The sequence below is a fragment of the Erythrolamprus reginae genome, chromosome 1 (genome assembly GCF_031021105.1).
Source record: "Erythrolamprus reginae isolate rEryReg1 chromosome 1, rEryReg1.hap1, whole genome shotgun sequence".
NCBI lineage: Eukaryota > Metazoa > Chordata > Lepidosauria > Squamata > Dipsadidae > Erythrolamprus > Erythrolamprus reginae.
Window position 1 is genome coordinate 270,622,401 of NC_091950.1, and position 121,896 is coordinate 270,744,296.

At 38.8% G+C, this 121,896-nt stretch overlaps 1 protein-coding gene across 1 annotated transcript; it reads left to right on the plus strand.

Annotated features, from left to right (window-relative positions):
- Positions 1-63,913: 63,913 nt before the first annotated feature.
- Positions 63,914-111,531, plus strand: FAM83B (family with sequence similarity 83 member B). Its single transcript, XM_070733009.1, has 5 exons — positions 63,914-64,543; positions 83,650-84,154; positions 101,378-101,542; positions 105,177-105,301; positions 108,923-111,531. Exons 2-5 carry the CDS (start codon positions 83,711-83,713, stop codon positions 111,306-111,308), a joined length of 3,120 nt encoding a protein of 1,039 aa, XP_070589110.1. The 5' UTR covers positions 63,914-64,543; positions 83,650-83,710; the 3' UTR covers positions 111,309-111,531.
- The last annotated feature ends 10,365 nt before the right edge of the window (positions 111,532-121,896 follow it).

Sequence of the window (121,896 nt, forward strand, 5' to 3'; positions counted from 1 at the left end):
TTAACAACTGCTGTGATTCACTTAACAACTGTGGCAAAATTGTTATTAAATGGGATAAAACCTACTTAACCACTGTCTCACTTAGCAACAAAAATGTTGATCATGTCAAGGACTACCTATATATAACAGACAGACAATGAATTTTGCATAGGAACATGGAACCTTTACTTCTCTTGATGCTTGAAGGTTAGGGTTAAGTGGAGAGAAACTTTCTTAAGAGGCTAAACTTGACCACAGCTTTAGTGACAGTGGTTTATTTAATGGAATACATGCTGTACAATTGGATTTCAGCCAATGCAACATGTCTTTTCTCATTTCCCTTTCTACTACAATCCAGCTGTCACATTTAATCTACACAATGCCATCTCTTATCTCATACATTATAATTGGATGTGTGAGATAAGTTTGCCAATTATTAATACTCACAATACAAGGACAGGTATGGTTCACAATGCAAACGTTTATAGGAAGTGCAAGAGGACACTAATAGGATGTTAAACATATGATGGACAGTTTCTTTTCTTTCTTTTTTTTTTCCAATTTTTTTATTATTTTTCATAAAACAGACATACAGACATACAAACATTAAACATAAAATGGGGATGTATTTCCCCGCTTCTTTTGAAAGTATACATTCAAATAGAAAAAAGAATACATAATCAAACATTTGTTAAATGTTAAAAAGTCTAGTAAAAAATTTTCAAATCTTAAATATAATATTAGTACGGTATAAGTAAAAATGCTTAATATGTTGTTTATGTGTAATATATTCATCTAATCAAACATTTAAACAAATCTCAATTACTAAACATACATAAAACAAAATTTTTAATATATCACTTATGAGTAAACTACTATATCAAAATCATCAACAAATACATCTAATATTGTTATTACCTAAATAAAAACAGATCTATCTCTTATTTTTTCTTATCTAACCATTTATATATGTTGTTCCATGTTTCATAAAATTTTGTATCTTCTTGATCGTTTAATCGTCTTGTCATCATATCCATTTCAGCGCAATCTAATATTTTAGCTATAACTTCTTCTTTCTTGGGGATTTCCTCCCCCTTCCAGTTTTGGGCATATATTATTCTAGCCGCAGTTAATATGTGTATGATTAAGTAAAGAGTTTCCTTCTTATAAGTCTGATTAGTAATTCCTAATAAGTAAAATTCCGGGGTGTTATCTATGTCATGTTTTAATACTTCTTTTAATATCTTCTCAATCATCTTCCAATAAATTTTAACTTTACCACATGTCCACCATTGATGGTAATAAGTTCCTATATCTTTCTTGCATTTCCAACACAGTGGGGATGTTTTAGGAAACATTTTTGCTATCCTGTTTGGTGGAAGGTGCCATCTATAAAACATTTTAATTTGGTTTTCTTTTAATGAAACTGACTTGGTCATTTTCCAATTATTAATCCAGACTTTTTCCCAAGTATCTATATCTATTTCCTTACCTATATTTCTGCACCATCTTATCATGGTATCTTTTAGAGTCAACTCTATATTTTTGTGAGCGATAAGAAATTTATATATTTTCCCTATCATTTTTACTGAATTGTTAATAATTAAATGACTTAGCAAATTCTTACTTTTATTAAAAGTGTAAAGAGTTATATCCTTCTGATATCTGGATCGAATCTGGGCATAATGCCACCAATCTATTATTATCTCTTCTTCTTGTAGTTTATTCCTAGGCTTTAGCTTCATCTGATCATTTAATAATTCTTTATATCTATAAAATATTTTCGTGTCTTTTATAGATTTTGGATGTGTTATTGCTTCTAGGGGGGCTATCCATTCTGGAACATTTAAGAAGTGATTTTTCTTTATGTCCTTCCAAACCTCTAGTAAATACTTCCTTAATGTGTGTCTTTTAAAATATGAGTGATTTTTTTCCTTGTCATACCATATAAATGCATGCCAACCCAGCATAAGATCATGTCCTTCTAAATTTAATATTCTTTTATTCTCTAAAGTTATCCAATCTTTAATCCATGTTAAGGCGGCGGCCTGGTAATATAATTTCCAGTTTGGAAGAGCAAATCCTCCTCTTTCTTTAATGTCTTCCAAACAATTTATTTTTATCCTTGCTTTTTTCCCTTGCCATATAAATTTTTTAACTAAGTTTGTCAAAGTTTTAAAAAAAGTTCCCCCTGGGTTTATTGGAATTACCTGAAAGAGAAATAAAACCTTGGGCAGAATATTCATCTTGATTGTGGCAATTCTTCCTAAAAATGATATTTTCAGGTTATTCCATGTTTCTAAATCTTTTTTAATTTCTGATAATAATTTTATGTAATTATCATTTTTTAATGTTATTGTTTTCGCTGTTAAATTTATTCCTAAATATTTACATATGATGGACAGTTTCAAAGGAAATGGTGGTATTAGTTAAAAGGAACGAGATGGGAGAATTTAGAGAAATAAAAGAAGTGGTGATAGAAAGCGCTCAAGTGGTAATAGTCCTAGGCTGAAAGGATGAGACAAAATGGACAATACAAAATTGGTAATCGGTACATGGTGGATCACATTCAGTTTGAGATGATGGATAAGAGGATGAATTCGGCTAATGAAACCAATCTGCAGGAACTGATGGGACGATGGGACAAGGTAAGAGGATAGGTGGTCAGTAGAATTCGAGACCAAGCTAAAAAGAATAAATTAGAATCACTTTATAATATGTAAATAGATATATTGCTGTTGAGTTAAAATGGTATACATAAAATATGCCCCCATTTTGGTGGAGGGTATGAATGTTGTCTGGTGGCAGGCACTTAAACACTGAGCACCTTGTTATATGTTGTGTGTATGTTTTATTGTTATTGATATTATAAAAATTAATAAAAATATTTATTAAAAAATTCAAACGTTTATTGAAAAGAAAACATGTTTGCAAAGGTGCCTCCCCCCCCCAGTGTCTTCCCAAGTTGGATCGAGCATAAGGACAGCAAAAACACATTTTACAATCCATACATTTTATACTTTCTACTCAATACAGCTAATAATCCTGCCTCGCACCTCCTTTATTCTGTTAAGTCATTTTCTACAATATTCTATTCTAAAGGGTCAGCATGACCATTCTCTCCATAGTCATAACTATCTTATCTTGTCCTCCAGTAGTTTTTCCCCTGGACGTCTTTCTTATCTTACTGCATTTTAGCCTGACCATGGGTGTTCCAGTGGCCTGGCCTTGGGTGTGTTCCATAGGGGAATTATCCTAAGTCATTCTACTTTGTGTTACTGAATACATTCTGGATTAGTTTATAAAAAGTATTATAACTTCTTAATATAAAACTTGTTAGTGTATTAACTATCCTTTATAAAAGAGTAACTCATCATTCTTCTCCTTCAGATGGGTAGATTCTTATTTTTATTTATTTATTTATTCATTTGTCCAATACACAAATACATAGGAAGAAAAATAGACATGTGATAATATAAAAGAGGGTGAAAGTGAACTTAGAGGAGAGGATATATGAAAGGAAGAGAATATATAAGATAGGTGAAAGAAAGGAAAGACAATTGGACAGGGGACGAAAGGCACACCAGTGCACTTATGTACACCTCTTACTGGCCTCTTAGGAATCTGGAGAGGTCAATCGTGGAGAGTCTAAGGGAGAAGTGTTGGGGGTTAGGGGTTGACACAATTGAGTCCAGTAATGAGTTCCACGCTTCGATAACTCGATTGTTGAAATCATATTTTTTACAGTCAAGTTTGGCACGGTTCGTGTTAAGTTTGAATCTGTTGCGTGCTCTTGTGTTATTGCGGTTGAAGCTATAGTGTACAGATTGTAAAAAGTAGCTCATGAGATGCATTAAAGCACGGCACAAAACAAACAGATGCTGCATGCTAAGTTTTACCACTTGAATAGGGACTAAGATGAGCAATCAAGAACTGACACTGCTTGCATGCTGAGCCAGCTATTAGTTGATAATCTGTACTCTATACTTCATTCTAGTACCATTTCAATTGGACCAAATTGGCAATTGCTATTATTGGTTTTCATACAACAAGCATAGGTGTTTGTATAGTTGGTCCTTCTTCTTTTATCCAAAGGCAATTGTGTTGCCATATGTAATGGCGGATGCCAGTTTCATGCAAGACATTTTTGCTCATTTTACTTATCCCCATGAATCAATTGTTAATAATACCCAATAATCTGTGAATTTATTTTTTCCGCCAGCCTTATGGCATTAACCATATCCGCCCAGATTTTCTTTGCTCAAAAGTAATAAGGGAAAGAAAGCAAGTTTTTTCAAAAAAAGAAAAAGAAAAAAAGAACAACCCTCAGCAGGTTGCACATTGTTAAGGGAGAACTTGGTAAAGAAAATACTGCAGATTTTAAGGACATATTCTTTTCCTCCACACAGCTTCAAAGGTAACTCCTCTCAAGTGACTTCTTTCTCAAGACAGATCTATTAATCTTCCTTGTCTCTCTCTTGAAGGGGAGATGGAGAAACTAGATTAGAAGACATCATCCAGGTGAAATTCGAATTTTTTTCCTTCCGGGTTTGTGGCAGGGAAAAGATACTGCAAAATCTCTACTCCCACCTCACCCCATTCCCTCCCCACTCTTGGGAGAAGGATACTGCAAAACCCCCATTCCCTCCTCATTTGGGGGCCAGCCAGAGATGGTATTTGCTGGTTCTTCAAAACTACTGAAAATTTACACTACCGGTTCTCCAAACTACTGAAAGTTTCTGCTATTGGTTCTCCAGATTTCACGCCTGACATCACCTAAGCACCAAATGAATCAAGCTGATTCCACACAGAGACACAGATTTAAAACAAGTTTTTAGAGCTAGGGACTAGGAGTTACTTTACTATCGGGCCAGTGATAAAACAACCTATATATAAGAATGGAACAGAAGGCTTCATGAATTGATTAATCTTACAACCTTATCTACAAAATTTAAAAAAATGAAATGACTAAGAATGTTCCTTATGTTCTCTGTCAGACTATTTATGAGTTTGCCTGCAAACTAGTTAACACCATCTGTATAGCACTGTAAGCAGAAATGGCAAGCACTTGAGAAATGTCCTATTTCAACTGAAGTGCTGGACTTCTGGTGCCATCACTGCATGAGAGGGAGGGGCTCAGTAGGAAAAGTCAGATGGCTTGAGATGAACTTCATCCTGGAGATGACAAAGCAAAATGTTCAAAGCCCCACTAGACTAGTCCCTGTGATTTTCTTGGCAAGATTTTGGAAGTGGTTTGCCTTGTCTCACTCCTAGGGCTGAGAGAGAATGACCAATCCAAGCTCACCCAAATGGCTTTGTGCCTACTGTGGGACTATATCTGTCTGTCTGTCTGTCTGTCTGTCTGTCTGTCTGTCTAATCTAATCTAATCTATCTATCTATCTATCTATCTATCTATCTATCTATCTATCTATCATCTATCTATCTATCTATCTATCTATTTATCTTATCTATCTATCTAATCTATCTATCTATCTATCTATCTATCTATCTATCTATCTATCTATCTATCCATCCATCCATCCATCCATCCATCTAGTCTGTCTGTCTGTCTATCTTATCTATCTATCTATCTATCTATCTATCTATCTATCTATCTATCTATCTATCTATCATCTATCTATCTATCTATCTATCTATCTATCTATCTATCTATCTTATCTATCTATCTATCTATCTATCTAATCTATCTATCTATCTATCTATCTATCTATCTATCATCTATCTATCTATCTATCTATCTATCTATCTATCTATCTATCCATCCATCCATCTAGTCTGTCTGTCTGTCTATCTTATCTATCTATCTATCTATCTATCTATCTATCTATCTATCTATCTATCTATCTATCTATCTATCTATCTATCTATCTTATCTATCTATCTATCTATCTATCTATCTATCTAATCTATCTATCTATCTATCTATCTATCTATCTTATCTATCTATCTATCTATCTATCTATCTATCTATCTATCTATCTATCTTATCTATCTATCTATCTATCTATCTATCTATCTATCTATCTATCTATCTATCTATCTATCTATCATCTATCCATCTATCCATCTATCCATCTATCATCTATCATCTATCATCTATCTATCTATCTATCTATCTATCTATCTATCTATCTATCTATCTATCTATCTATCTATCTTTGACTTCTATGCTACCCAATCCCATGGGACTAGAACTCCCAGTCTCCCAGTTTCTAGCCTGGTGTTTTAACTATTATACCAAACAGCCCAGGATAAGAAAAATGATTTAGTTTTACCTCTCATGGAGCTATTTATGCTGGAGTGCTTCTTCTAGCCCAGCATAAATAACATAATTACATTTCAAAGTGAGGCAATGTTACCATCCCTCAGAAGCAGAGCTAAATTATCTCTTAGTCTGAATCTTTATTCAGAGTCATATTTACAGCATAATTCAATGACACTAATTATGATAAGAGTTTATTTATTCATGGATTTAATTTGGGAATTTATAAGCCCACCAAACCCAAGCAATGTGTCTCTCTGAGTGGTACACAATAAACATAAATATTAATAAAGTAAAAATAAAAGTTGTACAAATTAATAATACATTATAGTTTTTAATATAGAAAATAGAAAACCAAACAATTAAAATAACTTCAGTAAGAGTCTCCAGTCAACTACCAGGTGTAAACTCTTTTCTAAAGCCATCAGGGTGGACATTTCTGTGTATCTGAGGAAGGTTGGAAGAAGATATTTCTGGAGAATAGATAGTGTTAAAAAGTTGGGCCTGAGTGAGGAGGCAGACATTTTATAAGTTTATTCTGCTCCAGTGAAAGGCAAGTGGCTGGTACACCAGCACCTCTTCTTATACCTGGAGCTGTCTGATGTTTCAGCCACTAACACTGGTTCATTCTCCCACCTTCCAGAATGGACCAACTATGTCATGATTTCTCCCTCATTAATATTCAACACCCCTCCCCTCTTGGTTTAGTCCAACACGATCTTATGTTACATAGTCAGCTGGGCCTTTGATGGGTATGACTGGACCTGTGCAGATCATTCGACTTTGTGATGGTGGCCTGAACAGTTGGGCCTTTGGCCTCTCTGGAGTCAGCCCCTGGAAATGCCTTCAAAGGACTCTGGAGGCATGGCTGGCTCAGCGGACTTTGGCTCCTTGGAGGATCTTCATTGGACTCCCACTCCCACAGATGTGATTGCATTTGTTTTCCAGATTATTGGCTAGGCTGATGTTGGTTTATGTTTCCATTCCTCCCCATGTGAGGTTGGGCTGTAATGTGGTTTGTCTCAGTTGTGTTTGTTTATGTTCTGTTGTGATGGTCAGTTTCGGTGAGTACCTGTTGTCTGTTGTTGAGGTGTTTTCAGTCCTGTAGTTGGTCGATATGTCTACTCCAGATCTTACCCTCATTTAATTCTACTTAATAAGATCTGGGCCTGGAAATTTCCATTTCCAAAGGAATACAACAGATGTTGTATTATTGGTAATGGGTATGCACTTTGTTAATGGGTATGTTTTTTTAATTGTACATTTGTACTCCGTGCATATGCGAACTGATCCATCTGGTTTCACCGGTATTACTATATGTGTCACCAGTGAAGGGCTACCAAAAGTTTTACTACCACACTGGGTGTGGTTTATGCAGGGCGCCGTGCATTTTCTTTCAACATCTTTCAGTGCAAATTCTGGGGTGGAGCTCCATTTTCGCTACCCCACTACATCCCCCCTCCTGTCCAGGCAGTAGCCCACCCCTGGTGTCACCCACCTAGTGTGATCTACCAGCTCCAAAAAAACCCTGTGCAATTAGCTTGTCTAATTGTTCATCTACTTGGTGGGTGGAATAGGGACTTGCCTTGGTTTCAGTCTGACAGGGAGAATACTAGGGTCTAGGTTGAAAGGGGTCCCCATATAGTTGCCCAGGCTTCCATCAAAAATGTCCTCAAAATCAAACTGCAATTCCACTTGCAATTCATCAGAGTCCTCTCCATTTAGACTGACAATATCTTTAAACCACTCCACTCCAAGCAGGCTGGCCAGGTCTTTATCTATGCTAGTTGGTGGTAGGAGGCCCTTGAACCTTTTGAAATTCATGGGGAGAAATCCTCTGCTCAGGGCTGGGATGCTGTTTCCTTGATAATCCTTTAATTTAATCCGTTGTGGCTCTAGTAGTTGCCTGGTTATCTCTGGGATCACCTTCTCTATAGTTGCGCAGAGGATACAATGAAGTTCCCCATAGGATACTATGGAGTTGTATGATACACTATCTATCTCCATACCATACAACTCTTCTCTAATCTGCACAGTGATGTGCATTTATTTTCTCTGTGGGCATCAGAATACCCTATTATTGGGTGCTCATAGTCTCTGTCCCCTGCAGTTCTGTTTCCTTCCTGCCTGTAGTTTGAGTTTGGCGCCTTCCAGAATCCCCTTTGTTGTAGGTCATGTGGTTGATTGGAGGGTTGCCTTTGGTTGGGATATGCAGGCAGGCTCGCTCTGCTAGCCTCAGCAATGTGCCCTCTTCTTTTGTACCGTCAGCATATGGCATCTTTAAACTTACATGCCAACCTGGAGTGATTCCCTTTGCACCACTGAGGTCTCTGTTCCACCTTATTCTGCCTCACCCTTATCTCTGTTCTGACTCTATAGATATCTTCTACCTCCTCTTTGGTTTGTTTCATTGATAGCTGTTGTTCTCTGTGGTAAAAATTGAGTTGGTGGGTGAATGGTGATGCTGCTGGGACATAATGCTCCTTTAATATTTCTTGTAGTTCCTTCCATTCCATGGGCTCTATGTTCTTTGGTGCTGCTAAGGTTTGAGCCGTCTCCTTCCCTCAACCTCTGCCCTTTGCAAGGCATTCTGCTGCACGAATCCCAGCGACCAGTTAGGTCCCACAGAGTGGGTCTTCTCCGGGTCCCGTCAACCAAACAATGTCGCTTGGCAGGACCCAGAGGAAGAGCCTTCCCTGTGGTGGCCCCAACCCTCTGGAACCAACTCCCCCCAGAGATTAGAATTGCCCCCACCCTCCTTGCCTTTCGTAAGCTGCTTAAAACCCACCTCTGCCGCCAGGCATGGGGGAACTGAAATACACTTTCCCCCTGGGCCTTTACAATTTTATGCATGGTATGTTTGTATGTATGATTGCTTTTTATATAATGGGTTTTTAACTGTTTTTAGTATTGGATTTTGTTATGTACTGTTTTACTGCTGTTGTTAGCCGCCCCGAGTCTGCGGAGAGGGGCGGCATACAAATCCAATAAATAAATAAATAAATAAGTTAGCTCCCAGGAACGTTCTGAATTGTCCCATACATGCTAGCCAATTGTGCTGGTTTGGGTTGACAGTTTCAGCTGGAGCGTAGGACTGACTGGAGCTGGAATGTAGGACTGACTGGAGCTGGAGTCAGATGACCAGTGCTGAAGAGTCAATCTCAGCTGAAGAAGAATGGCCATCTGTGCCACCTGATGCTTGTCCTTTGTTCTCCTCTAGCATCCCATCCTCATTGCCAGTGTTAAAAGTCAGATTTGAGTGAGGAGGAAGGACACATAGGCATTACAAAATATAAAGGTTTACAGTAGTCCCTCGCTATATCTCGCTTCACCTACTGCGGCTTCACTTCATCGCAGGTTTTCAAAAAATATTAATGAGAAAAATAATTCGCGGATCTTCACTGGTTCGCGGGTTTCTGAGGAAGTCGATCGGCAGATTTAAACAGCCCGCTGAACTCGATCGGCAGGTTTTTAAAAAAAAAAATATCTAAAATTTTGTAAGAGTGTGGGAAGGGTTTATAAACACTTAAAACAATGAAAACTTACCAAACAATTACAATATAAATACTTAAATAAGTACTATCAGTCGATAAATTCCCCATCGCAGATTTCACCTATCGCGGCCAGGTCTGGAACGTAACACCAGCGATAGGTGAGGGACTACTGTATTCTGCTCTGGTGAAAGACAAGTGGCTGGCGTGCCAGCAGGTCTTCTTATACCTGGAGCTGTCCAATTTTTCAGCCACTAACACCAGTTCATTCTCCTCCCTTGGAGAATGGACCAATGAGGAGGAACTAATGTGTCACAACTTCCCCCTCATCAATATTCAACAGATAGGTTACTAGAAGAGGTAAGAAGGGCCACTTTGGTTTACAGGTTAAGGCACCAAGTTAGAAATCAGGAATTTTAGTCCAGCTTTAGCTATGAAAGTCATCTGAGTGACTTTGGGACAATCTCTCTTAATCAACCCAACCCACCTCACAAGGTTGTTGTGGGGTAAATAGGAGGTTGTTAGTTATGTTTGCTGCCCTGTATTATAAAGACAGGATATGAATAAATACATCAGTAAAAGATAAATAAGATGAAATTCATTACATTATGATATTTTCAAAAACTTGAATAGCTTCTATAAGCTATTACAATCTTTCTAATAAAATGGTTTGGAGTTCAGAAACGAAAAATACTTCTGTCACCTGTAAAATTGTTTACTTGCTTAATGTCTATGTGTGAGAGAGGGAGGAGGGAGGGAGGAGATTGTAGGACCAAAGAAGAAAAGTAGCTCAGAAATATTTTGCCATGCTTTAAATATAAAATTTCTTTCTTTTTCTTCCACTCAAAGCTCTCTTCAAAGCACTCGACAAAAGATATGGGTTAATTTGAAATTTTCTCCAATCTAGCATCAACATTGGACTTTGAGCACTTTATTTTAGGGTTTAATTCTGTGCTAAATGTGGAACGTTCTAATTTGTATCAGCTTAATCAGAAATTACTTTTACCCCCTTGGTTCACTTTATATGTTCTATTTTATTTTACATTAGGCTTGGAAGCGACTCCGTCAGGAGATGAGCTTGGCTTTTGAAAATGAAATCAGATTTTCATTCAGACCTCAAGATTCCTTCCTCTTCTTGCCTATGTGCAAGGGATCTTGCTGTGCATCCTCTTTTCTGAGGCATGAAATTATCATTGTTACTCAAGTATTCTCAAGCCACAGCTAGTTGTGTGTGTTTTCCAACTGTGCAGTGAGGTGGCAGTGATGGATTACTTATCTTCTTGATCAGCAGAAAATTTATATACAGTGGAAAGAATGTGTGGGGATAGAAACCCATTGGTTGTTCTTGTGTGAAAGAAAAACAAAGATAACCATGATTTAGAAAACACTGTGGTGATATGTCTATGGAGATTCTCAGTCAACCAGGTGATGGTTGTCTGAACGGGGTTTTTTTTCGAAAGACAACCGGACTTTCTATTTTTTCTTTAAAGACATTTCACTTCTCTCCTTACAGCTGAAGAAATTTCTTGGATGAAAAGCAAAATTTCAAAGAAAAACCAGAAAGTCCAGTTGCCTCTTGAAAAAGCAACTTTGAGACAACCATGACCTGGATGACTGAAAATCTCCCTAGCTATGCACTTTGGGACGAATACCCTTTGGATGGTGTGAGAATATGAATAGATTTCCAAAAAATTGCAGACTATAGGAACCATTTGTGCTTCAGTTTGAGCTGCAAGCAGAATAGACTTATCCCCAACAGCCTGCACCTGTGAAAAAACATAGCCATAGAAGCTTCTTGGATGAGTAAAACATCTTCAAAGAAAACCCAGAGAGTCCAGTTGCCTCTTGAAAAAGCACCTTTGAAACTGTTGATGATATGAAATCCTGAGTTACTTAAGTCCATCTATAAGTTACAGCCCATAGTCTTTTATCTTTCTTGATGGAGAAGGCTATACGGAGAAGGCTGGAGTCAAAAGAGATATAGGTACTCCTTGACTTACAACCCTAATTGATTCTTGCTAAGCAAGAGAGTTATTAAGTGATTTACTATCCTGATTTTTAAAATAATTTTTATCAAGCATTTTAATTCTAATTGTAAAAAACTGATTCAAACTAAACTTAGAAATGAAGAAAAAGAAGAATAAAAGGTGAAGGGAAAAAAGAAAAGAAAGAATATAATAAAATGAAAAATATACAAAGTGGCTTCTAACTTTCATCACACTAAGTATAAACAAATTTATTTATTTATTTATTTTTATTTATTCATTTGTCCAATACACAAATACATAGAAAGAAAAATAGACATGTGGTAATATATATAAGGGTAAAACTCATCACCTCCTATAAGTTTAAACAGAGATCTCGTCATTCCATATCCTATCCTTTATCTATAAGCAAAAGCTTAAAAAGATTTTCTCCCAATCCTGGTGCCAGCAAAAAGTCCATAAAGGATTACCAGTACTTCTTAAAATCAAATAAGCCAATTTTATGTTCCTTCCTTTTGTAGTCTTTATTTTCAATTCAATCAAATATTGTCATAGGATTTGATTTTTCTCCAATTCTTTTTTATCCTGTTGCATAGATTTTTTCAAGACTTTAACAAGCCTTTTTTGTAGAACCAATTAAAAAGAAGCATTTTCCAGGTCATTCTCTTAGTTTAGGATCTGTATTTACCCTTTAATTTTTAAAACTTATCCAGGGAAGTTCCAAGGGACTGTTCAACTCACTAGTTCCTTAGTCTTTGCAACAATCCTTGACTCTGCTTTTACATAGTTATCTTCAGTTGTTATATATTATCCAGTTGTTCTCTGATTAATCAGGCTACTTCAATATTTGTATTTTTTCTACAGGCTACCCTTGACATAAAATAATTCATTTAGTGACCATCGTAAGTTACAAGGGCAGTGAAAATCCTGAGTTAGTTATGTCAATTTTTCACCCATTGCAGCATCCCCATGGTCACATGATCAAAATTTGATGCTTGGCAATTGACTCATATTTATGATGGTTCTCATGTCCTGGGGTCATGTCATCACCTTTTGTGACCTTCTGACAAGCAAAGTCAATGGGGAAGCCAGCTTCACTTAACAACCATGCTGCTAATTTAACAACTTTGGTGATTTCCTTAACAACTATGGCAAGAAATATGGGACAAAATGTCTCGCTTAGCAACAAAAATTTTGGACTCAATCATGCTCATATTTTGAGAACTGCCTGCACTCCTTTCTATATAAGTTTCACCTCAACTTCAGTTGGGGATGCCAAAATAATATTCTGAATTTCCTGAAGTGGTTATTAAAATTTATATGATATAGTGAAAGATTAAGGTACTGTATTTACTTTTTATTACTTTATTTTGTACTACTTTATTCTGATTCTTAGGACTTGGGATTCTTTTAATGAATGCAAAAAAATGGAAGAAATAATTGTTCTCTTTAATGATTTTCAGAAGAAAGAGAACTTTATTGATTATTAAAATATTGCTTACATTTTATACACAATTTTTAAAAGACGTTTTCAATTCATTTAAAGCTTATTCAGTCTTTCACTGTGGTGCTTTTTAAAATGCAAGAATGTTTCATCCCTCATATAAAAAGGGAATATCAATTGTAAAGATTATCTTCTCTGCCTTTGCAATGCTAATAGATATTACCCATGTGGCAAAGTCTGTTGTAGCCTGAAGCGGGGCAGAAATTTCTCCTCATATCCTGTATTATACACAGATAAGACAAACAAGTAATTAAAAGACATGAGTACACACACATACAATATTACAAATTAGAGATAGCTCATTATACATGTTTTGTCTGTTCTGTCTGAGATGGTCCTTTCTTGATTTAATTAATCTGAGTTACACAAAGAACTACCTAGGTTATTCTGTTATCTGAGGTGGGAATTTCCAGAGATACTTCTCTTCTTGTACAAAAACTACAATGATGATAATATTAAACACCTCAGAACTTTCTTCCTGTTGTTTAAGACAGCTATTGCCTTATTACCAGACACAAGCAACCCAGCCACTTGTGAATAGTTAGTTCTCAAGCAGAAACTTTATTATTAGTTACCTATTGTTGTGGTTAGCACTGGCCCAGCTCCTGCCCCAAGGACTGCGGATGTGGGGGAGACATCCACATGCTGCAGGCCTGTTTTGCCCCCCCCCCCAGTGGAATCTGCTGATGAAGGCTCCTCTGACCAAGAAGACATGAGTGACAGGGAGGAGGAGAGTGTGGCAGACAGCTCAGAAGGAGATCAATTATCTAGCTCCTCCTTGGATTCAGAACAAGAGTTAATGATACAGCCATGCATGCGGAGAGCGATGCATAGGCAGCAACAACTGAGAGATTATTATCAAAGAAAATGAGGCCACCTGTGGTTGGGTGGGGCTGTGGTAATTAGTGAGGGTGCTATAAATAGCAGCCTGTGGGTTTGGCCATTGTGGAGGATTATCTGATCGTTGTGTTTTGTGACTGCTTTATTGACTTTGACTTTTTGTGTGCTGATTTTTCCCCGCTTTGAAACTAAACCAGAGCAAAGTGTGTTCCACTTTGTGAAAGAAGAAGGACTGTGAATTGCCTCACAGTTGCAAGCTAAGTATCACAGAACTGATAAGGGACTTGTACAAATTACCAGTTTGTTTGGAGACGAGTGCTCTTTGCTATACCAAAGGAGGGCTTGGTTTAAATGAATTTTCATTATAAAGAACATTGTTTTGAATTTTCAAACGTGTGTGTGTCTGAAATTTGTACCTGTGAATTTTTGGGAGGAGTCTACCAGAGAGCCCAACAGAACACCTATGCTACAAGAATCTCATTAAAACTGACTATATTCCCTTGGGGATGGTCAGATTTAGGTTTCAATTATTCTGGAGGAGGTCCATTCAATGCTGCTTTCTGCAGTGCAAGGACTCTACACTCAGCCCCCTTCCTGCAATCTAGCTGAAGATTCCACCATGCTTATTCTTCTTTATAAATTGGATGGTTATTGGGTAAGAGCAACAACATGTCTTCTTTTGAAATAGCCAGTTCTTTCCCTTCCTGGAAAGTTGTTCTAGCATTTTGGAGATGCAGCCATTCTAGTGCACCACGAAGGAAGACTACTGGAGGCCATAAATTCTCATCCTATACTTTTGTGAAATTGTCTGTGTGTCTCTCTCTATATATATGTCTTGTGTGAATGTTGAGAATGAAGTTAATGGTGCAGAACAGGGAGCTGCCAACAGCAGGGTTTGTAGGACACCTTTTAAACAGAAAGCACAGGTTTTCTTTGTTCTGTTGGATATTGCACACCTCTATTCCTATTTTCGATTTCAATTTCCACTTAGAAATTGAATTGAAATACTGTTATAGGATTTGATCCAGATGATCCAATCCTGGGCCTAGAAAGCTTAGAATTGCGGTGCCTAAAACACGATTTGAGTATTGCCCACAAGATCATATGCTGCAACGTCCTACTGGTCAATGACTACTTCAGCTTCAACCGCAACAACACAAGAGCGCGCAAGAGATTCAAACTTAATACGAACCGCTCCAAATTTGACTGTAAAAAATATGATTTCAACAATCGAGTTATCGAAGCGTGGAACTCATTGCCGGACTCAATTGTGTCAACCCCTAACCCCCAACATTTCTCCCTTAGACTCTCCACGATTGACCTCTCCAGGTTCCTAAGAGGCCAGTAAGGGACGTACATAAGTGCACTGGTGTGCCTTTCGTCCCCTGTCCAATTGTCTTTCCTTTCTCTCACTTATCATATATATTTTCTTTCTTTCATATATCCTCTCCTCTAAGTTCACTTTGCCCTTATATATATTACTACATGTCTATTTTTTCTTCCTATATATTTGTGTATTTGGAAAAATGAATAAATAAATAAATAAAAATAAATAAATTTTTGGTTTTCCTACGTGACACATGACTATAGAAGTGGAAATACATTTTTATTCAGTCAAGCTCTTGGTTTACTCAGTTTAATACGGTTAGGGCTGACAAGGGTAATTATTCACTTTGTTTCAGAATAACTGATTCGGAAGGGACATTGGAGGTCTTCTAGTCTAACCCACTGTTTGAGCAAGAGTCTCTAGACCAGTGAACCTTTTTTTCCTCGGGTGCTGAAAGGGTGTATGCGTGCACTATTGTGCATGGGCGAGTGCCCACACCCATAATTCAATGCCTGGGGAGGGCAAAAACAGCTTCCCCACCCCCCAGAGGCCCTCTGGAGGCTGGAAACGGACTGTTTCTCAACTTTTGGTGGACAAAGTAGGCTCGTGTTTTGCCCTCCACGGGTTCCAAAGGCTTCCCTGGAGCCGAGGGAGGAGAAAAACACCCTCCCCAGCCCCCTGGAGGCTCTGTGGAAGCCAAAACGCCCTCCCAGTGCCTCTGTGTGAGCCAAAAACCAGCTGGCTGGCACACACATGCACATTGGTGCTGAGCTAGGGCAATGGCTTGCGTACCAGCAGATATGGCTCCACGTGTCCCCTGTGGCACCTGTGCCATAAGTTCACCATCACTGACATTCCAGACAAGTGGCTTTCTTAAAAGCTTCCAGTGATAGAGCACCCAAAACCTCTGAAGGGAAGCCGTTCCACTGATTAATTGTTCTAACTAAGGAAATTTCTCCTTGGTTTTGGGTTGCTTCTCTCCTTGATTAGTTTCCCTCCATTCTTTCTTGCCTTGCCTTCTAATGGCAAGACAAGAGGTATTGTCATCTTTGAAGCATAAATTGACCCTCTGTTCTTTTATGTCAGCTCCTTAGATTTTGGAACACTGCTATCATATCACTCCAGTCCTTCTTTGCACTGGACCAGACAGACTAGACAATAGGACATCCTCTTGGCATGTCTTGTGTTCTGCCTCTGAAATTAGTCCTTGGAGAAGATGTCTGTGTTAAAAATAGTGTTTTTATGATCTGGTCTGTGTCTCTTTTTAAATAATAAGATAAAATATTAGTTATTAAGTTTTGCAAAAGATTACCTTCAGCAAAAAGCAAGGTGCTTTGTGATTTATTTTGGTGGTGTGCTTTATTGTTGGTAATTCAAGATGGGTAGATGCAGTTGTGGGATTAATGAAGAATATAAATAAGGCCAAGGTTATGCATTCCAATTTCTGTACAGATAGAGCAATATGAAATAAGCCATTGGAAAACAGGGCTGCATTCACACGGAGAAGAAATCCTTCAGCCTAATAGATCAAATGAAATTACTTGCACTGCCCAAATAGTGCTTGGCTATAAAACAAGGTCACCTATTTCTCAAAGAAGTGCAGTACAAAGTGTTATTTGCCCATAAACCAAACACCTGGAAACAAATGCTTTGCAACAAATGCTGTTCAATAATGGGTATATTCTAAAATGTAAAGCAAGTAATGGGAAAAAAGAGGGTTGGTATGTGCTCATAGAATGAAAGCAGCATATTTACTCTTGGGGACATAATAAAAAAGGATTTGAATTATAATATTAAAGATGCCCCCAAGATGTCCAAGTGTGAGAATTATCTATAGAATCTAGGCATCTAAGGCCTAGATAGATACAAAACAGTCTTATTAGAGTACTGAACTTCCGACCTTTTGGACAGCGGACCTTGCCAGAAAATGCAAAAGAACAAAAACATGTTTACATCCTGTATCAGAGATGAAGAAATCCTATTTTCTAGGCCAAGAAACATTCATAAAGGAACGTAAAACTTGCTGGATTAATCTAGAGAGTTCCGAGGAACTATGATGAAATTGGATGCAAGACAACCCCATATATGGACAAAAGGTGGACAGGAAGAAGGGGGTGTAAATGAGACATAACAATTCTATATAAGATGATTCTTGAAATTAGGTACTTTACCTTCTGAGGTTCACGGGTATTCTTCCCGTGACTTCTCTAGGTCCTTGTATGATACTTTATGCTCATACTGGAATCTTTGCTTATGTTATGTTATGTTTGATATATGTGTCTATGCTTTATATCATGTTGTTAATAAAGACTTTTAGCTTTTATTCTCTTGGTCTGGGGAATTTTTCTGACACCAAGAAAAAAAAAGTATATTACCAATGCTTTCTTTTTGAATAGGTGGGGTATGCTAGAACAGTGACTTTCAACCTTTTTTGAGCTGCGGCACATTTTTTACATTTATGAAACCCTGGGGCACATTGAGCGGGGGGGGGGGGCTAAAAAAAGTTTGGACAAAAAAATTCTCTCTCTCTTCCTCCCTTTCACATTATTTCTCTCTCCCTCCCTCTCTCTCCATCCCTCTTTCTTTCTCTCTCTCTCCATCCCTCTTTCTTTCTCTTTCTTCCTTCCTCTCCTTTTTGCTCTCTCTCTCCCTCCCTACCTCCCTCTATGTCTTTCTCTCTCTCTCCTTCCCTCCCTCTGTTTCTCTCTCTCTTGCTTTCTTTCTCTCTCTTTCTCTCTCTCTTGCTTTCTTTTTCTTGTTCTCTTTCTCTCTCTCTTGCTTTCTTTCTCTCTCTTGTTCTCTTTCTCTCCTGCTTTCTTTCTCTCTCTCTCTCTTGCTTTCTTTCTCTCTCTCTTGTTCTCTTTCTCTCTTTCTTTCTTTCTTTCTTTCTCTCTCTCTTCCTTTCTTTCTCTCTCTGAGCTTCGCGGCACACCTGACCATGTCTCGCGGCACACTAGTGTGCCCCGGCACACTGGTTGAAAAACACTGTGCTAGAAGATGCTGAAGAACAATGGCAAAAATATTTGGTAAATTCTTAGGAACAAAGCTCTAATCCAAATAAAGTTATTTGGGTTGGTTTGCCTTTTAAATTAGTAGAAAAAATAGTTGTAATTAACAAGCACGCTCAGTTTTCAGCAAAACACACATTCACTCCATAATCAAGGAAGGGACCAACCTAGAAATAAGGAAAAAATTCCTGACAATGAGAACAAATAATCAGTGGAAGAACTTGCCTCCAGAAATTCTGAGAGCTCCAACACTCGAGGTTTTAAAGAAGCGATTAGAAAACCATTTGTCTGAAATGGTATAGGGTTTCCTGCCTGAGTAGGAGGTTGGACTAGAAGACCTCCAAAGTCACCTCCAAGCAGTGATGGGCTCCTACGGGAATGGCCAGGAACGCAGTTCCGGTAGCAAAATTTGGAGTTCCACCCCAGAGCACCCAATTTGCACTGAAAGATGATGAAACAAAATGCATAACTGAGACACCTCCCCCAGGGTTTTATATTTTATGTTTGGTATGCGTGTGCTGCATGGTTTTAAATGATGGGATTTCACATGTTTTTAATATTCTATTTGTTTCATTGTAATATTGTTTTATTATTGTTGTGAGCCGCCCGAGTCTTCGGAGAGGGGCGGCATAGAAATCCAATAAATAATAATAATAATAATAATAATAATAATAATAATAATAATAATAATAATAATTGATCTGGCCTGGGCGATGCACCGCCTTTTGCCTTTCCGCACCCAGACACTCCGGGAGGCAACCTCGCGCCGGGTGTATGGGAGGTAGCACGAGGGAGTCACCACAGCAAAGTGGTTTATTCCCTCTCCAAGCACCCAGAGAAAGGAAAACGCTCCCTTTGCTCTGGGCTGCCAAAGCCTCCTTAAGCGCCACCAAAAGGCTCCTCTGGCAGCCTGAAAAATGGCCAGGATTACAGGGGGAATGGCAGGAAACTGGCCGGGCTTTCATGCCACTCTCAAATTTCCTGGGAGATGTTCCCAGGCTCGGGTTCTTAAGTAGAAAATGGTTCTTAAGAAGAGGCAAAAAAATCTTGAACACCCGGTTCTTATCGAGCTACTTGTGCACTTTTTATATTCCTCACATACCACTATACATGACATGGAATTGGATGGAATTATTCAAGGAACACTTACAAATCTCTTCTCGGAGAAGGAATGCCTTTTCCAGTGGTGGGTTCTAAGTTAGATCCCCACCAGTTCATGCTCATACATGCACGCAACACTTCTGCACATGCGCAGAGTCATCCCGGCAGGTGGGCAGTGCCTGCCACTGCTATTGGTTCTAAGAACTGGTCCAAACTGGGAGCAACCTATCACTGGTTTTCCTTTAAAAAACTTGGATGCCAAGTTATGACAGTGAAGCATGCCCTTCTCCCCGCACTTTCCCCTCCTTTCTGGGCAAATGTTAAATAGTAGAAAACTTTCTCAAAGGAAAAAAATTAGACAGGATGGTATCTTCCTTCTGTTGGTCTGGGAGGGCCTTTGATTGCCATACAATGAAAAATGTGTGCCATTAGACATTAAAATACCAAGTGCACATAGCAATTACCGTATGTATCTGTGTGATGTGTGTCAGGGAGATAGGTACTGTTAGAAAGAGTAATTACAGAGATGCCACAAGTAACTGCTCTGTGAAATTTGCATACAGCATCTGGCATCACTGCATCCCTTCCAAAATACGGTGCCATGTCACAAGCATGCCACAAGATGTGAGCCTTTGGCGTTACAAGCAATTATTTTGTCAAAATGAATACTTAAAAGTTGAACACCAATGCTGTGAACTGAAAAGAAGCATAAAATCCAAATAAAAGCTGAAAAATCTACCGTTTGCTCATTCTTCCTATCCGTTGGTTGGTTGGTTGGATTTTTTGGGTTCTTTTTCTTCTTCTAACAATTACTTTCTGTGTTTGTTCTTTAATGAGAAGAACTAGGAAGCGTTTCAGTCAGTATCATTTGGAATGGGAATGAGACTTTTTTCTTTACCCGTCACAATTAGGTGCTTTGCATTAAGGGCAGAAAGCAAAGGAAAAGATAAAGGAAAAGGAAACCTTAGAAAGCTTCTGACCATCGCAGAGACTTTTACTGACTTCAAAGGAAACAACCCAATTCAACTAGAAATATCTAGGGCTGCTTAGGGTGTTTTAAAAAGACTGTATTATCTATGGATGCGAGTCTACGGAGAGGCGCGGCATACAAATCTAATAAATGAATGAATGAATGAATGAATGAATAAATAAATAAATAAATTCTCTAATTAATTTTAAAATATCTGTTAGCCAAAATGAAAATATGCCCACATCCTAACCCTTCCACTGATCATTTTCTATGCCACTCCAGGCATAACAGAGCTTTATCAAAGAGGCTTTCTGAAATGTCAGTCCTCCAACCTTATATACACTGCTCAAAAAAAATAAAGGGAACACTCAAACAACACATTGTAGATCTGAATGAATGAAATATTCTCATTGAATACATTGTTCTGTACAAAGTGGAATGTGCTGACAACAAAATAAAATGGATTGTCAATCAATGTTGCTTCCTAAGTGGACAGTTTGATTTCACAGAAGTTTGATTTACTTGGAGTTACATTGTGTTGTTTAAGTGTTTCCTTTATTTTTTTTGAGCAGTATACGTTAACAGGGGTGGACGTCATTTCCTAGTATCCATGCTTGCTAGGGAATTCTGGGCAAAAAGAAATCTGGGCTAAATGGTCCAAAGAGTATTAACATGTAAACACTTTTGGATTGCTGCCGGAACAGCTAATTCTGCACAGCTCCACAGCTCTGGAATGTGAGTGGGGGATCAAGTGCAATTTTTTGGGATAGCAAAAAACCTCACCAAAACGCACCTGCACGAGGGTCCCTGTGCAAGATTTTACTACCTGCACAGGTGCAGGGAGTAAAATTGGTCTCGATCCCACACTTGCACTCCAGAGCTGCGGAGCTGTGCAGAATTAGCCATTCCAGCAGCAGCCCAACAGCACAGGTAAAATTTGGGGCATGATCCCATTTCCATTAGCTCTTTCTTTGTCTTCTCTCTTACTATATTTTCAAACAATACTTCATGAATATGAGAAGCCGGAACGCAGGGTTCATCTTTTTAAAAAATGAAATCTGACATACTGATAGCTCTGTAATAACCTAGCAGCTGCGCAAAGTGCCTCTGGGGAGCAGAGGCTTCATAGATTGCCATTAACAAAGTTTACAATGAATTTCATGTTCATTATTTTACTATGTGATCAAGCTCATAAGCTGGAAAGATGAAAAAGGGAAACTGAAAACTCAATGAATTGCTTTCTACACAATTTGTAATCTTGTCCCGTGAAGTGCAGCCCATTAGGGACTCTATAAAGAAGCAATTTTGGTTTCAATTGTGGTCATAAATCAAGGATTACCTGTACTCAATTATTATCAGGAGTCTTTTATGAACTAGGATATAGCCAGCCATTCTCATTCTAATTGTGCCATCTTCCAAGTACTGTACTAATATCATCAGACGTTTTGCCTTTCAAGTTCCAGATAACAAGCAAAAAGAAGTTTATAAAGCTATGATGGCAAACCTATGGCACATGTACCACAGGTGGCACATGGAACCATATCAGAGGGCAAGCAAGACTTTGCCATTTTTCAGCTCCAGAGTGCCTGTGCATGCTGGACAGATGATTTTTGGCCTTGGGAAAGGCCGTTTCGCCCTCCACATACTTCAGGGAGGCTTTCCTGTAGCTCTGGAGGGAAAAAAACCAGTGGACAAACCAGAAGTTTGGAAAAATACACTTCCAGTTTGACATTGTGCTGTATTTTGCACTCTGGAGGGTTCAGGGATGATTTCTGAAGTCCCAGAGTGCAAAAAAACAGCACAATGGACAAACCAGAAGTGCATTTTCCAAACTTTCGGTTTGCCCGTTGCGCTGTTTTTTGCACTCCGGATCTTCAGGAAGTTTCCCTGAACTCTCCAGAGTGCAAAAAACAGCACAACAGCGAACTGGAAGTGCATTTTCCTGAACTTCTGGTTTGCCCATTTGGGCATTTTTTTCACCAACCAGGCTTTAGAAAGGCCTGTAAATATGCGTGGGGGGCAGCACGGGAGGGTACGCATGTGTGTGTGGGAGAGAAGGGGTGTGGGCACATCCATGCATGCTAGCACACCCACACACCCCTTTTGACACACGAACCAAAAAAGATTCGTCATCACTGTTATGGAATCTCTAGTCTAATGGGCTGCACCTCACTGGACAAGGATGCGAATTGGAAAGAAGGCAATTCATTGAGTTTTCTGTTTTGTTCCATTGCAGTTTATGAGCTTGATCACATAGTAAAATAATAAACGTGAAATTCATTGTGAACTTTGTTAATGACAGTCTAGGAAGCCTCTATTTCCTGGAGGCATTTTGCACAGCTGCTATGTTTTTAAGTGAGCTGAGCTCCATTTTATGCCATTTTTGCCACAGTTGTTAAACAAATCACTGCAGTTGGTAAGTGAATCATGCAGTTATCAAGCAAATCTGCCTTCCTCCATTTATTTAGCTTGTTGGAAACCAGCTGGAAAGGTCAAAAAAGGTAAAGATGGGACACAGCAACCATCATAAATACATGCCTGTTGCAGAGCGCCCAAATTTTGATCAGGTGGCCACAAGGATTCTGCAGTGGTCGTGTGGCCATAAGTCACTTTTTTCAGTGCTTTTGTAACTTTGAAAGGTCACTATAGAAATGGTTGCAAATCGAGGATTACTTATAGTTATGATTTAATTATGTTTGCTCCCATACAGCCATTAAATGATCTAATACTGTAATGTAATCTACAAAATGCAATCTACAGAATCAACTGTATTGCAACCAATTATTATTATTATTTTTATTATTTATTAGATTTGTATGCCGCCCCTCTCCGTAGACTCTGGGCAGCTCACAACAGTGATAAAAACAATACATAATGACAAATCAAATAATTAGAATCTAAAATAATAATAGTACATTTAAAAAATCTAAAAAGCAAGGAACCCCAATATAAAAAACATACGTACAGTCATATCATGCACAAAACCTACATAGGCAGGGGGAGATGTCTCAGTTCCCCCACGCTTGACAACAGAGGTGGGTTTTAAGAAGTTTACGAAAGGCAATGAGGGTGGGGGCAGTTCTAATCTCTGGAGGGAGCTGATTCCAGAGGGTCGGAGCCACCACAGAGAAGGCTCTTCCCCTGGGTCCTGCCAGATGACATTGTTTTGTCGACGGGGCCTGGAGAAGACCAACTCTGTGGGACCTAACCGGCCACTGGGATTTGTGCAGCAGAAGGCAGTGGGACAAACATCATGCCAATTAAAAACTAGAACCCATGAACGCTGGCTGGCAGTCAAACGCCACAATCCCAAAGCCTTAATCTCTACCCACACCCACACCAAAAAGCAGCAGTTCAATTGGAGCAACACAAAAATCATTAGCCACACTATGCTTGTGAGTTCGGCAAAGCCTGGCATTCCACAAGCAATTTCATAAACAGACACATTGATCTATAACCAGCTCCTCAGAATCCAAATCAACCACACAGCAGATATAGTACTGACCCTCAAATTCACCTCCCAAATACCCTCCTTTGATGTAACCTCCCTCTCACAAAACCCATTACAAGTTCAATGGTTTTCAATTATTTTTACTACTGGTTCTGTGAGCTTGGTGGGTGTGGAAAGGGAAAGATACTGCAAAAGCTCCATTCCCTGCCCACTCCAGGGGAAGGTTACTGCAAAATCTCCATTTCCTCCTGATCAGCTGGGACTCGGGAGGCAGAGAATAGATGAGGGTGGGGCCAGTCAGAGGTGGTATTCACCGGTTCTCTGAACTATTCAAAATTTCTGCTACCAGTTTTTCGAACTACTCAAAATTTCCACTACTGGTTCCCCAGAAATGGTCAGAACCTGCTGAAACCCACCTCTGCACAAGATCTATCACTTGACACGCCTACACCTGAAGCCCTTAGAAGAAACACTGACATCTCCTAAACTCCACTGAAGATATTATCTACCCTTGTAACAAAACGTTTGGAAACCAACCCACCAGCTTTCTTTCTTTCTTTCTTTCTTTCTTTCTTTCTTTCTCTCTCTCTCTCTCTCTTTCCTTCCTTCCTTCCTTCCTTCCTTCTTTCTTTCATTCTTTCTTTCTTTCTTCATTAGATTTGTATGCTGCCCCTCTCCGTAGACTCGGTGCGGCTAACAACAATAAGAAGACAATATAAACAAATCTAATATTTAAGTTAATTTAAAAAACCCTAATTTAAGAGACCAATCATACATACAGACATACCATGCATAAATTTTATAAGCCAAGGGGGAAGGGAATATCTCAGTTCCCCCATGCCTGACGACAGAGGTGGGTTTTAAGGAGCTTGCGAAAGGCAAGGAGGGTGGGGGCAACTCTGATATCTGGGGGGAGTTGGATCCAGAGGGTTGGGGCCCCCACAGAGAAGGGTCTTCCCCTGAGTCCCGCCAAACGGCATTGTTTAGTCAACGGGACCCGGAGAAGGCCAACTCTGTGGGACCTAACTGGTCGCTGGGATTCGTGCGGCAGAAGAACCTTTACTTTCATACCCCAATCTGTCTTCGAAATAATTATTTATTCCTATATGAATGTCCACAGTTTTCTCGTTATTAACAGCTTCTCCTTAAAACAGGTTTTCTTCTTCTTCTTCTTCTTCTTCTTCTTCTTCTTCTTCTTCTTCTTCTTATTATTATTATTATTATTATTATTATTATTATTATTATCATTAATATTTAAAAATCATTCTACAAATAAACAGTGCTAAGGTTTGCTTGGAGAAACTCAGAAAATGGTAGCTGCAGTTCTGCTTACTTGAAAAGAAAAATATGTCTAATATGTGTATCAGCATCACTGAGTTTCATGCTGTTTTCTAAGTAAAAACAGATTTTATGTCTGAAGCTGCAGATTGAAATTTATCTTTGCATGGTCTGCATTAAATTGCAGGATTGTAATCAAATGATATACCATATAAAGGTGGCACTTACCAAAATATTCTGCCCCCAATCTAATTTTACAGGCATGTTTTGACCAGACCGCTTATTTAAGCAATAAAATTAGCACCTGGGATAATTCCAACAATAGAATTAAGCAATCTTTGATCTGTCTTCTGTGCTGAAGCAAAAGAACAGCTCAGAGGCTTCTATATTAATTTAATGTGCTTTGATGGGAAGCCTTCCTTTATTCTTTCTTTTTTTAAATTGTGATGCCCAATCTGTAATTTTGCACTGCGTGTCTTCAGGACAATTGTAAAAGGATAGCATTACGCAAGTCAACTATTACCCACACATTTCCCTGCTGTCAGGTACCTTTTCAATTGCCCTGTTTTTTTTTCTAGCCTTCAGAGCCTTTTCCAAGGATTGTCAAAAACTGAAAAGAATTAGTCTTGGTGTTCCTAGTTATCTGTCTAGTTTTACTTCAGCTAGTATTGAATTGTTTGTTCTTCTTGTAGTCCAAGATTTCCTTAATAATGTGTTGAGAATGTGTGGCACTGTCAAGATGCTACAAGTTTTCACAGAACTGCTCAACTTATTTTTATTTATTTATTTATTTATTTATTTATTTGGTTAGTTAGTTAGTTAGTTAGTTAGTTAGTTAGTTAGTTAGTTAGTTAGTTAGTCCAATACACAATGAGGGTTTTAGTGGATATACAGTGATCCCCCGGTTATTGCGTCCCCGACCATTGCGAACAGGCTAATTTGCGATTTTTGAACCCGGAAGTCAGAACATCATCTGCACATGCGTGCCCTTTTTTTTCTATGGGCACGCATGCGTAGATGGCGCCGGGCAGATCAGCTGCTGGGCGGCTTCCCTAGGTCTTCCCCCTCTTGGCGGGCATCAGCGAGGAGTTTCCCCACCACCCACGCAAACTCCTCGCTGCTGCCGCTTCGCTCGAGCCGCTTCCCAGCTGAGTACTCAGCTGGGAAGCGGCCCGAGCGAACGGCATGTCCGCAGCCTGCCTGCCCGCGCGCCCGCAGCTCGCGCGCCCTTCTCCCGCCCACGCCGTTCGCTCGGGCCGCTTCCCAGCTGAGTACTCAGCTGGGAAGTGGCCCGAGCGAACGGCTTGTCCGCAGCCTGCCCACGCCGTTCGCTCCCCCTCTTGCTGGCGGGAGAGCGAGAAGCCCTCCCCAGCACCCGCTCGCCCGCCGCTCGCCGCTCGCCCGCCCTTCGCCCGGCCACCCGCCGTTCGCTCGCTGCTCGCCCGGCCACCCGGGTTCGTTTGGCTTGAGGGCTCAGTTGGGAAGGCGCGCGGGTGTTTTAAAACGTCGCCGCCGACATGGGGGGCTTGCTAGCACCCCCCCAAACCCGGGTTGGGGGTTCGGGGGGGTGCTAGCGAGCCCCCCATGTCGGCGGCGATGTTTTAAAACACCCGCGCGCCTTCCCAACTGAGCCCTCAAGCCAAGCGCAGAAGTTCACCTTTGGCGCTTGGCTTGAGGGCTCAGTTGGGAAGGCGCGTGGGTGTTTTAAAATGTCGCCGCCGACATGGGGGGCTCGCTAGCACCCCCCCAAACCCGGGTTGGGGGTTCGGGTGTGTGCTAGCGAGCCCCCCATGTCGGCGGCGACGTTTTAAAACACCCGTGCGGCTTTCCAATGAGTCCCGAAGACAAACGCGGAAGTTTGACGTTTGTCTTCGGGACTCACTGGAAAGCCGCGCGGGTGTTTTAAAACGTCGCCGCCGACATGGGGGGCTCGCTAGCACCCCCCCGAACCCCCAACCCGGGTTAGGGGGGGTGCTAGCGAGCCCCCCATGTCGGCGGCGACGTTTTAAAACACCCGCGCCACCCCCAATCTTCGGCTCCTCGCTAGCGCTGCGGAAGTAAAAACACCATCTGCACATGTGCAGATGGTGTTTTTACTTCCGCAGCGCTACTTCGCGAAAACCCGCTCGTTGCGGGGGGTCCTGGAACGGAACCCTCGCAACGATCGGGGGATCACTGTATATCTATATACACATAGTAAAATACATGATGACGGTTATAGAGGAGATACTCATAGTAAAATATTTCTAGGAAAGAATAGAAAAGAAGGTATAGTAATAGAACATATCAATGAAAGAATAGAAGAAGAGATATAGGAATAGAAGAAAGGTATAGGGGATATAAGAGAGCAATAGGACAGGGGACGGAAGGCACTCTAGTGCACTTGTACTCGCCCCTTACTGACCTCTTAGGAATCTGGATAGGTCAACCGTAGATAATCTAAGGGTAAAGTGTTGGGGGTTTGGGGATGACACTATGGAGTCCGATAATGAGTTCCACGCTTCGACAACTCGGTTACTGAAGTCATATTTTTTACAGTCAAGTTTGGAGCGGTTAATATTAAGTTTAAATCTGTTGTGTGCTCTTGTGTTGTTGTGGTTGAAGCTGAAGTCGCCGGCAGGCAGGACGTTGCAGCATAAGATCTTGTGGGCAATACTTAGATCTTGTTTAAGGCGTCTTAGTTCTAAACATTCTAGGCCCAGGATTGAAAGTCTAATCTCGTAGGGTATTCTATTTTGAGTGGAGGAATGAAGGGCTCTTCTGGTGAAGTATCTTTGGACATTTTCAAGGGTGTTAATGTCTGAGATGCGATATGGGTTCCAAACAGATGAGCTGTATTCGAGGATGGGTCTGGCAAAAGTTTTGTAAGCTCTGGTAAGTCTTGTGAGATTGCCAGAGCAGAAGCTACTAGGATTAGGTTTACAACTCTTGAAGCCTTCTTGGCTATGTTGTTGCAGTGGGCTTTGGCACTTAAATCTTTTGTTATTAGTATACCAAGGTCTTTAACTGAGTGGGGATTATCTGTGATAATTTGATTATTCAGTTCGTATTTGGAGTTCAGATTCTTCTTCCCAATGTGTAGGACAGAGCATTTGCTAGTTGAGATTTGGAGTTGCCATGTGTTATACCACTTTCTCTGCTTCTGTGGCTGCCTGCATAGACATGGATTAATTAACTTAGACTTCAACCAAGATAATTTTTAAATGTGTGTGGGGGTGTTTTGTCTCTGAACAATGAGTAGATAACATTTTGTTCATAATGATGGCTACTCTATTTCTTCTATTACTTTCTTATCTACAGTAATTCTGATGCTTCTCTGAAATTAAGTAGCCTATTCCAGCCCTTTTCAGGTTATTGCAATCATATCAATGTTAAATCTTGTTTCTGTTCTGACAACACATTTGTTTTAGTTCACAGTTCCTATATTCCAAGTACAAATGATATACATTTTTAATAGGAAAGTGAACACAAGAACAAGGAGGCACAATCTGAGGTTAGTTGGGGGAAAGATCAGAAGCAATGTGAGAAAATATTATTTTACCGAAAGAGTAGTAGAGAGTTGGAACTAACTTCCAGCAGACGTGGTTGGTAAATTCACAGTAACTGAATTTACACATGCCTGGGATAAACATATATCCATCCTAATATAAAATACAGGAAATAGTATAAGGGCAGACCTAGACTAGGTCTTTTTCTGCTGTCAATCTTCTATGTCTCTATGTTTCTATGTCTTTTCAGCATTAAACTTCTCTTTGTACCTATTTACAGTGCCTTAGGTATTAATATCTATTGGGTATTCTTGGTAGAATACAGGATTGGATTGCCATTATCTTGCCCAGGGGATCAAATTTAGACTAATTGCAGCATAAAGTTGCCCAGTAGATTGGTGTGAAAATGAGACAGGCGCAATGTATACTCAAACTAAAGTGTAGCAGGATATCTAAAAATATAACATGAAAGCCAGATGGAACACTTTTTGTGCCATTTACTTCTATAGGATTCCTCGGTCTTTTGGGATCACTGGACACATTTATTTAATTTTATTTATTTATTCAACTTATATGCCACTCATTTCACCAAGGCAACTCTAGGTGACTTGCAATCAATGGTGGGCTGGTCCTGGTTTGGACCGGTTCTTAGAACCGATAGCATTAGTGGTGGAAGGCTCTGCCTATTCGCCAGGGATGCTCCGCCCATCCATCAGGGATGCTTCCGCGCATGTGCAGAAGCATCATGTGTGCAAGCGCGCACATGAAGCAGTAGTAAACATATTTACAACCCACCACTGCTTACAACTAATCAATAAAACCACAATGTCAAACAATAAATAGTTACATTAAAATTATCAGAGAAGGAGAAGCAAAGATACACATGGGGAGAAGGGGGGGGCATATATACTCTGTGTGTGTGTGTGCATGTGTTTATAATATAAAACACAAAAGTACAAAAGTACAGCATCCTAAGCTGCATCAACAGGGGGATACACTCCAAGACCAGGGAAGTATTAATACCACTCTACTACGCCCTGGTCAGACCACATCTGGAGTACTGCATCCAGTTCTGGTCACCACACTTCAACAGAAACACTGAAACTCTGGAGAAGGTGCAGAAAAGAGCAACCAAAATGATTAGGGGACTTGAAACCAAGACTTACGAAGAGAGATTGCGGGAACTGGGCATGGATAGCCTAGAGAAAAGGAGGGCCAGAGGGGACATGATAGCTGTATGCAGGTATATGAGGGGTTGCCACAGAGAGGAGGGGGCCACTCTATTCTCCAGAGCACCAGAAGGTCGGACGCTGACCAAGGAGAGATTCAACCAAGAAGTAAGGAAGAACTTCCTGATGGTCAGAGCAATCAACCAGTGGAACAACCTGCCTGCAGAGGTGGTGAACTCCCCAACTCTGGACACTTTCAAGAGGAGATTGGACTGGCACCTGGCTGGGGTGCTTTAGGATTCCTGCTCAGGCAGGGGGTTGGACTTGATGACCTGCATGGTCCCTTTCAACTCTAACAATAAATAAATAAATAATAAATAAATAAAAACAAATAGTAGGAAAAATAGGAGAGGCAATGAGTGCAGAAAATAAGGGAAAAGGGAAGAAAAGGCATAGATCATTTTGTACCAGTAGCACAAGATGTTAACTGAAAATTTAGCTAAAACATTATTATGCTGGCCAAGAGTGTTTATTTTTTATTTGCGTCCTTTCATATTTACTAGGACTAATATATATTTTTCTGACATGTGGTGCAATCAGCTAATTACGAAAACTGCACTGTCAAGATATAAATGAAAAAGTAGATCGAGCAGGAGAAAGCCAGGCACTTCAAACCTTCTGGGAATTGCTGCATTGAGATTACAGAATATTGAAAACAGGCACGCTTTGCAAGTTCTCAAGTCCACATTTCTCCTGGCTGTTCATTTTGCAAAGTGTTTGATTAGTTTGCCAGCTGATATCTGAGTGTCATTGCTATGCTGTCCTTTTCTTTTTCAATTTTCAAACTTTTCTCCCAATGCAGCACAAATAAGTGGCCAGTATTTTTTTTTTGGTCCATTTTCTCCTTCTGAACACATGAATTATAACACTGGCTACTTTAATCAAAACAGTGTAAAAATGGCTTTTTGACATGTTGCTATTGCATTAAATCAGTGTTCAAGGCAAGCCCTACTCAACTGACTTTTACTATGGAATGCCCAGGTTTAAGTTTCCACTTACATTCATTGACTTATAAAAGAGAAGCCTGGGGAAATGCCTGTTAATTTTCCTTTTTGTAAAAATAATTTTTATTAAACTGATCGAAATATAAAATACCAGTGAAAGTAAAGATAGCAGGACGGTGGGGGAAGAGAAAAGTGGAAGAGAGACGTGTAAGGTTAAAAAAAATTGGGGAGGGGGTAGAATTTTGAAGTCTTCCCAGCATAGCAAAAAAAAGAAGTTAGTAACATTACAGCAATTTTTACTTTTACATACTTAGTATACACTAGCCATTTCTGTAACACCAAATCTAGGTAGCTAGCAAATCCCAACGTCAAGGATTCATTTCCCTACCCCACCATCTCGAAGTGGTTTCCAAGAAAAATTAAATTGCATTCATTTCCCCCTTGATTAAAGTACTTATTTTGGGCATTTCTGCTAGTTCCATTAATTTTTCCAGTGATTCTTCCATTGTAGGGCAAATATCCATTTTTTTCCAAATAAGTGTAACATTTATTTGGAATTGTCCACATTCAAACTCATCCACATCTTTACAGTTAGCAAAGTAGCAATAGTTCTGTTGAGTTATTAGAGGTGAATCATCTTATAGTCACTAGAGGGTGTTACAGTTTATAAGAGACACCCCAAAGGTACATATTGCCCCGAAGACAGAAGTCAAATAAACATCTTCATGCAGAAAGCTACTTGAAAAACAAGTGTTTTAGAATCTGCCTGAATGCTGTCACTATTGGTGCAAAAATGAAAGCTTCATTGAAGGAGGGAGGGAGGGAGGGAGGGAGGGAGAGAGGGAGGGAGGGAGAGAGAGAGAGAGAGAGAGAGAGAGAGAGAGAGAGAGAGAGATGACTACTGATAGAGTCCCTGCACACAGAAATTGAGGATAACATAAACAGGTTAATTGTATATGACTCAATTAGTCTCTCTAAGGCTGTGCAGGTTTATGCTGATTGTTGTACATCTGGATTGCTGTCTCAGTCAATCTTGTGAAGTTATCTAGATAAGGTCCAGAAGCATGAAATCTTTATTGTAACATTACATTAATAGACTCTTCTTTATAATACTCAATATTTTCCATTTAATATTAGGTTAATCACAGGTTAGGCTGTTATATTTGGGGGGGGGGAATTGAGTAACTGATACGACCATCAAACATGCTGCAGTGGATCAGACCAATCCACCTTAATAATCTATTCCCATAATGCATAGTCTGAACAAATAGCCAAAAGAAAAAAAAATGCTAGGAAAAAAACTTCTGATAGTGTTCCTTTGTAGCTGGTGCTTGTGATATTGAAAATAATTTATATTGACATCATCATTGAAATAGAAGCTCTCGGAGTATGAATGTATCTAATCTTCTATAAAACACATTCACTTTTATGCCTTTCTGTGTATGTTATTGAAGCAAATTCCTTTTATCATCCTGAATTTCTTACCACCCAATTTCATGAGATAATCCCAGTTTCTAATATTGTGAGGAAGAGGCAATACACATTTGCTGTTTTTAATAATATTAAAAATGAGGCTGTAATATTACGACCGTGTAATTCTAATGAATTCGGCGGCATTTTCTCTTCAGTAAACATGTTTAAGCATGTTCTGTTACACCACACATTTGACTAACTTATCCTGAACATAGTTGGATTTACTTCAGGGTAAGTGTATCAAAGAAGCAAAACATAAACAAAAGACTCTTATTATTTCTCTTCCTCACTGAAGTCAAATTAGATACAATGCAATTAATGTATTGCTTTAAAAATATAGATGAGAATTGCAGGAAGATGAATATTTAATTTTCACTCCAGGATTCTGACAAAAATGGTAAATATAAGAACATCTGTTCCCAATTTTGCAGATATTGGATGGATATTGTACGTAAATAGCTGTTATTAGATCACTGTGTGGAAAATCTCTTATGAAAAGGTTTTGAATTTAAAATTAATACATAATTAAAGTCAATTATAATATAGAAGGCTAACTCAACCTTATGAATTTAATCTATCCATGCATAGAAGTAACATTAGAGTTTCTTATTTTTATGTGATTTACAGTATTTTGTGTTTCAAGCTAGGTTTGTATGAGTTTTTACATTTGTTTTTGATACACTTCCAATAGAAGAAATATTGCTAATGAGTAACTTTTCACATTAGCTTTAATAGGTTGTCCAAACTACAGTATTTAATATACTGTACTTGTTTCCACGGCCAACTATTTAAGAAACTTCTTTAAGGTTCTACTTTAAAATTTAGTATAGCATACTTTCTTTTCAACCATTGTATTGCATTCTATTGATAGAATTTAATCAATTGTCTGAGCTGAAATTCTGTCTGTTTCTCATTAAATTCAATACTAGGGAACACACTGCATTCAAATAGCCTCTACTGAATTCTGCCATATTCAAAGGCTGCAAAAGACTTAAGGCAGAAGAAAACATTAAATTATATGGATCACTATTGGTCTTATCCAGTACTTTAAATTTGTACACCGCTAAAGTAGTTGCAATTTGACCTATAGCTAAGATCTCTGAATCAAACTTCCACTTCAACAAGCATTGAGTCTATCATTTTTATATAGCCCCATTATATGTCTCCAGTCACCTCATATTTGGTCACCACAAAATAAAACAAAATGTTGAGACTCTAGAAAGAATGTAGAAAAGAGCAAAAAATATCATTAGGGAGTTGGAAGGTAAAACATATTTTGGTTGTCTTCTAGTCCAACAAACAAAAGGACTAAGAGTGACATAATAGCAGTGTTCCAATATTTCAGGGGCTGTCACAAAAAAGAAAGGATCAACATATCCTCCAAAGCACCTGAGGGCAAGACAAGGAGTAAGAGATGGAAATTTATCAAGGAGAGATCCAACTTAGAACTAATTTTCTTACAGTTAGAACATGTTACCAATGAAAAACTATCCATCCAGAAGTTGTGGGTACTCCATCACAGGAGGATTTTAAGAAGAGTTTGGACAGCTATTTGTCCAGAATGACATAGGGTAGTGATGGCAAACCTTTTTTTCCTCGGGTGCTGAAAAATCATGCACACACAGTGCCCACACCCATAATTCAATGCCTGGGGAGGGCGAAAACATCCCCTGGAGGACCTCTGGAGGCTGGAAATGGCCTATTTCCCAACTTCTGGTGGGCCCAGTAGGCTCATGTTTCACCCTCCCCAGGCTCCAAAGGCTTCCCTGGAGCCAGGAGAGTGTAAAGACACCCTCCTCTATCTCCCTGAAGGCCAAAAACACCCTCCCATCTGTGAGAGCCAAAACTCAGCTGACCAGCACACATATGGACATTATGGAGCTGAGCTAGGACAACGACCTGCGCGTGCACCCATGCCATAGGTTCGCCATCACTGGCATAGGGTCTCCTGCTTGAGTAGGGGGGGTTGGATTAGATCTCCAAAGTCCCTTCCAACTCTGTTATTCTGTATATTTGGGGAAATATTTCATTCCTGTGACAGTGTCTATCCTTGAAGGCCATATATTCCCACTGCACTTTATATACTACCATATTCAAGGGATCAATTCTTTGAACACAGGGAAGGGTCTTCTCCACCATCAGGCAAAGCTGTGAGGAATTGGGTTAGATAAAAGGCATATGTTATGACCTCTTGCAAAGCTAAGGGATGGAAACAACAGCATAGTATAATCAATAGATTTGATGTCATTGGTTACATGTGCTAATTAGGCAAAACCATCAGCTCTGGGCTATCAGAGATCTATTTGCTAGGTGGGAGCATATTTGCTAGGCATGAGCCAAAACTATGCATTTGCTCCCATTTAGTGGTCATCTGGATTTCTGAGGGCCCTATCTGCTGGTAACTCTAGACCAGCATTCGCTGGCTGGGGAATTCTGGGAGTTAAAGTCCAAATATCAAGTATCCAAGGTTGGGAAACACTGCTCTAGATTAAATGGTTTATGCTTTTCCAATATATTATGCTATTCCAGGTAGGTTTTTTAAAAAAGAGTTTCTATTGAGGGCTACTATCTTGAGAGTGTTAATGGAAAGGTCATATATAAATAGAAGGATAAATAATGAAATAAATAACTGGAGGCTTTCATTTCAAACCATCACATGTCCATCATTTTGGAAAGGATTTCCCTCACTCTTTTTATCAGACACATGTGTTGAGTGTGTGGCCTGAGTTATATTGAGATTGCTGGAGGCCAATGCCAGTGAATGGAAATGGGAAGGTTATTTTTTATTTTTTACTTTTAAAAACTTTTGAAACTGTAATGAAACTGAAATGGGGCAAGTCCAATATTGCCTAGCTTTACCTTTGGGACAGAGAAGAAACAGTCAAGCCTGTTAAACCTGTTTACTTTCCCAGACTGTTAGCATTTATCTGCTAGGATGAGATTTGATATCAAGAAGAAACTTGGATGTGGTTAACTCCTGTATTATGAGATTGCAATTGCAGATGTATTATATCACAGTTATATCCACATTCAAAGTATCCCACCTACAGTTCTTACCAGAAACCTCAGGATTAAACCCTCAACAATTCAGAATAATTTTCATAAATGGATTGATTAGGAAGACACCCACAGAATCAGATTGTACCAAATCTGTAGAACCTATAGTTTTTGTTTCTGTTTTGCCATCTTCCTTAAATTGTCTTCCTTTCCATCCCATCTGTTGTGTCTCATTTGGGTTGTGCAGGATCTACCACCACTCACTACCTGGGATTATGCACAGTCTGTGAAGCTTCCACACAACACAGCAATTGGCTTATTTTGGAATTTATTTTAGATTCAGCATGTAGGAACTTGATGTTTGATGGGTTTGCGAGTCTGCGGAGGGGGGGGCATACAAATCCAATTAAAATAATAATAATAATAATAATAATAATAATAATAATAATAATAAACTGCAGTTTAGACTTCTACTAAAATTAATTTTGACCTTTCCCACTTTATTCATAAATATCAAATAGTCTTTTGGGAAATGCTGCAAATCTATCCCCCCCCCCCCATTTTAACAGCAAAAAATATGAGATTTCCTGACTATTTAGAATAGCACTTTCTTTTGGCTTTCTGAATAGGCAATTAAAGACGTAAATAGGAAACCAATTATTCACAGGTGTCAACTTGGGACATTTTATGGATTTCTAATTGGCTTATCAAGATCCTCCAAAGAATCAAGTGTTTCCTTCTTAGTCACCCGCTGTTAAAGTTTTCTTCTATTTTTGTGAGTTACAGTAAAAATTCAAAACATTACATATTATATAAGGCTGATCCTGATGCCTATAATAGAAAGAGGTTCTGCTGAATAGAATACTTTGAAATAAACTATTTCCATATCTATTTGTACATGGCCCTCAAAGGCATGTACTGCAAATTCCATGCAGCTTTTATTCTAGAATATAAAATATTTTCCTATAGAGGTTACAGCAACATATCATCTTTTTGTTGCCGCTAGGTAGTATTATGATCATTTTTCCTTGATAAATAAATGTGGTTGTTCACAATAGTTTCAGTCTATCATTTATCATCCTTGTTCAGAGAGACAGGGGAGGGAAGGGGGAGAATCTGAATTAATAGAGGACTTTTCCTTTATTACTTTTTTTTCTTGAAGACAACAGTAAATCCCTTGGGTGGTTTTGAAATTGTGTTAGTCTTCAAGAGGATACATGGGAAAGATAAAAATAATAAGAGACATTTGCTTACATGGGAACAAATTTATCATGCAGAATGCGGCTGCAAGAGCAATTATGGGCCTTCCTAGATATGCCCATGTCTTGTCAACACTCCGCGACCTGCACTGGCTGCCAATCAGTTTCTGGTCACAGTTTCAAAGTGTTGGCTATGACCTATAAAGCCCTACATGGCATCGGGCCAGAATACCCCCGGGACCGTCTTCTGCTGCATGAATCCCAGCAGCTAATTAGGTCCCACAGAGTTGGCTTTCTCTGGGCCCTGTCAACTAAGCAATATCGTCTGGTGGGACCCAGGGGAAGAGCCTTCTCTGTGGCAGCCCCAGCCCTCTGGAATCAACTCCCCCCGGAGATCAGAACTGCCCCCATCCTCCTCGCCTTTCGCAAGTTGTTGAAAACTCACCATTGTTGCCAGGCATGGGGAAATTGACATGTCCCCTAACTATCTTGGTTTATGTATGGTTTGATTGGGTTGTGTGATTATTTTATTACAAGGGTTTTTAAATAGTTTTTTAAAATATTGGATTTGTACACTGTTTATTACTGTTGTGAGCCACCCCGAGTCTTTGGAGAGGGGCGGCATACAAATCTAATAAATTATTATTATTATTATTATTATTATTATTATTATTATTATTATTAAATTATTATTATATAATTAAAATAGGCTTTCAAACAGATTTGTTTCATTTTAGGGGTGTCCCTGTCCTAATATTCCTTTTATTCGTATCCATTTCATATATTCATAATCATGTTTATACTTAGATGAGTTATCTAATATATGCTTGATGAAATAAATAAATAAAATAGATAAAATAAGGTCTTCTAAGGTAAAAACAAAATTGAAATACAGTGGTACCTCGTTTCTCAACCACAATTCATTCTGGAAGTGTGTTCGAGAACCGATTTGGTTGAGAACCGAAACAATTTAAAATAAATTCCCCTCCTCAGTTGTCGCTCCCTCTAGCTTGCCTGCTTCTGTCCCTGTGTCTCTCTCTCTCTCTCTGTAGCTTGCCGTCTTCCGTCTTCAGTTCTCTCGCTCGCTCGCTTCTGTCCCTGTCTCTCTCTCTCTCTCTCTTTAGCTTGCCGGCTTCTATCTTCAGCTCTCTCGCTCGCCCGCTTCTGTCCCTGGCTCTCTCTCTCTCTCTCTGTAGCTTGCCGTCTTCCGTCTTCAGTTCTCTTGCTCACCCGCTTCTGTCCCCTTCTCTCTCTCTCTCTCTCTCTCTCTCTTTAGCTTGCCGGCTTCTATCTTCAGCTCTCTCACTCGCCCGCTACTGTCCCTGGTTCTCTCTCTCTCTCTGTGTAGCTTACCGGCTTCTGTCTTCAGCTCTCTCGAGTGTTCGAGTTCCAAATATTTGTTTGGATTTCAGGGCAAAAGTTTCTTGAATTTCCTGGTCGAATACCGATTTGTTCGAACTGAGAAGCATTCGAAAACCAAGGTACCACTATACTAGTTTACCCATCCTGAAATAATCCCCAAATCTGTCTTCTGAGAGAGGTATTCCCACGTAGTCCTTAAATTTTAAAAAAAAATACAGTAGTGGCATAATATTTCTCTACTTTCAGCAGAGAATATTAAAATAATAAAAATAGATACTATCACAATGGTATAAATCAGTACAAATCAATTTTAAATAGAACATTTAACTAAGAGAATATATAATCATATTATCCTATCTTACCGCTCCATCAATAAAAAGCTAGTTCAAAAGCTACCTGTTAGACGACTTAGTTGATCCTTCCAAGAACAATTATATATATATTTGCAACAGTCCGAGTCCTCAGAGAGGGGCGGCATAAAAAATCCAATTAAATAAATAAATAAAATAAATAAAATGTTACATCCAAAGGTCTTCACAAATAGATAACTTTCAAATTTTGGGGACATAGTTCATCAGCCATTCAGTCGTATCTGACCAGCAGCCATTCTATGGATCAGTTCTCTCTATGCCCCTATGTCTCACACCACCTCCTTCACATATGCCATGGCCATCCCAGTTTCACCCTTTATAGTGTCCAGCCAGTGGGTATTAGGGTGGCTCCTTCTTTAATATCTTTGAATTAATTTCTTCTGTCCAATCTAGTTCACCACAGTAATAATGCATACTCCAAAAACTAATGGTGGATAAGATCAATGAATATACAGTAGCATTCTTTCACATGTATTAGAGCTTCAGATATTTATTTATTTAATTGGATTTATATGCTGCCCCTCTCCGAGGACTCTCCGAGGATAAATAGCATGATAGCCAATGTTTTTGAAACTTCCAGGGAGAGCCCAATAAAACCCCAACTTTTTTTGTGTGTGCATTCTAGTATGAATGAAGGCAAATATATGTGTTCCAGAACAATAATAATTAATAATAATTTATTAGATTTGTATGCCGCCCCTCTCCGAAGACTCGGAGCGGCTCACAACAGTGATAAACAACATGACAAATCCAATACTTAAAAACATCTAAAAACCCATATCATTAAAACCATACAACTCAGTCATACCATACATAAACTATATTAGCCTGGGGATATCACAATTACCCCATGCCTGGCGACATAGGTGGGTCTTCAGTAACTTACGAAAGGCAAGGAGGGTGGGGGCAGTTCTAATCTCTGGGGAGAGTTGCAGGATCCAATCTGGGTTGGTCAAAGCTGGAGAAAGCTGGCTGGAGAATTCTGGGAGTTGAAGTCCACAACTCTTAAAGTGGCCAAGTTTGGAGATCTCTGCGTTAGAGGATTTGTGAATTCATTCTACCTGGAAAAACTCCAGGGGTAAAAAAGGAGACAGGAATATTAAATAATATTATAGGAACTCAAGAAAAGCACATAGTGAAGTGTCAGCCAACAATGAGATATAACATGAAATATAATTATTTCTAGAAAAAAAAACTACAGTAAGAAGCAATGTTAAATTATGTCAGCAGAACATAACATAACAAAAGGTGAACACAATATCAACTATTTTTAGAATAGTCAATTCTTTAACAATAGTATAAACAAATAGAGCAGCTAGCATTTTCTTCTGTTCCTTAATTCATTTTTATCTATGTCAACATTTTTAAAATGTCTATTTAAAAGGCTTGCTTGATCAACAGATCAGTAAATATTGAATTGATCAAATATTATTTGAGTAACTTAAATGCTGTTTTGTATTTCTCTGGAACAGAGATAATGAAACATAAGAGAATGGAAAGTCTAATATAATAGCATAATCTAGTATAGCTGCCCAGTGTTATTTTGCAGAGTGAGATAATCACACACCAGTGAAAATCCAGGAAATATAACTTTCAGATTGAATCGTGGTTTCATACTGAATGCCATTGTTGTAAATTCCATCAGTTTTTGAAAAATGATTTTCTCACTAGACGGTACATTCGATTTAATTTTCAGAACGGCAAATCATGAGGTTTTGCCTCAAAAATAAATTTGACACAGAATTTAATTTAACATGGAAATTATTTTGGGGAACTATTAACTCTACTGGCAGGCTTGTACCACATTTGAAATGTGACTTTAACCTAGTCATAGATTATTTGTTAAATAAAATAAATTTCTTTTTCATTAGATAGAAAGGGATTTAGATAGTGTGTACTTTCTATTGATGAGGTAGATTATAGTGTTACTAATTTAAAATTTACGCTTTATTTTCAAATCTCAGTTTGATTGTGTTTTAAAATATGTAGAAGAAACATTAATTATATTAATGATCCAATGTCCTTGGTATTTACGAAGTTTCCTTGCCTTATATTTAACTTTCTGATAGACATACTCAGTGTAAAAAGCATGTTCAATAATATTGCTCAAATTTGAGTGACATCCTGATTAATGAAGCTGCTTCATTGTGAATTAGCTTCTCAGTATTTGCTACATCTTTCTGTGAAATGTGTGACTGTTAGAGCAAGCTACATATTTGAAAAAGATGGTATTCATATTATTTCTAAATCAGTCATTATTTATATTTTATCCTTATTTTTCCTCCTCTATTAATATTTTTCACTTTTATAGAGGATTATAAGCCCTTTTTGGTGTTCTTTCTAAGCCCAAAATTATCAAATAGCCAGTTAAAACAAGCAAGCAACCTTAAAATTAATGTTTAATCTCCTATAATGCACCTTTGTTTTCTCTGTTGAGTCCATGAGTTCTTAGCATGTATAACTGAAAGTAATTTATTTGATGTAAAAGTTCATCAGTACAGCAGGAAGACTCATTTGGATGAATATGACACAAACACCCCTCTTTCTGTTTCTCAGAACTTTGCCTGCTGAATTTTGTGGGGCTTATTTCCAAGTCAGTGGATGCACAGTGGAATGTTGGTGGCAAATACCAAAGGTGTTTCATGATGATGTTGTTGATAATTATTATCTCTTTTATTCATTAAACATGAAACTCAGCCTACTGAACATTCAAAAATACATCACAAATATAATTGACTGGTGGTGATAGCTGATACTGTCAGCATCCTAGGTATCAACCTAGCATCTTCTTAAAAGCTGTTGCTGCTGCTGCTGATAATGATGCAAAGATAATGACACAGAGACATGGTTTTCTGAATAAAGCTGTTCCGAGCTAGGAAAATCAATCTCTGGACATGAAGCCTCTGTTACTCAGAGACCCGTTCTCTCTGGGTATGATGTTCAGATATCTGCTTCCTTGCTCAGGACTTGTGTTTATTTTTTATAGCAAATTACTTTGTGCACACAAGTGCAAAAGATTAACTTTACTAATTTAGTTACAATGGATAAATGTATAACATATAGTATACAGACAAATCATATAATGGCGTAATTGCTAACTAAACAGAAGAGTGTTTAATTATCTTTTACTCCAGACAAAGAGAAGAGTATTTAATTACCTTAGATAAATAAGAGCTGAATAAATAATCTTTACATTAAGCAGGATGGAGTCAATATCAACCAAAGACAGGCATTCCACATTCTTTGGCAAATATTGATAACAATCTACAGAAAAATACTGATTTATTGAGATGATGCAGACAATGGAAATCTCTAGAACTGCCTATTCCCGTTCAATATTTTTATAAAATTGAAACTGAGACAAGTCAATGTTCAGCAATACTACCCTGATACATGAGTATGCAAGTCAGGGATTTGCCATTTCAAAAAGTATATCGCCAGATATTCAGACATGGAAAAAGTATGATTCTGGAACCACTGATTGGGTTTCGCAAGGCTTGTTTGTCTGTGGTGTCTCCACCCCCACCCAAACCCCCAGGCATCTCCCAAATGGAAATAATGTGAACTAAAAATAAGGAAGGTCACCTTACAGTGGTAGGCTTGATCTATTATCAAAATAACAAGGAGAAAACTGTGCAAAACAAGAAGGCATGTACAAAGGACTCAGACAGGCACCTCCCTAATTTACCCAAAGGGGCGGCATACAAATCTAAGTAATAAATAATAATAAATAAATAAGTGTGGGGTGGGACTTGAAACCAAATCAGCCTTCCAAGATTCTGTTACTGTAGCCAGTATTAACATGAGTAGTTTGAGCTCTTGTGGAGTCAATTTATTGGTCTGATCAATATTGTGGGCTGACATTTTGCCATGACTGAGCAACCAGGGGGATGAGGAAAGGCTGTAATCAAAACTGGCAAATAAGCAAGACATTGCCAACTTAGCACTTTCATTATTTATTTATTTATTTATTTATTTTTATTTATTTATTATTTAGATTTGTATGCCGCCCCTCTCCGCGGACTCGGGGCGGCTCACAGCAAAAATATAACAAGTCGTAACAAATCCAAATAAATTTAAAATATTTAAAAAAGTTTTTAAAAGTTCATTATTCATGAAACACTGCCTGAGATATATTTTTTTAAAAAAACACACCCACAAATGGCATTCCAGAACCCTTTTAAATTTGAATAACTTAAATATGCTTCTCTTCTTTCCTAAATAAAATAGTGACTGTTCTCATTTCCACTTCCAGGTTGCAAACCTTTGAAGGTTCTGTTTCAAAAAGAAACCAAGTAGTTTTTTTCATTCCCATGGTAGATCCAGATAAACACAGAGTTTCTTCTCTGGATAAAGAAATAATGAGAAACTGAGAAATTAGATAGATTAAGCTTGTTCAAATAAAAGTGAAAATAGGCCAAATTGCGCCAGTTTTGTTTAGTTTTGGGAACTTTCCATTGAAATGTGAGGTGTTCTTTTAAAGCATGTAAATTATAGTAAAACCTACCAGTCAACACCCAGAATGAACTAGTGCAGTGTTTCAAAGTAAGTTAAAAATTTAAAGGTTTGGATACATTGCTTTGTGCTTTTCTCTTGCATGAACTTAAATTACTGATAAGAAAAACAGTTTCTAATTTGTTGCCTTTAATTATATATAATACTTATATTTTACTGATGGTGAGAATATCGATGTGAATTACAACATAATGCAGAACACAAAAGTTTAATTATGGGTTTTTCTTTTTCTACTAATATAACGCATTATATTAAAACACCTAAAACAATAAAACATGAAAATATACAAAATATACAAATACTTCAAAGCAATGAACTATGTATGCAAGACTAGAATAGAAATAAGAAGGAAAATGCTATTAAATTCTAATACATAAACCAAAAAGTGACTATTGAAGTATTTTAGTCCTAGATATAAACTGGAAGGAGAATAGAAAGATTTAAGAAAAGATCCAAGGGCTGGTTTATGTTAGTTAAAAATTGGAAGCATGTTAAGTCTCCAAAATTATCTCCCTACAAAAATTAGTTGAGGATGAGTACAAATGAAAAACATAAAACAGGCTTCATCATAGGATTATATTTGATTCAGTTTTCACTCTCTTAAAGGACAATGATGAATAGCTTTCTTAAACTGTTATTGAGATTAGATTTGCACAGTGATGAATTCCTTTTTTCACCTTGATTTTTTCAACTACGAAAAAACAAAGAATTTCTGCAGACACTCAACTATCTTGGTGCAGCTAATTCACCCACAAAGCATTGAGACAATCCAAATTCAGTTCTGGTTGCCTTGGGGCAGAAATAACAAACTTTTGAAGCTGAAGGCTCTTTTGGTCTGGAAGTAGTATGCCATGTATTAAATTGCTAAACTGAGCTGGATTGAAATCTGGAATAATATGTGCCATTGGTTAAAGATGAGGAGGAATGTTGGCATAAATGATCACTGATAAGCTGAAAGTGTAGATTTTTTTAAAATAAACTTTATTTTCAAATATTTTCTTTAAAAACAATAATATAATTATACTTTTAGTAATTGTTACATAATAACATTTCATATCTAGTTATCGTCACAGTACTCTTATTCGAACCTTTCTACTTTAACATACTAGTAATTATATATACTATTTCTATTTACATATTTACTGTATTTTTACCAGTTTTGGGAGTTATCCATGATCTTCTTATTTTTTCCCCTAAATTCAACCCATCTGTGCCATAGTTCCCAACTCTCATAATATTCTGATTTTTTTTTTTTGGCCCTTTAATTCTTTTGTGAGCTTATCCATTTTGGCACAATCATAAATTTTGTTAATTATTACCTTTTCTGGGAGGTTCTCTGCATTTTTCCAAAACTGAGCAAAAGTAATCCTAACTGCACTGGTGATATGCAATATTAAAATGTTTTTACCATTGCTATATTCTTTTTTGAAAATCCCCACTGAAAAAAGCTCCAGTATAAATTCTATTGTTGTCTATTGTTATCTCCTGTAGCCATGTATGAATTTTATTCCATTTTTTTTGTCTCAAGACACAACTACCACATGTGAAAGAATGTGCCATTAGTTTTTTTACACTGTCAAAAATTTGGATTTAATTTTGGACATATTTTCGCCATTTGAGTTGGGCCAAATGCCATGTGTACACATTTTTAGTTAGTACTCTGTGACAAATGGAATTGGAATTGATGTAAACTTCACAGAAAAAGAAGTATGTATATGGTGAGAAGAAACTGTATTTGTTGTAAGGTAAAACTTGACGCAAATGTCCAAACTGGGAAAGTCACACCATGTCCAATGTTTTTAATTGCATTATTAATAAAACACTTTGTTAAAAAAGTTGCAGTTTGTAAGCATTTCAAATCTCTTAAAAATTACCCAGATTGATTGTATAATTCACTGACTTCTATAGAGGTTGAGGTCTCAACATATGTCTTCTGGTATCAGCCAGGACTGTCATAAAAAATAATTTTTAAAAGTGAGTTGATATACTTAACAAGCTTTTAAACATGATGTGATTCCTTTTTAGAAGCTACATATGATTATGAAGTACACAATACTTACATATTTTAAAATATTCCAAATATCTGCCCCTGAATATGATTGGAAACAGCATTCTTTGAAATAGCCATATAAAATGAATCCACTGTTCCAGCAAATAGTATTACACTGATTAGCTATTTTATGTACAAGCTACTACTCCAAATATGGCACAGGATGGTGCACAGGAGAGGAATCCAAGTAGGGAAGTCCATGGGAAGTGGGTCAAAAGAAAGTCAAGATGGCAACCACAGTTGTGCAGGTCAAGCCCTGCATGTAAAAAAAGAGTTGAGCTTCTATTGCATGGCTGTGACTGCCATCTTGGGTTTTTTCGTCCTTTCCCTGCAGACAATCCTGGATCCTAGAAAGTGCCTTCCTAACCAGTTTGGTTCAAAAATACGGCAGATGCAAAGCAAACAGGAAGCTTGATGGTAAAGGTGATTTGCTTGATCCGACTCTGAAGATCCTTAATTAAAAGTACAGTAATACCTCATGATACGAACTTAATTGGTGCAAGGAGGAGGTTCGTAAGACGAAAGGTTCGTAAGACGAAACATTGTTTCCCATAGGAAACAATGTAAAGTCAATTAATCCGTGCAACCAAAAAACCCCCTGCAAAAAAACGGCTTTCGGCGACTGCTGGGAAGCCGCGCAGCTGTTTTAAAAGGTGACAGCTGGCCTGGGGGGCTTGCCAGCACCCCCCCCGAACCCCGAACCCGGGTTCAGGGGGGTGCTGGCAAGCCCCCCAGGCCGGCTGCGACCTTTTAAAACACCCGCGCCGCTTCGCAGCTGTCTCCCGAAGCCGAATGCGGAAGTTCGACTTTAGCGTTCGGCTTCAGGAGACAGCTGCGAAGCGGCGCGGGTGTTTTAAAAGGTTGCAGCTGGCCTGGGGGGCTTCCCAGCAACCTCCCGAACCGAACCCGGGGTTCAGCAAAATTTTGCCTCTTCTTACGAACTTTGTTCGAGTTACAAACCGGCGTTCGGGAGGCTTCTGGGAAGCCCCGCCGCCCGGCTGTCACCTTTTAAAATAGCCTCGCGGCTTCCCAGCAGTCTCTGAACGCCGGTTCGTAACTCGAAAAAAGTTCGTAAGAAGAGGCAAAAATTTTCTGAAGCCCAGGTTCGTATCACGAGTTGTTCGTAAGACGAGGGGTTCGTATCTTGAGGTACCACTGTATTGCAGAATTGTGTCCTGATGAAGTACAGCATGGGTCAAACTCACAGTGTCACGTTGCCGTCCTGTGACATATTGCAACGTTTCCCCCCTTTGCAGAACTGGGGTGGGCATGGCTTTTGTGTGATGCATCTCGCCACAGGCACCAGTTTGATATCCCAGGGTTGGTCCTACACTGAGAAGGAAGAAAGGTGTAGAGAGAACTCAGATAATTCTTCTCCAACAACACACAGATTGAAGTGTATTTATATTAAGGACTATGAGAAAATGTTTCTTTTATATGATGAAAGCCTCCCTAAGTCCTCGGATAGGGGCGGCATATAAATCCAATAAATAAATAAATAAAATGGATTTTTCCTGTAATAACTTCTGAATCTCGTACTTTATTCTCCCATCTGCCAGTATTGTCAATATATAAAATGGAATGGGTTGGAGAATAGAATAGAATAGAATTCTTCATTGGCCAAGTGTGATTGGACACGCAAGGAATTTGTCTTTGGTGCATATGTTCTCAGTATAAATAAAATATAATCAACATAAGTACTGTACCCTCTTGGAAAGTTTTTGTCAGTGAGTTGAAGATGATCCTCCTCCCACCCAGCAGACCTTATTTTAAGAACATGAAGGGCATGTTCAGATAATGAGCAGGGAGGTGGTAAAAGTTCTATGTCATGAACCACAGCAGCAGCAACTATGTTTCTTTTATATGTTGAAAGCCTCCCTAAGGCCTTGGAGAGGGGTGGCATATAAATCCAATAAATAAATAAATAATAATAAATCCAATAAATAAATAAATAAATAATAAATCCAATAAATAAATAATAAGGCAATATAATATATCAGTGTTTCCCAACCTTGGCAACTTGAAGATATTTGGACTTCAACACCCAGAATTCCCCAGCCAGCAAATGCTGGTTAGGGAATTCTGGGAGTTGAAGTCCAGATATCTTCAAGTTGCCAAGGTTGGGAAACACTGTAATATATGATATACAGTATATGAAACAGATTGATAAACAGCCTTGGTATTTCTTTTACATTGCATCTTCTGCACATTTTATGGCTAACCAAATGGCTTTTTTTCCTTGCAAAAAACAAACAAAAATAGGATAATATTGAAAATGACATCCTGCTTCACCAAATTCTTCCTTTCATGGCACAAAATAGAGGAGAGGTCACTCAGTGTCCTATATTCCATTTTTATGTTGCTGTCTGTATGTATATAAAAGGGTTGTGGCTGGAATAATTAAAAGCTTCTCCCCTGGGGTTTCTCCATGCTATTTACACAGGTCTAAAGGGTCCATGTCTTTTGTGTTACTGATATAGATAATACTGATCAACGATACCATTATTAAGAACTCAGACCTTTTAATCTTTGGCCTTTATCCTTGCTTTTGCAGGCCAGTTTGATCCAATCTGCCAATTAACTGTTTTTGATCTTTGTGTCCATTTAATTAAAAAAAACATTATATCTTTGCTAGCTGTGCTGAGAGTTGTGATTGCTTACTCTATTCTGGCTAATAAGATTGGCTTGGAGTGTGCTGGGGGCAAACTAAATACTCTGCTTCCTCCAAAATAAGACCTAATCAGAAAATAAGACCTAGCATGTTTTTATGTGTGTACCTAATATAACCCCTATGCCCAAAATAAGCCCTACTTAAGAGCCTATGCCAGTGATGGCGAACCTATGGCACGAGTGCCACAGGTGGCACACCGAGCCATATCTACTGGCATGCGAGCCATTACCCTAGCTCAGCTCCAATGTGTATGGGCGTGCCCGTCAGCTGATTTTTGGCTCATACAGAGGCTCTGGGAGGACTATAAAGCCCTTCATGGCATCGGACCAGAATATCTCTGGGACCGTCTTCTGCCGCATGAATCCCAGCGAACGATTAGGTCCCACAGAGTTGGCCTTCCCTGGGTCCCGTCAACTAAATAATGTCATTTGGCGGGTCCCAGGGGAAGAGCCTTCTTTGTGGTAGCCCCGACCCTCTGGAACCAGCTCCCCCCAGAGATTAGAACTGCCCCCACCCTCCTTGCCTTTTGTAAACTCCTTAAAACTCACCTCTGCCGTCAGGCATGGGGGAATTGAGGCATTCCCCCCTCCCCCAGGCCTATACAATTTATGTATGGTATGTCTGTGTGTATGTCTGGTTTAATAATGGTTTTTTTTAATGTTTTTTAAATTTATTAGATTTGTTGTGAATTGTTCTATTGTATGTTGTGAGCCTCCCCGAGTCTACGGAGAGGGGTGGCATACAAATCTAATAAATAAATAAATAAATAAATTTTTGGCTTCCAGAGAGCCTCCAGGGGAATGGGGGAGGGCATTTTTACCCTCCCCCGGCTCCAGGGAAGTCTTTGGAGCCTGGGGAGGGTGAAACATGAGCCTACTGGGCCCACCAGAAGTTGGGAAACAGGCCGTTTCTGGTCTTCAGAGGGCCTCCAGAGGGTAGAGGAACCTGTTTTCACCCTCTCCAGGCATTGGGTTATGGGTGTGGGCACTCGCACATGCACAATCGCACGCACACATGCTCTTTTGGCACCTGAGGGAAAAAAGCTTCACCATCACTAGCCTATGCATCCATCCATCCATCCATCCAATCAATTCTGTCTGGTTGTTTGTGGTGTTGTGGCTGATGAGGGGGGCGGCTGGAGAAGCTGCCCCATGTGGCCCATTCTGGCTTACCCCAGTGCAGCCTGCCCATCCATGCCCAAAACCTGCCTCACAGCCGCAGCTCTGGCAGCCATATGCAGCAGGACCCCGCATGGCCACCAACCCACTTCTTCTGCTTGCTCAGGGCTGCAATTTAGCTGGATGTCAACCACATGTTGGGACATAGATGGACTGGCTGGTGGTCTACCGTGAGCAAGCAGAAGAAATGGGCTTCCCATGTACTCTTAAAGTATATAGGTGGTGGTGGGGATAATACATCCCCTGAAAAAAGCTCTAGTGCTTATTTTGGGGCCCAGAAGACCCATGCTTATTTTTGGGGGAACAGAGGAAGGAAATTTCCCGCAGGAATTTTCCAACAGATGGTAGTGCTATTCAACTTTCTGAAGAAACCTAATTGCACCTGAGTCATATCCATGGGGGTAAAATGGTTTCGCAAACTTCCTCTACCTTTGGCCTATATTCTGATGATTTGTTGGTGCCAAACAAAAAGTTGGTACCAACAACATGTTGTCATTATCTGAATGTTACTGCTGGATGTGGCTTTGGGATTGCAGCAATTAATTTGTATAGGAGAATCTGTCTGTGTTATTCCCATTCTTAATCCTAATTGCATTATTTTTGGATGCTTAAATTCACACCAGGTGGAATTTTATTTAGCTAAGTAAATACATTTAGTTTTTTCTATTAGGTATACAGTAATCCTTTTATTTTACTCAATGTTAACCATTTAATAATAAATCCAATCTCAAAACAGGAACTGAATGACTATTTTCTATAATTTGCTTCTTGGCTTCAGGCAAATGTAGGAGGGAACATGAAAAGTTTTACATATAAAAATTGATAATGGCCTTTCTTGTTGTTGGTGACATTCATATTTCACCCAGACAAAGCCCCCAGTCACTGCCTCCAAACTACCTGCAAAGTACAGCTATACAAAGAAAAGTATAGCACCATCGAATCCTAATGAGTGATAGAGTATACACTGGAGGGACAACAGATTTAGGATGACAGAAGTTTTCCCTGGCTTCAGGGCAGGAGGAAATTGCAAGGTTAAAGCAACTGATCCTTTACAATAGAATTCTTATCATTCTATACCAAGCAGTTTCCAAATCCTCTTTGTTTACATTCATTTTCCATTTATTCTTGATTGGGTGCCTAATCTGTCTTCTAATACATTCTCATAGACTTACATTTTCACTTCCTGAAGACAATGCTCTTTTAGCCTAGTTTCTCTCACTTTCTTTAATTCCCATTTTTGTCTAAGAGTTATCCTGATCCTACTATATACAGGCAGTTCTCAATGTAGGACTGCAATTCAGCAGGGCAATTACAGCCACAGGTAATGTTGTTTATAAAGTGGGCCACTATGTGAACAGGGCCCCTTTCTTGTGACAGGTCATTAAGCAAGTGCAGTGGTTGTAAACTGAGCACTGTGGTCATTAAGCAAACCCACTATTTACTATGGACCCTTTTTTGATGGAAACTGGAAGTAAATTAATTAAATAATAATAATAATAATAATAATAATAATAATAATAATAATAATAGATTTGTATGCCACCCCTCTCTGAGGACTCAGAGCGGCTCACAACAGAATACAATATCACAAATCCAATATGTTAAAAAAGCACATAAAAAACCCATTATTAAAACCATAAAACTCAGTCATACAATACACAAATCTACCATAGCCTAGGGGTAACTCAGTTATCCCATGCCTGGCGACATAGGTGGGTTTTAAGTAGCTTACGAAAGGCGAGGAGGGTGGGGGCAGTACTAATCTCTGGGGGGAGTTGATTCCAGAGGGCTAGGGCCACCACAGAGAAGGCTCTTCCCCCGGGTCCTGTCAGACAGCATTGTTTAGTCTGTGGGACCTTATTGGTCGCTGGGATTTGTGCAGCAGAAGACTGTCCCGGAGGTATTATGGCCCGATGCCATGTAGGGCTTTATAGGTCATTACCAACACTTTGAATTGTGACCGGAAACTGATCGGCAACCAGTGCATGTCATGTTATACATTGGGTTATAAATTGTGGACAATACGTGGGGTGCTGCAAATGGCCATAAATGTAGGCCAGTTGCTGAGCGCCCAAAATGTAGTCACATGAATGTGGGGGAGGATATCATAACTTTAAAATAGGGTTGTAAGTCTCTTGGAAAGTGGGGGGTCCATCATAACTTTGAATGGTTAGTAAGTGATTGATTGTAACTCAAGGATTATATGTAATGTTATCCATCATTAATTATCACATTCTTTTCTTATAGGCAGTCAAATCAATCATTCTTTTCCATTAATTTCCTTGTAATGTGTACATATGAACAAAGCTAGGCTTAAGTCAAGTATATGAAGGAAACACCTTTTTCTAAATAAATATTCACTGGTTACCATTCTAATTTATTTTGGGCTCAATTGTTTGCCCTATATGTTTTCATTCTCACATGCATTTCTGTTGCCTTACAGGATAGTTTTCCTCTGTGGATTTTATTAATTCCGGAAATTATAGTTCTTCACAAAACTCCTACCAGTATCTGAATAATTTTATACTCCATCAGATTAAACCACCTTCAATGATAACTATTGCTTAATTTCTCTTTTCTAAAGATACCATGTATCAATCTCTCAAATGTATTCCTCTGAAATTCCAAGTTATAACTTCCCACATCATAGGCATTAATCAGTTGAGGTTTTCATATAATGCTTTTGTATCAATGTACCAAATAAAGTATAGAAGGTATGTCAGGTTACCCCCCTTAGTTACATCGATATCACAACATGCAGCATTCCTGATTCCTGTTCAGTAAGGAAGTACAGATTCCACATATGGCTATTTGTGCTCTTTTGACTAAGTATACTGATTTACCAAGACAGGGGAATGCAAAAAATGGCTCCGTTTGACTGGCTAATTGTTGAAATTCTGATTGTCTTTACTGCAGAAATACATTGGGAATCTTAGAAACCTTAGTTCCATGAACACAGCCTTAACCCAAATTAATTTAAAGCAGAACATATTACAGGATGGTTTGATACCTGGACAAAGTCTTAGGGACAGATCGATCCTTTCAGTCCTTTGCTGAAATCACAAGATGGCTTATAAAGCTTGCTCTGCAATGAAGACCTGTAAGCAAAGGAAATAAGTCATTCACTTTGCACTAAAAGCAAAAGTTTGTTTCAACTGTTTATTATCTCCATCAAAATAGACAATCCATTATAAGCAAAGGTTAAAAAATAATGAAGAAATTATTTTAAAATAACGTTTCCCATCACAAATCCCTAAATGGTTGGGAGACAAAATGCTTTCAGCAGTCTGAAGTCCTGGGATCGGGGTAGAAATCCAGCAGGTTCTGACAGGTTTTGGAAAAGTGGTAGTGGAAAATTTGAGTAGTTTGAAGAACCTGCAATGAAAATTTTGAGTAGTTCAGAGAACCATTAGCGGAAATTTTGAATAGTTTGGAGAATTGGTAGAGCAAATTTTGAGTAGTTCGGGAAACCGGTAGTGGAAATTTTGAGTACCTTTTGCATTCTTTTTGCTGTAATGTCTCTGTTATCCAAACATAACGATACATACGTTGCCTTTTATTTGAGACAATGTTATAAAATTTCCTTCTCAGCACATAAAGGACAAATTTGTTTACTTGTTTAATTAATCATCTGGTCTGTTCACTAAGGAATTGTGTATCTTTCTCCAGTTTGCAAAGAATTTAATTCCCAAGGAATCTTGCAAACAACTAGAACAAATATTAACATCTGTGAAACAAGGAAAACTTTTAATCAGAACTAAACAAATTGTACAAAAGACACTGAACAAATTCATTTCACTGCATTAAAATTAACAGTAAAGGAAATGGATTAGGTTCTTTTCCTTGATATTACACAGACACCATACTTGGGCACTACACAATTTCCTTAAGCAATAATAAAGTAATGTTTTTCTTTGCTTTTTAATTTAATATTTTTATTAATTTTTATAATATTAATAACAAAAGAGCATACACACAACATACAACATATAACAATGTCCTCAGTATTTAAGTGCCTGCCACCAGACAACATTCATACCCCTCCACCAAAATGGGGGCGTATTTTGTATATACCATTTTAACTCAAGAGCAATATATCTGTTTACATTCTAATTTATAGCTTGGTCTCAAATTGACACTTGCCTTCCAGAATGGCATTACAGGTAGACTTAGACTTATAACCACAACTGAGTCTAAAATTTCTGTTGTTAAGTGAGACAATTGTTAAGTTTGTTTTAAAACTTTTCTTGCCACAGTTGTTAAGTGAACCACCACAGTTGGTAAGTCAGCAACGCGGTTCTTAAATGAATCTGGCATCGTGTCAAAAGCTGACATGAAAAGCTGACAAGTCATAACCTTGGGACATAGCAACAGTCATAAGAATAAGTTAGCTGCCAAGCACCTAAATTTTGATCACATGATAAAAGGGATGCTACAAAGGTGTGGTGGGTTCTGAATTACTTTGCCACACAAGTGCACTTGCACATGCACAAAAGCATCCTGGGCAGGTGGATGGACCCTGCCGCCGCCGCTACCTGTTCTAAGAACTGGTCCGAACTGGGAGCAACCCACTGCTGCTACAAAGGTGCTGTGAAAAATGGTTTTAAGACATTTTTCAATGGTGTTGTAAGTTTGAATGGTCACTAAATGAACTATTGTAAGTCAAGACTACTTGTATTGTATATTTCAGTTGTCCAATTTAGTCTACAGGTCTGGTATTTTATGTTTGTCTCTAATCAATAACCTGGAGCAGTGATGCTTAGCTTTTTCATTTTTATCAAGGTTAACTAGGCACTGCCAGCAGCTATAAATACACTGACTAAGAATCCCAGGCTATCATCAGGAGTTGAGACTTACACGGAGGCATGCAAAAATGTTCTACAGCAGAAATAATTTTAGGCTCTTATTATGGTTGCAATTTAAAGTGTATAAACCACTCTTTAATATAACTTACATAAATACAAATTGCCTAAAGGAAGATCTTTAAAACCAAATGGCAAAATTAAAAAGAAAAGAAAATTGGATGAAATAAAACATTTCCTTTTGTGCTGCTTTCTTTTCTTTGGTCATAATTGCAATATCTTCTCAGACTTGGTAAATGAATTTTGAAAAACAAATAAACTGTATTTACTACCAAAGCCATTAAATAAAACCAACCATTAAATAAAAAAGACTTTTAAATGAGAAGTATTTACTTATGCAATTTTATTCGCATTGTTTTCATCAAACTCACCTTATTTAGAGGCATTAAACCAACCCAACTATAATTTTATAGTTCATTAATTTTAATTGTTTAAATTAATATACTGGCAACTTCCCAACCTACAGGCCAGGTCAAGGGATGGCTACCTTTTTTCATTAAAATATCATTAAGCTCCCAACTCAGTTCTTTACAAATGTTTGGTTGGTTATCATCTTTTCACTTTTCATCTGTCAATATGCACAATCATTTAAATTACTACTATCTGTTCTTCAGATTTTACTCTTAAGACAACAGTTGTAAGTACAGTTACTGTTTGCTTTTCTTTCCTTTATTCCTTTTAATTCTCCTATTGAAAAGTTCTAGGCATCTGTTTTTCTTTCTAAATTATAGCCTAGATCAGTCTTTCATCTAGAGTTACTTTGTTAAATAAATATTACTTCCCGCATAAAGGAAAAAAGTAAAGATGGTTAAATTGACTGCTTTATTCAAAGAAAAGAACACGTCTAATGTTGTTTTTACTTGGAAACTGCTTCTAGGTTTTGTGTTCAAGATGGAAAAATGAAACTTTGATTTTGGGTTTTGTCAATAGATTTATTTTTATAGAAATGACTAGTATATATTACTGTGAAATGCAAAATTGAGGCTGTAATGCTATTATCTTCTATTGTGCTCATTCATGTTCTTAGATTGCCCTTATATGCACAATACAAGATTAGTTTAATCATAGTTATGGAATAAATTACAATTGGCTAGATTTACATAGTATAATAATTCATAAACCATAGTTTGCTAGGGCACAATAGTGAAGAAGTTGCAACTTTGTTGACAGATGTTTCAGAAATCAATTTTAAAATGAAATTACTTGAGAACAATTTCTGCACTTCAATGTCTAGTACAATTTTTTAACTTTTATGTTAAAAATATTCAATGAATTTGCTAGTAGCTTCCTAAAGAGTCAGTAATGAGAATGTATTTTTCTCCTGACCTCTTAACCACTGCCATTACTTCCCTTAATTGTGACTGAATACACTAAGACTTAATTTTATTTAATTAATCTAAGAGATGAATTTAAGTTTGATTGTCATAGATCAAATGCTTTTCTTTCCATAAAAATCAGGTTGGTCCTTAGAAAACCATTCTTCATCAGAATATATTGCATTCAACTAGCAGTATCTGAAGCAAACTAAGATTTCATCAAAGTGAGTTAACATGCATTGTTAGAATGCAAACTCTATATTATACATAGTTCACATACCTACACAGTTCATATACATATTGTGATGCCCATATAAAAGGTCAAATAATACCTTGCAACACCCAGAGGCATTTTTTAGCATCCCTCACATGGATGCCCATGTCTTCAATAGAACTTTTCAACCAGATCAGTTTTCTCAAAAAAAGAAAAAGAAAAGAAAAGAAAAAGAAAGAAAGAATGAAATATTTGCTCTAGAATATATAATTTGGAATATATTTTATGAATGGTTAGAAACAAGGAAAATACAACAATAGGGTGTAATAATTGAACAAACATAAAAGTATAGAAATTTATTTTGTTTAAAGAATAATTTTGTTTTAAAAAACGTATTTGATAGAATATGGAATTTGTATTAAATCGAACTATAAAGCCCTATATGGCTCAGGGCCAGATTATTTATGGGACCGTCTCCTGCCACATACCTCCCAGAGACCAATTGGAGCACACAGAGTTGGCCTACTGCAGGCTCCATCAGCTAAACAATGCAGGTTGGCGGGACTGCGAGAGAGGGCCTTCTCTGTTGCTGCTCCAACTTTATGGAATCAACTCCACACCCTGAGGTCCGTACGGCCCCCACCCTGCTGGCTTTCCATAAGGTCACGAAGACCTGGCTATGCCGGCAGGCCTGGGGGTCCTAAATCAACTACTAGCTTGTCCATGTACATGAATTGGTATGAATGATTAGTACATGTGTTGTTGAACTGTTTTTAAGTTTTAATTAGAATTTTAGAAATTAGTTGATTTTTTTTCTTGACTTCTTTTTGTTATTGTTACTTGTAATTTTATACTGTTGTAAGCCACCCTGAGTCCTTTGGGATTGGACGGCATAGAAGTCTGTTCTGCCGGGCTTTATGGTATGAGTCTCCTGAAAATTCAAGGGTACAAATTTCAGACACACACACTTGAAAGTTCAAAAACAATGTTCTTTATCACAATAATTCAAAAGAAACAAAGCACCCTTTTTGTATTGCAAAGAGCACTCGTCCCAAAACATCCTGGTAGTCTGTACAATCCCCTTAATCAGTCCTTAAGTACTTAGCTAGCAGCTGTGAAGGAACGTCCCAGCCCTCCTTCTTCCATGAAGTGAGACTCCCACACTTTGCTTTGCTTTGGTTTCAAAGTTGTGAAAAATCAACAAACAAAGTCTGGAAACAGCAAGGCACAGTCCTGAAGAAACAACAATCAGATAATCTTCCACAACGGCCAAGCCAGCACGCTGCTATTTATACCAGCAGCTCTAATTACTGGAGTCCCACCCAAACACAAGTGGCCTCTCTTATCTCCTGTAATATTTCTTCAACTGGCCTCTTTGATGCATAATTCTGCGCATGCGTGGGTCTAACACTTCCTCATCCGAATCGACCGAAGATAATGGAGATTGGCTTCCTGGGCTGTGTGCCAAGCCCCCCTCTTCCAAGTCACCCCCACCTTCTTCTTTGTCCGAGGAAACTGCATTACCTGACTCTGTTGGCAATAAAACAGGACCATGACATGTTGATGTTTCCCATGCATCCACCTCTACATTCCTTGGGGCAGGAGCTGGGCCAGAGCCAACCACAACACAAGTCAAAACTAACTAACTAACTAACTAACTAACTAACTAACTAACTAACTAACTAACTAACTAATGAACTTACTAACTACTGGAAAATGATAAGAAAAAGGCGATGGAAGCTGAACAATATTAGATATAATATAACCAACATAATTAATATGTCAATAGAAGTAGCCGTAAGAACACCCTATGGGTAAAATTTAATTATTGATACATCAACTAAGGGATGTATATTTTTTAAACTTTATATGTTTTTGTTTGTCGTTGCTATGTATTTGTTGTATTTATTTTTGCTTTTTCTATTTTGTATTGTTGTTTTTAAATTTACAATTCAATTAATATTTGCCATAGTTCCATTTCCCTTATATCCCCATTATTTATCTCCATAGTAATACAGTAATACCTCGTCTTACGAACCTAATTGGTTCCGGAAGTAGGTTTGTAAGGTGAAAAGTTCGTAAGACAAACATTGTTTCCCATAGGAAACAATGTAAAAGCGATTAATCCATGCAAAAAGGAAAAAAACATAAAATGGCGCTCCGCTGGGCGCCGCCACCCAGCTGTCACCTTTTAAAACAGCCAGGGGGCTTCTCGGCGTTCTCCCGAACCTGAACTTTTCGGGTTTGGGAGGCCGCCGAGAAGCGCTGCCACCCAGCTATCACCTTCTGAAACAGCTGGGGGGCTTCTGGGCGTTCTCCCGAACACCGAACCCGGAAGTTCAGGTTCAGGTTCGGGTTCCAGAGGCCGCCGAGAAGCGTGACGTCAAAGCTCCGCCCATGGAATTCCCTATTGGGATTCCCCACCTTCTTTCTAGCCTCCAGATCAGCCGGAAATGCCGCCGCCGATTGCAAAAACGGTGCTCCGCTGAGCGGTGCCACCCGGCGGTAACCTTCTGAAACAGCCGGGCGCTTCTCGGCGGCCTCTGGAACCCGAACTTCTGGGTTTGGCATTCGGGAGAACGCCGAGAAGCCCCCTGGCTGTTTCAGAAGGTGACAGCCAGGCAGCGGCGCTTCTCGGCGGCCTCCAGAACCCGAACCATACCCATAGGAGCCCGAACCATACCCATAGGAGCCCATCTCTGAATAGGAGCCACCAAATACATATTTAGAACTATTCAAAGAACTGGGATGCCCCTTTTTATCCCTACATTCTTGTTTCCTTGGACTTTGTACCCAGCTTCCCTTTATTGTCTTTTGATAGATTTTTTTCCATGTCTTTTGCTCTTAACAACTTATCTTCATGTTATCTGTTTCTGAAGGCATCTTTTAACATTTAATTGTGTATGTTCTGTGTTCAGTTAATTTTTAACTTATAACAGCAACTGTCAATGTCGGCCTAATTTACACATTTGAAGCTCACTCATCCATGGCTTTTACATCTTTAAAGATTATTTTATTTCACAGGGTCTTCAATTTTAGAGGGAAAGCTGATTGGAATAACTAATTTAATACTACCGGTACCTGGATTATTATTATGTTATCATTTGTGACTATAGTTGTTTTTACAGTTTAACATAATGTAACCTCACCCACTTTTTAATTGAGTGAATTATAAGAACTGTAAACTAAATAAATAACTTACACCATGGATGTGTGAGACAGATTGTCTTTGTTTTCTCAAAGCTGTAATCATAGAGTGGGAAGTAAACAAAAAGTATCTTCCAGAAGACAACAGTAAATCATTTCTGTCCTTTGACAAGAAAACAACATGGATTTGTGCATATAATCAACAGTAATCACACAGGATTCAACACATGCAACAAAAACAATGCAAAATATTTATGAAAAAATATAAAATATTTTTATATTTTAAAGTACAGTGATACCTCGTCTTACAAACGCCTCGTCATACAAACTTTTTGAGATACAAACCCGGGGTTTAAGACAAGGTTCGACAAACCCAGGCGCCTGGTCGCCAGTGGCGCCTAGAAAATGTTGTCTGGCGCCTAGAAAATGTTGCCTGCTGTACTGTATGTCAGCGTTTCCCAACCGGTGTGCCGCCTGGGCAGGGCGCTGCGGTGCCTCTGACCTCTCCGCTCCTGCCCGATGCCGCGGTTTCTGGCGCTCTCCTGCTGGGTCCCAAAGAAGGCAGGCAGGAAGGAGAGCTCCATTCTTCGCGCCTTTTTCCCGCCTTCCGTCTTTGGGGCCCAGCAGGAGAGCGCCAGAAACCGCGGCATCGAGCAGGAACCGGGAGGTCGGAGGCACCGGCACGGCAGCGCCCGCCCAGCTGAAGGTTCCCTGTCGTCATCGGCAAGTGTCCTTTGGGGCCCGGCGGGAGGGCACTGGCGGTGGGAGCGGGGGGGGGGGGGCGCGGCTGCAGCGGCACAGGCAGTCGCGGGGAGATGGCGGGGGGAGCGGGGGGCGGCTAAAGCGGCCCCGGGCACCGTTCCCTGTACGCTTTTCCAGGGGCGCGCAGGGAGCCGCGGCCACCCGCCCGCCTACCGGATTTCCCTCCGCGCGGCTGGGGAGGTGGATTCGCCGCCCCCGCCAGCCCGATCTCCCTCCAGTGGCTGGTGACGTAGTTCTACCGCCCTCGCCAGCCTGATCTCCCTCCGTGGGGGGGTGGGGGGCGACGAACCGACGACCGGGGGCTGTCCGTCCGTGTTGGGTGGTGCAGGGCAGGCACAGGCAGCCCCAGGGGAGAACAAGGGAGGGAGAGAAAGGAAAGAGAGAGTAAGGGAGGGAGAGAAAATTGAATGAAGGAGGGAGAGAAAGAAAGAAAGAGTAAGAAGCAAAAAGGATAGAGAAAAAGGAAGAGAAAGGGAGGGGGAGAAAGGAAAGAGGGAGGAAGGGGGGGAGAGAAAATTGAATGAAGGAGGGAGAGAAAGAAAGAGTAAGAAGTAGAAAGGATAGAGAAAAAGGAAGAGAAAGGGAGGGAGAGAAAGGAAAGAGGGAGGAAGGGGGGAGAGAAAATTGAATGAAGGAGGGAGAGAAAGAAAGAGTAAGAAGTAGAAAGGATAGAGAAAAAGGAAGAGAAAGGGAGGGAGAGAAAGGAAAGAGAGAGAAAGGGAGAGAAAGGGAGGGAGAGAAAATTGAATGAAGGAGGGAGAGAAAGAAAGAGTAAGAAGTAGAAAGGATAGAGAAAAAGGAAGAGAAAGGGAGGGGGAGAAAGGAAAGAGGGAGGAAGGGGGAGAGAAAGAAGATATGAAGGAGGGAGAAAAAGAAAGAGAGATAGGAAGGAAAGAGGGAGAGAAAGGAATGAGAGAGAAAGGGAGGGAGAGAAAGGGAATGAAAGAGGGAGAAGGGGTGAGAGATAGAAAGGATAGACAGAAAGGGAGAGAAAGGAAAGAGAGAAAGGGAGGGAGAGGAAGGAAAGAGATGAGAGAGGAAGGAGGAGACAGAAAGAGAGGAAGGAAGGAAGAGAGAAAGAAAGAGGGATGGAGAGAGAAAGGAAGGAAGAGAGAGAAAGAGGGAGGGAGAGAGAAATAGAGCGAAAGGGAGGAAGAGAGATGTCAGGTGGAGACTCGGCAAAAAACCAAGTTTGCTTAAAAAAAATTCTGGCTCCTAAATTTTTTGGCTGGCTCCTAGATTCTGAACAACTTTGTCGACCCCTGGTTTAAGATTTTTTTGCCTCTTCTTACAAACTATTTTCACCTTACAAACCCACCACCGCCGCTGGGATGCTCCTTCTCCGAACTTCCGTTGCCAGCGAAGCACCTGTTTTTGCGCTGCTGGGATTTCCCTGAGGCACCCCTCCATGGGAAACCCCACCTCTGGACTTCTGTGTTTTTGTGATGCTGCAGGGGAATCCCAGCAGCGCAAAAACGGGCACTTCGCTGGCAATGGAAGTCCGGAGGTGGGGTTTCCCAGTGAGGGGACTTCAGTGAAATCGCAGCATTGCAAAAACACAGAGGTCCAGAGGTGGGGTTTCGCATGGAGGGGAGCCTCAGGGGAATCCCAGCAGGACAAAAACGCGCTTCGGCTGGCAAAAGGGGTGAATTTTGGGCTTGCACGCATTAATCGCATTTCCATTTATTCCTATGGGAAACATTGTTTTGTCTTACAAACTTTTCACCTTAAGAACCTCGTCCCGGAACCAATTAAGTTTGTAAGACAAGGTATCACTGTATATCCATTATCTACATGGTATTAAACTTCTCATGTCTTAACCTTAACCTGGGCAAAATGGTGCATTATAGGGCAGGATTATTTCAACTGAAGTACATCAAATGGGTTAACACATAGAATAAATCTGGAACCCGTGACTCATGTAGAATTGAAATTTGGCAATTTTTAATAAAACATTTTATTAATAAAAAATACCATACAGCATTTTATAATAATATCAAATGTCACAAAACATTTCCTGTGGTTCATCATAGACTACTTTTAAGACAAATACATCTTGGAATATCTCCCTCAATTTTTTAGATTTTTTTCAGAATTTAGAATTTTCAGAATTTTAGAATTTAGAACTTCTGCCATTATTGAAAGCACTGAAGATTCTGATAAATATCTCTGAAATGACCCAAAAGGTAACAGTTGTCTAGTTATAAAATTAAATTGTCTAATATATCACAACACAATCATGACACCCTTGTAAGTCAAAAAACAAAAAACAAAAGAAAATTAACACATACATACACACCTAATGTATTAAATCTCTGGGGAACTTATTTATTTATTTATTTGATTTATTTATTTGATTTTTATGCCGCTGTCCTTAGGCTCAGGGCAGCTTACAACATGTTAGCAATAGTACTTTTTAACAGCCAGCATATTGCCCCCACAATTCGGATCCTCATTTTACCCACCTCGTAAGATGGAAGGCTGAGTCAACCTTGAGCCAATGATGAGATTTGAACCACTGACCTACAGTCAACTTCAGTGGCCTGCAGTACAGCACTCTACCTGCTGCACCTCCCCGGCTCTTAATACACCTTTTTTATGCAAACCACAGATTTAGAGGAAAATAACAGCTCTATCAATTATGTTGACATTACTGTTCATTCCAATACCCACTATGTTTCTTACAAGAAGGGGAAAAAACCCCCCAAAAAGGGATCCCTGAGAGGATGGCCAGTTAGCCAATTTATTCTTACCCAGAACATCATTACATTGGATTGTTACCAAAATTGAGCAACATTATTTTACATGCCATTCTTGTAAATAAGGAGCATAGGTGCACATTTCTGAGACTTAAAACAACAATTGACCTGTTAATTCTATCCCCATGGCAAAACATAGAACAAAAACTTACCCTCTTGGCACTAATAACATGCTCATGTCATCAGTCACAACTTCTCCACCCAACAGATTTCTTAGCCACAAGAAAGTAGCTTGGCTGCTTTTTCCTATGGACAGAGTGGCAGGTTAGACTGGGTTCAGCATCACAACCAGGTCTTTGCTGCTAATCAGTTCTCGTTTAATTCTCAGGAGCACGTGGGCCTCTCCAAGTATAACAACAACAACAACAGAGTTGGAAGAGACCTTGGAGGTCTTCTAATCCAACCCCCTGTTTAGGCAGGAAACCCTACATTACTTTCACTGGGGTGGTGTACCGGCCCATGTCAGAATAATTAATAACTTCAAATGGTTATCCAACATCTTCTTATAAACTTCCAGTGTTGGAGCATTCACAACTTCTGGAGGGAAGCTGTTCCACTGATTAATTGTTCTAACTGTCAGGAAATTTCTCCTTAGTTTTAAGTTGCTTCTCTCTTTGATTAGTTTCCACCCATTGCTTCTTGTCCTACCCTCAGGTGCTTTGGAGAATAGGTAAATTCCTTCTTTGTGGCAACCCCGGAGATATTGGAACACCGCTATCACGTCTCCCCTGGTGCTTCTTTTCAATAAACTAGACTGAGAAGTGTGGTTCGTTTTAATCTGCCAAAAGAGAAATAATTGGATTGATAGATCATAATAAACTCTAAGTGTTCTGCTTGGATTCAGCTAAGCATGAATTGTGAACACCAGCTTATGATTTGTTCAACTAAGGTTAAAAACAAATAATGTCTTCAGAAGAAGTTTTAAATCCTGCCTTTCCTTCTTATTTTATAGGATGGGTAAAAAGAGACCAAACATTACAACTGTTAGTCTTGAGTCTTATTTTCTCAGTACAGGTTTATATAAATAAGGGAGAATGGATTCCTTAATATACCTTTCTCTTGTCTTAGGTCAGGTGCAGGTGAGCAAGTAAGAAAAGGCAGAAACTTCCTCCTCCTTTTCTCAGTCTCTGAATTAGAGATCCACCTAAAACCACAAACAAGTCACTGATCACATTTGTGACCATAGATAAGACTGAACATGATTGGGGAGGATACCATTGCAATCTGAGTATCAAATTTTTTGGATCCTCATGAATTTACACAGGTCCTAATATGAAGTACTGAAAGCATGTTATTTTTGAAATAAACTGTGGGCATAATAATTGATGCAGGTTCATGGGAAATAATAAATCCTGATGGCTTGGATTATTTAGATTAGAATGCAATGTGAATTTATCCAATTGTGGTTTGCTAAGTACCTATGCATTAGTCTGTTACTCCTCCCTTACTATTTGAGTTTTTGCTAGAAAATCCTAGTGAATCCGGGTCTTGAATCAATGCCATTATGCTGTGGTAGCATGGACAACTGATGGCCCTGGTTAAATTTCTAATTTGTTTTAATTTTTGTTATTACTATGAACCACCCAGAATCCATTGGAATTAGGTGGAATATAAACTTTACTTACTTACTTACTAATAAACAAACAAACAAACAAATAAATAAATAAATAAAAATGATGAGGATAGTCGGGTAACAAGTAATCCTCAATTTACAATCATAGTTGAGCCCAAAATTTATGTTGCTAAGCGAGACAGTTGTTAAGTGAGTTTTGCTCCATTTTACAACCTTTCGTGCCATTGTTGTTAAGTTAAACCATTGCAGTTGTTGAGTCACTGATACAGCTGGTAAGTGAATCTGGATAAGCAATAAGCATTGTTTTTGCTTATCAGAAGGTTGTAAAAAGTGTTCGCCCAACTTCTTAAACTAATTGTTGTAAGTCGAGGACTACCTACCCTACCAAACAGAGCTTGATTTGTGATATTACTCATTCAATCTGTTTTTAAAAATCTGTTCATTCAATGTTTTTTCAAAAAAGGAATCGTGCAAAAAATAAGACCATCTTTTTAAAAAAATACCTAGGCATCCATCCCTCCCTCTCCCCCAGCTCTTATTTGACATCGGTCCTTAATTAAATGAGCGCAAACCTACATTTAAATCGAGGTTTGCCTTTCTATTTCCTTACCAACCAGCAAGTTACACATTCATCCAGAACTCCCCGGGTGCTTTCTTGCGAGTAACGCAGAAGTTGCTCTCCTCCGTCTCGGAGTTAAGTTTACTCGCTCTCTCACCCCGCTTCTAAACTTTCCCGTCGCTGAGGCGAAGTCCGGGGGCTTCCCGTTTTCCACGTCCATCCCGAGCGGCTGCTTCTCCGAAACAGGAGTAGGAGCTGAGGCGGTTTTTTGTTTATCTGTTTGTTTTACCGCGGCACAACGGGACCTGCCTTGATTTTCGTCCAGGGAAAAGGGAAGGGTTGGGTTGGGTCCTCCGGGTTCAAACTTCAAACAGGTTCCTGCTCCGCTCTTTTCGCCGGCTGCCGTCAGGGCAGGGTTTGATGTGTAACCCTTATTCCCCAACGTGTTGGGACTCGTTTCCACGCCCGTCCCTGCCCACAATCGCTCTCCCGAGAGAGGGAAGGGCGGGAAATACCTGGGAGGAAGACGGAACAGCGTCCCGACTTGAAGCTCTCAGCACTTTTTTTTTTCTCCTCCCAACAAACCCGGGCGGTTTATTAGCAGTCGAGCGGCGAAAAAGAGCTCGGGGGATCCTCGGTCGCCGGGACTCAGCGAAGTAAGTTTGGGGTGGGGGGATCCCGTCGGTTTCCCCTCACACTTCGAGGAGGCGGAGTAGGATGGGGTGGGGTGGGAGGAAAAGGAGGCTTTCGGCCGGCCGGCCGGCCGTGGGATTTGCCGCCTTGCATGAGCTCCGGCCGAACACCCCGTTGCGATGTTGTGGTTGCGGGTGGCTTCGTTTTGTACGCTCTGCGTCGCCGGAGAAGGGCTGGGAGGGAGGCTTCTTCTCACGCCCACCCGCCCTCTCTCTCTCTCTTCGAAGGACCGCTCCGAGCTGAAGAAAAAAAAATGAAAGAAAAATGCGCGGAATTTGGGGTTAGGGGGGTGTTAATGGGGAGGGGGGCTCTGTCCTAAATTGGAATGAAGAAGAGGCAAGGAATGGATAATATGGGGGTTATTTGTGGCTATCCTGAGAGAGGGGAGCTTTTACTTGGCGCGAAAGGAGGGGGTGGTCTTCAGAGTCACCTCACAACTTGAGGTGAGGGAGAGGGAAAATAGTTCCGCGGCTTAAAGTGTTTAAACAAGCGAAAAGAAAGAAAGAAGGAAGGCAACGCGGGGTCCTTAAGAGGCCAAAAATAAACCGTTCAAAACTTTTTGTTGTGACTGGAAGCGAAGGCGACCGCGAGTGTTAACTTTAAGGCCGAATCTGGCCATCTCTTTCTTCGCCTCCCACGGACGGTTGAGGCGGCGGGGGTGTGTGTGTGTGGAGGCAAGCAGATAAAAGCGGGCGAAGATTGACGTTACAGAGCAGGCTGACGTTACTTTTCCCTGAGGAGATTTTCGGGCCGCTTTGTGATGTTTGAATTTTATTTCAAAACAAAACAAAACTTGACCGTGTTTCGAACGCGAAAGATGAAACCTGGAAGGAATGAAGGCCGGTTCTGTGCAGGTTTCACCTTCGACGGCAAAGAGCCGTTAATGTTTTGTTTTAGCTTCATTTTGGGAAGGGGGAGTTTTTAAAGCTCTTTTTCTCTTCGTACGGCCCTTTTCTCTCTCCCACCCAACCCTCAATCCAAGTCTGACTGAGGACAATTCATGCCATCTAAAGACGCGATAAGTGAGATTCCTAAATGGGACTATATAGCACTTTTTCAGCTATGCTTCCTTTGCTTTCAAATTAGACTCCTCACGTGACAGGAGCACAGTAAGGTTTGAGTCATGCATCTGCAGCTGAGCCTCGTGCATGAAAGGCGGGATTTTATTTATTAATTGGTATGCAGCCCATTTCTATCAAGCGACTCTGGCTTACAATACCATAAATAACAGAATAAAACAATTACTAGATCGAAATGTTAAAATGTCAGACATTAAAGTTAAAACATGAAAATATTAAAGTGTATAGAAATCTAGCCAATGAATATGCTCCCAATACTGCTTTATTTCAAAAACATTTCATTTAAAAACCATTAATAACCATGAGATATTTCAATTTATGATCATTATTTTACTTTGGGGAGGTGCTAGGAAGAATTGCAAATTAGTTACCAGTAAATTGAAGAGTTTTGTGTGGTGAGCGTAGAACCCTGACAAGTCGGGTTGTACAAGATGATAATTATATTTTTATTCTACCTTGTATACATTTTGGCCAACTAGCATTAACATTTCTAGAAATGGCTCCATTTTATTTTTGTGTCTTATGTAGCAGTTTTATTTACATATCTTTAAATGACGTAGCCTAGACAGGTATACTGTGAGCAGCTGAACCATTCTTTAAAGATTATGAAGGGAATACATGAATCAAAGTACTTTTTTCTCTCAAGTAGCATATTCACTACTTTAGGGAAGAAAACTCAGAATAAAAAAAACCTCTTCCCTTATTGAGGCCTTCATAATTTAGAATATTGTATACCAATAGGGAAACTAAACAATACTTTTTTTTTTACTGTATCTCAAATATCCTTCTCACAATGATGTAGTCTTCTGCTCCCTTGGAGCCAAATTAATAATATTGTTCTTATTAAAATTCCATTGTATTCATCTGTGAGAGTTATATGTGGCAATAATCATCCAAAGCCTAAGGTATATGGGTATATAAAGCACAAAAATTTAAAAAAAAAGAAGAGATCTGTTATTGGACTGCAGTTAAGTAAAGCTTCAGTAGAAACAAATACTGTATACTGGACAAGAACCTTAATAATTCAAATATGGATAATGTCAGTTCTTCCAGGTAGTCTTGATATAAGGCTATACTATAATATAAGGCTATACTATAATAACAGAATCTTGAAAACCTGATAGATTGTGTCTTTTCCTCCCTCTTATACCCAAGAGAGTCAAGACATGCCAAGTCTTCAGTTTCTACTTGAAGACTATCTCATAAATCTCTACAGGAAGTCTTCTGCTAATTACCCTTGGAACATGGTACTTAATGTCACAATCCATAATAAAATATTTTATCCATGTGTAAGGATTTTGTATTGCACTAATCATCAAAAGGATTTTACGTAGCACAAAGCAGCTAAAAGTTGCAATCCTGTAATCCTCAGAAAAATCTCCCAGAATTCATAAGATATAGCATTTATTTAAGCAATGGAAACCTCCTTGCTAAGGTACAAGATGCACCACAGCTAGTGCTGGTCCACTGATACACTAAAATGAGATTGGAAGTAGATCCCAAACTCCATTTTCTTACACAGTTCTTCTGCTATGGGGGGTGAAGAGAAATATACCAGCCCTAAAATTTGCATATTTTTCCCCACCCCACCCCAAAATGGCAAACTTCATAAAAAGTATGTTTTGGGAAAAGAATGAAAAAATAGAGCAAACAGCACAACAGATATTAGGCTTTTTACAATTTGCTTGTTTTAGAAAAGTTATTATCTGTTTGAGACAGAAATGTTAATATGTTGTATTGAAAGCAGTGCTTTTTTGGGGATCATTGGAAAAATATCAGAAAGATTCAACTACAGCCTAGCAAAGGATTAATATATTTGTATTCCATAGCCAAAATTACAAGAAATTAGAGAAATTTTCTTTATTCTGTTGTAACTATTTTGATGTAACGGATACAAGGGCCTAAAATAGTTATAGCTGTAAGTAAAAGGATATGCGTTTGTTTATATGTGTGTGAAACTGCTTTGCCAAACTCCCAGCTTCACACCCATTAATTGAAGTAGTCTATTCATGAAGGGTGGAGATGATGAAGATAAATGACAGGATTAATTATTGCACATTGCAAAGCAAGATACAGTAATCACCACCAGTCATACACAGCAGATCTTTATAGAACAAAAATCTTTAATTTTAATGAATCATGAAAGGGAAAGGGGTTTTCTGGGAACACAATATTTCAACAGGCTATTTAATATTTGCATTCATTTAAACATGTCTTACGCAAACAATGATTGTAATATCATTAACAGTTCAATTTAAAGAAGGACAAGAAATTGTATTATACATTATATAAAGCCTAAAACTGCCAAAAATGTTTTTGTCACAGGTGGGATATAAAGGTTTTTTTCCCATTGTAGTCAGTACAGTGTATCTTTGTAATTATGTTACAATTTTTTTTCAGCTGCCAGGTTTGGGTCATTTACAATGTAGTCTTAACAACTTTTGTTTTGAAACCTTTGAGGATCAATTTAAAATAATGTCTAGCAGCCATTGTTTGAAAATCAAACCAAATGTTTTCATCATTATATTATTTATTTATTAAATTTGTATGCTGCCTCTTTCACTCTCAAGTGATTTTATGTCCTTGGTGAACTATATTAAATATATACAAAGTTATGGATAAATTATGGTATTTTTTTCTGTAAATTAGGGGTTGCTATCACCGATAAATATTATTGCTGACTTCATACAAAATTCTAAAATAGGTTATTTTAAAAACACGATTAGTTTAACAAACCACAATAACATGATTACCCTTTGTTAAGACAGAGCAGATTGGTTCAAAATGGAGGCTAAACCAAACTAATTTATACAGTGCCTTAGTGTTGTAAGAGAAAAAGACCCTTGATTGGATTCTGTACCAGCTGAACCTCTTAGTGATCTTCATGGTCAGTCCAACATACAACATGTTACACTAATAAGGTACTGATATTCTGAGATATAAAAGTGTGGATATTTTCTTTTTAAGTTTTTTATACCCCTAACTATTGTTTCATTAAAGCAATGTAATGTGCACTATCATGCACTTTTAAAAATTCAATCTCAACTAATTCACTTGTATTCATATTTGAAAGATACCGGTAAACAGAATATCTTGAAATCATAATATGAGAGCCAGATTAAGAGATGGAGTTGCATTTATCATGACATTTTTATGGATTATCTTCAGGTAATTTTTTTGTGAGATAAAGTTTAGGTTAAAAGAATTCTTGAATGCCCTTGTTGAGGTTCATTAGAATCTCTTTTACCAAATCTGTAAGTGGCAGACTTGGTAAAAGAGATTCTAATGAACCTCAACAAGGGCATTCAAGAAACTTCAACTCCTTGCACCAGTTTCTTAGTGACTATTCGAAGTTGCAATAGATACTCCCCAAAGGTACTTGTGACCTGGTTCCAGAGTTCTGATGGTGGTATGCACACCCTTAGGATTATGTCATCACATTTCTACAGCCATATTGCATATGGCGAGACCAAGCTACAAGAAACAAATTGGAATCACTTTATAATATGTAAATAGATACTTTTATCTTGGGTTAAAATGTTTTATATAAGAAACACCCCCAATTTGGTGGTGGGGTATGAATGTTTGTCTGGTGGTGGGCACAATTCACAAAGCACTTGTTTTATGTTGTGTGTGTGTTTATATTGTAAAAAATCAATAAAAATATATTTTAAAAGAAAACAGCCATTTGCAGCATTTTGCATATGATGCGATGTACAACTTTTTTGCCAGAAACAGGCCTTTCCAGCAGTTGCCAGCAAAAAAGTGTCCATAGCAATACACTGACTCATTTAATGATAATCATATTTGCTTAACAACCATTGAAAAAAGTTGGTAGAATTATGTCAGCCATAGGGGTACCACATCTTATGACTACATGACTTACAATGGAAATTTTATGTTGCATTACAGTCATTAGTTGAGGACTACCTGTACTTAGTCTTGAAGCAACTGAAAATTAATAATTCTAGATGCTGATTTAATTGGATTGTAATTGCCTTGAGTCATAATGACAATGATATCTGTTAGCTGCCTTAAGCATGCTAAAGGTATATATTTGAAGTATATGTCGCGGAGCTTAAAGTCTGTTAGGACCTTAACTCCAGAGGTCGATGGATAGAAGCCTTAATCATTTTTTTAAACAAGATTTTTATTTTAAAAACAGAGATAAAACAAATAAAAGACTGTCTCGAGGGACAGGAGAACATATGCTTCTTACATCATGGAGATTCATGGAGGTTAAGGGAAGAAGAAGGAGGAAAAGGAAGTGACACGAAAGGAGGATCCAATAAGACACACTAGTTAACTGTTTCATTACTGAATGTCTCTGAAGGGCTGTAAATATACAGCGTGACACCCCTTCTTTTTTCCAGGAATATCAAGCCTTTAGAGATTATTATTTTTAGGCTTAAATAAGTTGAACCATCCTCTGCTACCATGTCCTGAGTAATCCAGGAAAAATATGCATTTGCTTTAAAGAGGTACATGAATTGTTCATACCCTTGCATGTTAGAAAGCACTTGTTTGGGATCAAATCTGAAGCATTTCAGAACTTTATTAGTGATAATCTTGCGTTAGAAAAAATTATTAAGTTTTTATATCTGCCCATACAACCACCACAGCTAGAATAACATTTACGGAACTCTGGAAGAATTCAGAAACTCCTTCAGAAAATATAATAATTAAAAAGATTTATGAGTGTGCAGAAATGGATAGGCTCACTTTGGAATTATGGGACCAAAAGAAATCTGATTATTATGACATTTGGGAAAGATGGTACCAGTGGATTGGGAACAGGAAAAAGAAATATGATAGTTAATAACTGAATATAACATATAAATAGAAAAGTTGAATGCAAACGTGATAATAGAAATAATAAATATATACAATGTGATTTTGTATTGAGAAAACAGAAATAAGTGGTGTTATACAAAGAAATATGTGATTTGGTATAGAGTAAATGGAAACATGTAACAATGCATAATTATTCAAAGTATCATTGTATCATTTTTTTAAAAGAAAAGATTGGTAAATGAATAAAAGTTAATAAAAATAAATAAATAAAAGAGGAAAAAGAAATAAACACTATAATAACCAAGGGCAGGAAAGAATGCAACTAAACTTATTATACCAGCTATTTAATGGACTCTATATCTCTATGAGATTCCCAGACAAAGCAAAATTTGGAGTGCCTTTGGCAAGGCTAGCAGGGCTTCATCTCACAAGAATGATATTCAGAAAAGTTGCCATAAAAGAAAAATCTCTCTTTCTGGTTCTGCCAAATGAGGCTCCGTGGCTTATGGGGCCCATAATATATCCTGCCTGCCGGATCTGATGGGGACGGTTCAGTATAATTGGGGTAAGGTGATCCCTCAGATATCCTGATTCCATCTATATAAGTCTTTAACTATCAAATACAGTACTTTGTGTTGGAGCCCAAACCGACCATTGCAGCTCACAGAGCAGATATATATATATATTATGTGCCATTCTTGGGGCATAAATAGCTGCCTGAATTGCCATGTTTTGTATGGCTGAATTTTCTACATGTCTTCAAGAATAGTCACATACAGAGTTTATTACAGTAGTCCATTTGGGAGGTGATTAGGGCATGAGTAATGGAGTAGAGCCTCCAGGTCCAGAAAGAAGTATAGTGGTGTATAGCATGAAGCTCTCCTGGCCACAACTGCCCCCCTGCTCTTTAAGCAGGATTTGTGAGTCAAGAAGAATCCCAGAGTTCACAATATGTCTGTTTCGGGTGGTGCAACTCCATTCAGAACTAAAGATGGTAAACCTCATATACAAAAGGTTCAAAACCCAAAACCACTCAGTCTTGCCAGGATTCCGCTGAAACCTGTTGTTTCCCATCCAAACTCCCTCACCAAGAAAGGACCACAGTTGACTATACTGTGTAACTCAGTGTTGTTTGTTCAATAGATAACAAGGCTGTTAGGATTTACCTAGCAAGTAGAATTGGCGCCTAGTAGGCAGTAAATCTAGGAACTTCCAATAAGCCTTTTGCTGAAGAAAAGTTATGAAAATCTGTGAAATAATTCTAGCAGCTATAGAAATCAAACATTTGTGTTCCTTTTTCTTGCTTCTACCTAATGGGCTACCTTTCTCCCTGTTTTGGGGTCATGTTTCCTTCTGCTCTGTTTTTGAAGTAGTCAAATTTACTATCAGATTCTTCACTTTCTATGTTAAAGAACAGGTAGTTTTCCACATACAATAATTTATTTAAATGACTGTTCAAAGTTATAACAGCATTGAAGAAAATGACTTTCGATTATTTTTCACACTTACAACTATTATAGCATCTGCATGGGCACATAATCAAAATTCAGATTATTGGCTTATATTTATGACAGTTGCAATATCCTGGGGTCCTGGGATCATCTTTTGTGACCTTCTGACAAGCAAGGTCAATGGGGAAGCAAGATTCATTTAATATCTTATTACTAACTTAACAGCCTCAGTGGTTCACTACAACTGGAAAGTATTAAAATTGAGCAAAAATCACTTAATAACTGTCTTGCTTAGCAACAGACATTTTGGGCTCAGTTGTCGTGAATCAAGGACTATCTATATTGTGTTAATTGATGTTGGGTATTGCATGATTTGAAATTAATTTATTTTGGATCTATCCATAAAAGTATATCATATCCCCTAGCCCAGGGGTGTCAACATGGATTTCTTTGAGGACTGGATCAGTATTGTAGTTGTCCTCTGTGGGTTGACCATGGGGGGAAGATGGGATATACAGCAGATAGGACTGATGCCTCCTGCAGCACCCTGCTGGCCAAAATGGGGTGCATGGCCTGGACAGCCTCCTGAAGCATCCTGCCATTTTCAGTAGCAGAAGCACGGTGGGCCAGTTCTTTGCTCTTTCCAGGGCAGGCCTGCAGGCCAGAGTTTGATACCCTGGATCCAGCCCACGGGCCTTGAGTTTGATACCCTGCTCTAGCTTGACAGACACAAGAACCCATGATTGGCTGAAAAGTGAACATTTCTAAAATTTGTAGGAAGTCAATGGGATAGTCGGATTTTAAACTCATTTCCTTGATCAGGTTTTTATATTATGGAGTAATTTAATTTTGAAGTATATTAAACATGGGTTTACTAGAACTAGGTGTTTAAACAAGATTGTTAAGAAATCGAAATTATATTTGCTTAAAAAAAATAAGGATTTGAGTTATGGGTAATAGATGTTGACTGCAAAAATATGGATAAAATATACTTTGGAGTAGTAGGGTTTTCTGTATTTAATTGCTGTCATCTTGATGTTTGCAAGCCCAAACTGAAAGCCTAATTAAAGAACTGAATGCTGACTGATTTGTATCCAATGTATCAAACAATTCATGGTTACTTGAAATTAAACATTTGGGGATTTTTGAAGAGGACAATTCTGTTAAGGAATGAGAAAACTTTTAATTCAGCATACTGTATAAAAAAAGGTATTCAAGCATTAAAGAAAATCAGTTAAAGTCAATTTTATTGTTCAAACCTCTAATGTAGCTTATGAAAGAACATATGCAGTACTAGTATGTAAGGGAGACTTTGTTGATGTACAGTGTTCCCTCGATTTTCACGGGTTCAAACTTCGCGAAAAGTCTATACCCCGGTTTTTCAAAAATATTAATTAAAAAATGCTTCGCGATTTTCCCCCTATACCACAGTTTTTCCCGCCCGATAATGTCATATGTCATCGCCAAACTTTCATCTGCCTTTAATAAATATTTTTTTTAATAAACTTTAATAAATAAACATGGTGAGTAATAATCTAAATGGTTGCTAAGGGAATGGGAAATTGTAATTTAGGGGTTTAAAGTGTTAAGGGGAGGCTTGTGATATTGTTCATAGCCAAAAATAGTGTATTTACTTCCACATCTCTACTTCGCGGAAATTCGACTTTCGCGGGCGATCTCGGAACGCATCCCCCGTGAAAATTGAGGGAACACTGTATAGGGAATTCAGGAGCGGGGGAAGTACATACTACTTGGCTTTCAATTGCTTGGTGAGTTGTACCATCAACTATGTATTTTTCTCGACTAGCGCAAGGGATTGGAAGTGGACAGCACAGTGCTGCTGTGCTTTCCCTATCTCCTGGGCCACTTTCTGTCAATGGCAGTAGACCCCTTCTTTGCCATTCTCATTACTTTTGTTTTACGTGAAACTCTTGGGTGAAGTCATTTGTGAGTACTGGATTAAATGTCATCTCTATGGAATGTATACAGTTGTATATCTCTGTCCCTATCTTGATTCTTTCCCATCGTCTAGACGAGACTGGATAATAAAGAACAGACATAAACTTAACTCTAGTAAAACCAAGTGGCTGTGCATTTTCCCCAAGGATATGGATCAGGGGATTCTCCCCAAGTGATTTTAAGTGAGGCTGCGTCTACTTGGAGCTGTTTTACGATTTGGAGATCCTCCTGGCTTCATGGCTACTGTTTGACATGTATAGGCAGGTGGATCTTTGCACAAATTCATCTTGCACCAGTTGTAATCGTCTTTAGAATCGGAAGCTTTACTCACAGTCAGTCTTGCTGTAGTCAATTCCCAGTTGTACATTTGCAATTTAATTTACATGGATTTGCAATGTAAATGAATTACATTTATTTACATTTTCAATGTAATTTATATTTTCCTGTCAGCCAAGCAATGTTGCCTGGCAGGGCCTAGGGGTAGGGCCTTCTCTGGGGCAGCTCCGGTCCTTTGGAATCAACTCCCCCCAGAGATTTGCACTGCCTCTACTCTCCTGGCCTTTCGAAAGGTTTTAAAAACACACCTCTGCTGGCAGACCCAGGGCCGTTGAGCATTGGTATTCTGCTCCGGCTGACAGTAGGATAGTATGACTGAGATTGGATGAAATTCGTTGAATGGTTTTAATTGTTTAGAGTTTTAGATTTAGATCTTATGTTTGGGTTTCTTAAATTTTGTATTTGAATTTGATCTTGTAAGCTGCTCTGTGTCCCCTGGAGAAGGGCGGCCTAGAAATCCAAAGAAAGAAAGAGAGAGAGAGAGAGAGAGAGAGAGAAAGAAAGAAAGAAAGAAAGAATAAAGAGAGAAAGAAAGAAACAAGGAAATAGATAGATAGATAGATAGATAGATAGATAGATAGATAGATAGATAGATAGATAGATAGATAGATAGATAGATAAATGGAGGTACCTTTTGAAGACCATCCAGAAGTTGCAGTTGGTCTAAATGCATTGGTGCAGATAATAAAGGGGGCATTTTCATACATCTATATCAGTGATAGTGAACTTCTTTTGGCTCATGTGCTAAAAGTGGGTGTACATGCATGGCCACACCCATAATTCCATCCCCCCATGTATGTGCACGTGTCCCCCCTCCTGGCATGCAAAGACACACCCATTTCTCACTCTCCCCAGGCTTCAGAGCCTTTTTGGAACCAGGGTTGAGCAAAAAATGTGCCTTTCTCATACACACACACACACCAGGTTGAAAACACGCTGGTTCCCGACTTCCAGTGGGCCAGAAGGCCTGAAAATCAGTTGGCACACACCAGACCTGAGCTCGCGTGCCCATCAATATGGCTCTGTGTGCTACTAGTGGCACACGTACCATAGGTTTGCCATCACGGATCTATAAAATACCACTACTTGGTGAGCTGCAGGGGTGGGTTCCTACCAGTATGCTAGGGTACGCTGTTCCAGTAGCGGCCCTCAGATTGTGCAATTTGCGTGCGGCTACTCCGGTGCCGTCTTTGTCGGTCTGTCATCTATCTTTAAAATTTTTGGGTCCTTTTTTGCTTTCTGCTCATGCGCAGAACCAAAATCATGCGAGGGGACGCTTGTGCATGCAATATTTCAGTCAGTGATATTTTTTTTTGCTTTGATGCACGCAGGGAAGCAAAATTGCATTCACAGGTGAATGTGTCCGAATTGCCAGGATCTGAACACATTGCACCAGTATGCCAGTAAGGGTAACCAGACCCTGGTGAACTGTATTGGTTTCTGCTACTGTTGGTAAATTACATGATCCAATTCATGGTGTTGATTATCACCTACAAAGCTCTATATGACATAGAGAAAAGTTGTTATACGACTGCCTCTCTCTGGTTAGCACTACTTATTCCACAAAGTTGTATGTGGTAAGAGGAGTCTCCTCTTTAAAGTTGTGTCGTATAGAGATAGGTCTTCTCTGTTCTTATGGCTGCTTTGTGGAACTACCCCTCCCATAGTCGCAATAATATAAAGTAACAATATCGATAATGTAGAAACAGTTTTAAAGTATAAAACTGAGGGACAAAAGGTAAGCACTGTTAATTGTGTATACAGGTAAAAACATGAATTGAAAGATTTCGGACAAACTATGTGATATCTGTTAATTCATGTTTTTACTTGTATACCTTTAATACTTTGTCTTTCAACATTTACATTTTGGAGAATCTGTAAAAAGGTGTATGCAGTTCTTTCAGCAGCTATTTGCACACATTTAATCAGATGTTTTTATTTCTTGCTGACTTTAGTTACTGAGGATATAGTTTTTCAAAGCTGTCAAGTATTCATTGTCTCCATTTTATAATATATTGTGCTATTTTAAAATAACAGGATAACAGGTATTGCTTTCAGTTGTAAAGATGCAATAATATAATATTGTCTTGCTGCTATTTGATTTTCACAAGGATGAATAGAACATTCCATCATTAATGGAATTAAATTTCAAATTTTATTTTATTTTATTTATTTAGTCAATCTCATATTTGATAATACATAAAAGTACATGTTCTTACATACTTATATATATACTGTATATGTATACATATAAGTATATGTATTTATAAGTATATAAGTATTACACATAAGTATATAAATAAGTATATCAATCATGTAACTGTAAACCAAAAATAGTAATACATTCAGGATTATTGCTCTCAAGATTGTGATTTTATTTTATTTCAAAATGATTGGCTTAGTTCAGTGTAATACTTGTTTTGCAGCTATGTTTCAAAGTACTCTTCAAATTTGGATACTGTCCTTTCTGTAAACAAATTACTAGTCTAGGTGAACAGATTACCTATCTAGAATCTTTAATCTCTGCTCTACAGGCAGAAATTAAGTGCCCAATTCAGCCATTTCACTCTATTGAGCTGCCCCGCTATCAGTCCCCTCTACCATAAAAATACTGCAGGAGAAGGGCAGTATGGACAACTGTGGGATCTGGCAGGGTGAGAGCTGTGAAACATGATCACAAACCTTTGCTGTGTCCCAGCATAACAGATGTAGTGCCTTTGCTTACCTTAATAGGGACACTAAAGCGACAGGTCAAGGTAATTGTGATTATGATAACTCAAATAAGCAGGGGAGCGTGGTCCAAGAGAGAGTACTTATTTTGGAAAGAGTACAGTGAATCGGGTATTACACATCAGTCACACAAGAACAGCAAGGTAACCAAAAAGAGAAGCCACCTTCTGGTTGGTGTAAGGGATGTAAATTTAGGAAAGGATATCAAGGTTTTGAAAAAGATTAGGTGTCTGCAGGTGCTACTGCCAGCAGAGACAAGAGGCGTATTCTTAAAATAATAATAATAATAATAATAATAATAATAATAATAATAATAATAATAATAATAATAACAACAACAACAACAACAACAATAATAGTAAAGAGTTGGAAGAGACCTTGGAGGTCTTCTAGTCCAACCTCTGCTTGGGCAGGAGAGCCTACACTATTTCAGACAAATGGTTATCCAACATCTTCTTAAAAACTTCCGGTGTTGGAGCATTCACAACTTTTGGAAGCAAGCTGTTCCACTGATCAATTGTTCTAACTGACAGGAAATTTCTCCTTAGTTTTAAGTTGCTTCTCTCCTTGATTAGTTTCCACCCATTGCTTCTTTTTTAGCAGCAATGTTTGACAAATCTGTTTTAAGTTTTAATTCAGCAATTTGCACATAGATTATTTTCCTCCATAAAAATATGTAAAATTGCAAAAATAGCAATTCCAAATACTCGGCAAACCAACTTTTGTATGCGGAAGTTCTATATTTACTGATACATCTTTTTTGATTTAGCACCATTCAGATGTCTTGTCAAATTTTGCCATAATCCCTTGTTTTTGAATGAACTGATTGGACTAAGGCAATTTGAAATGCCTGGTGAGGTTGCTTATTCTTTGACTAGAGGAAAGAAACTAAAAGCTTTTAGTTTCCTTTTAATTTATTCTTTCCTCTAGTCAAAGAATTAGCTTTTAGTTTCCTTTTAGTGGCAAAACTCTTTTTCAGTCATAGAAATCTTTCACAATGTACACATTTTGATTAAAAATAAACATGAAATCTTAAATGGGTGTTTCAGCCTATTATCAGCTTACTGATTCCAAAGTGAGGGAGAAGAGTAATTCCTAAAGGTTGGTCTTTTAATTAATCAGGGCTGGTCTTTTAATTAATCAACACATGGAAGTGACATATCGAGTAAGCACTCAGATTCTGTATACTGGACATGGGTTATATACCTATTTTTAAAGCCCAGTCTTCTCCATGTTTGGGGCTACAGTATCTATGAAGAGCATGTTGGCTGAGGAATTATTGGGACCTGTGATTTGAAGTCCAAAGACATTTGGAGGGTTCAGATTTGAAACACACTGGAATAATATTTATAATATTTCCATATGAAAAAGAAAAGAGCTTGAAAAGGGGGAGGCGTAGTTGGAATTTCACATGCCCATTTCAATAGATGTAATGTAAAGAAGCTACCAGGATAAACATGCAACCAATTACAGCACCTAGCAGAACCTGTCTGGACTTGGAAGCTAAGCCAGATCAGGCTTGTTTAACACTTGGATGAGGGAAACACATAGAAATTTCAGGATGGGTTGGAAGCTAAGCCAGATCAGGCCTGTTTAATACTTGTGTGAGGGAGCCACAATAAATTTCAGGACTATTAACTAGGCTATGAAGTTGAAAAAACATTTTTGAAGGCGGCAAGGGCAGACCACATCCCAGGACACAATCACCAAGACTCAAGCACAAACTGACTTGTCTTTATGATACAGACACAGTCTCCTTTCATAATCACGGGATTGTTGGCGGTGTTGAAGCACTGCTGCAATCACAGACATCAGATAATATTTCTATAATTGCAATTCATATATTTATAAATTTGATTATGTAACCAAGAACAGGCCACACGGATCATTGTACAAATGTAGGATGCCTTTAATAGCAAAAGTAAATTCTCAGAATATATGCTACATCTTCAAAATCTTCTGAACTTCAGTAAATCATTGACGATCCCTTTGAAAAAAAATGACTTTGGATTATGTCACCAAAACAAACAGGCTATCTAAAACAGGAGCTTGAAATTTTTCTGTTCTATTAATAACCAATCAGTTAAATTCTTTTTCCCTGTCCTACATGGAGGTCTGTTTTTGAAATGAAAGACATGATTCAAAGTCACTTAGAAATATTTAGTGCAGATTGTTTGGTAATCATTGCTTCATTATTTAAAGTTGACCTGACTCAGAGCTCATCTGCATCTAATCACCGTGCTACTACTGCTACTGACTACTGATTGAAATCAGACATAGTGCAAAGCCATAGTTAACTTACCGTAATCATTATTTCTTAAACAGTTGTTTGGGAATGTATACTTGCAATATATCACAGAAGTGAGTACACCTTGTCACATTTTGTAAATATTTAAGTATATCTTTTCATGTGACAACACTGAAGAAATGACACTTGGCTATAATTTATGTAGTGAATATACAGCTTGCATAACACTGTAAATGTGTTTTCCCCTCAAAACAACGCAACACACAGCCACTAATGTCTAAACTGCTGGCAACAAAAGTGAGTACACCCCTAAGTGATAATATCCAAATGGGGTCCAAGTAGCCGTTTCCCCTTCCTAGTGTCATTTGACTCAGTAGTGATACAAACTCACTAATGTGTGAAGGGGGAGAAGGTTTGTTAACTTTGGTGTTATTGCTCTCACTGTCTCATACTGGTCACTGGAAGTTCAACAGGGCACATCATGGCAATGAATTCTGAGGATCTGAAAAAATGATTTGTTGCTCTACATAATGATGGCTTAGGCCAGTGATGGTGAACCTAAGGCATGGGTGTCACAGGTGGCACGTGGAGCCATATTTGCCGGCACATGAGCTGTTGCCCTAGCTCAGCTCCAGCACGCATGTGTGCACCAGCCAGCTGATTTTCGGTTCACATGGAAGCTCTGGGAGAGCATCTTCAGCTTCCGGAGGGCCTCTGGCGGGATGGGGAGGATGTTTTTGCCCTCCACAGGCTCCAGGAAATCCTGTGCAGGGTAAAAAATGGGCCTACTGGGCCCACCAGAAGTTGGGAAACAGGCTGTTTCCGGCCTCCAGAGGGCCTTCAGGGGGGCAGGGGATGCAATTTTCACCCTTCCCAGGCATTGAATTATGGGTGTGGGCACTCAGGCAGGTTCGATAATGTGTGTGTGCACGCACTTTTGGCACCCGAGGGAAAAAAGGTTCGCCATCACTGGCCTAGGCTATAAGGAGATTGATAAGACCCTGAAACTGACCTGCAGCACAGTGAGCAAGACCATACAGCGGTTTAACAAGACAGGTTCCACTCAGAACAGGCCTCACTATGGTCAACCAAAGAAGTTGAGTGCCCGTGCTCAGCATCATATCCAGAGGTTGGCTTTGGGAACTAGATGTATGAGTACTACAGCATTGCTGCAGAGGGTAAAGAGGTGGTGTGGGTCAGCCTGTCCGTGCTCAAACCATATGCCACACATTGCATCAAATTCATCTGCAGTGCTATCATCCCAGAAGGAAGCCTCTTCTAAAATGATGTACAAGAGAGCAAATTTTTGGAACTCTAGTCTGATGAGACCAAGATAATCTTATTTGATTCAGATGATGTCAAGTGTGTGTGACAGCAACCAGGTGAGGAGTACAAAAACAAGTGTGTCTTGTTTACAGTCAAGTATGGTGATGGGAATGTCATGGTCTGGGGCTGCATGAGTGCTGCTAGCACTGGGGAGCTACAGTTCATTGAGGGAACCATGAATGCCAACATGTACTGTGATATACTGAAGCAGAGAATGACCCTCTCCCTTCAGAGAGTGGGCCACAGGGCAGTATTCCAGCATGATAACTACCACAAACACACCTCCAAAATTACTACTGCCTCGCTAAAGAAGCTAAGGGTTAAGGTGATGGACTGGCCTAGCATGTCTCAAGACCTAAACTCTACTGACCATCTGAAGGGCATCCTGAAATGTAAGGTCTCTAACATCCACCGGCTCCATGATATCATCATGGCGTAGTGGAAGAGGACTCCAATGAACCTCTGGTGAATTCTATGCCCAAGAGGGATAAAGCAGTGCTGGAAAATAATAGTGGCCACCTAAAATACTGACACTTTGGGCCCGATTTGGACATTGTGTGTACTCACTTTTGTTGCCAGCAGTTTAGACATGAGTGGCTGTGTATTGCATTATTTTGAGGGGACAGCACATTTGCACTGTTATACAAGATGTATACTCACTACAGTGAGACATAAGAGCTGCTCTACTTAAGAGCAACTCGAGATAAGAGCTGGGAGGGGAGAGATATTTTTGTTCTACTTACAAGCCCAAATTCGAGATACAAGCGCCAAGGAGCTGTCTCCTGAAGCCAAACGCTAACTTCCGCGTTCGGCTTCAGGAGACAGCTGCGAAGCGGCGCGCGTGTTTTAAAAGGTTGCAGCCGGCCTGGGGGGCTCGGGGGGGTGCTTGCAGCTTTCTTTCTTGCTCTTTTTCTTTCTCTCTTTTACCTTCCCTTCCTCTATTTCTTCTTTTCTTTCTCCTTCCCACCTTCTTCCCTCCCTCCCTCCCTTCACTCATTCCTCTCTTACTCTCCCCTTTCATAAGTTTCCTTGCTTCCTTCCTCTGTTCCTGTCCCTTCCCCCTTTCTTTCTTTCTTTCTTTCTTTCTTTCTTGCTCTTTTTCTTTCTCTCTTTTACCTTCCCTTCCTCTATTTCTTCTTTTCTTTCTCCTTCCCACCTTCTTCCCTCCCTCCCTCCCTCCACTCATTCCTCTCTTACTCTCCCCTTTCATAAGTTTCCTTGCTTCCTTCCTCTGTTCCTGTCCCTTCCCTCTTTCTTTCCTTCCTTCCTTCCCACCCTCCGTCCATTCATTCACCCATTCCTCTCTTGATCGCTTAAAGCCGGTCCCTGGTGCAAAAAGGGTTGGGGACCTCTGTCCTACAGGATTGGGTGGCAGAGAAGTTGAACATATGTAAATTTAAAAGTTTAAGAAAGTTTACAAGTTAAGTGAAAGAAACTTCATTATTCATTTATATGTACATGTACATTTCTTCATTAAAAACATGTCTTTCTGCATAATTTAGACTAACTTTGTGAGTTTTTTGAGGGCTGGAACCAATTAAAATTATTTACATTAATTCCTATGGGGAAAAGTCGTTCGAGATAAGAGCTGCTCGACTTAAGAGCCCAGGTCCGGAACGAATTAAACTCGTATCTCGAGGTACCACTGTTCTTTACATTGTAGCCAAGTATCATTTCTTCACATGAAAAGATACACTTACATATTTATAAAATGTGACAGGGTGTATTCATTTCTGTGACATACTTTAGGTAAGCCATAATTCATTGTAAATTATTAGGTGCTTGGTCAAAGCTAAACACATCTTTTTATGGCCTATGACTTTATGATTCTGTTGTAATGAGCTATGAGAATGACCTTGGGACACAGGATAAAAAGCTGCAGCCTAGACATACAAAAATATCTTAGCCCACAGAAGTATGGAGAACATCTCAGAAGGGCCTTCCCTAGTTTTCTGGAAAGTATATGGTAGGAGATAAGCTTGCAAAATTCTGTCACTAAAAACTTGCACTAACATTAGCAATAGTATTCATGAATTATGCTTCTCATCAAGTCTACCTTAAAGTGTTGACACCTGGTTGTGTAGCCATTGCTAGCCTTTGTGCTCCTCCGACTTAATCTAAGAAGACTGGTACCTAGGTTGAGTAGCTAGAAATAAATACATACATTGTGAACCTCCATTGAGAGACTGCATACTTTGTCTGGTATAACAGCCAGTTGATCTAGTGATTAAAGCATTAGGAATATTAAGCATTTGCCACATTTAATTAATTACAAGAATAATAAAGGCAGAATATCAATAAATAAGTTTTAAAAATAGATATTCAGATTGCTGAGCTTACTGTCAACTACCAAATGCATATGTTGAAAAATATTGAGAAGCACAAATAGGCTATTGCATAATATATGATTAGTCACTGTACTGAAAACCTTTTGTATGTCATAGTATTTGCCAAGCTCGTTTAATTTCTAATCACTTTAAAATACGCTTAATAAAATATCTTCTTATTTGTTAAAAAGTGATCAATCCTAACCCACATGAAATATTCATTCTAATTTGAATAATATTGAATATGCTTTACAATTGCTGCCAACCTGCCTTCCATTGAGGACCTGTATACTGCACGAGTCAAAAAGAGGGTGGGGAAAATATTTACTGACCCCTCACATCCTGGACACAAATTGTTTCAATTCCTACCCTCAAAACGTCGCTACAGAGCACTGCACAGCAAGACAACTAGACACAAGAACAGTTTTTTTCCGAACGCCATCACTCTACTAAACAAATAATTTCCTCAACACTGTCAGACTTTCTACTAAATCTGCACTTCTATTCTACTTTTTTTCCTCATCATTCCTATCACCCATTTCTTCCCATGTTGACTGTATGACTGTAACTTGTTCCTTATATCCTAAGATTTTTATTAATATTGCTTCTTCATTGCTTATTTGACCCCTATGACAATCATTAAGTGTCGTACCACATAATTCTTGACAAATGTATATTTTATTTTATGTACGCTGAGAGCATATGCACCAAGACAAATTCCTTGTGTGTCCAATCACACTTGGCCAATAAAAATCTATCTATCTATCTATCTTTGTTTACACAAATTTTAACCATTCTGAATTCCTTTTTTTCCTTTAGATCTGTTCCATAGTGTATGCATGGAGGTTTAAGAAGCCTTTGATCCAAAATAACTCTGAAAATGGAAACCTCATCTTTGCTGTCATCTTTACATGATGAATGCAGATCTGACAACTACCTTGAGCCGCACTACAAAGAATGTTACAGACTTGCCATTGATGTGTTAATTGAAAGTGGTTCAGAAGCATACCAAGAATTTCTCGCTAAGGAAAGATGTTCTGAGTTTCTGGCAGAAGATGAGATTAATTATATATTAAACACTGTTCAGAAAATCCCCCCAAACATGGTTTATGCTACTGACAATGGTGTTGATGATACCTCTTCCTCAGGAACATATTGGCCCATGGAATCAGATGTGGAAGCACCTAATCTTGACTTAGGTTGGCCTTATGTAATGCCTGGAATTTCTGGTGTTACAAATATTGAACTTCTTTTCCACCCACCACGAATACAACCCTTTACAATAAAAGAAACCATTAGGAGGATGATCAAAGAAGCAAGGAAGGTAAATTCATTTCTTCTTTCTATTAAAAAAAATAAATATATATCGATCATGAATATATAACTTTGATTTTGACTCAAATCAGTATCTATTATTCAACCAAATTTTATCAAAATTAAAAATAATTATTTTTCTTAGTCTATTCAATTGTCTCATAATCTTTCAAGCGGCTTAAAAGTGTCTCCAAAAATTCCGGGAATGTAAACAACTTTCTTGGAAAGGGAAAATTAAAGAAGTAATAGGAAAAATAGAGATAAAGTAAAAATATTTGTAGTCAAACATACGTTTTCTTTTTCAAAAAGCCGGGGGGGGGGGGCGCAGCAGGTAGAGTGCTGTACTGCAGGCCACTGAAGCTGACTGTAGATCTGCAGGTCAGCAGTTCAAATCTCATCACCGGCTCAAGGTTGACTCAGCCTTCCATCCTTCCGAGGTGGGTAAAATGAGGACCTGGATTGTGGGGGCAATAGGCTGGCTCTGTTAAAAAGTGCTATTGCTAACTTGTTGTAAGCCGCCCTGAGTCTAAGGAGAAGGGCGGCATAAAAATCAAATAAATAAATAATAAATAAATAAATAAATAAATAAACTATGGAACTGGGAATGTGGTTGAAATAAGGAAGAAAGATCTAATCTTTTTTTCACTGTGTATCTAATTACAGCTGTTGGTGTATAAACTAGATAAAGTCCACAGTATGGAGGAAATAGCTAGAGCTTGACAACAGTTGTTAAACTTAAGATCTAATTAACAGTTTATATTCACTGAGCCTATCTCAAAGGCAATGATGATTATTTTAATCCATCATTTTCGAAGAAGACCTTCAATATAGTTGACATGTTGACCTAGTTGGAAGGGGTAAATAACAAGAAGATGAGTTTACCAAAGCATTCCAACAGTATGCTGTAATCTAGACCTTGTCTATCATTTTTTGGTCTTGCATTTGCAATGTAGTAGGCCAAAGGTATATAAAAATGATTCTGCTTTGCTCAGGGGTGCCCAGCAAGTTGCCTCTACTTTGTAGGTCCCCAGTTTACACTGTATAATTTGTACGCCCAAGAAAATTATGTTGCATTTTTGAAATGATTCATGTTTTTTAGGTGAGCCAGGTTTTAGCCATGTTGCTTCCCCCATTTGCCCCAAATGTAATACTTTAAAAGTTGGGGGACATGTTTCTTTCTATATTATTTTATATACATGAATTTATTTTAATTTACCTGCCAAGATATCTCCATTTTTTTCAGTTAAGAAAATTGAATTTACAGGGATTTATTTGCATATGGTACATAGATTTTAATGGAAAATAAATGGAACTTTATGAATACCTTTTTTTCCTCACATGAAACTCTTGTTTGAATCATTAATATTATTTAGTGCCATATAATTTAAAAGAACAGTTGCCTCAGTGCAATTATTTTAAATAATTGTTAGCAAAGGACAGATGTGACACAGCTCAGAAGCTTGCTCAATATATGCCAGACATTACAACAGAGAATGGTAAAAATAATTTGATATGGCATTATCATATATCATTTTAACTGTGTAGATGAATTGATTTAAAAATTTAATTGATTAGCTTTCAGACATTTTGGTGAGTCTGGTATTAGAAGACCCAACCAATTGTCATATATTCTGATTTATAGCTCTTTGGAGTTCTAAGTTAGTGAATGCCATATAAATAAAATTTGTGCTTTTTCATATCTTTTATTGTCAGAGAGTTTATAAATGAGTGAAATAACCAAATTAATAGAATAAGGACAATGCTGTATAATTGCTAACCCTTTTCAGTGATTTTATTCTATATTCTTCATTCTTACTTTCTTGCAGAATTTTGAGGACTTGATAATTCTCTGATATTTATAATTCACATTTATAAAGTTTATCTATTTTTTAATTGGATTTGTATGCCGCCCCTCTCCGCAGACTCGGGGCGGCTAACAACAGTGACAAAAAACAGCATGTAACAATCCAATACCAAACAACTAATATTAATTAATTAATATTTTATATGTTCATTACTTATTTTATTTAAAAATTTAAAACATCCTCATAGAATAGGTTATTATTTGTAATGAAATACATGGTTCACATCTGGATTTTAGGAGATATGTGTTCCATTGGGTAGTTGTGTTGAGACTACACTTAAGGAAAAATTGAAAACATTATACTATTTGTATGCCATTTGTTGCTATGACAGTATTGACATACTGATTCTAAAATAAGTTGGAGATATTTGACATAAAATAAGAACAATATATTTTTTAAAAAATGCACAAGTGGAGTTCTATCCTGATAAAAAGCATACTTGTCAGTGATATGAAGATCAAGCCCAACAAGAATGAATGTTGTCTTACCTGAATGTTCCTTCTAGGTGCGCTGCATGAGAGTCCAAGCATGGGTTAACTCCTTATCTGCTTGTCAGGGACTGAGTAAGAAATATCCAGCCATGTCTCTTCTTCAACTCCACTGAGGCCAAGGTGTAGACGTGCAGGTAGACAAAATGAAGTCCAAAAGCTGGGATAGGACAGGCCTCAGGTGGGTTTGAACTCTCCTGCAGTGCACGTAGAAGGAATGTTCAGGTAAGACAATGCTTGGAGAGTCCAAGTATGGGATATACCCAAGTTTAAGTCTCAAGGGCAGGAAGAAGGCTGATCCAGAGTCTCCGAAGTGGAATGAACCCTTTGTAGAACTCTCCTGCCAAGCCTCCACCAAAGCAAGTGAGTCCAGTCATTAATGCCTAATGAAAGACATTATAGAATTGTCCAGGTCGCTGCCCTACAAATGTCCTCAATGGATGCCTGTGTGGCCCATGCCACTGTAGTAGCCACACTTCTAGTCAAATGTGCCATGATGCAGGCAAGCAATGGTGTAGCAGCCTTTGCGATAGACGTCCTCAGCCAGTGGCCCACTGTGGAGGGTGAAACTTTCTTCTTCATCAATGTCAGTTGAAACAACACAAACAGCAATTCGGACCTGCAGAATGGAATGACATGACGAGGGCCACAGAAATGAGAAAATGCCAACCAGGTAGCATTGTAGAGATGATTGGTTGATTCCCATCTAGAGGCCTGGGTGGTATTGTTGACCTCACCAGAATAGTGGTCCCTCCTCAGGATCTCCCTTTCAACTACCAATGGGGTTCCAGATCTGAGCTGAGAGATACCTTGTGGTTGGGAATCCTCCAGGGATGGGAAACTGACAAGTCCACAAACCAAGCTTGATGGGGCCAATGGAGTGGGATCAGGAGAATATCTGTCTTTTCCACCAGTAGTTTCCTGATCACTCATGAGATGAGAGGAACAGGAAGGAAGGCATACAACAGCCCTAGTAGCCATGGGCAATGTAGGGCATTGGCCCCCTCTGACCCCAGAGCCTGGAACCTGATGAAGAACCTGGGCAGATGCATGTTGGAAGGATGTATGAACAGGTCCACCACTGGGAGACTGAACCTCTGGGACACATGATTGGGAAGCTCCAAGTCACAGCTGACTTCCCACCACTGAAACGGAGCTTCGAAGGATCCCTGGACAAAGACTCCTGCTGCTCAAAGAAATGGCTTGAAATAAGGGTGAATGGGCAGTCCTGCTGGTAATTCGGTCAAGCAGTCCCTACTTCAGCAGCAATACAGGGAGCTCCCTGCAATTGTAAAAACCAGAAACTAAAACAACTGAGCACCACTGGAACATAATTGGCATTGACAAATTCATCATCAGTCAATTGCAAAAGGCAGCTTTACTCAGAATAGCTCACATCTTGCAACAATACCTATAACACTGTCACTGTCCTTAAGAAGGGCTCAAGAGGTGGACAAAAATGCCAAATGCAGTTTGAACATCTGAGCTGACTGCAACGAACCATAATAACCCCTTGGAAAGTCCCACTGACCCTTGGGGGGGGTCAATACCTTGAGAACCTTGCTCTAAAGCCTCTTTCCCTCATTTTAAATAACCAGAACATGGTTATACAGGGTGCGTTCCAAAAGTAATGCAATTATTTTTTTTTAAAGTAATTTATTGAACAGATTTGTACAAACACTTAAAATTCTTCAAAGTACTGTCCTTGGGCCTCTACACATTTTTTCCAATGGCTCTGCCATGATCAGTATGGACCCTGGAAGGCGTCTTCGGGGACATCTCGTAAGGTCTTCGTTACAGGTGATTGGATCTCTTCTATGAACGAAAAATGCGCTTTGCCACAACGCACTACGAGTCCGTGAGTTCCTGGCCAAACACCAGGTGCCAACGCTACCCCACCCGCTCTGACGTTGCCCCAGTAGACTTCTTTTTGTTCCCAGCCCTGAAAAGAACCTGTTTTTCATCCATAGAAGAGATCCAATCAGTCATGATGAAGACCTTGCGAGAGGTCCCTGAAGACGCCTTCCAGGGCGCGTACCAGTCATGGCAGAGTTGCTGGAAAAATGTGTAGAGGCCCAAGGACAGTACTTTGAAGAATTTTAAGTGTTTGTGCAAATCTGTTCAATAAATTACTTTTTTAAAAAATAACTGCTTTACTTTTGGAACGCACCCTGTAGACCATAGTTTCATTACTATGTAATATGACACTCTTCCCTTTTATTTATTTATTATTTATTATTTGGATTTGTATGCCGCCCCTCTCCGAAGACTCGGGGCCTTTGCTAGAAGTCTAGCTTGTTCATGCTCAAGTGCTTTTTTAATATGTCATAGTCCACTCCGTCATCAGGTGTTAGAAAAGTCAGAACATCTGGAAAAATAAAATCAGCAGTATTACTTTTCCATGTGTTTACAAATGAAATCTTTATGTTGCATCCCATTTGTGCATAAAACAAGCAAGTAAATTAGCTGTGTGGTTACATGGATTTCTATTGAACTGAACAATTGAAAAATCTCTTAGGTACTAATTTAGAATTAAACTAAATTTAATCCAAATGTAATCTAAATTTAATTTATTTTGCTTTTGGTCATCACCTGAATGGTTAAAGATTTGTAACCCTTGGGCCCCATATTACAAACATGTGACATTAAATTCTGAGAGTTTTTAATTCTATGGTTGCAATTCTGACAAAAAAAAATCCTTTTAAAATTGTTCTTTGTATTAGAGAGGAATGACCAACCTGGGAACACAGATTAAAGGCAACTCCCAACATCTCTAAATCATTCACACAATGAAATTTGCTTAAAATGGTAGTGATTTTTAGTAGAAAATTATTGAAATAAGGCAGGAAAGGAAAAATAAGGCCTCATTATAATATGTTCCATTCCCACTCTTAAAAATTTCAAAAGCACAACAGAGCTGATTTGGGAGAGTTAATGGGAATGCTAATCTAGTGCTGTGTTAGGAAGAATTGTCCTACTGTTGCTAGGATGCTGTATATTTTTTAATTTAAGTAGTGCATGATATATTCAAATATTTTAATTAAACTGGTCACATGTCATAGTTCCCATGAAGTGCTTGTACCTCTAGGCTCATAGATTAGAGACATCTATGCTTCACCTTAACATTGAATAATTTGTTTTTCTTGTTTTAGAGTGTTTAGATTTGAACAATTTTAATGGATCTAAATCATAGATCTTCCTTGTTTTAGTGGTCTGAGGGTACATATGGATTTTTAGGCATGGAAGCACTGATACACAATACCAATCACAAGCAAACAAAATATTTATAATTGCAACAAAATCCCATTTTTTAAAAAAGAAAGACGTATCACTGAAGCTAGAAATAAATTTTTAAGCCTATTTTTTCTTGCCATGAAGACACAAGTCTATTTTTATCAGTTTTAAATAAATTACCGGTATTCTAAAATTATTGGGGTTTTTAAAAAATTCTTATAAATGTATTTCTTCCAAATAGAAATAACACCTCCAAATAAATTTCTCTCAAACCCACAAAACTCTTTTCTCAAACTACATATTATATTCTGCCCAATACTTCTAAAGTGACTTCCCACTCATTTCTCCCATGCTGAAATAACTACCTCTCTTCCTTTCTTTTTTTAATTTCTGAATTTCATAATTCTTTATGTAGTTTATTATATAACTAGAGTTTTATAAAGTGGAGTTCTTAAGGTTTTCTTTGAAAGTAAATTAATTTTGTGTACAGTTTTGGAAAGTTCATCTTTCCAAAATTTCAAAGCCTACAGATGGAATAATTCCGTTGAAATTTTGAATTACAGTTTTCTTTTTTAAATATAACTTGGCTCTCTGACACAGAATGAATAAACATCCTGAAAGACTATATAAAGTCATGTGCTAATGCTAAGTTATACTTTAAAATGTTATGCTTCTAAGTTGCAAAAATCAATTTTCTAAAGGAGGTGTTCTTTTTTATTTTTGATAAATACTGTAGCTTGCCTTTACTATGATCTCTTTTTATTTACATACATATATGTATTTGTTCATTTTCAGAAGACTTAGGATTTCCTCTTTTCTTTTCTTTTTGTGGGTCCATTTTATGGGCCAGTTAAGTTCCCATAAAGAAAGAGTTAGGAGAAACTAGAAATTATTCACAATTTCTCTGAAAAAATAATCGCTTTAAGAGTAATGACACATCTTGTTTAACAATACAAAATACTTTGCTTAGGGAATATTATATCTACCTTTCCACTCAGGTAGGGAACATGTTGCTTAGGATAAGAGGTTTTGAAAGCAGGAGTGTTTGCAACAACCTCAGTGTCTTCCAACATAGAGCATAAGGTGTTAGATAAAATGGCAGTAGACGGTCTTGCATTTCTGGGCCATTTCATGGGATTCTTCAGTCTAGCATTGTTTCTGGATGATCAGGTGGTAGTGGTGGTCAAGAACGCCATTGCTGATTTTTAGCTTCTGTGACATACTGTCTAACTTTCTAGTAAAGTGGATCATCTCCTGTCAAGATGAAGTAGTAATCATACCATGTAATACAGTAATACAGTATGCTTTGGCTTGGCTCTTGTAAATTGTTTGCAAATTGCAAACAGATTAGCTTCTTATTTGTTTTAATACTTTAACAGTTTGGCTCTAAAAAACCACTTCCTACTCTGTGGAAATACCAGAGCTCCAGTAATTCAACTGAAGATGTAGAAGCTTTCTGCTTCCTAGAGAAAAAGGGAGAAGGTTTGCAGCAATCTGAAGAATTGAAGAATTCTTCTAATGTATCAGAGTTTAAAAAAATTGTAATCAAATATGTATTTTTATTGAGGTTTCAAAAATCTCTCTCTCTCTCTCTTCCTCTCTCTCTCTCTCTCTCTCTCTCTATCTGTCCATGGTATATCATCATGGTATAAATCACAAATATAGAACTGATGGCACTAAGCCAAAGCCAGAGAAGTACAGTTTCCTTCAGTTATTCATTGATAGAGAAACAAGATAGGATATAGGAAATTTATTTATTTATTAAATGTATACGTATCCCAATTTGCTATCCACAATGAAATGAGGATTTTGATCAGATGGCTTGGCCAATAACATAATTTGGAGAAGCATGAAGGTAGTTTGATTTCACAACACTACTCTCCAGCTTATTTCTCAAATCGTGTGTAAAGGAAAAGCGACTATGCATTTATAGAAGATATTGTTCTATAAAGTCTTAAAGATAAGATGAAATGAAATGCAACGTCTTCAGTTGGTTTTAACCATTTTATTTTTAATGCAAATCAAGTGAATCACAATATTCTGATCTTTATTTGAAGGAGAAGGATCTTCAATTTTTCACATTTAGCACAGGATGTTGGATTTTCTTACAGACAATTATAAGTAGTCCTTGACTTACAATCATAATTGAGCCCAAAATGGGACACTGAAAAAACGGTCATTAATCAGTTGCCCAGCATCGGAATTTTGATCACATGATCATGGGGATACTGCAAAGGGTGTAACTGTCAAAAACATTCATAAGTCACTTTTTCCAATGCCGTTGTAATTTTGAATGGTCATTAAGTGAACTGTTGTAAGTCAAGGACTACCTGTACAGCCAACATGTCACACAGCACATTCACTTTCTTTTTACCCATTTTTAATTTTTTTCTGCAGAAAGGGAACTTTTATTATGGGATTCCTAATAAAACACAATTGAGTGGTTGAACAAAAGGGGGATATGATAGGATAGGATGGTAAAAACCAAGCAAACATTCCACAATGCATTTACAAGTTAAACCTCATACTGAAAAGCCAGGTGCTGTTTTCGTTCCTGCGTAATTTCAAGTATTATCTTGTTTCTCAAGGATGGTTAAAAGCACAAAGTTAACGGCTTAACAATTTGACTCATGGCTGATATTGAGTGATCAGTGAACACTGATTCAATTCTTGTGATTTACTTCGGTTTGTTTTACTAGCACTTTAATTTTCTTGTTACTCATCTTCTGTGTGAATGTATGTGCCTTTAAGTCAATCTTGACTGCTGGCAACTGCCTGAACAAGCTCCTTAATTTTCTTGTCTTAATGAGAGTGACTGGCCCAAAGTTACCCAGCTGGCTTCATGCATAAGGTAGGATTAGAATTTAAGGTCTCCTAGTTTTTAGCCTGGTGTCTTTACTCACTACACTAAGCTGGCTTTCTGACTTGATACAAAGCAGACAACTTCCCAAGGTCAGCTATTGCTAGCATGTAACTGAGCAAAAACAAAAGTCCTTTGAAAGCTTTGTGATTAATGTGCTGCTTGATGATTGTACTCATCATGATAAAAATGCATCTTTCCTAGCTCTCTCATACATAATATTTCTTTTTAAAGGTCCTTTGAAGCTTTAAAATATATTCTGTGAGGACTGCATGAACGCACTACTATAGAATATTAACTTATAATTTATGAATAAAACAGACTCCTTACATACATCTGAGTAGAATTTTAGACACCATAATATTATTCTGCCACCATATTTTAAAAATGTAACTTAGTAATTCTATTTTCATTGCCTTCTTTTCTGACAAATTGTATAGTCGTTTGTGCTAATAGAAATTAATATTTGAAGAAGCTTCATAAAACATATGACAGTTTTTGGAGCCTCCTGTTTTGAGGATGGGAAGGTATTTTATTGACTTACATTTAAATCTGTGAGATAGCAGATTCATTTCCTTTTGGGTTCCATTTCCTTTTCGGGGTTCTATTACCATCAACATGCAATGCTTATTTACTAATCAACTTATTAAACTTATAGCTGATCTAATCACAGGTAAATGATGTATGTCCCAACATATAAAAAATGGATTAAAACAACAGCAGCAGCAGTAAAATAGAATACTGAGTCCTGACCTACTGTATGCATCTTCTTATTTATTTATTCATTTATTTATTTAACTTACATGGTGTCCATCTTGCCAAACATGAGTCTGGGTTGCTTGCAGGCACTCAGTAAAAACACTATATAAAGATATTAAAACTATTGAAACATTAAATTTAAATGAAAAAGAAGGGAGCAAAATGTGCATGGGGAGGTAGATGGTGATGATGATGATGATGATTAATTGGATTTATATCCCACCCCTGTCTGATCTCACCTTAAGGGGAACAGTACTTTTCTATTGAAAATAGAAATCAAACCACAGAAACATTCACACGGGTCTCCAAACATGCTGCCTGGGGATTTCTGGGAGTTAAAATCCACAAGTCTTAAAGTTGCCAAGTTTAGAGACCATCTGAATTAGCAAAATGTACCCTTTCAAAGTAGTAAGCTCTATACAGTTTGAGCAAGATGGCTATTCCCTACTCTGAACCCATCAGACTGCTATTTTGCAGTCTCTTTACAAGGAGGAACAGTCCAGAGCATGTGTGAGCAATCTCCCATCATCTCTTTGGCCAGAGAGCTTTGAAAAAACTGTTCTGCTCTCCAGCTCTTTGTTTTTTACCATGGTCACTGACTCTGCTTTTGGTGGAGATGTCTTTAGACCCCTATTTCTTCCTCCAGAAGTCAGTGTGTAGAATTGTATAATAAATTATCATTTGGTTTTCAGTTCTTTTTCAGCTTCCAAGATCCTTAGGTCTATCGTTCCATTTAATTCAGATGTTTAGGGACAGACAGTTTGTCTATGATTTGCTCATTAATATATTTTCTTTCATGTTGGACATTAAATAGACATAACAGTTTCCTTAGCTTAAGGGTTGAGCAGTGTGTGATTGTCCAGATAATGTTGAAAAATTTAGACAGCTATTACTTGCCAACCCCTTTAGTCACTCATACCTAAAAATGCACCTGATCAGCATTTTTATTCCTCTTTTGCAAGCGTGACTGATTCTCAATAATGTTTTGTGCTACAATTTGCAATGTTGTGTCATCTACTTGAATTCTGTAATCTCAGGATCTAGGATAAGGAGTGGTTTCAGTTAAAGAGTAGTGTACATATCAACATTCCTGTCTGTTTTATGTTACTCAGACTTCACCTAGAACAGTGGTTCTCAACCTTTCTAATGCCACGACCCCTTAATACAATTCCTCATGTTGTGGTGACCCCCAACCATAAGTCTAGCGCCAATTCTCCCAACAGAGCTTTAAGTTGATTGGCAGGAATGCCAGAGGGACACCCCCACTGTAAACACCTGATTGGTTGGATTGTAAAAATAACATGAGAAATTTGTCTTTTCCCCTGGTCTTAGGCGACCCCTGTGAAATGGCTGTTCAACCACAAAAGGGGTCCTGACCCCAAGGTTGAGAACCACTGACCTAGAACATTAGAGTTCAACAAATAAAGAAAATCATTGTTTTCTGCTTTCTCTCCTTTGCACATGCTCCAGTTTCTTAACCAAATGGTAGGGACACTGGAAGAAAAAATATGCAAGCTACATTGAAGGTGAGAAAATTGCAAGGTGATATGATTGTTCTCTTCAAGTACCTGGAGGACTATCATATGAAACATAGGGCAGGCTTGTAAAAATAAAATCACTCACTCTCTCTCACACACACAGAGAGAGAGGGGGGGGAGAGGAAACTTGAGAGTTCATTCATAAGGTTGATACTATATGGAACAAAACTATGAATGAATCTGGATGTTTTGCTTCTGATATCATAAAACCTCCTCCCAGAAGGTTACAAGGAAAACAGGTTGTGAAGAGGATGTGTAATAATGTTCAAAACAATCTTGAGGGCCTTTCTCAAGCATCACATATGTGCTGTCTCCTGAATAGAAGGAAATGAACTACCAATAATCTTTTCTGCCATCCTCACCACTCTGCACAGCCGTCCTGTCTGAAGCAGTAATGCTTCCAAACCAGGCTGTAATGCAATATGGCAAGATGATCTTGATCATCCCTCTATAGAAAGTGGTAAGGACAGGGGAAGGAAGGTGTACCTCTCCAGTGCTCTGGCAGGAGCATCCACATGTGGGTATTGATTTCTGTTTGCTAGGAGACTGAGTTGTAACAATTTCCTGGTCATGCCCCCTCTGCTCGGCTGAGTCCACCAGATTTAACGATTCAGTTGAGCCAAGGAGAGGTATTTTTACTCAGCCCCAGCAGATTAAAATCAAACATAAACAAATTTCTGGTGTTCTTTGCCAGCCATTACTATCTCTTTTGAAGAGAGGTGAAAGAAATAATTGAGGATTTCAGCAACTTTGGCTGCTCTGCTAGCCCACAGTTGCAGGTGAGTCAGCGGGATCACTCCGGCCTCTGGAGCAACCACTTCCACCAGAGTGGATCCCCTAGAGCAGTGTTTCCCAACCTTAGCCACCTGAAGATATTTGGACTTCAACTCCCAGAATTCCCCAGCCAGTGAATGCTGGCTGGGGAATTCTGGGAGTTGAAGTCCAGATATCTTCAAGTGGCCAAGATTGGGAAATACTGCCCTTAGAGGGCAACTTTCTGAGGTATCTCCTTTGAGGGGATCCCCATTGGGGCGGGTTCCTGGCTCCTCAGATGTGTCTGCAGGTCTTCCCCTGGTCTACTGGGACAATCACCACCACCCAAAGATCTTTTATTGCCTGCTCAGCATCTCCGAAGTTGCTGGTTCTATTTAAAGAGCCACACTTCAAAGAGAGCTGCCTGTGCCCTATTTCCAGCCAGAGCTGCGACTGCTGTTGCCTCTCTTGTCAGCTTGGAGTGAGCCAATTCCTGCCCCAGCAAGGGAGAGCCACCATTTTAAAAAGCCAACTGTCAGATGAGAGCTTCCATTTTGAATTTACTATTGCCATTGCTCTCTTAATTGTTGTCTACATCATGGTTTTTATTCCTCCCCCCCCCCCTCTTTATGGAGCCGGTCAAGATTTGGAGGAAATCTTACAACTCCCTCAAGCCGATGCTCCTTGACACCACTTTTGAATATATGCAGACACAGTGGTGGCATACCACGCTACATTTGTATTTATTTATTATTAATTGGTAGAGTGCTGTACTCCAGGCCACTGAAGCTGACTGTAGATCTGTAGGTCAGCGGTTCAAATCTCATCACCGGCTCAAGGTTGACTCAGCCTTCCATCCTTCCGAGGTAGGTAAAATGAGGACCCGGATTGTGGGGGCTATATGCTGGCTCTGTTAAAAAAGTGCTATTGCTAACATGTTGTAAGTCACCCTGAGTCTAAGGAGAACGGCGGCATAAAAATCAAATAAATAAATTGGATTTATATGCTGTCCCTCTCTGAGGACTCAAGGACTGTATGTTGGTTATCTGTTGCCGCTTCTTTAAACATGCCCTAATTTGTACATTCAAAGCAATCTTGTAGCTCCCTCCCTCCAAACCCTTACCACCTTCACTGTTGGTTTCTCTCTGAATACTAAAGGCTTATTTGCTAAATAAGCAGCATTAAGAAATGGTCAGGAGAGTTCAGGTGAGGATGGGGTGGGGAGAAAGCTTTGAATGCATTTTTTATGTAAGAATAAGCAAGATCCAATGTATTCCCCACTCTAGGGATTACAAACTCCACATATTGATGGAAATGGGGGAGAGTAGCTTTCAAATCAACTTGATTAAAATCTTCCACTACAATAAACATACCACGTAAATTGCTTTTCTACAGTAGAACAGACTTCTTCAGGAAATGGTAGACTATTGTTGACAGAGATTTGATAACTATTGGTCTGGGAAACTGTGATCCATGATTTCTCTAGTATATATGAAGCTGAAATAGAAGATTTCCAGAATCCTATCATTCAATGTTTCCATAATTTAAAATAATGCTATTTTTGTAGCAATTTTCTGCTTTCATAAAAGGCCTCATTCAGTTACTCCTACCAGCCTCATAACAAAAATCATGGAATTACATGACATCATCAAAATAGTCCAAAGACGGGCTACAAAAATGGTGGAAGGTCTTAGCATAAAACCTATCAAGAAAGACTTAATGAACTCAATCTGTATAGTCTGGAGCAGTGCTTTTCAACCTTTTTTGACTCGCTGCACATTTTTTACCTTTACAAAATCCTGGGGCACACCACCAACCAAAATGACACAAAATGACACTCTACCACAGTACATATTATACATATAGTTAATAATATAGTTTCTAAATGTATTTATACTCCACTTATTGTGAAACCTAGGCCTGTTTCGATGAACATCTAGTGGCGGCAACATTTACTTCCAGTCCTGACCAGGGTTAGAAATCGGGACCAGGGGGAGGAGTAGCAGCTTCAACTACTCGCCGCGGCCACACAATGACAAGTGTGCAGCAGCCCGAGCGGGGATCTTCCTGGGTGTGGATGAGAGTCGGCCTGCTATTGGTTCATCGCTAGTGGTCGGGATGGATCCTAGAAGGTGATTGGTCAGTGAGCGTTCCCTGTGCCTCCACTCTAGCTGGAGGGATTGTGAGGGGAATATTTATGTTCGGATGGAGGCGGGCTGGCGGCTGGCCAGATAAATGGCAACTGCGTGCCGTATCCAGCACACTGGCCGTAGTTTGGGGACCCATGTTTAATTTCCCCACGGCACACTTGACCATGTCTCGTGGCACACTAGTGTGCTGCGGCACACTAGTGTGCTGCGGCACACTGGTTGAAAAACACTGGTCTGGAGGACAGAAGGGAAAGGGGGGACTTGATTGAAACATTTAAATACATTAAAGGGTTAAATAAGGCTCAGGAGGGAAGTGTTTTTAATAGAAAAATGAACACAAGAACAAGGGGGAACAATCTGTGGTTAGTTGGGGGAAAGAGTGGTAGATGCTTGTAACAAATGTCTAGCAGATGTGGTTGGTAAATCCAGTAACTGAATTTAAACATGCCTGGGATAAACATATATCTATCCTAAGATGAAATACAGGAAATAATATAAGGTCTCTTTCTGCTGTCAATCTTCTATGTTTCTATGTTACCTTAATTTGTTAATCTAAAGAGCCTTCTGATACTTTGAAATGAACAATTATAGTAAATTGGATTTATATGCCACCCATCTCTGAGGACTCAAGGACTGTATGTTGGTTATCTGTTGCCACTTCTTTAAACATGCCCTAATTTGTACATTCAAAGCAATCTTGTAATGCTTGTCCTTGTCAGCTGGCTAGTTTATACTGCAAGCCATGTACATGTACAGATGCTAATGATAAAGCCAAGTGCTCGAAAGAATTAATCCTCAGCGTTTTAAAAAAATACACTTGATCTTATGCAAGAATTTAGAAATCATACTTTCATATCAGTCATACACAACTTTTGCTACCGTTGTGCTATCCTCATCCGTACCAGTAGCAACCCAATACTGATGATGTTCTTCTTTCACCCATTAAATTGGACCTGAAATATTGTATTGCCAAGAAAATCTATGACAAATTAACTATGATAAAACTAAGATTTTCATTTTTGGAAAACAAAATAAAGAAGTTTATTTGGAAAATTCAAGATCATATAATAACACAAGTAGAGAATTTTACTTTTTTGGCATTTAATTTAACCTTGCCCTAACTTGGCAATATCACTGTAAGGCAAAACTTTTGAAAAGCAAAATCTACAATGATGGTCTTGTTCCAGAAATTGTTCCTGCAGCAATAAACATTTTTAATGCCAGAATTACATCTCAAATTTTATATGGAATTCCTGTTTGGATCACATTTACTAATACCATAGTGCAGCTCCAGTTGAATTTTTACAGGTAAAGTAGTACCTCGTGATACGAACCCCTCGCCATACGAACTTTCCGAGATACTAACCCGGGGTTCGGAATTTTTTTGCCTCTTTTTACAAACTTTTTCCGCCTTATGAACCCACCACCCGAATACTGAACCTGGAAGTTTCAAAAGGCGGCGGGGCTTCTTGGCGTCCTCCCGAACCCAAACGCCAAACCCGAACTTTTGCCAAACTTCCGGGTTCGGCATTTGGGAGACCACCGAGAAGCCCCGCTGCCAGGCTGTCAGCTTTGCAAAAGAGCCGTGGAACTGTCGACCGGTCAGGAGGCTCAAATGGAGGTGGGGAATCCCAATAGGGAATTCCATGGGCGGAGCTGTGACCTCACAGAGACGTCCTTCCTGGCCGGCCAAAATGTGGACTCCAGGAAGGATTCCCCACCTCCGTTTGAGCCTCCCGACTGGCCAACAGCTCCGCGGTTCTTTTGCAAAGCTGACAGCCGGGCGGCGGGGCTTCTCGGTGTCCTCCCAAACCCGAACGCCGAACCCGAACTTTTGCCAAACTTCAGGGTTCGGGCGTTTGGGAGAACGGCAAGAAGTCCCACGGCTGTTTCAAAAGGCGACAGCCGGGCAGCGGGGCTTCTCGGTGGCCTCTTGAAGGCCGAACCCAGAAGTTTGGCAAAAGTTTGGGTTTGGCGTTTGGGTTCGGGTGGCCGCCGAGAAGCCCCCCGGCTGTTTCAAAAGGCGACAGCCGGACAGTGGGGCTTCTCGGCGGCCACCCGAACCCGAACTTTTGCCATACTTCTGGGTTCGGCATTCGGGAGAACGCTGAGAAGCGCCCGGCTGTTTCAAAAGGTGACAGCCGGGCAGCAGCGTTTTTGCAGGTTTTTTTCTTGCACGCATTAATTGATTTTACATTGTTTCCTCTTACGAACTTTTCGCCTTATGAACCGCCTCCGGGAACCAATTAAGTTTGTAAGACGAGGTATTACTGTATTTTTAAAGTGACCCAAGCTGTGATACAAATTTTGTTAATCTCATGGAAACTGGGCAGTGCCATTTGATAACAAAGGTTTGGTTAAGCATTGTTAAATTTTGATTACAAGTAATATGTTTCTAAGAACAAGGAAATATTGCTTCAAGAAATCCCACATGAATCCTTTGGTGTAAGCAGGTGACAAACGATTAGTCAGATTGGCATTGTTCCTTATTATTTAGTCTCCAGGAGTATGTCATTAGCAACTCATAGTATCAGACAAAGACTATGGGATAATTCAGTACAGGAATTAATAGACAATGTCAAAATATTGTGTTCACCTGCAACATTTGGTAGTAATCATAGATATGTTTTTCAATACCCTAAATATTTGAATAGCTTATATTTAAGTAAATACAGAATAGCTTTTTCAAAACCAGATTAAATGTGCCACCATCAAATATGGATATCAAAAGAATTCTAATTCTCAAAGATTTTATCCCCATAATGGTATGATCCTGAAACAGTGGATAATATTTTGAATTGGATCAGTGGATTGTATTGTGAATTTTACAAGATTCTTCAGCAAAATGTTGTGTGGCTTATTTTAAAATCTAAACTAGGAGAGGATGTTTTGGATATATAAAAATGTTCTTGCATATAGAAATTCTAAGATTATGGTGGCAACAACCAGATTTTAACCATAAAACAAGGCTTTTAGTAACAAATCAATGAGCTCAGGTTTAAGTCTGTTATATAATCTGTAAAATATTTAACTTGATAAACAGTGTTTTATCCACAAGTTTAAATTATGTTTATACTTTTGGACCTTTTGGCTAAAAATAAAATAGGTTATTTTATTATGCTCTCTGATTTAAATGAAACTTAAATTTTATTGTGGTTTGTGGCTTATTTTTGCTTGAAGTGCCTAAAGATTATTTACAAGTATATATGTAAGGACTCATATTAATAAATAGTATCATCCTATATACATTAGAAACAGAATCACAATCAAGCTGAAATCTCTCTTATGCGCGAGCGTCCCTTTGCAAGATTTTGCTTCTGCGCATGTGCAGGAAGCAAAAGAGGCCCAAAAATTCAAAAAAAGAGATGGCGCTGCCTGCCGGAACGACAAAGACAGCACCTGAGCAGTCACGTGCAAATTGCGCAATCTGGCAGCTGCTATTGGAATGGAGCTTCGGGGCGAAACTGTAGCAACCCACCATTAGTGCAGTATCTGAATTGTGTATTACGAGAAGCTGTAATATTTTAATGATTAGTTATGGTTAACATATAAAATGGTAACATTTTATCTTTCTTCCCTCATCTAGGTTATTGCCATAGTTATGGACATATTTACAGATATAGATATTTTCAAAGAAATTGTAGAAGCATCCACCAGAGGAATTTCAGTCTATCTTCTGCTAGACGAATCAAACTTCAGCCATTTTCTTAAGATGACAGAGAAACAAGGTTGCCAAGTCCAAAGGCTCAGGGTAAGTCTAGAAATGCAATGTTTAATATATTGGGAATTCAAACAAATGAATGAAAAGTTTACATTCTCTTGCTTTATAATGTACAGCTTATTAGAATGTTAAAGATGCATATTTCATGCTTATACTGTAATTGCAAACTCCAGCTCAAAACACTTATGAAGTAGTTTCACTTGTTTTGTTTTTTCTAAACCAGTAAATATTTCTGTTAAGGTTATGATTTAAGAACTGAACAGCTGCTGTAATGTTGCAATACTGAAATGATGATGTGATGAGAATAAGTCAGCAGGGTTATTTAACTGTTATCACTTTAAGAGGCTGTTTTATAAGAGGGGCCCAGTGAGGGCATGGCATCCTTCCATGATACCACATACTTGTTAATTAAAGGCAACGTGGATGGACACTCTGTTCATTCCTACACACTTTAGGACAGCCTAAAATTTTGGATGAATGTTCGCTTACAGAAAAAAATTTGCAAACCTTTCTTTTCTCACCTTAAGATACAAATTAAGATCTGCTATGCATTAAAAAAACAGTGAAAAATATAAGCCATGCAACAAGTAGATGGGAGTGGTGGACATAAGTGAAACAAGGCTTGTTAATAGCTACCATGGGACCACGACTTCTGGAGAGGATGCTTCAATGTGGTTTTCTTTCTCAAAAAAATTGCTAAAACATTTCATTCGCAAAATGTTTTCCAATTAAGCTGATGAACCTGATAGTTCAAATATTTAGGCAAGTAGTAACATGGTAGCTTTAACTGTGCACTAGTTGCTTAATAATGAATACTTCATACAGAGATAATGAAGTTTCAAATACATGAGATGTTTTGTTACATTATAGATTGTATTGATGAGATAATTACTACTGGAAACTGTGTGCCATTATTAATTTCCAGCATTTTTCTCAGTGACAAGATTACAGATTCTGATCCTATATACCACTAGGAAGGAAGAATAATACTGTGTACTGTAATAATACTGCTGCTATTATTACTGTTAGTAGCTATAACAATAATTTCAAAAGTACATTCTATTGAAGTCAGTGAGGTTATGTAGGGTAGCAATGTTAATATTTTGCACTTTCAGTTACAGCTCATTATTTTATACCAACCTAGAGTTGATAACATATATCCTGTGTTATATAATTAAAGTATTTAATAGCAGAATCTGCAAAACATTCCAAAAGGAAATATTCCAGTTCATGTTACACATTAAATGTGTAGTGGTCTCAATTGTTTTTTCCCTCCCAAAATATGGTAAGAAAATGATTAAAAAATGATATACAGAACATAATTTATATTCTACTTTGGAGTATTCCTTCTGTGATGAGTAGTCAAACAAGTGAGAATGATAGATGAACAAACCTATCAGATTATGCAACTTTCTTTAAGTCCATCATATACTGAGATATAAATTCTTCTTCTACTATGGGTTTTCCCATTGTTTATACTCTATTGTGTGTCAGTTTTGTCCCTGGAGGAAAACAAAGAGTAAATTCAACCCAAAACACATGGGAGCCTTTATTAAGGAGTACATTGTGACATTAAAAGCAGTATTTATATTTCCATTCTCATTGCATCTGCAGATCATTGACTGGTAGCCTTCTTTATTTATTTATTATTTATTTATTTATTTATTCAATTTTTATGCTGCCCTTCTCCTAGACTCAGGGCGGCTTATAACATGTTATTTAAGGCAAGTTGATCCTTTTTAGGTAGAGGAGGAGCCAGGGTAACCTTTGCAATATCACAATGAGAATTAAACTGTTGGATAAAGTCACTCAGAGTTGGATTCTGGCTGTTCAGATCCACTGGAGTTGTCTGAGATATGAACTTGCTTGGTTAGCTGGGAAGAGCTCAAGCTTGTCAGTTCTTGAGATAGAGAATGTGGTGTCTCAGAGTTCTGCCACCTCTGTTCTAGATCTTTGTTTTTCTAGATCCATGATGGTCAACCTATGGCATGCGTGCCATAGGTGGCACACAAATCCATATCTGAAGGCATGCAAGTTGTTGTCTTATGTCAGCTCCACTATGTATGTGTGTGCTGGCCAGCTGATTTTTGGTCTTCGGAGGCTGGGAGGAAGCTGTTTTTGCCTCCCCAGGGTTTAGGAAAGCCTCCTGAAAGCCTCTGGGGAGGGCAAAAAAGGGCCCTCCCCAATGGGCCCACCAGAAGTTCAGAAATGAACTTCTGGTATGCCCATTGGGCCCATTTTTCCCCATCCACAGGCTCTGGAGGCTTTCCTGAAGGCTGGGGAGGCTGAAAAACAGCTCAGCAGACCTACCAGAAATCCGAAGATTCAGTGAGGCCTGCGTACATGTGGGGTGAGGGGAAAGAAGGGGGCATTGTAACTACTGTAATGCTCTCTACATGGGGCTACCTTTGAACAGTGTTCGCAAACTCCAGATCATGCAGAATGCAGCTGCGAGAGCAGTCATGGGCTTCCCTAGGTATGCCCATGTTACTCCAACACTCCGCAGTCTGCATTGGTTGCCGATCAATTTCCGGTCACAATTCAAAGTGTTGGTTATGACCTTTAAAGCCCTTCATGGCATTGGGCCAGAATATCTCCGAGACCGCCTCCTGCCGCACGAATCCCAGCGACCGATTAGGTCCCACAGAGTGGGCCTTCTCCGGGTCCCGTCAACTAAACAATGTCGGTTGGCAGGCCCCAGGGGAAGAGCCTTCTCTGTGGTGGCCCCGACTCTCTGGAACCAGCTCCCCCCAAAGATTAGACCTGCCCCAACCCTCCTTGCCTTTCGTAAACTCCTTAAAACCCACCTTTGTCGTCAGGCATGGGGGAACTGAAATATCTCCCCTGGGCCTATACAATTTATGTATGATATGCTTGCATGTATGTCTGCTTAATAATGGGTTTAAAAAAAAATAATCTTAAATTGTAAATTATTAGATTTGTTATAAACTGTTTTTATTGTGTTGTGAGCCGCCCGAGTCTGCGGAGAGGGGCGGCATACAAATCTAATAAACATAAACAACATTGTGCATACATGCGTGGGGGAGGGCGTTGCATTAAGGGTGTGGGAACTTATGTGTACACTGTCATGTGTGCATGTGTACCCTTTTGGCACCTGAGCAAAAAAAGGTTTGCCATCACTGCTCTAGAGAGGATGACATGTAGGCAGATGAATGTGGTGGTGAATGCTTCATTTAATGAAGGGATGTCCCACCTGCTTTGAAGAAGGTGGCATTTTGCCCTCTCCATAATTTTTGCCACGTTTGGGACCTATTTGATCTATGTTACCATCATTATTATGTAATGCTGTGACTGCTAGATGTCTCACATATGTCTGAAAGATTATTTGCGGAAGCCGTTTTCTGCCTGCACATACCGCTGGCTAAAAGAATATTGAAATAATTTGTGCATGTAATAAAAGAACTTAAAATAATCTGTATTCCTAAACTCATTCACCAGGCGATACGTTTTACTGAATTCATTTAAAGATGTTTCAGGGAAAGAAAATACATGACTAAATGAGTGGTGTATAATGTACTCTTAGAATGCAATTTTATGCAAACCTTCTTAGTATTAAGCCTCTGGGTAAGTAAACACACTTGAGATGCAGCTTCAGTAATACAACATTCTAGTTTTTTATGTTGTGTTTTGCCTTGTTTTGCAGAACATGAGAGTACGTACTGTAAAAGGGCAAGATTATTTCTCCAAGTCAGGAGCAAAATTTCATGGAAAAATGGAGCAAAAGTTTCTTCTTGTTGACTGTAAGAAAGTTATGTATGGTACCTACAGGTAAGAATTGATACTCTTATTTATTTTAGGCATAAATGAAAATACTGTATTTTTTCTGCTGAGAGAAAGGACAGACTCAAAATCACCCAGCAAGGGTGGGAATGTTACAGTCTGGTCTTTAGAGTGATTCCGAGAATATTGCAAAATAAAATTAATCAAAATAAAAACTGCCCCCCCCCCCAGGATCCTAGTCTAATGAGAAAAAGGAATAAAAAAGATACAAAGAAAAATAGTAAAAAAAAATAGCCCTTTCTGTTATTTAATTCCATTGTCCCATGTCCCACATACTGAAACCGAACACATTTTAATTTTATATGTAATATTTATGCCAAATATTTCAAAGCTGCTTTTATATCCTTTCCATTGCCCTTAGCTCAAGGGCAAACATACATTCCATAATGCAGCTCAAAGGAATTTGTTAACTTTGTAATACCATACAAGTATCCTTTTATAATACTTTATGTAAATTGGAACAATTAAAACAATGTCATATAATTATGCATTATATCAATATTATACCCCAAGTTTAGATCTGTATCAACACTGAATACCTTGATGTGTTCCTTAGGGTGAGGTTGTTGTTTGATTTGTTATAGATTTTATTTTACCTTGGTGGTCATTACTTATATTTTAGCTTTTATGCTCTTAGCATAGTTTCATATTGTTCTGTTGGGCTCTCTGGTAGAATCCTCCCAAAAATTCACAGGTACAAATTTCAGACACACACACGTTTGAAAATTGAAAACAATGTTCTTTATAATGAAAATTCACTTAAACCAAGCCCTCTTTTGGTATAGCAAAGAGCACTCATCTCCAAACAAACTGGTAATTTGTACAAGTCCCTTATCAGTTCTGAGATACTTATCTAGCAGCTGTGAGGCAATTCAAAGTCTTTCTTCTTTCACAAAGTGACACACACTTTGCTCTGGTTTAGTTTCAAAGCGGGGGAAAATCAGCACACAAAAAGTCAAAGTCAGTAAAGCAGTTACGAAACACAAGGATCAGATAATCCTCCACAATGGCCAAACCCACAGGCTGCTATTTATAGCAGCCTCACTTATTACTACAGCCCCACCCAACCACAGGTGGCCTCATTTTCTTTGATAATAATCTCTCAGTTGTTGTTGCCTATGCATCGCTCTCCTCATGCATGGCTGAATCATTAACCCTTGTTCTGAATCCAAGGAGGAGCTAGATAATTTATCTCCTTCTGAGCTGTCTGCCACACTCTCCTCCTCTCTGTCACTCATGTCTTCTTGGTCAGAGGAGCCTTCATCAGGAGATTCCACCGGGGGCAAAACAGGCCTGCAGCATGTGGATGTCTCCCCCACATCCACAGTCCTTGGGGCAGGAGCAGGGCCAGAGCTAACCACAATACATATGTTGTTAACTATCCAGAGTCCATATGAATCAATCAGGCAAACAAACAAAATTAATACATCACATTATTCAGATCTGTTATTCTTAATTTGCTGCTGCTTTTGAAACATTTCTGTATGGTGGAGACACAGTGGCATCTGTGGGGGAATTTAAAAGCCAATATAGCTGTCACAAACGTGGTCAAAATCTTGTCCTTCCTGTATTTATGTGGCACACATGTACAAAATGATAGGGCTTCAGTTTCTCTTGTTATGACTCGCATCTTGACTTTTATGACCTCTTCATACTGTTCCAGAGAAGAGAAAGTGAACAAGATTTCTTCAAGTTTTTTCCACAGAGTATTAAGTCTGGGCAAACTTCAAAAACTGATTTGCAAATAGTGCTTCAGTTTTCAAGCTGTTAAAATAGCTAAAATGTCTTTTTCAGGCATTATTTAAGGTGTGAACTTCTAATACAAGAGCCCCCCCCCCCCCTTTTAGGCTTGTGTAGAATTTGACAGTTTCAATCAGTAATAAAGAGATGCTGTTGTTAGGCTTCCATGCAAATCATACTGAGTGCATATTGCCTAATTGATGCATCAGAGCTGGATTATGAAAAAATGACATTTTTTTTGTTTGCAGTGCTAAGTATATTAAGTAGTTAGGCTAAAACCACTATTTTTAGAATTCTGTCTCACAACTAAATTATAGAAGTAATGTTGGAGCAATTTATACACTTGTTAAATAATGCAGGCAAATTAATTGCAGAACAGGTTCCATTTGCTTAGATATAACCTAACAAAATGCCAATGTTTTACAAATAATAGAGCTTCCTTTTGGGAAATATAATCGACATTTTGATGATAACTATAATTATCTATCCTATTACTCCTGATAGTTCTTTAGAGTACTTGAAAAACATTATCTCTGAATGATCATTATATCTATTGTACATTCCATATTTTTATCGACACAATTTTTTTCATGTTAACATCTGAACTACTGTATTTTTTCAGAGTTAAGAAGCACTGGAATATAAGACACATGTTAATTTTAGGGGAGGAAAACAAGGAAAAGGGCCCTCTGCCTCTTAGCAATTTGCCACACAGCAAACAACACCGATGATATACACTGTTTACTGTGTATTTCTGTGCATGTGTTCCTGACCCATAGAAATTGGAGAAATGTACGGTACAATAATGCCAGTATATCAACTTAAGAACTTAAGAAACTTTTCTTAAATGTAGTCACACTAACTCCTCTCAATGATTTAAATAGATCTACTCCAAACAAGCCTAAGTTAGGATTTAACTCAGCTGCCCTATCTTAATATTAAACAGGACACTGCTACATTTCAGATTATACTTGTACAGATCTTTAAAACTGGTGTAGCTTTCTAGAAGTATACATTATTCTCTATTATTTAAAAGAAGATACAATAGCACTACACCTCTTCAGATCAAGCATTTATTTTAAAAAAGCTTCTTCATTTTGTGTATTATTGTGTAGAACAATAATAAAGCAGTCTTTAAAAATAAATCTAATAATTTGAACATTTTATAGACATTTATCATTATTACTTAACCCCTTGCATCCAGATTTAGCACCTGATTAGCACAAGAAAATCAAATCTACCTCTTGCCTCCTTGCAGCTAAAGCTGAACTTTAGTTTCACTTTCATTTTAGCACAGTGGCTTGCCTTGCAGCCTCAGTCAGCTGAGAGTGGGAAGCTGATAGTGAGTTGCTTGGCTTGACAGTCTCTGTTCTGTTTGCTGCAATGAGGTAAATTGCTGGGAAGCAGAGGACAAGGAGTGGGTGTGGCTGGCTGGGTGGGGCTACATTCAGTGTTTAAGATGCACCCAAGTTTTCAACTTCTTTTTTGGGGGGAAACGGTGCATCTTATACTCCGAAAAATACAGTATACTTTAGTCTCTGTTTTATCAGGAATATCTTTTTCTCAGGGAGATTTTCAGAGTGCCGTTTTGGGTCCTTTCATATTTTTATTTATTTATTTATTTATTTATTATTTAGATTTGTATGCCGCCCCTCTCCGCAGGCTCAGGGCGGCTCACAGCAAAATAAAACAATTCATCACAAATCTAAATTGTAGTTTAAAATATTTAAAAACCCTCTTTTCCTTTGGAGATGTTGATTTCTGATTGTAGTAATTACAGAACAAAACTCTGTCTCAAATATATCACATTTTGTCTATCCCTGATTTAAATGGTTAATAATCTTCTCTCTCTCTTTTTTTAACTTTCAGCTTTATGTGGTCATTTGAAAAAGCCAACCTCAGTATGGTCCAGATAATCACAGGACAGCTTGTTGAATCATTTGATGAAGAATTTAGGACACTATACGCCCGTTCTTCTGTTCCCAGTTCATTTGCTCCAGAATTAGTTAGGATCAATAGCTGCCGAGCACTCTGGGAAAATGAAGCCTATCAGCACTCACGTTCTTCTTTAGCTTCCATTTCCAGTCAGCGTAACCTTTCCGGGTGGCAAGACAAAATCCATAATTTAGATCCCACCATTCTGAAGACACGGGGCACTGCTAGATATGGAATAAATGAAAACGACCAGTTCAACCCTAGACATCACCTACTTCAGAAACCCCAATTTGCTCCAGGTTTCCATATGCAGAACAGAATACAGCAATATCAGCCTAATGATTTAAATGAACATTGGAAAAGGCACAGTTATGCAGGGGAGAAGCCAGAAAGGACTCCTTATTTGATGCTCAATAGAACAACTAATCGAGTAAATAATCCATCAAACCTTTGGAAAGTACCCTCCGATAGTCTCAGTATTGTATCTTCATTGCATGGGAGCCATACCAATCACAAGGTGCCTCAACAGAGCTTAGCTGACCGATTTCCACCACCAAAGCTCAATACTGCAGACAGGAACTCAATTGTACGCAGATCTTTCAACGGCACTGACAACCATATCCGTTTTCTCCAGCAGAGAATGCCAACCCTTGAACGCACCACAAAATCTTTTCTACGCAACTGGCGCATTGAATCGTATTTAAACGATCAGTCAGATTTCCCGGCAGATTCAAATGGTTCAGGCTTAGGAGATAGGGCTGAGAGTTACGATGCAGCAGATAATATCAAAGCCCATGCTCTTTATGCCCATTCTCGGCTTCGCTCTTCGTTTGCTTTCAAGCCCACGTTGCCAGAACAGAAAGAAGTAAACAGCTGTACAAGTTCTTCCAATTCAACGATCATTGGTTCAGAGGGCAGTGAAACCCCTAAAGCAACCCCCAATCATGTCCATAAACAGAAAGATGAAACTGATGACACTAAGGCCGAACCAAGCCCTAACATCCCACTGGAGCCTGACATAGTAAAAAATCATACCTTGCAGATTTCAGAAGATATAAAGCCAAGTGCAGCATTACCTGTTGCTAATGATAAACCACTTTATACTTATTCATCTCTAAACAGGAGCAAGCCAGGTGAACTTCGAAAGAATGATCAAAATGAAAATATATTGAAAAGGCGAAGTTTTCCTATGTTTGATCATTCAAAGTCTATTATGGATCATGGTGACAGCAAAGAGGCATCCAGTTATATTTATAGTACACTAAATAGGAATAGATTTAAGCATCAAAAGCCACCTCTAGAAGATAGCGGTAAAAACTCGAAAAGCTTGCACAGTATGACAAATCATGTGTCAGATAAAAACCACGAAGTCGAACCAAAAGAATCACCTACTGCCAAGGCTGTTTCTCTAGCTGCACTAGAAGAGCCTAATAAAGATGCCTCATCAAAGAAAGAAAGTAAGAATTCCCCAAATTTCCTGAAAAAGGGATCACAGAAACTCAGGTCTTTGTTGAACCTTACACCAGAAAAGAAGGAAACCTTGTCCAAAAACAAAACTCCTGCTTTTTATAGAATGTGTAGCAGTTCTGACACTTTGACATCAGAATATGATGAAAATCAAAAGCCCAAAACCTCTGAAACGAAGACGGATTGTTCTCCAAGAAGGAAAAGAACCTCCTCATCAAATTCACAAGGGAGCCTACATAAGAGTAAAGAAGATATTGCCATCAGGCCTAAGTCACCCAAATCTCCTAAGCCTCCAAAGTCTCCCAAGCCCCCAAAGTCTCCCAGAACTCCAAAAGCTCCCTCCGATGAAAATGCTAAAAGAGGGCCTACCGTGAAACCCTTAGATAATGTCCTATTAGAAGTACCTCCTGGTGACCCATCAGCCCCCAGGTTTAACACAGAACAAATTCAGTACCAAGATATCAGAGAGTTGCGTTCCAATGCAATCCGTGAGAGAGTAGCCCAGCCTGCTCCTCAAGCAATCCCTCCGCAAAGGATGGGTGGCCAAAGCTCTCGCCTGCCTAGCCCAAAGCCTCACGAGGAGCTCATAAGGCCTCGCTTCACTGAAAGGCGGGTTTACAGTCGCTTTGAACCATTCTGCAAACTGGAAAACTCGACTCAGCCAATGGCCAACACAACCAAAGCCAGCGGCCATTTGCCAGAGGGAAATAGCAAGACCACCCATAATAATTATGGAAGGAGCAATCAGGTGCTTACTTACAATCCTGGTTTATACCACCCATTGCATCCAAATGAAAACAAATTTCGAGGAATTATGCAAAAGTTTGGGAATTTTTTGTATAAAAACAAGTGAAACCTGGGTTGTTGGGGGAGGGGGGACTTTTTAAAAAAACCTTTCAGTGTTGTAAATACATAACAAATTAGACTGATGGGCAGCTTTCATAAAGCTTAATGGTATAGTTATTGCAGAACACTGCCATATATGTATATAATAATCATTCCAAAACATTGGCTGGATGGAAGTTTTGGAATGGGGTTTTTATGTATTTGTACATTAAATTTGAGGTTTGCTCAAATTCACTGTCATGCTTCATTTTTTAAAAAATAATTTTTAAAATGATATTGCAAGCCAAAGAAAACATTTGAACTCCGATCCCCTTCTTTCACAGTATTTCTCCTTTTTTCATAATAAATCCTTATTTGTTACTCATCACACAGTCTATATGCTTTTTAGTTTTTCCTTCTCTAAAGGAAATATGTAACATTGTACAAATTTTTTTTTTGGGGAAGTGCAGAATTATTCTCTATTTATCTTCAGTTTTCAGTAGCGACCACCTGTGCTGTACATCATGTGCAAATCCATCAATTATGGATTAGTTTTATGTATGAAGCAAGCCAGCATGACATTTCCCACAAATCGTTAAAATATGCCTTAATATTTTATGTAAATACTGCTGGCTTGGTGCTCAGGAAACTGTCATGGGCTTGTCATTTTATCTCTTTCTGCATGTATATTCCCTATTTCCTGATTTTCTCTAACCATACTTGCCACTTTGGGAACTAATAACTTCTAATGCCTCATAACATGGCTTGCAAGTTTCAAACAAGTTGAGCACATTTTTCCATTTTATGAATCACCATTAAAATAGTATTAGAGAAAATAGGAAATTAAGGAAGAAATCCATATGCAAAGAGAAGGTAACTGCCAACTCATCTCCAAACAAGATTCTTAGGCCTAGATAATTATTTTATTAAATCTGGATATGATGCAACATATTTAATTACTCTCATTGCGTTTTCAAGGTTTGCATATTCTATGCAGCAAAAGGCAGAGTTGTTTTATCTTCTACAACCCAGTCATAAGACATGTATGCTACTTGCAATGGGTGACCCAAAATCTCTGTCTTCTTAATGAACTAGTGATGCTATTGCTGCTATTTTGAAAAGTTTTGGTTTTAGAAAGTCTGCTTCCAAAATGACCCCATTTTATCATCACTATAAAGCCCTTCATGGCATTGGGCCAGAATATCTCCGAGACTTCCTTCTGCCGCACGAATCCCAGCAACCGGTTAGGTCCCGTCGATTAAACAATGTCATCTGGCGGGACCCAGGGGAAGAGTCTTCTCTGTGGCGGCCCCGACCCTCTGGAACCAGCTCCCACCCTCCTTGTCTTTCGTAAACTTCTTAAAACCCACCTCTGCCGCCAGGCATGGGGGAATTGAGACATCTCCCCCGGGCCTATACAGTTTATGCATGGTATGTTTGTGTGTATGTTTTGCTTTTTAATAAAGGTTTTTTTAGTGACTTTTAATTATTAGATTTGTTATACATTGTGTTATTACTGTTGTGAGCCACCCCGAGTCTACGGAGAGGGGCAGCATACAAATCTAATAAATAATAATAATAATTATTATTATTATTATTATTATTATTATTATTATTATTATTATTATAAGCGCCCGACTGGTGATGAAATACGAAATCCAGCATAGTGATCTCGTTTGCTGTGTTGTATTGACATAATAATAATCACTGGGCCTTTCAAAAATAAGGTGTTTTAGAAAATGAGTCTTAATTTAAAGCACGTGAGTCCTCTAAAATTATAAGACAAGTCAGGATGCTGGCTGCTTTGGCAACATAAGCAGGCAAGGGTTGGTTTTTACCATAATAATCTCAACTCCCCTGAAGTTTTTATACGCGTCTGTGTCCATGAATTTGAATGTCAAGTTCAGTATTCAAATGTGAGTAAACCTTACATATTTACAGTTAGATCTGCAATGTGTACAGATGGCTGATTTATAGCAAAGATTGTAATCACACGGTCCACTGAAACAAAAAAAAACCCTTAATTTTTAAAATTGCATGTTACACTTTCACAGAGTCATTAAATACAAGGTTTTCAATACCTCGGAGCTTGAATGTTAACAACTTACATGTTTACATTAAAATATTTTGTAATTAAAATATTTTTTAAATCCAATACTATATTAATATTGATACTGTTCCTCTGAAGGTCTAAAGCACATGGAAGAAAAACCATCATATAAATTTCTGATTAAAAAGCCAGATTTTTCTTAATAAGTGATACGCTGCTAACATCCAGACCAATGTCCCATGGGATTGCATTATTTTCAAAACTGCCCTAATAAATTTTATGCTAATTTTTTTTTAAAAATCATTTTCATTTTACAATAATTCAAATGCCAAAAGAGACTTTTCTGTTAAAAAAAACACCCATTGAATTACGGTACCTCATTTGGGATACCATTACAGTGTATCACGCAGTAGGAAAGCTGTTAAAGAGTCACAAGTGAAATAGTTTTGGGCCTTTTCATCTACCATGAGTTTTGTTGGAGGGAGGTCAGAATGTCAGCATTCTCTGTAGCAGCTCCTCAGTTTTGGAATAGCTTGTCCTTGAGCAAGGATGGGCTCCATCCTCCTGGTAGCAGGTGAAATCAGGACTCTTCCAGAAAATTTTTGGTGATTAATTATAGCCAGTGTCACCAAACTGAGCAACTTTTGTTCACCATTTTCAATATTTGGAAATTAACACTTGAATTTTATTATTTAAGTAATTACTTAATTTCAAGTAACCCTTATTTTTCTATTGTATGCTTACCCTGTAAGCATACCTGGAGTCCATTAGGTTTGTAGAAGGCTGTAGAGGTATTAATAGATCATAATGAAAAAAAGATTTAGGATTTGGTGATAAAAATTAAGAGATGAATGAATCTCTTTGATTTATCACAATGATTTGGAATCATGCCCACCCACCCTGATTAATAATGCTGCTATTATTATGGTTAGTTGCATAATTAACCAGTTGTTTATGTCTTACAGTAGTTGCATCTACCTGCTTCCACAGATATTTGATATTCAGAGATTAGACCACTCTTCCTATAGTTATTTAAATATAAGGGTTAAATAAGGTTCAGGAGAGAAGTGTTTTTAATAGGAAAGTGAACACAAGAACAAGGGGGCACAATCTGAGGTTAGTTGGAAAAATCAGAAGCAACATGAGAAAATATTATTTTACTGAAAGTAGATGCTTGGAACAAACCTCCAGCAGACGTGGTTGGTAAACCCACAATAACTGAAGTTCAACATGCCTGGGATAAACATCCATCCATCCTAAGATAAAATATAGGAAATTGTATAAGGGCAGACTAGATGGACCATGAGGTCTTTTTCTGCCGTCAATCTTCTATGTTTCTATGTTATTCTTGCCTAAGAAACATTTTTTTCACCAAGGGATATATATTTGCAAGCATAACTTCACTGCATGCACACAGAGCTGTTTTATTATTCCAGTGTCAGAACTCCCAAGGTGAAAAAAGGTTAATAAAACCAGTTGCTTTTCATCTGACTCAGCATCTTTCCTGATTGATAGGCTCAGGAAAGGTTAGGAACACAACTACTAACTTCAGGAGCCTTGATGTACAGCATAAGACCAAATGTCAGTGAATGAGCCAGGCTTCAAATTCAACTTCCAAGTCAGAAATGCTCTTAAGAAAAATAGGTGCATGCATTTTCTATGTTGTTGATACTTTCCAGAAATCTCTCTACAGATAATCCTCAACTTACAAGAGTTTATTTAGTGACGTTCTAAGTTATAATGGCACTGAAAGCAGAAACCTGCGACCGTTTTTCACACTGGGATATTATTGGCCTTGGCCTAAATGACACTAAAACCTTTCCTTCTAAAGGAAGCCAGGAATTGCCCAGGGCATTGCTTATTCCAGTGATAGCGAACCTTTTCTTCCTCAGGTGCCAAAAGAGCATCCACATGCGCTATCACACATGCACGAATGCCCACACCCATAATTCAATGCCTGAGGATGGCAAAGACAACTTCCCCCAGAGATCCTCTGGAGGCTAGAAATGGACTGTTTCTGAACTTCTGGTGGGCCCAGTAGGTTCATGTTTCACCCTCCCCAGGTTCAAAAGGCTTCCCGGCAGCCAGGGGAAGATAAAAACGCCCTCCCCCATCACCCCGAAGGCTCTCTGGAAGCCAAAAATGCCCTCTCAGACCCTCTGTGTGAGCCAAAAACCAGCTGGCCGGCATACACATGCAGGTTGGAGCTGAGCTAGGATGATGACTCATGTGTCAGCAGATATTTATTTATTTATTTATTTACTTATTTATTTATTTATATATATGACGCCCCTCTCCGAAGACTCAGGGCGGCTAACAACAATATAAAAAGACAATGTAAACAAATCTAATATTAAAAATATTCTTAAAAAAACCAATTTAAAGAACCATTCATACACTCATAGATATGGTTCTGCATGCCACCTGTGGCACCCATGCCATAAGTTCGCCATCACTGGCTTATTCCGTTGAAATAATGCCTCTGTCAGGGCATCAGTAGAAATAATGTCTGATCCTGCTTGACGCTGCAAATACCTATATAGAATTTTGCAGGAATTGTATCAAAGAGCACTACTTGCATCCATGGTTGGGCTTCACATTTTTTAGCAAGTGGTTCTATGCCCAGTTGCTAGGTGGCCGTCACCAGTAGCAGGTTCCTACTGGTATGGTTGATGCCATTGCACCGGTAGCGAAAATTAAACTTCATGTGCAGCGCTGCATCTCCGGTGTCTGCATGGACACATCTGAGCGAGATTTTTCTTCTGCGCTTGGCCAAAAAGCAAAATCTCATTAGGGGATGTGCACAGATGTGAGATTTCAATGATCTTTTGGCTTCTGCGCATGCATACAAAACAAATCACAGAAATTTCACCCTCATGAGATTTTGCTTCCTGCGCATGCGCAGAAGAAAAATATTGCTTGGACCGTACGCGCATGCTGGAGACACAAAGCTGCATGCACAGCGCACCGGTAGTAGCGGGAACTGCAACCCCCGCCTGGATGTGACTATAGTGGGCATGGTCTAGTTCGGTGATGGCGAACCTTTCTTTCCTCAGGTGCTAAAAGAGAATGCACGTGTGCTATCGTACATGTGTGAGTGCCCACATCCATAATTCCATGCCTGGGGAGGGCAAAAACAGCTTTCCCTGGCCCCTGGAGGCCCTCTGGAGGTTGGAAATGGCCTGTTTCCCAACTTCTGGTAGGCCCAGTAGGTTTGTGTTTCACCCTATCCAGGCTCCAAAGGCTTCCCTGGAGCCAGGAGAGGCTAGAAATGCCCTCCACCATCCCCTTGGTGGCTCTCTGGAAGCTAAAAACACCCTCCCAGAACCTCAGTCTGAGCCAAAAATCACACACATGCACGTTGGAGCTGAGCTAGGGAAACGGTTCACGTGCCAGCAGATATGGCTCTGCATGCCACCTGTGGCACCTGTGCCGCAGGTTCGCCATCGCTGGTCTAGTTGGTCTTCTGTGCCATAGTGTAGGTGCATTTTTGCCCTCCCTGGGCTCCAGAGGCTTCCCTCGAGATTCTGGGAGGGCGAAAATAGCCTCCCCGGGCTCTGGAGGCCCTCTGGAAATTTCCCCTAGAGATAGGCAGAGGAATCCAGGCAAGATTTTTTTTAAAAAAAAATGATTGCAGACTTCCATATCAGTTATTTTCAGAAGAAGTAAAGGAAGTTCAGTTACTTGTATGCAGGGGTAAGAAATTGTCCGGACGGGGGGGAATACAGTGGTGTAGCGAAAATGGAGCTCCACCCCATCTCACCCATTTTACACTGAAGGATGTTGAAAGAAAATGCATTAGCCATGCCCATAGTGTGGTAGTAATGATTTTGGTAGTCCTTCACTGCGTGTATGCAACAGCATATACCTTTCTACAGCATATGTAGAGCATTAGCTGGTGTGAAAGAAAATAGTGTCTATGTATGGTATCTAATTTCAGGCCCAAGGAGGAAGTATTACTTCCTCTTCCTTCTATAGAATATGGCTTCTAGAAACTATATAAACAAACATGTCTATAAAGACACTCAAATAGGAGACATGCATAGAGTTGGCCATCCAATACAAAGAAGGTAATCATTGTCTAGAATTTCAGTTCCTCCCTCCTTCCTTGTCTTCCTGGTAGTCAGAAATAAATATAGATGATTTTCTGATAAATACACATAAAATCTATTTGCATCCTCGTTTAGTATCACCAGCAGTGAATCAGGCATTGTTAAAAAGAGATCTAATTCAATGCTTGCCCTTCAAAGGTAGAAGGTGTTTTTGGAAAACATGCAAGCAAGTCTCTATCCCACTAAATAAGAGAAATATAGAAAACTGCTTTCCTTGCAACTCCACGTTCCCCACCCTGTCCCTAGCCAAGGAAAGCTTTTGTAATGCCACACCCACGCAAGACAGTGGCAAACCTGTTTATTGGCATGACTATATCTCGTTAAGGAAACTCCCTGCTGAGTCATCAAAACTGCAACTTGCACAGTTCAAGAGGGTGCTTCAGTCACAAGAATGTTACGCCAGCTTCCAAAAAAATCCCCCTCCATTATACAATAAACGTCTTCCGTACTTTTTTTTTTTTTTGCTGAAAACTTGCTGGAAAGTTACCGCTCTGTCTGGGCAGCCGACTTAGACAATGCCTTAGACAATGCCGGAGAACCGGGTGCGTGTCAGTGCAAAGCTCACCACGCCTTGCCTTGGCACTTTCAACATGTAAAAGGTGTCGAGAGAAATACAAATATTTGAGAGCAATTTCTGTTGAAAGCCTCAGAATCTGTAATTGCTCAATGGGGAGTAAACCTGGAAGCTTGACCCTTGACCTTCTCTGCTCAGATCTAATGGAGTTGAATGATGATATCGGGCCTGAAGGAAATATACCCTAATCCTTTTTCATCTTAAAGACATTTTCTTGCTACTACAGCTGGCCATGCTGACTGATAATTATGGAAAACGACTGCTTGCTTGCCTGATGGATTGCGTTTTTACACTGCCACAATTTCAAGAGTTGTTTGGTGTTTTCCATCATAAGATCAGACCGGAAGAACAGACTAAAGACATAAATAAAATGAAATTTGAATTGTAGGTGTCATATGACTGTGGTGATTCTGCTTTAATATGCAACTGTCGAGAACCACAGAGATTATTTATTTGTTTATTTGTTTATCTGTTTATCTATCTATCTATCTATCTATCTATCTATCTATCTATCTATCTATCTATCTATCTATCTATTTATTTGATTTGTATGCCGCCCCTCTCCGCAGACTTGGGGCGGCTAACAACAGTAAAAAGACAATATAAACAAATCTAATATTTAAAGTAATTTTAAAAACCCCAATTTCAGGAACCAATCATACATACAGACATACCATGCATAAATTTTATAAGCCTAAGGGGAAGGGAATATCTCAATTCCCCCATGCCTGATGACAGAGGTGGGGTTTAAGAAGCTTATGAAAGGCAAGGAGGGTGGGGGCAACTCTGATATCTGGGGGGAGTTGGTTCCAGAGAGTCGGTGCCGCCACAGAGAAGGCTCTTCCCCTGGGTCCCGCCAAAAGACATTGTTTAGTCAACAGGACCCGGAGAAGGCCAACTCTGTGGGATCTTTGGGAAGGAATGCAGTAGTTGCCAAAAAGAAAATAAAAGAATTTAGAAAGAAATTTAAACCGACTACATGTAATCCTCAACTTATAACTATTCATTTCATAATTGTTTGACATACGATGACATTAAAAAAAGTGACAGTTTTTCACACTTAGGATTGTTGCAGCATCCCCATGGTCATGTGATAAAAATTTGGATGCTTGGCAACTTATTCACTGCAGTGTCCCGGGATCACGTGACTAATTTTTGTGACCGCTCCACAAGCAAAATCAATGGGAAGCAGAGGTGGGTTCCTACTGGTTCAGAACGATTCTATAGAATATGTATTAACTTGGTGGCCTGGGTTGCTGGAACTGGCACTGACCCAGGCCTACAAGACAGTTCTCTTGGCAGCACCATAAATGCAGCCATCTTGTTTTTTGCTTCTGTACATGTGCAGAAGTCTTTTTTTAGAACGCCAACCCTGTGGGATTTTATTGGTCTCTGGGAGGTATGTGGCAGGAGACGATCCCGTAAATATGAAAACCAGATACTGAAAACCAAAGAACTATATAAGAAGGGACAATTTGCTCATCTCATTTTTCTTTTACTCTCACTCTTTCTTTGTATTTCAAAGAAGAAGGCAATCATAATGCTGACCTCCATTTAAAGCTGATGATTTCACAAGAGTTACTAGATCAGCTTATACACCAGTTCAAGAAATACAATATAAAATTAAGGAGGTATTAGGGGGTGTTGGGGGGTTTTTTTTGGTCTCAAGCGGCCTTCCCAGACTACTTGCAGACTACTCCTTAACTCTCACGGTTATTGTTTACTGTCCTTGAACGCTGGTTATTATTGATAACTTCTCGGGCAGAGATAATCCAGGCAAATTCCTTTGTCTTTGAGAAAACGAAAGAGTTTGTTTTTGTGCCTCTTGCTGAGACTAGATGTGATCTCTGTCTTCTGCTTTTTCTCTTCCCTTTTTCTAGTTATACGAGGTTATCTGATAACAGCTTTGTTCCATGCTTGCAGGTCACATGGGCTCTTTTATGGCTGTAAAGCATCTGCTTTGTGTTTGTACAGCCATCAACAGGCCATATAGCCAGAACACGTATTTATTATACTCCAGTTACCTTTTTGACTGAGCCTTGAAACCTGATGCAGACACTGTTTTTATTAGCCTTCTCAGTACTTGGTCATGAGCTTTTTCTTTTCTAAATGTGTTGCAACATTTTAAAATGCCGCACTAAATTTCATGCCAGTGGCATGGCAGGATCACTCGTGAAGTATGGCACTGTGGGTTAATTACATGGACAAAATTCACAGTATAATTATTTATCTCGTATTCAAAGCCTGTTGAACTTTATTGAATAAGGCTGGGGAATCATTCCAGGAAATCTCAAGTCTTCCAACATAAAGGATTTAATTAGTAGATTAATCCATTAGAACTTTTAATTGATCGATCACAGCAGAAGACTGTTTTAGTCAATAAGGATGCATTTGTGTTTGCACTGAATTAAGAAGAAGCTTGTTTCATTTATCTATGTATATTTTTAACCCAGCTTTATTACTTTATAAATAAATATATATTTGTTTATTTGTTTATTTATTTATTTATTTATTTTGTCCAATAGATAATACATATTGAAGGGAACAGATATGTAATAATATAAATAAAGAAAAGAATAGAAGAAAAGATATAAAAGTATAGGTGAACATATTTGAAAGGAAGAAAAGATAAATGAGATAAGGAGAGACAATTGGACAGGGGACGGAAGGCACACTGGTGCACTTATGCACGCCCCTTACTGACCTCTTAGGAACCTGGAGAGGTCAATCGTGGATAGTCTAAGGGAAAAATGTTGGGGGTTAGGGGTTGACACTACTGAGTCAGGTAATGAGTTCCACGCTTCGACAACTCGGTTGCTGCAGCCATATTTTTTACAGTCAAGTTTGGAGCGGTTAATATTAAGTTTGAATCTGTTGCGTGCTCTTGTGTTGATGCGGTTGAAGCTGAAGTAGTCATTGACAGGTAGAACGTTGCAGCATATGATCTTGTGGGCAATACTTAGATCGTGTTTTAGGCGACGTAGTTCTAAGCTTTCTAGACCTAATACTCCTCGTTCCTCCTGTTTTCCCTCAACAACTACCCGGTGAGGTGAGTTGAAATGAGATAGGACTGGTCAAATGCCACTCAGATGGCTTTCATGCCTAAGGCAGAACTAAAACTCATAGTCTCCTAGTCATTTGCCCAGAGTCACCTTGCTGGCTTTCATGCCTAAAGTGGACTACAACTGATTGGCTCCCACTTTCTAGACTGATGCATTGATAACTAAATTTTATTCTCCTTTTATATTCCTACAGTGGTCAACAAATGAAATATTTGAAAGATTACCATATTTTTGGAGTATAAGATGTACCTTTTTCCTCCCTAAAAGAGGCTTAAAATTCAGGTGCATCTTATACTCTGAATGTAGGGGGGGGGGTTTGAAGCTTTTTTTCCAGCCACAACTAGGTGCTAACAATCTCCCAAGCTCTTGCCTTCCAGGTTCTTTCATTGTTATTCTCTGTGAATAATGTTTTCCAAGCCCTAAGACTTTGCAGGGTTTTTTTCATTGCTCTAACTTGATCCGAATAAGTTTCTTTCCAGACCATACCAGGTGCTAACAATGTTCCTAGCTCTTACTGGCTTGCAAGTTCTTTCATTGTTACTCTCTGTGAAGAATGTTTTTCCAAGCCCTAAGTGTTTCCAGGGTTTTCTTCATTGCTCTAACTTGCTCCAAATAAGTTTTTTTCCAGCTCTAACCAGGTGCTAACAATGTTCCCAGCTCTTACCGGCTTGCAACTCTTTCATTGTTACTCTCTCCAAATAAAGTTTTTTTTAAAGCCCTTAACCAGGAGATAAAATAATGTGCTAAAGCTGACCAGACAAACAATGCTAGCCAGAGGAATACATGGTAAGCAGATTCTTTTCCCTATTTTCCTGCCC

Excerpts from the sequence above, each read along its gene's own strand:
- FAM83B (XM_070733009.1), top strand. The coding sequence starts at position 83,711 with ATGGAAACCTCATCTTTGCTGTCATCTTTACATGATGAATGCAGATCT. Across the intron at positions 101,543-105,176 it reads GCCAAGTCCAAAGGCTCAGG|AACATGAGAGTACGTACTGT; the intron begins GTAAGTCTAGAA and ends CTTGTTTTGCAG. Across the intron at positions 105,302-108,922 it reads GTTATGTATGGTACCTACAG|CTTTATGTGGTCATTTGAAA; the intron begins GTAAGAATTGAT and ends TTTAACTTTCAG.